At 44.1% G+C, this 144,179-nt stretch overlaps 2 protein-coding genes across 4 annotated transcripts; one reads left to right on the top strand and one right to left on the bottom strand.

The window, feature by feature from the left end:
• The first annotated feature begins 83,858 nt into the window (after positions 1-83,858).
• Positions 83,859-99,600, top strand: GSG1 (germ cell associated 1). Of its 3 annotated transcripts, none has more exons than XM_049625091.1 (6): positions 83,859-84,082; positions 93,665-93,986; positions 95,402-95,572; positions 96,261-96,440; positions 97,109-97,220; positions 99,185-99,600. In XM_049625091.1, the coding sequence occupies exons 1-6, from the start codon at positions 84,035-84,037 to the stop codon at positions 99,525-99,527; spliced, it is 1,176 nt and encodes a 391-aa protein (XP_049481048.1). In that variant the 5' UTR covers positions 83,859-84,034; the 3' UTR covers positions 99,528-99,600. The 3 variants fall into 3 exon arrangements, with proteins under 3 accessions (XP_049481048.1, XP_049481050.1, XP_049481049.1); XM_049625093.1 differs by having other exon boundaries at positions 83,860-84,082; positions 95,402-95,449; positions 96,288-96,440; XM_049625092.1 differs by having other exon boundaries at positions 83,860-84,082; positions 96,288-96,440.
• Positions 99,601-100,413: 813 nt separating this feature from the next.
• FAM234B (family with sequence similarity 234 member B) lies at positions 100,414-135,977 on the bottom strand. The gene is made up of 13 exons (XM_049625090.1): positions 135,890-135,977; positions 124,744-125,142; positions 121,242-121,340; positions 117,459-117,647; positions 116,298-116,428; positions 112,538-112,685; positions 112,036-112,177; positions 110,889-111,032; positions 110,644-110,725; positions 107,535-107,690; positions 105,056-105,173; positions 103,274-103,494; positions 100,414-102,692 (listed from the first exon to the last, which is right to left on the bottom strand). The coding sequence occupies exons 1-13, from the start codon at positions 135,924-135,926 to the stop codon at positions 102,687-102,689; spliced, it is 1,872 nt and encodes a 623-aa protein (XP_049481047.1). The 5' UTR covers positions 135,927-135,977; the 3' UTR covers positions 100,414-102,686.
• Between the last annotated feature and the right edge of the window lie 8,202 nt (positions 135,978-144,179).

The following is a 144,179-nucleotide window of genomic DNA, read 5'->3' as shown; positions in this document are numbered from 1 at the left end:
AATTTTAATCCAAATTATTCTTTTACAGTTATGCATTTATTCAACCGACATATCTGCACGTTGCCACGCATGAGGCACTGTTCAGAGCTCTGGGTCACAGATGTGACCAAGATCCCTACCCTCTTGGGACTTCTATTCCATAGGAGAATAGAGGACAGACTGTGGCTATTCACCAAAATGTTGATAAAATTACATGGTAAAATTAACAGGTGAATTTCCGTTTCTTGTGGGTCACATTTCCAAATCTTCTGCAATGAACCTACATTACTTTGTTTTTTAGGAAAAATATTTCAAAGTGGAAAGGAGAAAATATTTGCTGAAGTGGATGCTGGGGAAAACACACACACACACACACACGCAGGCACGCATGCATGCACACACTGATTTAATACTGCATCTTCGCAACCCTTGAAAACTGAATTCTGTCCCCGTAAGGATGAGACAGCATAGGTTTTTCATTACAAACTGATGATGTGACAGAAGACTGCATCAGCTTCTCCTATCTTTCCTCACCTCCCCCTCCCCCATCACTCATTTGATAATAAAAGTGCCTGTTTGAGAAAAGCCACTCCCAGGAATAGGTTAAGAGGCCCAGTGATCTCTGAACAGCCTAAGCCTTGGAGAGGGGAGGATGGTGAGACCCAGGAATCCTCCATGAGCTGTGAGGACAGAATGGACAGCACATTCTCTCTGAGCCTTCACCTCCCGCCCCCTTCAGCTTGCCTTCACCTCCAATGCCTTCTACAAGTTTCATACTCCCTCCCGAGGAGAGCTGGGCTCCGGGGATAGAATCCTGGGATGCTGAGGAGTCTGTGGTCTGGTTGCATTTTTTATAGAGAAATCTGGAGCCAGGAAACATTGTAGGAGAGGTGCTCTTGGGTTAACAAAGGAGCAGTGGAGGAGTCATTTGGTCCTTCTGGATTCCCACAATGGGTTTGAAAGGGAGAGGCAGTGCACTGAGACAGGGGTCCTGGAGACAGGACTCCTGGAAACAGGAGCTCTAGTTTTTCTCTCCCACTGCCTGGCCTGGGGGTAAGTGAGCCACCCTCCTACCTTTCAACTTTAAAGTGAGACCACGTCCTAGCCTTCCAAATGTGCTTAATAAATCTCACCTTCCTGTGTACTTTTGCAAATGTTTAGGGTTTGGAAAGAAAATCTTAAATGCTTTGAGCTCTTAACACACACACACACACGCACACACACACACACACGTGGCATCATATAAAGTGAAGTTGTATAAATATTTTTAAAAGATCAATGCCGGTCCAGGATTTCTAAAGTCTCCTAATTAACCCTTGAAATGTCACTGAACTTATTTTATAAAGCAAAGTTGTCAAGTCTGGGAAGGAAATCAGATCTGTTCTGGCTGAAGTTCCAGCTTACCGTGCCTCTGGATGTGATTAAAATGTTAAGTCTGATTCTGATTCTTTCCACGGCCATGAGCTTAAGGCTATGGATAGGGAAGAGTTCAGGGGTCTAAAACCACATGGGGCCGGAGAGCACAGCTCTCTCTGCCATCTGCACGGGTCTTTTCAAACACTTAGGGGTAATCTGCCTGTCTGCTCCGTGCTCCCATGCCCTTCATCTGGAGGGTAGATTAGACACTTTCGTTTTCCATGGGGGTAAAGAACCAGGCAAAATTTCATTTGACCTCAGTAAAGTCATTTATTCTTGGCAAGGAATGTCCCCTCTTGCCCAGTGCCACAGCGTCACCCTCAACTACAAGAATATTTTTCCCTCCTTCTGAAGCAATGAGAATCAACTTCTGGCACAATGCCATTTAGGGCAGCTTTTCAAGTTGGAGCCGGCGTAAACACTTTTAATGAACGTATGAATCAAGAGCTTTTAATGATGAGATACAAGGAGAAACCTCTGAAGGTAGATTTGGCCCCTTATGGCTCCCAGAAAAGAAAACTAATAATAGCTTTAACTTGTTTTTGCTCAAACTCAGTTAGCCAAAAAGAATCTCAAACATGTTCCCCATTATATGTGCAGGGGATGTCAATGCTAATATTAGCAAACACTGCTTGAAAGGTAAATAAATTAAAAGTTACGTAGGTAGTATCCTCCAAAATCAAATGGGTGTTTTGTCCCTTGCCACTCACATTTGCAATTTGAGCATTTACCAGAAATTTCATATTCTTCCCTCTTTCCTTCCTGCCACTCTCCTGTCCTTTTTTCTCCCTCAGACTGTTTTCTTCCACCTGTATTGTTTCCTTTCTCAGGTCTGTCTCACTGAGATGTCATTTTAGTATAATTCCCCCAAATAGAGAGTCTCTAAAATCCTGTTAGTCTCCCCTGCTTTCTTGTCTCAGCGAGCTCGTCCTGAAACTGGTTTTGAAAGATAAAATTCATGAAACTCCAAGAGCGTTCCAAGAATGCGGGCCCTTGGTCAGGCACTTCCAGCCAAGTGGAAAGTCTTGCCGACCCAGCGGTGTGATGTTGCCGTAGAAGAGGATGGGCTGTTGAAGACATCTGAACTCGGCAGGGGAAAGGAGCCAATGCAGCCACCTTGGACAGTTACCAGATTGATGCTAATTACTGCCTTTAAGTTCTTCAGGCAGCTGGGATGTGTATGGATGTTCAAAATGGCTAAACGAACAGAACTCCCGAGCCATGTCCACATCACTGCAGCTCCAAAGCCAGAGAAGAATAACCAGCAAACAATAAGTGGTGATCAAAACAAAAAGTGAGAAGGTCTTTCTCCAGCTAATGTCAACAGCAACACTAGAAGACGGATATTAACCGCATATCGCCTTCTTCACTTTGCCCTTCATGTTACTGAATGCATTATTACTAGTGCTTAATGGACCATTTCAGGTAAAGCACTGAATATTTATAAGGAATTAAAGAGTGACTGTCCCTCCTTTTGTATAGAGTGGGCATCAGGTCCAGTAAGTAGATTCTGGCTATGTTGCAGTTATCCAATTAAAACCTAGTACATTTAGGGCACCTGGGTGGCTCAGTCAGTTGAGCATCTGACTCTTGATTTCAGCTCAGGTCACGGTCTCACGGTTCGTGGGTTCGAGCCCCACACCAGGCTCTGAGCAGAGCCTCCTTGGGATTCTCTCTCTCTCTCCCTCTCTCTCTGCCCATCCCCCATTCGTGTACCCTCTCCCTCTTTCTCTCTCAAAAATAAATAAATTTTTTTTAAAAAACTAGTACATTTAATTAGTAAAGTGTCCAATCCCCAAATAAAAGAATCTCCTGTTCTCCCTCAAGATTTTCCCCTCAAACTCAGATGCTGATCAGAGCACCTGTATGGCTAAACTTCCACAGATGTGAGAAAGCAGTTAACACATATCTTTACATTTGCCCAAGGAAAATTGCCAGGGAAGAGGGCACAAAGCTGGACAGCACAGCTGAGGGGTCCACTTGGCTCTGTGTGGTCAGGAGAGCACACAGACATAGTGACACTCTAGAAATAATCTTGAGACTAAGCACTTTCAAGGATATGAACTGTTTCTTGGTGGAAACAAACAAACAAACACTAAGTAAGGGACTCCATTATTCAGCCTCATTGGAAAATGGAGTACTCTTTCCAGTTAAATTTTAGGATAATTGATTGAATATTTTTAAGTCCTACAGGACTAATCCGAAGTCTTTCCAGAAGTCTTAAGACTAATCCAGAAGTCTTAAGACTCATTCACGTGTGCACACACAAGGTGGCATTTGCCATTCCAAACACGTGGATGCCAGGCGCTCTCTACTCTTGGTGGGTGGTATGTAGGAAGGTCTTTCAAGGCTCTGGAACATGGCAGAGCCGGTGGCCACAGAATTCACAATTGCTCTTCCCTAGCAGGGCTGGATAAATGCTGACCAATACACAGAGCTCATTTTCCAGACCCTGTACTGGTTTTTCCCCCTTGGTTAACGTGCTACGCCTTCAGCCAAATTACAGTGCTATCCAATGCAATTAATTCAGTTTCATCTTTCCAGTTATATTTTTGCTTTAGTTATACTTGCCTGTGGCTACACCCAAGCATCTCAAATAGAGTTGGGGACCCCTAATCTCTGCCACACATTTGTTCAGCGTGGTCACATCCACAGAGCCTCAAATCAACCATTCTGTTCTTCCTAATTTTTACTCTTAAACAGAGACATTTTCTTGATGCTGTGGGAACCTCTTAATCCACCCGTGTACTAACAACGTCTATTTGAAGATCCAAGGCATCATGCCCTCCGTAACACCGTTCCTTTTAGATTGTGTGCTGAGCAGACCTTGTAGATTTTTGAGGGGAAAGCTACTATAAGGGAACCAGATGTGGGGGAACTCATTGCCACCCTCCTGCAAACCTCTGAAACTGCACACAGATATCTGTGACAAAAAGGAGGATGTCCTTTACTGTTTGGTTTCAGATTATAAAAAATGATACATGATCTTTGAATAAAATTCCAACAGTGCATGAAAATGTAAGTAAGAAAGTTAAAATCATCCAAAACCTCACCTCTGAGATAATTATTGTAAACGTTTTTTCACATATATATTGACATATGCATACATATATACAATTTTACCCCGGATGACTTACATGCTACATTGACATCTGCTATTGTCACACAACAGAGAGTCACAAATGTCCCTCTAGCTCGGCCCCAGGGCTTACCATGTCAGTAATGTAGATCTATTCCACCATTTGTAATGGCTACAAAGAATTCCATCATGTGTATCCACGTAATGGATACTTATGTTGCTTTGATTTTTTGTCACCGTAAACAAACCTGTGGTAAAACCCTTTGTATATAACATATCTATACACATAATGACATATTTGCCATATTTTTAAATACTGTGTCCCTCATTCATTGGACTGACACAAAGTACAGATGTCATCACCCAATTGTGTGCAGGCTTAGAAAACTCACTTAAGCACTCTGGATCCTATTCCTCATGATGTTCAGGGTCCCTTCTAGTATTAACATTTTTTGGTCACTTTCCCCATTCTAAAAACTCAGGCAAAGCATGTATAGATGGATACCAACCAGCTGTCTCTGGCCTCTTCCTTCTCTTTTTATCTCATGAACAATAATCGACAATTCATATTGTTGTCCTTCTAATCTATCATCTGACCACATGAAGCCAAATAAGCCTGCCCAACCCTAAAGATATAGGGCTGGGTAGTTGCCAGCAATTTGAGATTTAAAAGATTCTTTAGTTCTAGCTAAATCTCCCTGGACTGCCCCGTCAGCGTTCTCAACTCGCACACACGCATTTCCCAAAATTCCAGGCTCATGGCATCATTTCACCCTTAGTTTATGCCTTAATCCCATGGCTCAGGATGTGACCCTAGTCAGCTCCGCAGGCTGGAGTCACACAGAACTCAGAGGGGCAGCAGGAGTTGTGCCAGTGATCCGTCCCTAATGAGCGCCTGGTCTCGGGGGATGCCCTCAGCAACCTACAGGTGCAGGGAAACAAACAAGTCTGTGGTGGTAGAGCTTTTGCCAAAGAAGTTTGAGCCTTAGCTCAGAAGCAATAAAAGACAAGGTCCGTGCTAGCTGGTGGAAAGCGACAGCTGCTGGATTCCTCGGCCCTGGTGCTGGCTGACTGATGGATGGGGGAGGAGCTGGCTCACTGGGCATTGTCTGTTGGACGTCTTCAGCCTGTTGAGGGAGAGCTTTTGGCATGATTCTGAGGATTAGGGTCCATCAGACTGTGGACTCCAGAAGGAAGGCCTGCTAAAAATCACAACACTAAAAACTTACATTTGCATAGCACCTTATGGACATACATTCCTTGTATTTTAACCTCTTCTTCCTTTCTTTCTTTCTCTTCTCTCTCTCCCTCCCCCCCTTCCTTTCCTTCCTTCTTTCCTTCCTCTTCTTTCTTTCTTTCTTTCTTTCTTTCCTTCTTTCTTTTACACTATTGGAAGGATAAAATTGAGGTTCAGAGAGTCCTAATTGTTTGGCCAAGGCCACAGAAATATTAAGGAACAGCACCTAGTTTTCTTAGGCTTTGGGGTTTGTTGTTTTGGTTTTTTTTTTTTTTTTTAACTCTTTGTTAAGTTTTCTCTTTCCTCTACTTTGCTTACCTCTCTCTGGCTCATGGGAGCTAGAAGAAGTCTGCTGAAGATCCAGAATGGTCCAAAAACGTGGAGGACTTCCAGATATGTGAGGCGGTTTTGAACCCCTCCAGTCAGGTGCTATCCAAATTGGAGCTTCCTAGACCTTCGTGGAGGAGCTTATGACTTAAAGAGATCCCTGCATCCATGTTCTCTGAGTGAAGAACTCACTCAACCCAAATGAGCCCTGCAATGGCCTCTAGGTTCCTCATCCCAGGCTTATCTTGCAATCCCAGAGATCTGGTGAGAACCAATCTCCCTAGGAAAGTTTACTTGAGTATCCTGCCCCACCAAATTCAGTGAACTATCTCGAGGTTGGGTCTCAGGCACCCTTTGGTCATATCCAGAGACTTTCCCCCACAACTCTTAGTTGTGGACAAAGAATTAAATGTTATAAGGACTTTACGACAGAAGGTGTACATCCAGTAAATAGATCATTGGGAGGACTTAAGGAAACAGTTAAATTATCTTCTCAAAAGAGAGCATTAATTGTTTTCAGAGTATATAGAGGAGGGAGCTGCCATCTATGGGGTTTAAAAAGAAGTTATGGTCAGAGAAAAGGCCATGACGTTGACATTCAGAACTCGGGCAAAGTACTTAAGGTTCTATTTGGGGAAATTCCCAGGGTAAGGAACTGCTGTGCTGTGAACAATCCATTCTAGGGAGATGGAGAGGCTCATGTGAAGGAGAGCACAGCCCCACTTGAGAAAGGGCTGCAGGGAACATTCTCCTGGCTGGGAAGGGACAACCCATCTGTGAATATCCCAAAAGAGTGACACAAATCAAGAAGTGGTTAATCACTGAGGCTGCAGAAATGGAAGGCTGCATGAAGGTAGAGTCCTTCCTTATTCATGGATGCATCCCATGCAGCTACAACAGTTCCTGGTGCCTGATAACTACTTGTTGGGTGAATGAAGCAAAACCTTACCCAGGCTTGAACAAAGATTGTGGAGCACTCTCAGGAAGGAAGTAGACTGATCCACAACAGATAGTGTTTCCCCCTTAATTAACCCATCAGACAGTAACAATAAAAAATAAAGAGAACAGTACCTGAAAGAAAGCAAATCATTCACCACAATAGAAATGAGTAGGCTAAAACAAAACAAACAAACAAACAAACAATAACAACAAAAAAAAAACAAGCCCAGGTAAATTTTACAAACGTTACAACACCTACGGTGAACAGCTAATGGGAAGGAACTCGGGGGAAGACTCCCAACCATGTGCCCACTTATACTGAGCATTTTAATAGAGGACAGAGGGAGAACATGACCGCAGGAAAGGAATGTGTCATGTGAGTGAGCAAGCTGTCTGGACTTTTAACTGCCACAAAATGAAAAGCATCACGGGGGTACTAGATCACAGAAATTGCTGGGTTGAAGATAAGGCTCTGCTCAACAAATCCAAAATCAGATTTGTGATCATCTCTCTCAAACGTGCACTCCTCCCGTGTTCCTTATCAGCAGAGCCTTCCCTGACCCCCTGCTTCCTAAGACTAGGAGAAGTGCCCCTCGGTGCCCCCAAATCTCTCTGTGCTTACCCTCCAACAGACTTCCTCACTAAGTTCTGAGCTCCTTCACAGCAAGGCACTGTATCTTATTCTTTGCTGTACCTCAGCCCCTAACACAGCATCTTGCATAAATACTAAGTACTCAACAAAAAATTGTCCCAAAATTAAATGAATTAATGGTTCCATCATCTACCCACCCAACCTAGAGTTCTCCCTGTCCTACCCTCCATGTCCAAAGTCACAGTCTGAGTTAGTCCATTTAAAATGTGTTTCAGGGGGCTCCTGGGTGGCTCAGTCGGTTGAGCGTCCGACTTCAGCTCAGGCCATGATCTCGTGGTTTGTGAGTTCGAGCCCCGCGTCGGGCTCTGTGCTGACAGCTCAGAGCCTGGAGCCTGCTTTGGATTCTGTGTCTCCCTCTCTCTCTGCCCCTCCCCCGCTTGTGTTTGCTCTCTCTCTCTCTCTCTCAAAAAGAAATAAATGTAAAATGTGTTTCAGGCCTGCCCCCTCCTCTCATTGTGCGCTGCCCAGGCCTTTGCCCAGGTCTTCTTTTGTCTAGACTCTTACAAAAGCCTCCTGACATTAGTGTCCTTGTCTTTGAGCGCTCTCTGTTCTAATCCATCCTCCACAGCACAGGTGGCAAGCCAGCAGTCCACACCTATGACTTGTTCAACCCTAAAAATGTTCTAAAAATACTATGAATTCATTTTCTACATTTTAAAATCAAGGAAGTTCCAATAACATTTTGACTTTCCAAAGTTTCTTTAAAAATTAGAAGGACTCGGTTAAGCGTCTGACTCTTGATTTCGGCTCAGGCCGTGATCTCACAGTTTCGTGAGATCAAGCCCTGCGTTGGGCTCTGCACTGACAGCTCAGAGCCTGCTTGGGATTCTCTCTCTGCCCCTCCCCCAATTTGCACACTCTCCGTCTCTCTCAAAATAAATAAATAAATTTCAAAAGAAAAAATCAGAAAGACTAGAAACAAAGGCACTTGATTCCCACATGGCTGCCATGAGCTGAAAGGAGCTGGAGGCATGGAGCTTGTCACCTTCAGCAGGGACATCCCCCTTCTCCCCACGTGGCCCGCTTCCCTTGGCTTATGGGTCTGCTCCTCGACAGGCACGGATGCTTGTGACACCTCTCCCGTTCTCCCATCAGAGTTATCTGCATGAAACACAGATCTGATCAAATTGGATCACATGACTACAATCTTACTTTGCTGGCAAAATAAAATCATGGTATGCATTCCATACCCATCACACACACTGGCTCCATCCAGCTTTTTAAGCCTACACCTCCCTTTTTTATCACCCTGCACCTTGAGCGTAATGGGCATTTTCCCATCTCTGAGGCTTTGCTCAAGCTCCGTTCTCTAGCCTGAGCGACTGGCCCTGTGCTGTAGTGGTCGAGAGAACATGCTGGAATCAGACTGCTTAGGTGCAAATCCTCTCTAAGACTTCCTCATCTGTAAAATGGGGATAATACTAGTTGATACTTCATGGGGTTATGGGGAGGAGCAAATAAATAGTATGTGTAAAACTCCTAATGCAGGGCCTGGCACATAGCAAGGGCTTAACAGGTGATACTTCTGTTGATGTTGCTGTCGTCTTGCCCTTCTGTCCCTGAAGAAATGCCGTTCTACCTCCATGTCTGGTTCAAATGTCGCCTTCTTGGTGAAGCCTTCCTCATCCTTCCACCCCACCCTAAACAGAATGAGTAATCTGTCCCGTCCCCAGGCACCAGAGGATTTTGCACATACCTCTAGGAAGGCAGTGTCCACATTCTCTCGCCTTTAGCTGTACGATGCCCATCCCCTACACGCACCACTCACTCGCTAAGGGCCAATTTGGACATTTTCTAGCATCCAGTGCCTGGACCCCAGCTGCTCAGTGTTTCTGGAATGAGTTAGGTTGGACATGAGGATGGCAATAGCCAGAGGGTCAAATTTTTCCCCAGAGTTCTACACACCAAAGATTGTCACCTGATGCCATTTGTCACCTGAATGCCGTCCGTAAAGGGCAATAAAAAAGGTAAAGGATAAATTCAGAGCACTAAGAGAAAACTACAGCACTTAACTGTATGGTTTTTGCTTTTCTCACCCTCAGTTTTCTTACCCGTACGATGGAGATAATAATGCCTTTCCCACCTCACTGGAATATATAAGGATCCAATGAGGATAACGTAGGTGCAAACATTTGTAAACATTTGTAAACTACAAACGTGAATTTACGTACGATGTTAATAACATGAGAATGAAGGCATACTATGTATTTTCTGATTTGGAATGGAGGGTAACTGAGTGTTTAAAACCCTCTACTCTTCTCTGCCCCTTCCCCACTCATGCTCTGTCTCTGTCTCTCAAAGATAAATAAACGTTAAAAACAAAAAAAATGGGCGCCTGGGTGGCTCAGTCGGTTGAGCGACCGACTTCGGCTCAGGTCATGATCTCACGGTTTGTGAGTTCAAGCCCCGCCTCCGGCTCTGTGCTGACAGCTCAAAGCCTGGAGCCTGCTTCCGATTCTGTGTCTCCCTCTCTCTCTGCCCCTCCCCTGCTCATGCTCTGTCTCTCTCTGTCTCAGAAATAAATAAACATTTAAAAAATAAATAAATAAATAAATAAATAAAACCCTCTACTCAGATCAAAGCCCTTGAAGCCCTGCTCCTTCATCACTCACCTGGATCTCTGCAGCCCCTTCCTATCTGTCCAGGGGCCATGTTCTGGTCCCTTTCCACTCTCGTCAGAGTGCCTTTCCCAAACTATTATTATGAGCCTCTACTATGGGAAGCTGTTCAATGGCTCCCCACTGTTGTTAAGACGTGGACCCTCTACTTGGTGATCGGCAAGGCCTTTCACAGTCTGATTGTACCTATCTCACCAGTCCTACCTGTCACCAACCCATCTCCCCACCCCTCATACCTCACATCCCTGCCACACAGTTCTAGCACACCTCCAAGGCTTTTATATCCTGCCCTGATGAGATACCTCTTCTCTCTGGCCTGTTCTCTAAGATTCGGTGTGGGCATCAACTTCTCCAGGAAGACACTGTCTGCCCCAATGGGGATTTGGTGCCTGCCCTGGATGCTCCCACAAGCTCTGAGCACACCTGTCTTTATCATTAATCACCAGGAAACACAATATTCATTTACTTGTCTGTCTTCCTCTTTCCATTAGATGGCAAGATCCTGGAAGGTAATAATGGTCTTTGGTGTTTGAATCCTCACCAATTACTGACCACGTCTAAGCATAGTTCATCCTCTATTATTTTTTATTGAACAAAATATATTTATAAGGGAATGGAGAATGTATTGGTTATAACATTAATGTACTACAAGTAAGTTCATCTCTTTCCCCCTCCAAAAAAAAAAATAATAAATCGTCTCCTGTCTTCAGGAACTTGCTTTTACAGACATAAAGAAATCAGAATTTAAGTGATGGCGGATGTGAGGCCTTTTAGCACTGTGTTTAAGCACACAGACGTTGGTGTTAGAGGCTGAGTTTCCATTTTGGCCATATTACTTACTAACTGTGAAGGCATGTTGTGCAACCTCTCTAAAGCTCAGTTTCCTTCTCTACAAAACAAATATAATGAGAGTACGTGCTTCATAAATTTTTTACGACAATGGGACAAGATGATGCAGGTAAAACACAGTGCCTAGTGTATAATAAGTGTTCAATAAATGTTAAAAATAAAGTAAGGGTGGAGAAGTCCTGGTAACTGCCTTTTGATCAATGAATCAGCAAGGGTTTGAATGTGTCTATTGGACCCTTGGGAAGCAAAGAGAGATCTGGATCCCCAGCATGCCATAGACTCTAGATGGTACGTAGGAGGACGATGTAGGAAGCCTCGGAAATGCTTGCTCCCTGTGCGGAGAGGCAGGCCTGAGCTCAGGGGAGAGCACACCCATTTGCAAAGCGGCTTAAACACTTCAGAAACTGAATGTGGTCCTGCTCTTCATATCACCCAGGCTGTTAGCCTCTCTCACGCACCATGCACTTTCCATTTGCTCTGAAACGCTCAGGTCCCTCAGCTGCATGCTTTTCCCCCCACCCTTCCAAGTGCCTTCTGGCCTTCTTGACTCACTTAACTTTTGATTCCCTCAAGCCTCTTCCAGGCCAGTTTTAAATGCCTGAAGCTCTCATAGTGTTATAGTCAGTTGTATTAGGTTTTTATCATATGGCTTTTGAGCACCCACATGGGTAAACTATGCAGACCAATGAAAGAAAGGAAGAGATAGTGCCTGGGGAGGGCAGAAGTCCCAGAGCCAGCTCTCCCAAGGTCCCCTTCTGATTGATACTCCCAGGGAAGGACTGATAGGTGAGCTGCAACTCCGTGATGCTAGTGAACAGGCACCTTCTGGTAGGAAGGTTTCCGGGAGCTCCTGGACCCTTGGATGATGTTTGCTTTAGTCCTGCTCCTTGGTCACCCCATCCACCTTCTCTTTGCCTCTTCCCGACTCCCCTGTCCCAGCGGCAGGCCCCAGGCCCTCAACATGCTCCGGTGGCCCCAGGTCAGAGGATGTGACCCAACCACACCCCCACCTCTGGTGACAAGGGTACATCACCTAACCTCTCTATGTCCCCCATTTAGTCATCTACCGCGGGCAGAAAGCTCTAGAGTGAAATATGAGTTTGACTGCTATTAGCAGCCCTAGACCTATGACACGATTCCACAACAGCCACAGGGTGCCCATCATTTTGTGTCACAGAGTTATGCGATATCCTGATAATGGTAATAATGGGTAGGCTTGCTGAATGTTTTATATGTACCTTACAACACCCCTGGTTTGGGTGTGTTTTGTTTGTTTGTTTGTTTGTTTGTTTTTTAATGTAGCATTCCCAATTTGGAGATGAGGAAGCCGAGGTTCCGAGAATTAAGTAGCACACCTGATCACAAGGTTAGGAGGCAGCCAAGTGAGACTTGAACCCACATCCCTCTAGCTGAGGGCACAGCCCCTGCTTTTCCGCCCATGCCACCACCACTTCCTGGGGCAAACAACATTCCCACATCCATGCCACCTCCCAGCTCCAGCTGGAGTGATTGGGACCCTCGGACATCCCTGGTAAATTTCTGGATGCTGCTGTATCTTGCCCAAAGAGCACGGTTAGGCACTATGAGTATTTTTCTTTAAAGTGTGTAATATACGGGGCACAGATAAGAGAAGACACTCATTGCAGCGTGCCAAATCTCAGTATACCGACACAACTTTTTGCCCCTTTCATTCCTTCTTTAATTAGATAGTTTTGTCAACTTTCAAAGGTATAGATTGAGCCCCACCCCCCGCATGAATTTCCGCTGGCTACTCCCTGGCCTTCCCCTCTGCTATGTACTTACTCAGCTTGGACCATGCAAATTCCAGTACTCGTATCTTTCGATTGGTTACTCAAACGTCACCTTCTCAGTAGGAACTCTTCCGGTCACCTGTTCTAAAATGGCAGCCGCTCCCCAACATTTCCTACCCCACTTTGCTGTTTTTCTAAGCTATCTCCTCACTATCCGACATGCTACATATCCTTATTTCTCCACTAGAGCATAGCTACCTGAGGGCAGGCATTTATTTATGCTTTTCCTTATGGCTGCATTCCCCGAGCAGTGTCTGAAAGGTGCCCAGTACTTACTGGTTGAAAGCTTGGCATGCTTGGTTTCCGGTTATATCAGTCGAATTAGTTCTTGCTCTTTCATTAACTATAAAGTCCTCAAAGACACTACACATACCCTATAGATCTTTTGTATCCCCACACGCTTGGGGAGATGCCAGGAACTGCGAAGTTATTTTTTTTAAGTTTTATTTATTTAGATAATTTCTCCACCCAATGTGGAGCTTGAACTCATGATCCTGAAATCAAGAGTCTCATGCTCTTCCGACTGAGCCAGCCAGGTGCCCCAACATAGAAGTTATTTTAAAATCCACTTGCCAGGGGTGTTTGGGCATCTGACTTTGACTCAGGTCATGATCTCACAGTTTGTGGGTTTGAGCCCTGCATCGGGCTCTGTGCTGACAGCTCAGAGCCTGGAGCCTGCTTCGGGTTCTGTGTCTCCCTCTCTCTCTGCCCCTCCCCTGCTCACACGCTGTCTCTCTCTCTCTCTCTTTCTCTCTCTCTCTCAAAAATAAACATTAAAAGATTTAAAAAGTAAAATAAAATCCACTTGCCTGGTTGAGTAGCAAATTATGCAAAATTGAGGGCCATAAGTTCAGTATTGAGGGATGTGGATCTTTCCATCATTGTGAATTTACCTCTGTTTAGAGAAGTTTAATCTGCATGGCAGGGTTAGAGGTGGAGTCCTCAATGGTAAAAATTGATTTCTCTTTTACTCCAAGATTAACTGCTGGTGACCGTTTGTACCTTCTCAAACTAGTTTTCTCTTCCCCTAGCCCTGGAAGACAATTGGGTTCTCTCTCTATCCGTCATTCTGACAGCTCCCTACGCTAGGAACGGAATTCAGCGTGTTGCACAAATTCTTGTGCCTGCTGGGTCTGGGTGAGGATGCACACTCCCCAGCCCATAGCAGGAGTGAGTGGCTCAGAGGGCAGAGCCCAGCATTCACAAGCCTGCAGGGCTGTGTGCCGCCTGCTCTGTGCACAGGTTGTGTGTGCCCCGGGGAGATCATGGATTTCCATGGCTGTCTCACCCGCAGCAGCGTGCACGTGTGTGCACGTGCCCGTGCACGTGTGTGCACAAGCACGTGTGTGCCCAGCCAGCTCTGCCTGATTCTTTGCCCTCCCGAAATGGGCTGGCTCCTCTGGGAGCATCGCTATGTTGAAATCCTGTGGGAGGGACCAGCTTTGACCCTAAGAGAATGCAGAGGATTAGCTCCGTCTGCCACCACCCAAATCAGGCCACAAGTTGCAGTGGTTCGACAATGAAATCATCTTTTCTTCTGGTTTTGGTGGTTACTATTTTTAACTGGGTTGAATGGCCAGGAAGAACCTGAGGGGAAGGTAGCCAGAGCAGCAAAGACCAGTTTCCTGGCTTAGGAGCCCCACAGCCCAAGGATAGTTTCCTGTTTGCTGGAGGAGAGCTGTGTGTGTGTGTGTGCGCGCGCGCGCGTGTGTGTGTGTGTGTGTGTATGTGTGTTGCTGGGGGTGGGGGGAGGGCCATTATTCCCTCACAGTTTTTAAGGTTTTGCAACATTTTAAGGAAGAGAAATAAGAAATCTTTGGCTCTGCCCAGGCTTAGACTTCACAGCAATTATTTTTTCTGTTGGGGAAGGAGGGTGTTGATGAGCAGGAGAGAGCAAAAGAAAGAGAGAGCAGAATCGGGGGGGGGGGGTAAGCTTTGGTGGAACAGGATGTACTTAAAATTCTCCCTGTCTGTTATCCATCCAAAAACTGGCCTCTCCATGGGTGTAGGAGGCCACGGCAACTTCATACATATTTATAGTATTCGACAGATTTGTGGAACACAACTCTAACGATGTATTTTAAATGAAGCTAGAAGAAATGCATTTCTATTTCCCTGGGAGAGTTCTTAATTTTTTTGTTTTGTTTTTTTGGATGTAACATGGTGTGGAGAGATGGTGCTGGAGGAAGTGTCACGGATAATGACAGTGTGTGAAGCTGACGTGAGTCTGGGTGGGAGCCGGATGACCCAATCTAGATCGGGCCACCCTGGAAGACCGCCAGCCACTCGAACTAGCCTGACTGTTCCCAGATCTGGGAGCCCCCAGAAGCAGGGTGAAGCTGAAAGATCCCACCACTTCTCTGCCTACCACGCTTTCCAAAGGCTTTTTGATGACCTGATTCTCTCCACTCATGTTAGCCCCCGTGCAAACTAACTCTGTCCCCTCAAAGGTCTCCGAGGATCAGGACGTCCCAGGGGTCAAGATTTCTGGAACCAGAATGCAGACGTCATGAGCCCAAACCCAATATTCTATTTCCTCTGGTTTCCCAATTATATCGCAGGAGTTTCTGTGTCCGAATCCCAAAATACATTTGTTATTTTCCAAATTAAATACGGGCCTCACTGAACTTCACCGGCCCACATTTTTTTCTCTGCATCAACAGCTTCTTTACTGACCTGACTATCAAAAATGCCAAGATTCAACAAAAATATATTCACTATCACTCCTCCAATCCCAAAGCCCTTTTTTTCCCCCGAGTCCTGCTAATCATTCCTCTGCCTTACTTCCCGTTTTGTGATCTTTTTCTCTATCCCAAAGGTATCAACACTAGTTCATCATTTAAGCTTCTCAATGCTAGACAGACTACTGAGCTGTCTTCCTCGGGATTTCTTTGGTTTCAGTTTTTTTTTTTGTTTTTTTTTTGTTTTTGTTTTTGGGGTTTTTCTGTCTGTTTTTTGTTCTTGTCATTAATTGATAGCTCCTTAGCTCCTCAGAACAACCAGCTTTGGAGACCACTTCATATCCAATTCAGGACCTGTAGATGGCTCCTTACTTTCTCATCCCTACACCCACCTCAACCCCATCACCCCCTGCCACCGTAAAACATGGCCCTATGGCCCTAGTCGTGTTCGTTTCCTATCCAGTCCTCCATTCGCCTGGAAGAGTCCCACTCCTTTGCCGTCTCACTAAGATTCCCATAGTTTCCCCTTCTCTCCGAACCAATCTTTGTCCATCCTTCCTTCAAGCCTCAGCTTGGCTCCACTGCTGGGAGACTGACCCTCGTTCCCTTTTGATGCTCCCTTCATGTTCTTTTCTTTGCCATTTTGATCAAATACCTCTGTCATGGCCTCATGGTTTCATGTTTACTCAGTGACCCCCCCCCCCCAAGGAAAAGTACAAGATCGTGCCTGCTCTTTCTTCTGTAGCAGTTAAATGTTGCCATGTCACAGCCCCTGCTTCCTCTCCTTGGAGCCCAGTGTAGTACGTGGCACATACATTGCTGTTGGAGGATTGACAACAACTAATTGGCTTCCATTTGCAACTAATTCGACAGCAACCGGGCTTGCTCCGTCCCATTAACTACATGTGCCCATTGCAGCAAGGGGACATGTCGAGGGCTCGGAGTTCAGAGGGAGGCTCATGGGCAGAGCCCAGGGCTTGGCTACACAGGCCAGCTTGAAGAAGGCTGAGCTCCCAACGTGTTTTGCTTGTTCTGCAACTAGTGAGCTCTCTTTGTTTTTATTCTCATGTCTGTAAATTACGGGTGAGATGACTCAGCCAAGAAATCCCATGCACGGGGGTATCATGGTATTTTTGTAAATATGATCATCTCCATAGAGTCAATCCATAAGGCAGTTTATGTAGAATGATAAGGACTCCAAAATGTTTGCTCATATTTCCTGTGCAAACTTAACATATAACCTGAGGAACCAGAGGCTTTGGTCTCCCCACCACCACCAATGCCACATCCACTATTGGCGAAAATGACCAGGAGTGGGGATCCTCAGAAGGGTATGGCCTTTTTTCCCTTTATCTGCACTTAAAAAAGTATGTCAAGACACTTTCCTAAAAGTTTTTTTTGAGTGTTCAGAAATTACACCCTTTCCCCCGTAAGTCTTTCTGGATGCCATAGGAAAAGTCTTCTGTGCATCCTCTAGAAATAGCATCTCTCATGAGAAGACAGCAGACTTATACTGCGGCTTTCAGCTTTAGGCCTTCTGTTGGAGGACTTGTTTGATCCCCTCAGGACTGTCTGCAGAGCTCCAGAAGCAGGCTGAAGATGTGGAAGGTCATGACTGAAAAAATGGCTCTGCTGGGGCCCCTTATTATTGTCTGTACTCTCAGATGCTCTGTGGAAGGAGGCAGAATGAAGGGCTAAATCTACACTTGACCACACTTCTATGCTATGCTCACATAGGCTTGTCCTCTGGTGGCCAAGAGAGGTTGTTCTTGAAGGTGCCGGGGTACGCACAAGAACATGAAGTTGTGGGAAATGGCTTATATTTTCTTTCAATAGGAACACTATCTTGTTACAAGTTCCAGAATGAAAACCTGTACTTTGTCTTGTCTGATAATATCTCATTCGGATACCTCCAGCTCTGTGCTCCATCACCAGGGCCTGCCAGTTAAAGTTCTGCATTTCCACAACCAGGGTCATGAACCTGGAAGGAATCTCCTCAAGCAGGTTCAGCTACAGAATTAAATCAATCCACCAAATGAACAAGGTGGTGGCAGGCTCAGGCACCTTTGGCAAAAGTCATTCTGAGGGAAACGTCTCATTGGTAACCCCAAATCTTCCTTTCAGGGTCAAGGGGGTCATTTCCAACCTTTCAGGATACGACACTGTTTTCTCCTTCTTTTCACTTCATTATGTCACCTATGAGACATACGGGCATTATTACCATTTCTGTCAATAAAATGAATGGGAATAGATTGTTTTGGGAATTTCAGAATTTCTTGAACGCACAGAGAGCCTCCTGGCTGAACCAGACTGGACACCCGTGAAGAAGAGGCTCTGGGGTCGGGTGAACCAGATTTATCTGATTTCCAGCTGCAAGGCCTTGGATGAGGCATTCAGTCTCTCTGAGCCTCGGTTTCCTCATCTCTAAAATGGGGCTAATGCCACCTCGCTGATTGAGTCACTAGTAACAATAAATGTGATAAATAGAAGTAAATTCCTTGGCGCATAGGCATACAATAAATGGTAGATTTAATCTAACATATCACCATTGGAGGAATAGGCACCACAACATGCAGGAAAACACTCATAGATGGAGAAAAGTTTATCGCTAAGGCATTTTCTCTAGCTTAGGTCACCAAAGGATTAAATTAATGCATGCAAGAGGGTAGAGCTAAGCATAACAGACAGGTGAAAAGGAAGGTGGAGAACAAGTCAACAGAAAGGAACATTCCACAGGAAATTACACCTTTGGAATCCAAAGACAAGGGCTGGGCTTTTGAACTTTAGTCACTGCTGAGGAGCAATGAGGTAGAGAGCTCATGGTGGGTGTCCTCTCAGGCAACAAATCCACGCGGCGGGGACCTGAGCTGCGACAGCAGAAAGGCCATTTCCCTCCTCTCCGGGAAGGCCTGCTGGCACCAGGGGAGGAAGTGAACCCAAACGCCATGTCTCCTTCAGCACATGTGTGACTCGGGGCCAGGAGGCATGGGAAAAGCTTAGAAATAAACAGGGTGGAGAATCTCTATAAACCTGGTGTCTGAGCAGAATGCAATGACTGCAGGTCCCCTGTGCAGCGTTGTGGAGCAAGGCAGGCTGACTGCAACACCAGCCTCTCTGAAACCTTCTCAAAATAACAGTGAACACAACCAACTTACAAGAACGAAATAAAACACCTTTGCCACCACGAATGCTAACCAGAAATCTGTCTAATTCAGAGATGGAACACATCAAGTTTGTAGTTAAAAGCCAGAATGGAGTACATGCATTTTCTGAACCACATATTGAACTAAACCTAACTGACTCGTTGGCCAAAACCTCAAACCAATGCTAAGTGGTTTAAGTATAAAAAATTTAAACACGTGTATCCTCGTGAGCCAGGACAGAATCAATGTCATAAAACTGAATCAGGTCTTCACTGGAATAGCAAAATATGCCTAAAACCAAATTCAAACAGTAGCCTGCGGTTTCAAATCCAATTAGATTAAAGCAAAAAGAAATAAAGAACTCACAATTAGCCAATAGTGGTGATGATGAGGATGAGGATGAGGATGATAATGATGATGAAAACACTATACTTCCCGACACTTGATTCCCAGAGTAATGACATCTATCTATGTACCCAGGGCGCACTAATCCCGGGTTCGCCCTTCAATGATCTCAATACCTTCCAATTAGATAATTTGCCTCTGATTGGTGTGGCCTTTGAGAAATGTGTTGGGCTACAAATCACAGGAGATTAGGTCCCACTAAGGAAAACAGAAGACGGCTAATTAACTCTTCAATTTAGTTTTTATTAATTGTATTGTTAGCATATTGGCCAGAGATTATACCACTGTGTGTGTGTGTGTGTGTGTGTGTGTGTGTGTGCGCATGCGTGCACGTGCGCTCAGTATGTAAGCATTATTGCATATGCACATATTTTAATAATATAAATAATTAGCAACTTAAATATACTCATTTTGTTGGCATGTGTGCTTTAGATCTTGAGAACCCCTAGAGGGAAATAAAAATGCGGACGCCCCCCTCCAGCGGGACCAGCACAGAGTGAGTTATTTGTGTCGCGGAAAAATATTAGGCGGAAGCGGGAATCAAAATCATACTTTCAGGGTGGCATGGAAATTGAGGCAGAGGACAGTCTTTGCACGGAAGAAGAAAAGGGTAGGGGCAAGTGGGAAGGTGGGGAGACATACATCTGGAGCAGCCATTTGTCAGATCTTCCTGGAGAAGGTGAAGATGCCAACAGAGGGAAAAGAAGGGCGTTTTATGTCACGCAGCCAGGACTTTGACAGTGGCTCAGAGTCTCAGAGGTGTGACAGACCGTGATGACTCGGCCACAAGGCTTCAGTTTTCTGCGGTTCCAGCTTTACTCATCTGAGAAACCTGGGACCTCCTAGCCGGGGTGAAGGAACGAACCCGAGACAAAGAGTTGCTGATTCAGAAGCTGAAGCAGGAAAGGAGGTGCAGTTCCTGGCTTCTCCTCCTTCCGCATTCTGGCCTCCCTTCTCTTCTCCCCATAAGACTCAGAGCCTGTCTGGCCTGCTATACCACCTCCACTGGCGAACCTCAGATTCGCTCAGGTCTGAGGGGACTGAGCTCCTGGGGGCAACACCCCTTCGGAGTTTTCTCTCCAGCAGGACAGTTTGAGGTGTGGCCTCCAAGCGCGCCGCATATCTGAAAGGTCAGCCCACGTGGGAATGATTCCTTGAGTTAGTCTGGCCCTGTGTCGAAGAGTTTAACTTGGATTCCATGTCTCTCATTTCATCTCTCTTCCCCTTGTCCTACTTTCCCGTGTGGCTGGGAGCAGTTTTTCCATTTCATTTTGCAGACATGTGAGGCATCTCACTCCCCCGGCTCCCCCACCCCACCCTTCCACACATCTGGAAGAGCAATATTCACATCTGGAGACCATTCGCATCTGGAAGATTTTTTTTTTTTTTTTTTTTTGACATTCTTGTCTTTGAAACTCAATCCATGTAACCTCTTGTTCAAACGGGCCTCTGAACTACTGGAATCATTTGCAGAGGCTCAGGAAAAAAGTCCCGAGTTTTATCCCTACATGGTGGAATTTATGACTCAAACCAAGCCCAACATTATGTTTCTGATTGCTTTCTTTCTTTTCTTTTCTTTTTTTTTTCTGTAGTAATTACTTTTCTGAGCTTCATGTTGGAAAGGGCTGGAAGTGCCAGCCTAGGTCACACACAAGAGGAAGGTGGGAAGTGAGATGCTCAGCAAGCACATTGGTTTAAGTCTGGTGCCTAGCTAGGTGACTCGGAAGAAAATAGTCATTTCCTCATCAGTAAAATGTTTTTTTTTTGGGGGGGGGGGTGTTTTTTTTTGTTTTTTTTGTTTTTTTGTTTTTTTTTGTCTAAAACTAGGTTAATGAACATGCTTCGTTGTCACATAAGATTGTTTGAGGATAAGGTGAGATAACGCAGCCAAACGTGCCTGGTCTCACACCTGGGTAAGATAAGGATCAGCGGGGGTGGGGGGAAGGAAAGACCCCAAGGCTATTGCTCTATGATGTACCACTGAGCACAGAAAGGCTGGAGTCTCTGGAACACGAATCCCACTGTTGGCCACATGCTGTCACGTTAAATGAGTTGACACTGGAGTATTTGATCAGTGGTTCTCCGTGCGCATACAAATCACCTGTCCGTTGTGGAAAAAAATGTAGATTCTGGTTCAGCAGGCCTGGGGAGGGACCGAGGTTTGCACTTCTAACAATCCCAGGTGATGCCTACCCCGTCCCCAGACATCCTAGGTACGAGGAAAGTAGAATTCCCCACCCCAAAACTTCAACCTCTGCTAACAAGTGAATCTGCCATATTTGCAGTGCCAAACCTTAATCTCAAGCACAGTCAGTGGGAGGAGATGCATGGAGAGAAATGAAATTCACATTCCTGAAATGCACAAAGACCTGTTCAGCATAACTTTGACCCTCTCCTGCCTGAAGGCAGAAGCCACGTGGCTTTGGGCGTGAAGGGAAAACTAACTGCCCTATTTCACCCCATTCCCTGCCTTCGAGTATTTCCCCTCCTGAGTCAGGTTCATGCCAAGTCAAGAGTGCCACAGCTATGGATGGCTGCCTCTGACCTTCAGTGAGCCGCTCAACTCCCAGCCTGGCTGCTATGAAAGGGAGAAAGACCAGTGCCTTTCCGTGGGGCACTTGCAGCCAGCCTCTCTTGCCCCTGAGCTGTGTTGCCTGGCAACCAGAGGGCAGGGGGACCAGGTTGATGGGAGTCTGTAAGGAGGCTGGGAGGAAATAATGGACCAGGAGAGACAGGGCTGAAGCCATCTGAGCTGCGGTCACACAGACTCGCACACCCAGCAGGGTGGAATGTTGTTATAAGCCTCGGAGGGAGGGTCCAGTGGGTGTGAACCTAGAAAGCAGGAGGCCAGAAGTTTACAAACATTCATTTTTCCCATTTTATTATTTTAAAGATACTAATAACAAAAGGGGGGGGGGACATCCTCCTTCTTCGATGAGTTGGCGAGGCAGGAAGAAAAAACTGAAAACCTGCTTAAAAAAACCAAGGGAATCATTAAAGGGTGTGGAGAGGAGTGAAAAGAAGTTGGTAAAAATCCTGTACTGAAAACTAAAACATGCCTTGGAACGTGGCCCAAAAATAGTTTATAGTAAGGTTTAAAAGCTAAAATAAGACGCCTGCCCAGGGGGGCTCCTAGCGGCTCCCGAATGAGGAGGGGTGGGGCAGCTCCACACGGTCCCCCAGAGGGCCAGGGTGATGGACTGCGGGCCAGGGAGGCAGCGAAAGTGGAAGGAAAATTTGCTACTCCATCACCATTTCCTCCCAGGTTGAAAGCCTTCGTTCAGGCCCTGAAGAGTCTCTTTAAGACTGTTGTGCCTGCTTCTGCTCCGGCGCCCCTGCTTCCTGGCGTGCCCACATTTCAAATCCTACCATAAGGATGTCACCATAAGGATGAGCCTTCTAAAACACAGATGGAATCGCACTGCTCAAAACTTCTCATGCTTCCCCGTTGCCAACAAAGGAAATTCCAAACTTCTTAGCATGGTATTCAATGCTTTCCACAGCCCTGCCCCGGTCTACTTTTCCAGAGTCATCTCCAGCTACTCCTACCGAGCCCCAGCCGCCCTGCAGCCCAGACACCCTGAAGCACACCAGTCTCCACCAAGCCCCGAACCCTTGGGCCCTTCTGTGTCACTGCACACTGCGCTAACTCCTCATCTGGCTCATCTCCCAAACAAGCCCTATTTACCCTTTCAAAAATACAAAGCGATAGAAAGGTAAACATTTCAAAGGAATACGTGGCAATGATTTAATAATTTTTAAAGGTGCAGAAGATTTGGGGGTGCCTGGATGGCTCAGTGGGTTGAACGTCCAGCTCTTGATTTCAGTTCAGGTCATGATCTCAAGGTCCTGGGATCGAGCCCCACATGGATCAAGCATGGAGCCTGCTTGGGATTCTCTCTCTCTCTCTCTCTCTCTCTCTGCCCCTCTCCCCATCTCTCTCTGTCTAGAAAGAAAGAAAGAAAGAAAGAAAGAAAGAAAAGATAAGAAATAAATTTAAAAGGTGCAGAAGATTTAAAATGCAATGAAACAGTCTCTTGCCTTCTTCCTCCCCTCCCCAGGCCCTCTTCCTCAACCAAATCACCTGCCACTCTTAAATTTTCTTTCCTGGTGGTTCCCTTCATTTTTCTAGAATCTATTTCTTGCTTTATTTCTTATTTCAGCAATTTTACATAGGATTTTTGCCTTCTGACTCTAATAAATGAGTGTTTGGCACACATAGAACATATCTCTGTTTTTTATTTTCCCGGTGGAAACTTTTAATCACTTTAAGATCTGGGCCAAGAATAAGCAAAGTATGATAAAAGACTAAGAGCTCAGGCTAGGAAGTCCTTCTGGCTGGGTCCAGATTGCTAACTGCTTATCATCCCTGTGATCTTAGCCAATTGACTTAACCTTTTCTGTGCTTCTGATGTCTTCAAAATGGCAGAGGATACAATTAGTGTTTTCTTCACTGTGAAATCCGTACTGGTCTCTCCCTAGACCTTCAGCGAAACTTTCATCGGCATTTCTCTTCACTGCTGCTCAAGGGCAGAGGGGCTGTTTCCAGAATCCAAGTCCCCCTCTGGCTTGTTTTACTCTCTCGTCCGACAGGTGTACATTTTCCAATGACTTCCTTAGAGAGATGGTGTAACAAGACTCTCCACAACTCATCCGTCTGAAAATGCCTTTTCTTCTGCCTTCAAAATTCACAATGATTTTTGCTGGATACAGACTTCTAGTTGAAAGTTATTTTCTTTATCATTTGAAGCACTGCTTTATTATCTTCTAATATCTACTGTTGCTCTGAGAAGCCTTGGATGCCCATTTATTTGTGGGTTGTCGCTAATTTTTCTTCATTTCTCTCTCTCTGGAAACGTTTAAGATCTCTCTTTCATTATTAATGTTCTGAATTTTTATGTTGCATTAGGATGGCTACTAAGTAAACACTTCTTTCTTAACTTTTGTGTCCTTGAACTCCAGGAAATTCTCTTATAATGTTTCTTCCATAATTCCTTCCCACATAGTTTTCTTTTTAGATCTCCTCTCAGGTGGATGTTGAGTTCCCGGGTTATTCTAAATGTTATTCTAAATGGTGGTGGTGGTCATTTTATACTCTTTTTTCTTTCCTTTTTTCTCTATTTTATCCTCCCTCTTTTTAGTAGGCATTTCATAGTGTCTTCTTCTTGTTTAATTGATGTCGTATCTTCATGAATGTCTCTGCGGTTACAAATTAGTTTCTTTCAAGCTCCTTATTTACCTTGAATTATCTCTTGTGTTCTCATGGGATCTTTTCTCTATTTCACAATGTCTCCTTTTCATGTACCACAATTCCCTCAAATACCTAGTCATTGACGGGATTAGCAAGGCTGACGGTGAACTCCGTATAGACCGACAGGCATTGGTTGAGTATTGGAAGAAATGGAGTATTGGTAGAAATGGAGCCCAGAAGTGGCATTAGCTCCATCACTAAGAAAAGGGTGTTCAATATCGTTAGAGAGGAGCCAGCTGTCTCCCATGAGCTCACAGTGGAGAAGTAGGGGGTTTCTCTCAGCCCAAATTCCTCTCTTGCCTCCCATGAAATCTAGATATTTCTCTAGAGAAATCTAGAGATTTTGAAATCTAGAGTCTTGAGTCCTTCCAGGAATCTTCAAGAAAAATTGCCCTTGATGCCTGCCTGCACTGTGGATAATCTGTACTGCATCTTCCTCTGTCGACTTCATCAGCCCTCAGTCCTCCTCCCACTTCCTACAATCCGTGTATCATGCAATTGTTTATCCTCTGAAGACCTGTCCACATTGTCCTCATTGCTGGTAGTTTATACTAGTTTTTATTCCTTTGCTGTCATGTCATGAGAGCTCAGAAGGTTAAAAAATAATAATAAATGTGTGTTTCAAGAAACCAAAAATAAAAATGACAATTCTAAAAGTTTCCGGAGAGAAGGTTTAGATCTCCTGAAAAGGAACAGGAATTCCCAATATCAACAATAGATACTGGCCAAAAGAATAATCTTTCCAGTGTTGAAAGACAAGAACCTTTAACCAAGAACGTTAACACTGATTAAACTATTTTTAAAACTTGGGGCAAATTAATGCTATCTCAGGCATGTGTATAAGGTCCTTTAATATTCTCTTTGAAGAAGTACTCTAGTAAGAAGAGACAGAAATGCAGGAAAACACTATGAGACTTATGTTAATTAAGAATGAATAAACACAGGGGCACCTGGGTGGTTCACACGGTTAAGCTCCGACTCTTAGTTTTGGCTCAGGTCATGATCTTGCAGTTTCGAGAGTTCAAGCCCTGTGTCAGGCTCAGTGCTGACAGCACAGGGCCTGTTTGGGATTCTCTCTCACTCCTCTCTTTCTCTGCCCCTACCCCACTCATTCTGTCTCTGTCTCTCTCAAAATAAATAGATAAATGTAAAAAAAAAAAAGAAAAAGAAAAAAGAAAAAAGAAACATCATTTTTTTCCCTGAAGAAGAAACAATAAAATGTAAGTTAAAGATACGGAGTAGGGAAGTAGGACTGAGAAGACTCACAGAGTGTTATATGATACAGATACATAGTGCCCTCCACACCCAGGCACATTACAAGTATAAAGTATCAAAATTAGCAAAGAATGAATTAAAAACTTGCATAGATAAATAACCATTATAGAAATTAAATTATCAGTTGCCTGATGAAGCTAATACGTATAAACTTGATTCCAAAACAGGATGAGAACACAAGACAAAATTCTGTTATCTACATACATGGATAATTATATGTCTAATACATATAAGAAACTCTTACAAATCAGCGTGAAAAAGATTGGAAACTCATAAGCAAAATGAGCAAAATGTATAATACTACGCAATTTAGATAATGGATACCAAGGATGAGATGAGATATGTATTTCTAGGAAGGCCTAGAAATCAGAGAAAATTTTAATACAGTGATATACTACCTTATACACACGCAAGATAGAAAGATTAGATAGATCTGGGTAATACCAAGTGATGGAGAAGATTCAGAGAAGGAGACTTGCTCATGCGTTTCTGAAGCAACATTAAACCAGCCCAGCTATTCTGGAAAGCAAACAGGCAGGTGAGTGTGTACCTTGCGCCCAGCAATCCCCGGTGCTGGGTATGCAGGAGCTCATATATGAAGGGTATTTGTCTTATCATTAGAGAATGCCATATGTGTGTCAGGGATTGGTGGCTGGAGGAAGTGAGAAATGAGGGAGGGGGCAAAAGGGAAATGGGGACGAAGATCAGGGATGAACAGGAAAAACGAATAACAAACTAAAACCAAAGTGCGACCTTGCATTCAGTGTTCACAAACTGAAGAATGTGTTTAACTCAGCTCTCTGTATCTGAGGTTCCACAAAGCAAAGCTCACGATGCACAAGCCTCCATTTACCACCTGGTATCCTCTCCTGGGTCAGGGCACTTGTGGTAGAAAAATAAATGAGCAGGAGCTGCCAGACTGTGTCATAGCTTTGACCAAAGACCTGAGCTGTGGCACGGAGGTCACCTTCCCTGTCCCTGACCTTCCAACCATCTACCTCCCCCCCATTCATCTGGAAAAAAAGAGAAGGCCTCACCTTTGGTAAACAAACCCCTCCCTGGCCCTCATTGATCTCCAGGCTTAGTGTTTCCCACCCAAATCTCCTTTCCTTTGACAGAACCCTCGGGAGTGCATTGCTCAACCCCCAAGCGATCCTGTCCACTTCACCTGAGGTCACACTAGAGCAGTCAACATCTGTGCCCGTACTCACCAGAGTGTCACTGCAACCACCGCATGGGTCCCAGACCTGTGTGCAGAAGAACTAAGAAAGTAGATGAAGGCAAGACCTGTGTTTTCTGGGGGAAATTATTCTCACAGCTTACTCCTGCACCCTCCTAGGTAATAAATTGCACACCAGGATAAAGAAACTCCACCTCCGGCAGATAAGGATTTGAACGAACTTTCTGAAGTGGCCCAGTGATACAGACAAGACAGTACAAAGGTGAACTCTAAGAGCTGGTGAAGTTACAAGAGGCAGATCCTTTTAATGGGCGCATGGTTGGCCCCTTTTTCCTCCCGCATAGGCCCACGCCAGACTTCTCTTTTAGAACCAAATCTTCAGTTTTTTTATTTCCCCTCGATTCCTCTTCCATGGATCTTGCCTCATCTGATTCCCCAGCTCAGACACCCACACAGCATCATCTTCCCCACCTCCCTCAACTCACCTAGAGCAGGCACCCCCAATCTCAGACATCTCCAGACTTCACCAGACCTCAAAATGGCCTCACATCCTTTCCAGCTTGCTTGTCCTCAGCTACCAAATAGATGATCAGCAGCAGCCCTCATTTGATTTACCTTACAGGCAAAGCAGCACACTGAGGCCTTAAGGAGAAAAACTACAGAAATAAAAGTTATAGATAGTCCTTGCCCTTAAAGACTGTGACTTACTGTCTGTAGATCACCTGTTAAGTGAAAGCCATTATCCTCAGCACTTTGATATACTTTTCATAGCAATAACCCCAGAAGTTAAAGCCTCATTTTCTCTGTTTTCCAGATGAGTAAACTGAGCCTCTCAAAGGTTGAGCCTCTCGAGCTGGCAAATGGTGAGTCCAGGACTATTTTTTTTTTTTAATGTTTGTTTTTGAGAGAGAGGGAGAGACAGCAAGAGCAGAGGAGAGGCAGAGAGAGAGACACACACACACAGAAGCAGAAGCAGGCTCCAGGTTCTGAGCTGTCAGCACAGAGCCCGACACAGGGCTCAAACTCACAGACTGCAAGATCATGACCTGAGCCGAAGTCAGAGGCTCAACCAACTGAGCCACCCAGGTGCCCCTGCCAAGTCCAGGACTTCTGACTCCAAGCGTAGGCAGTGTTCACAACAGCATAGTTGCATTAAAGACAATCAATCTGGGGTACCTGGGTGGCTCAGTTGGTTAAGCATCTGACTTCAGCTCAGGTCATGATCTTGAGGTTCATGAGGTCGAGTCAGGCTCTGTGCCGACAGCTCAGAGCCTGGAACCTGCTTCCAATTCTGTGTCTCCCTCTCTCTCTGCCCCTCCCTTGCTCATACTCTGTTCTCTGCTCAAAAATTTAAAAAAAAAAAAAAAAAATTTTTTTTTTAAAGCAATCAATCCTACTTGGAAATTCAGCGCACTGTGCCCTGAAATTGACTCAAAACATTTTCAAAATAGCCTGTCAAGGAGAACTAATGTGTGATAAAATAAACTCTGAGCTTGAGTGTTTTGCTCTTTTCTGTGGAAAGGAAGGGTTCAACAGAGAAAGGTTGCTAACGGGGACACCTTTGAAATCAAGTTTGAAAGAACAGAGGGCTCTAGTATTGGCAAGGGAGAGAAAATGAAGTGGGAACAAGCATCTTCCCTTACAGTTACTTAGACATTCCTCCTGTACCAGAATGAATTTTCCACTCTGTCTCCCAGAGTAAGAGGAGTCGTGCTGAAACGTGGCAGGGTGAATTCAGGTTAAATAACACAAAGAAATATCTCCGGTGATGAGATGGTTAAAGACCAAACTATTTCACTAAAGGAAGTGGTGAAATGTAGATTTTTTTCCCCCTTCGATGATTTTGGCTTCCTCCTGCTGGAGACAGGGGTTGGAATACGCGAGCTCTAGAAATCTCATCTGCAAACGGCAGTCCTACAGCTCCCAGATTACTTTATTATGCTCACATAAAAAGGGTTCAGGGCAGCCTGTGTAACAACAATTACTCAACCCCAGACCCTCCCAGAGAGCTATGGCAAAGGCTTTTCTCACCTTTCCTCCCTGGTTCCCATACTCCAACAAGCATGAACCAGAAAGGGCCTGAGTCACCGGGTCACGTGACAGAAAGTGCACACGGGGCCTCTCCGCACTTGGCACGGCCTCATGAAACCGAAATCACCGGTGCCCTGCAAGCTGAGGAGCACCGGGCAGGTACAGGTTTGTGCTGGGGAAACAGACCAGCGCTGCCCTCTAGCCACTCGAGCTTTAAAGGAAACTCTTACTTGGAAATGATGGAGTCCCAGGCCCAGTGGCCTGGCCGAAAGGCCAGTTGAGTGGGCCACTTAAGGCCCGTTGTTCACATTTGGGGTCTGTGGGAGGCTGCAGGGCCGGGCCGGCCGAGGCGAGGTCTCAGCACTGCACACTGTTGTCCACAGCAAAGGACGCTCGCGACGGCTCCTTCCCGGCCCTCTGGCTGCTGCTCAGCTGTGTGTCCGTCAGTCAGGCAGGCAGTCAGTCAGTTGATGAGCTCATTGATTGGTTAGTTAGTTCGTTAGTTTTCTAAATAGCACAAGGGCACAGCCCACCTCCTAGAAAATGATGTTTCACGGGCTCATTAATGATTTCACTGCCCCTGAGGGAAATCAGAAAACTGCCTGGAACAGGAAGAACTCCTGAAGAAACGTTGCTCCTCCTGCGAGAATCATTTCCATCTTCCCAAGAATCACGGGCTCAGACAGAGACTATTCAAATTAGTCAGATCCTAGGAATCATCTAGAGCAAGCTCCTTGTTTTCCAGGAAAGGAAGCCCAAGCCCAGAGAGATGAAGCGACTCGCCCAGGGTTACACATCTGGTCAGTGCCCTTCAAGCCCTGGGAGTGGACCAGCGCACATCCAAGGTGCAGGAGGAGGAAACAGGCCATTTCCCTCTTGTGTTTCAGGTAACGGGGTTTGCCTGATATTGACAAGTACAGTTTTACACTTTTTTGCCTCCTGTCCATGTTTCAACCACCACCATGGTCACCAAACACACACATAAATTGCCCGTTCTACTGCTTCTGAGAACTCACTAAGCCTTTTAGTTCCATGAGAAGATCTTAAATTTATAGGTGCCTTTCATTCCTTCTAGCAGAAATGGGAATGGCTTCTGGCCCACAGAAGGGGGTGGCTATCCTTGGCAAGGTCGGGCTGAGTGGTGAATACAGGGTTTCTTTGCCATCCAGAGTTGTCATCCACCTTCCCCGCCCCCTTCTTCCCTCCCAATTCCCAGAACCCACCTCCTCACCACTAAAGGGGATCAGTCAGGTGTAGACACGTGGGTCGTTGTAAGAGCCAGGGTTTTCAAACCAAAAGGCCTTCATACACGTTAGCTGCATGGCATTACTCAAGACATTTAGTGACTGGAAGCTTCAAATTGAGGACAGTAATGCCATGGCGCCATAAGAATGAAATGAGGTCATATTTTGGGAAAGCCTTTTTGAAATTGTTGAGAGGAAACGTAAGAGATTTTCATTGCCGCCTCTGAGCTGCCCTGTGCCTGATCATTCATTAGAGTTCACAGCCCGAAGGAAGGGTGTCAGCAGCAGGGCTGGGCCAGGGACAGGGCTGGAGATTGGAAACGTAGTCTTCTCCGCCTGTGTACACAGGAAAGAGTCTCCTGCCACAGTCCTCAGAGGGGACTCGGTAGAGGCAGGTCATGTCTGGCCAGATGTGAGCACAATCCCAGAATGCACTGTGGCTGCTGCTGTGTGTCCGTCTCTGAAGCTTTTTTTTTTTTTTTCTTTTTTTCTTTCCTTCTTTTTTTTTTTTTTTTTTTTCTGATCTGGGTTCTCATGGAGCATTTTGAAGAGGCTGTGTCACTACCGGCCGGGCCAACTGGCAGCTTGTTCTAGGGCAACAACTCATTTTTTTTTTTCTGAGTCTGAGCTTGTGTGAGTGGAGAATATTGGGGATGTGGGCACATATTCCCTCCTGCCCCATGTTCTTCGACCACTCGGTTCACCCTCTGACTCCACTATCTTCAGCACTCTTGACAGGACATGATAGTCTCCTATCCAATGGAGAGTGATGTCCTTCTCCATCTCAAGACTTTGCTCCTTCCAGAAAGAGCATCCTCTCTTACTCAAGTTAACCACGTCACCTATTTCATCACTTCTTCCCAAACCCTCCTCTCTCCCTCACTAAGCATGGCTGACCCCATTCAGCAGCCCCTTCCATTTCTCCTCTCCACAGACCTTTACCCCCTCTGCTTAGGAGCACGTTCAGACTTCTATTAATTTGCAAAATGCTCCTTAATGCTTCTTACACTAATTACAATCTTATTTTGATTTTCTTTCCCTTGCCACACCTCTGAAATCAGTGATCTACACAAGCAGTGTCTTCTTTTCCTAAAATCAGTTATGTTGCCTTAACCTCATGCTCTATACAAGTGTTACTCCCAAAGGTCCCCAAGATATTATCACAAGATCAATGGCTAATTTTCAGCCCTCATTCTTCATTGGCAGTATGGATTCTCCACTCAGTGGGATTCACTCCTCCCACGACGTTGGCAGTAACACACCATCTCATGTCTCCATCTCTCTGCCTGTTGCCATGTCCCCTTTGTCAATTCATTTTCCTTTTACTGGCTTCTTAACATTGACGTTTGTCGGGATCTAGCTCCCAGGGCCTCTGCTATTCTGTTTATTCTCTTCTTCTTGTTATTTTCACCCAATCTCTTAGATGAGTGTTTGTTTCATTCTGAAAACGTGTCCAAAATCATAATTTTTATATATGACTTCTCTGACCTGAAAATTCCTACTGGATGTTGTCTTCCTCAGGGTCTTCATAGTGATTTGATATATATAAAATTAATTGCTTCATCTTTCCGGATTCTGTGTTTCTTTTAATAATACAACTTCTCTCTTAATTAATCACTGAAGAGTTAACCTTGAGAACCATTCTTAATTCCTCTTTCGTCCCCATATTTAGTCAACTTACCAAGTCAAGTTTATTTTTCTAAAAATTTTTGCAATCTCCTTTTCGTCTTATCCATTTTATTCCTATTGACTTCGCCTTCCCTAATTCAGAAAATTCACTCTTCATTTATTCATTTACCAAATCTGTATTGAGTGCCTATTCTGTGCCAGGCTTTGTGCAGGGAACTAGGCAAGTGACAGCAGACATAGACTGCCCCTGCTTCAGCAATGGAATTTACAAGCTGGTAAGAGAGACAGATGCTGCTCAAGAAAACATTAATGAACATATGACTGTAAGTTGAAATGAGTATTCTGAAAGAGAGGAACGCAATTAAGGAATGAAACATGAAGTATGAGTAGAAGTTGATTAGAAAAGTGGGTGTGGCATGCTGAGAGAAGGAAGAAAGTTATTCACTGATGGAATAATTTATTCAGACTATTTGATCAAAGGGAGCAGAGTAGGTAGGTTCAAGAAACTTAAAAGCGGCCAGTGAGGGTGGAGCTGAGAGGACAAGAGGAAAAATGAGACTGGAGGGGGGAAGGGAAAGGCCATGTCAGGCCTGGTCCATCAAGGTAAGTTAACTGGTTGGACTCCATCTTAAAATTGATGAGGAGCAAATGAAGAGTCTTTACTATTACTCACTTTGACTATAGCAAAGGCTTCCTGCCTGAGAGTCTGGTTTTCTTACTCTAATCTGCACTGTATGTCACCACAAGAGTTTTTATAAGATAAAACTCCAACCTATCTAGATTTCTTTCCCAAGACCAGCTTACACAACTTGTACATCACAGCCAAATGGTTTACCCTCTGAGCTCTGGGCTTTGGTGCTTTTTGACTCTGTGCCTTTGCTTACCCCCACTTCTGCTTCAATTGCCATCTGCTGCTCTGCTCTCCCGTACAGCTGCCTACCAATGAAGGGATCATTTAAATCCATTATTTTCTGGAAAATCAGAATATCCTGACCATTCTAACTAAAAATGGCTCTCCGTGCGCTCAACAACCATGATGCTTGCCACCTGCATATTGCAAGAGCCTGAGTTTTAGAGCTAGAAAGTTTTGGTTTGAATCCTGGCTTGGAGCAAATTACTTAATTCTGGGAATCTCGGATACCTAATCTATAAAGTGAATAAAATCATTGTATTTATAGGCTTATTGGTAGAATCAAATCAGAATGCATTTCTAAAGTATCTAAAAGGGTACCACACGCATAGAAAATATTGAATATTTGTTAATTACCTTGCCCCTATTCAGCTCTTACTTTCCTAAAGAAATGGTAGGCTTTTTAAAGAATAGGATTGCCTGTTATTTACTTTTGCATTTTTACACTTAGCATAGCACCTGACCTATAATATCCAGTCAAAAATGGTGAATGATTGAAGAATTGTTTAATGAAGTGGAATTCAACATCAGAAAATCACATAACTAACAAACCAGAAAATCATATTAAAGGGAGGAAAAGTCTGATGCTTTTAATAAACACAAAATAATCAGCCAAAATTTAATTTGGTCATGAAAAAAAAAATCTTAACAAAGAATAAGATTCAATGTTCTTCATCCAAAACGTGTGTTCATTGAGATCCTATAGATAATGTATTTGATGGTAAAATCTTAAAAGCAATTACATTAAAGTCAGGAATAAGACAAGGATGACTGTAACAGCGTGTCCATTCAGTACTAGAAATTCTAACTAATGATATAAGACAGGGATTAGAAATAGAAAGTGTACAGAGTCCAAAGGAATTTACAAAGCTGCTCCTACTGGAAGAGGATAGGATTATCTATAGAAAATCTATATAGAAAATTAGTATCAATAAAATTAATACAAGCGTTCTGCAATGTTATTTTAAAAATCAATATATAAAAGTCAATAGAGCATATACATGCAATGAAATACTATTCAGCCTTAAAAAGCAATAAAGGACTAGTATATGATGAAGCATAGATGTACCTTAAAACGTTACGCTAAATGAAACAAGACAGTCACAAAAGACCACCTTTTATATGATTCTATTCATATGAAAATCCAGAATAGGAAAATCTAGAGACAGAAAGTAGATTAGCAGTTGCTTGGGGCTGGAAGAGTGAGGAGAAATAGAGGGATCCGTGAATAACTTAAACATACCAGATTTTTTTTTGTAATGAAGATGATTGAAAATTATGGTGATGGTTGCACATATATATATATACATTTTAATTAGGCTCCACGCCCAATATGGGCTTGAACTCACGACCCTGGGATCAAAAGTGGATGCTCTACCAACTGAGCCAGCCAGGCACCCTGGTTGCACATATTTTTGAATATACCAAAACCCATTGAATGTACACTTTCAATGGAGGAATTGTATAATATGTGAATTATAATTCAATAAAGCTGTTTAAAAGTCACAGATGTCTAAAAATAATAAACAATTAGCAAATTTAATGGAAGAAATTTCATTCACAAAATCAACAAAATCTGTAAAGTGCCTAGAAGACTAACAAATGTTGTGTAAAATCTTTATTGAGAAAATTACAATATTAAAATGCTTGCGGCACCTAGGGCGCCTGGGTGGCTCAGTTGGTTAAGGGCCCGATTTGGGCTCAGGGCATGATCTCATGGTTCGTGAGTTCCAGCCCTACGTCAGGCTCTGTGCTGACAGCTGGGAGCCTGGATACTGGAGCTGGCTTTCAGTTCTGTGTCTCCCTCTCTCTCTGCTCCTCCTTCACTCACAGTCTCTCTCTCTCTCTCTCTCAAAAATGAATAAACATTAAATTTTTTTTTTTTTAATGCTTGGGGCACCTGGGTGGCTCAGTCTAAGCATCTGACTCTTAAGCATCTTGGCTCAGGTTATGATCTTATGGTTTGTGAGCCCAAGCCCACATCAGGCTCTGTGCTGACAGCATAGAACCTGCTTGGGATTCTCTCTCTCCTGCTCTCTCTGCCCCTCCTCCACTCATGCTTGTTCTCTTTCAAAATAAATAAACATTTAAATAAAATCTTTTTTAAAAACAAAAAATAAAATGCTTAAGAAAAGACCAGAATAAATGGAGAAATAAAACATGTCCATGAATAGAATATTTAATATTGAAAAAACATCAATTTTCCCTAAATAAATTCATAAAAGGAATACGATTCCATTCAAATGTTTATTTGATCCTAACATTTGCATGGAAGGGAAAGGGGTTAAAATTAACCAAGACGCTCCTGAAATAGACAAAGTGAGAAACAAGGCTTGCCCTACCAGATATCAAACTTCTCATAAAGTAGAATTATTCACAGTGTATGAGTAAGGAATGGGCAAATGAGCCAACAGAACCAAATAGAGAGCTCAGAAACAGTCTTTCATATAAATTAAAACTTGATGTATGACATAAGGGACCTTAAAAAAATCAATGAAAATTTTTTTGAAAGATGGAATATTTAATAAATCATCCTGATACAACTGATTACCTGCAAAATGTTATCTCCCCCATCCCACCAACCACAGAAATAAATTCCAAATGAATCAAATACAAATTTGAAAAGAAAGTTTCACAACTTTTAGAAGAAAAGTGAGAAAATACCTTCATGATCTCAGGATAGAGATTTTCTTAAATGAGCAAAACAAACACTAACTTTATGTGAAAAACTGGATTGATTTGATTAAATGGGTTTTTCTAAAATTCTGCACTATTACAAATATAAAAACAAGGTGAAAAGATAAGTCACAGACTGGGAGACTATATTTTCAATGCATGTAACAACAAAACATAAATGTTCAGAAAATATGAAATGCTTACTTAATTCAATATGAAAGAATAACCTAATAGAAAATGGTCAAAAGAGACAAGTGGGAAATAATACAGGAGAAACCCAAATGGCCAATATACTTATGAAACTATACTCAACTCACTAGAATCCAGAAAATGGAAGTTCTTTTAAAAAGCAAAGCTTGGAGTGGGGGGTGGGGGGCGCACCTGAGTGGCTCAGTCAGTTGAGCATTCGACTTCGGCTCTGGTCACGATCTCGCAGTTGAGTTCATGAGTTCGAGCCCCACATTGGGCTTGCTGCGGTCAGTGCAGAGCCTGCTTCAGATCCTCTTTTCCACTTTCTTTGCCCCTCCCCCACTTGCATTCTTCTTCAAAAATAAATAAACATTAAAAATAAATAAATAAAGCTTGGGGTGCCTAGGTGGCTCAGTTAGTTAAGTAACCAACTCTTGATATACACTCTGGTCATGATGTCATGGTGGTAAGATAGGGCTCACGCCAAGCATGGAGCCTGTTTAGGATTCTCTCTCTCCCTCTCTCTCTGTCCCTCCCCCACCTCGTGTGCACCCACCAACCCTCTCAAAATAAATAAATAAACTTTTTTTTTTTTTTTTTTTTTTTTTTAAAGTAAAGCTTGTCAAGGGTGCCTGGGCGTCTCAGTCGGTTAACTGTCTGACTTCATCTCAGGTCATTATCTCACAGTTCGTGGGTTCAAGCCCCGCATTGGGCTCTGGGCTGACAGCTCAGAGTCCAGAACCTGCTTTGGATTCTGTGTCTCCCTCTCTCTCTCTCTCTCTGCCCCTCCTCCACTCATGCTCTGTTTCTCTCTCAAAACAAACAAACAACAACAAAAACATTAAAAATTTAAAAAAAAAAACCTCTTGCAAATAAATAAAATCAAAAACATCCATGATAGATAAATGAGAAGGTAACATGAATGGAGAATTTACAGAAAATAAAATATTGTTAATAAATATTTTCAAATAATTATTGTTAATAAACATTATCAAATAAATTCAAATGAAGAGTAAATAGATATTATTTTCCTTATTAGCTTAACAAAAATATTTTTCTTGGTAATTCTTAATGTTGTCCAAGGTGTGATTCCATGTCCACTCATATGCCACTGCTAAGAGTATAAATTACCATCAATGGTCAGAAAAACTGGCAGTTTGCATTAAAATGTCCAAAATTTTTTATCTTGCAATTACCCCTCCAGGTATCTACCAGAAATAAAAACAGGAATTCAATGAAGATTTGTGTTCAGAGATGTTATGTGTTGCATTGTTTGTAATAATAGTCCAAAAAAGGAAGAAAAAAAACAACATAAATTATCCAAAATAAGGGAATGTTTTGATAACTTATCAATCATAGTTTACCCATAAGATAGACATTAAGAATAAGATAGACATAAGAATGATGTAGTCATTCATTTCTGATGATGTTTATTAAGCATTCTTTTTTTTTTTTTAATGTTTGTTAATTTTTGAGAGAGAGACAGAGACAGAGCACAAGGAGGAGAGAGGCAGAGAGAGAGGGGCAGAGACGGAGGGAGACACAGAATCTGAAGCAGGCTGCAGGCTCTGAGCTGTCAGCACAGAGCCCAATGCAGGGCTTGAACTCATGAACTGTGAGATCATGACCTGAGTCAAAGTTGGGGGCTCAACCGACTGAGCCACCCAGGTGCCCCGCTTATGAAGCATTCTTAAAGATACTAGGGAATCACTGTGATTGAGGGTGAAGTGATAGGTAGGGGCACAGACCTGCATTAGTGTTGCCCCAGCAACATAAACATACACAGGTGTCCTCGTTATCTACATGTTCATTATCCAAAGCCTTCATAGTTGCAAAACTTAATGAAACAAGGAGAGGTTATTTGCAGGGCTGTGCAAATCACTAGCAAATAAGGATCTGGAAAGTTCAATCAATTAAAAAAACAAAAAACACAAAGAGAAAATTAACAAGAGTGATGACAAGATGGACCATTCAAAAGAGAATAACTTAAAAGTATTAGGAGAGGCCATTCAGGAAATTAACAAATGCTTCAAACCTCTTTGCCCAATTGGTCCTCTTTATAACTGTGCTACAAAATACTCACGTGTAAAGTGGAAGATGTAGTATTAAGCTATCTTTCCTTTTCTTTGGAAAAATCATCCCACAATCCCTTCCCCCATCATTTTCTTTATTGACATTTTCTTCTAAGAATTAGTGTATAATTGCAAGTAGAACCTAAATTTTATTTGAAAGGTTCATAGTAAAATTATTTGTATAATTTTTATTATATTTTCAAGATAAAAATCACAATCCTTTTCACTACTTACGAAATTTTGATTCTGATTTTAATTGATTAACTCCACATGAGTCTAGGTTAATAAAGTCTTTCTAACTATTAGCTATAGAAAATAAGGAGTAGAACAGCACTGTCCAACAGAAAGATAATGTGGCCCACTGGTGTTATTTAGGTGAAATTAATGTGAATGATATATTGTACTTATAACTATCCAAAGTACAATAATTTCAACATGTGATCAATAGAAAAATTGTTCATTTTTTTTTTTTTACTATATCTTCAAAATCCAGTGTGTATCTCTCAATTTGAACTAGCCACATTTCAAGGATTATATAGCTCAGGTCTAGAAGAAAATGCACCAAAATGTATTTCCAAAATGCATATAAAATGGTTGCACGTGAATGGAGGGATGAAGATATAAGATACTACCTTCATAATTTTTTTTTTAACGTTTATTTATTTTTGAGACAGAGAGAGACAGAGCATGAACGGGGGAGGGTCACAGAGAGAGGGAGACACAGAATCTGAAACGGGCTCCAGGCTCTGAGCTGTCAGCACAGAGCCCGACGCGGGGCTCGAACCCACGGACCGTGCAATCGTGACCTGAGCTGAAGTCGGACGCTTAACCGACCGAGCCACCCAGGCGCCCCACTACCTTCATAATTTAAAACTTTTAGAACTTCGGCATTTAAGGATCCCATATCTTTAGCTTTCTGTTTTCATTTATGAAGGGTAATATTTTTCTGTATCTCTCATTTGGGGCTTAAATGTTTAATATTTTTTTCCTGTTTCTCTTTATATTTTTTGCTAGTTGCATTTCCTTTTCTGCTTTAGCTCTTCTGGTTTTCTCAGCAAATTATTTCAATTTTTGACCATCCTTTTCACTGATTGCCTGGCAAACTTCCTCTTGTGAGATCATTTTAAAGCAACCCTTGACCCTGCCAATTTAATTTCTTTCTACCCTTTCCTGCTTTCTCATGGATCAAGATCTTTTTTTCTTATGTTATTAAAACCATATTGTTTTCTTATGAAACAGGCAGTTCTCTTAGACCTCTTTGTCTTTAAAAAATAAAAATAAAAATAAACCCTCCCCAGGGGACCTTTTAAGCTCTTGGAATCCAGTTAGTTGATTTTCATTATTTTTTTCTCCTACTGATTTCCTTCCTTCCGTCCTTTAGAATCATACATTTATAATGCATTAAATGTATGGTCACTTTCAACCAGGTTGATGAATTTAAATTTTCTTTCCTTTTTCTAATGTTTTATTTTTGAGACAGAGAGACAGAGCGTGAGTGGGGTAGGGGCAGAGAGAGAGAGAGAGGGAGACACAGAATCCAACGCAGGCTCCAGGCTCCCAGCTGTCAGCGCAGAGCCCGACGCAGGGCTTGAACTCAACAAACCTTGAGATCATGACCCCAGCCGAAGTCCGACGCTTAACCGACTGAGCCACCCACGCGACCCTATAAATTTAAATTTTTAAATACTTATTCCGTGAACATAAGTATCACATTAAGAGCTGTGTTTTAGATCCAGTGATCTGATTTCTCCCTCACTTGCCATAAAGGGCTATTTGTCCTACAGGAGCCTGACAACTTGGTTTATATCACTTTCATGCTGTCTCCTTTCAAAGAAGGTATACACAGAAATTGTCGGGCTACACTGTTGCATTCTGTGCCAAAAGCTTTGGGTAAATTCTTCAAAGAAAGCCGTGGAGCTTGCTCAAGAGATTATGTATCATTTTCTTAAAGGCCAATAGCTCAATTTCACTTTTTTGATGCCCTTAAAATCCCTGAATTGGGGCTTTTGAGAGACAAAAGAATTGAGGAAAGAATTATCAATATACGTATGACCTAAATAATTTTGAAATCTTCCCTGGATAATAGGCAACTGGCACTCATTACTGTAAGAAACCACCCACTCAGAAAGTGGAAGAGTTTGTTTAAAACAATAGAATGGAACTAAAGGGGGGGGGGAGTAATAGAGGTGGGGGGAGGGGTGCCCAGGTGGCAGCTTACTGAATACTAACAGCTTACCAAAGTGATCCAGACAAACTCACAAATGCTGAAATCCAACTCCCTGAACATCTGCTCAGGAACCCCCACAGGCCACCCACAGAAAACAAGAAGATTTTTTTTTTCTCCCTCCAGGGGTGGGAGTGGAAGACTATGGATAATGGCTTCCTAATGCAGGAAGTAGAAAGATAAAACAAACACTAGGATTTGGGGTGGAATGAATTAATGATAATTTATATTTGATACGCATTGTGGGTAAAAGTGGTGAAATGTACAAGTCAAACGAGATTATTTGGGGGAGGCTCATTATTTGTTTATATTCTGCCCTTTTCTGTGTAGGGCTTGAGGAGATTGGAGGCCACTCTGAAAACGTTAACATTCTATACACGTGAACATATAGAAGGAGATAAAAAAAAAGAAGAAGAAGAAGAAAGAAGAGGGGAAGGGAGGAGGGGAGAGAGGGAGGAATTTCAGTTAAGTGTATTTCACTTGTAGAATAGGTTTCCTGGAGGGGGAAAAAAACAAGACAAAATATCGGTTACCATGTGATTAAATTAAAAAACATTTACTGAGGGGCTCCTGGGTGGCTCAGTCGGTTAAGCCTCTGACTTCGGCTCATGTCATGATCTTGAGGTTTGTGAGTTCGAGCCCCGCATAAGGCTCTCTGCTATCAGCGCAGAGCCCGCTTCGGATCCTCTGTCTCCCTCCCTCTCTGCCCCTCCCCTGCTCATTATCTCTCTCTCAAAATAAATAAACTTAAAAAAAAAAAAAAAGACATTTACTGAGTATTTTCTCTGTGCTAACTTGCTCTGGGTGCTAAGGAGCATTGCAAGATGAGCAGCACCTTTAGATCTCTGCATAAGACAGGACCATGTCCTCCCTCCCACCACCACACGCCCACAGAGGATGGCCCAGTTTTTATCCCATCACAAGGCAGGAGTGCACACCAGGAGGAGCCACCAGGATGGAGTGGCCCCCTCTGAGGCCACTCGGGAGGAGCCCCCGAAAGTAGGAATGATTCCAGAATTTATCTGGGGCTTGCAAGGCTGACCTTGATCTTGAGTTATTGTGAGATCATCAATGAGGGGTCTCTGACCTTTCCCAGGACTTGGCTCTGTCCTCTCATTAACTTCTAAATGGGCTAGATAGGAGATCCTGGGAATGATCCAAATCAGAATTGGATGTTTAGGGAGAACGTATCCATCATTATTTTTGTCTAGGTGGGTTTCTTACATCAGGTGGCTCTCTTTCCCCAAGACAAAGTAGAGGTGCTGTAGGTTAAGGGAAACCCTAGTGTCCGGGGCTGAAGAAAGGAGCCGCATCGTCAGGAGAAAGCCCAGAGAACCCGGGTATGGGCACCAGTGACTAGCTGTGCACTGTTAACCAAATTGCTCAACCTTTCATGTCTTCATTTTCTCAACTTTCAAGCAATGGTAACAATCACCTACATCACAGTGTCACAGTGATGATTAAATGAGATAAGATACCCAAACATTCTGGGAACATCTAACACAGATGTTAATTAATGTTTATAAAATCACGAGGGAGGCACCTGGACAGGTGAGAGGATAGATTTCTAAGCAGCGAGGGGAGTAAGCAGGAGAGATTAGACCTCTAAGAAAGCATCTGGAGATACAGAAAGAACCTGATTCAGAAAACCGGAAAGAAGCATCCAAGCCGATGACGGAAACTACCCAAATAATCAGATTCTGCTCTTAATTTGCGAACCTGGGATGCTATTTTTATAATCCCATCGAGCCTACGTGCTGTCTATGATAGAATGATAACCCAAGAACACCAGAAGACAGCCCGAAATCCACTGCTGTTGAAGCTTTAGAGACAAGAAGTGTTGTGTTCCGGAAGCCATAAACATGGGAGGGACAGAGCTGGCCGCTTACAGCCATCTGGCTACAGTTCTACCACACCCTCATCCCCATCCTGTCTGAAACCGCACCCCTGGGGCCCGCCTGAAGCTGAACCAGATTCCATATAAATTGGGGTGCAAAGTGCCTTTTCATAGACAATCACCCAGGGAAACTGTTTCTTCTTGGGTCCCAGTCCTGGGTTTCTTTTCCCCCTCTCTTTGTTCATTTTGCAATTTACTTTGTAAATTGTATCTCTTAGCCACATAATAAAGCTGTGAGGAGACAAATGCTGAAAAGACAACCAGGGCCGCAGAATTGAGCTATCCTGGTGGGTGTGAAGTAACATCTCATTGTGGTTTTGATTTGCATTTTCCTGATGACTAATGATGTTGAGCATCTTTTCATGTGTTTAGTGGCCATTTGTACATCTTTGGAGAAACGTCTGTTCAAGTACTCTGCCAAATTTTTAATGGGGTTATTTGTTTTTGTAATATTGAGTTGTAAGAGGACTGTATATAGTGTATATATTTTAGATCTACTTAGACTTCTAGATAAGAGGTCTTTATATACTCTAGATCTAGATATCTAGATACTAGATACATGGTTTGCAATTTTTTTCCCATTCTGTAGCTTGTCCTTTCACTCTCTTATTTTTTGAAGCACAATATATTTTAATTTTGATGAAGTTCAGTTTATTTTTTCTTTGGTGTCTCCTGCTTTTGGTGTCATAGATAAGAATCTGTTGCCAAATTCGAGATTGTGAAGACTGACCCCTGTGTTTTCTTCTGAGAGTTTTATCTTTTCACCTCTTACCCTTAAGTTCTTTGATCAATTTTGAGTTAATTTTTGTATATGGTGTGAGATAGGGGTCTAACTTCATTCTTTTGTCTATAAATACCCAGTTGTCTCAGTACCATTTACTGGAAACATCATTCTTTTCCTCACCGAAGGGTCTTGAAACACTTGTCAAAAATCAGTAAACACATGGATTTATTTCTGGATTTTCAGTTCTATCCCATTGATCTACATGTCTATCCTTATGCCGGTAGCATACTGTCCTGATTACTGTTATTTTAGAATAAGTTTTGAAATCAAGAAGTATGAGTCCTCCAACTTTGTTCTTCTCTTTTTCTTCAGGATTGTTTCTGTATTGTGGGTCCCTGTAATTCTATATGAATTTTACAGTCAGCTTGTCTAAGAAGCAAGCTGGAATTCTGATGGGAATTACATTGACTCTGTAGATAAATCTGGGGAATATTTTCATCTTAACAATATTAAGTTTTCTAATCCATGAACTTGAAATGAATTCTATTTATTTAGAGCTTATTTATTTTTTAATTTTTATAATGTTTATTTTTGAGAGAAAGAGAGAGAGAGAGAAAGAGTGTGAGCAAGGGAGGGGCAAAGACAGAGGGAGACACAGAAACCAAAGTAGCCTCCAGGTTCTGTCCCAGCTGTCAGCACAGTGCCCAATGTGAGGCTCAAACCCACAAACTGCGAGATCATGACCTGAGCCCAAGTCGGACGCTTAACCGAGTGAGCCACCCAGGCCCCCACAGAGCTTATTTAATTTATTTCAACAATATCTTGAAGTTTTCAGAGTATAAATTTTGCACTTTTGTTGAATTTATTCCTAAATATTTCATTCTTTTTGATACTATTGTAAATAGAATCGATTTCTTAATTTCATTTTCAGCATGTTCATTGCAAGTATATTCTACAAACTAGCTGAACTCATTTACTAGTTGTAATCTTTTTTTGTGAATTTCTTAGGATTATTGATATATAAAAGCATGTCTTCAAAAAATACAGATGGTTTTACTTCTTCCTTTCCAATCTGGATGACTTTATTTCTTTTTGTTTCCGGAGTGCCCTGGCTACATCCTCTAACACAATGTTGAATAGAAGTAGTGAGAGCAACATCCTTGTCTTTTTTCCTGATTTTTAGGGGAAAGTATCTAGTCTTCCAACCTTAAGTATGATGTTACCTGTAAATTTTTCATAGATACCCTTTACCAAGTTGAGAAATTTCCCTTCAGTTCCTAGTTTGCTAGTGTTTTTATTGTGAAAGAATGATGTACTTGCCAAATTCTTTTTCTAAATCTATAAAAAAAATGCTCGTATGGTTTTGGTTTTTTATTCTGGTGTATGATTATATCGATTATACTGATTGGCCCACCAAAATCTCGGGCTCACAAGAGATCCTGAGCACAAGCCAACAAACTGATCTGCTCCTGAATTCCTGACCCACAAACACTGCGAACTAATAAATGCTTATTCTTTTTTAAGCTACAAAAATTTTAGAATAATTTGTTATGCAGGAGTAGATGACTAATGCAGTATTGTTATCACTGTTCTATGAACAAAGAAAGTGAAGTTTGAAGTATTTATCTGCTTCATAACCCCGCTCTGGATTAGAATGGAAGTAGAAGTGATTTGAACCAGGTCTTCTGCCTCAACTGGATTTTCCTTCACAAATGTGTATATTTGACAATTCAGCCCAAGTTCACTGCAAATTGTTGTCTGGTAGGCAAGCCCAGCTCATATGGTTGGGCAAGTAGTTCACTGCACAGAGCCAACTGGCTGAAGGGGCAGATAAGGGTGCTATTCAGCCGATGATTTTCCTGCCAAGCTGTGCACCTGTATCTACCCAAAGGAAATGGCCCCTTTTCAAACGTGCCCAGAGGCAGAGTCTGATTGCCAAGCCATATACCCAGAGGGTTGATACCCATAGAGGTATTTTTCTTTTTTTTTTAATGTTTATTTATTTTGAGAGAGAGAGAAAGAGAGAGTGTGCACATGAGCAGGGGGATGGGCAGAGAGAGAGGCAGAGAGAGAACCCCAAGCAGGCTCCATGCTGTCAGGGCAGAACCTGATGCAGGACTTGATCCCACGAACAGTGAAATCATGACCTGAGCTGAAATCAAGAGGCAGATACTCAACCAACTGAGCCACCCAGGTGTCTTGAGGTATTCCTATTTTGTGCGGAGGCACTCTAGAAGTCAGTTAGGTTGTGCCAATAAAATTATATACAGTAAAACCTTGAATTATGAGTAATTTGTTCTGCGAGTATTCCACAAGACAGGCAAACATTTCTAATAAATTTTAAATTGATAAACAAGCGATGTCCTGCAATATGAGTCGTATGTGATGCCCAACATCACATGATCATGACTAAGCCAATGGTTCTTGAAATTCGCTTCGATATACTAGTACTTTGGATTACAAGCATGTTTCCAGAACGAATTGTGCTCACAAGCCGAAGTTTTACTGTAATGAGAAAAAGTTTCGTATTTCCCTGTTTACTAGTTCTACATGCCCATTAGGCAACATTAGTCAACAAGACTAGTCCCAGACAAATGTTTAAGTCTATGACAAGACTTGTTCTCACCACCCTCTCTTAACTCCCACTTCTAACACCTCTTCCCTAGAAACTTGCCTTTAAGAGAAGAGCTTTAAGAAAAAGACCTCTTAATATATGAGTGTCTCTTATATGCCAGTACATGGCTGGTCACCTTTTAAGCTCAATAACATTAAAAAAAATTTTTTTTAATTCTTTTATGTTTATTTATTCTTGAGAGAGAGGCAGAGTGTGAGTGGGGGAGGAACAGAGAGAGAGGGAGACACAGAATCCAAAGCAGGCTCCAGGCTCTGAGCTGTCAGCACAGAGTCTCACATGGGGCTTGAACCCACGAGCCGTGAGATCATAACCTGAGCTGAAGTCAGACACTTAACCAACTAAGCCACCCAGGCACCCCTCAATATCATTTAATGTTGATCGTTCCAAGAAGATATTATCGCCATTTTCCAGATAAGGAACCCCCTGAAGAGGTCAAATAATTTATCGAAGTCACACAAATGGTAAATAGTGACACTGAAGTTAGAAATCAGGCTCATCTGACTCCAGAAACGATGTTTCGCCCACCACACCTCGTTAACAAATCTAAAGGGGCTGTCCTGCCAGGAACATCAGCATTCTTGCAGAGGACAAACAACATTCTGAACAAATCACATTTAAGACCCTAAGATATGAGATTATTGTAGGCATTAGGACCTACCAGCCTACCTTCAACATACCACCTAAGTCACCACTCTGACCTAAAGGTAACCCTACTGACAAGTCTCCACGGTATAATCAGGCAATTCACTGAAGTCCACATCCTGGACCTCAGAGGCTGGTGTCCTCTAACTCTGAGACCAGAGAGAAGATCTGACACGGGAAGGCAGATGTTCATTCATTCCTTTAACCAATATTTATTGAGTGTTTACCATGTACCATGGATGTGGCAAAGAAAGAAGATAGAGGAGTAACCAAGGTAGATATGTTCCCTGACCTCATGGAGCTGAGAAGATAATTGGGCTCCTTAAACTGCCCCTTCCCATTTTCACACACGCACACACACACACACACACACACACACACAGCTGAGTAGGAAGGAAACGATACACTTAACTCTCGTTATAACCCCTACAGTAGTGGAAGGCTCAATTGACTAGGGCAGAGATTGGTGGTTTAAAAATAAGCAATAGCTGAGAAAGAAGAGATGATGCTTCCAAGAAATCTTCTTATCTTCTCAAGTGAAAACAACAGCATGCACACAAATGCCTCTCAGCAGCCATTCATGAGGCCAGAGGAAGAGGTTCAGACTACCCTCCCCCTGACCTAAGGGTGAAGAGATGGCGGCAGAGGGGTGGGGGGGAGGCAGGGAAGGGCCTGGAAGGAACACTGAGGAGAAATGACCTTTAGGAAATTTGGCTTTAGAGTCAGGAATGTCAACTTATTATTGCCACAATTTGACCAGAGAATCTCAGAAGGTGGCAGAGTTTGGGTTCATTTCAGAACAACATGTAGAAAGAATTAACTGGCCACCCAAAACCTTATCTGAACCTAAAATGTCTGCAAAATTGGGCAACAACATTCAAAGAAACAGCCTTTTCCTTGCTTGCAGACTTTTAGTGCCAAGACTCCTTCTGGTCCGGTTGTAACTGAGTGAATATAGAAGCCAAGAAAATTAAGTGGAATTTTTGGAACATGATCCTGGGTGTGCTGTAAGCTGAGGACAGAGGTATTTGGGTTTATGAAAGTGGGGTGTAGGCTTATTTGCTTTAGGGTCCTTCCCATCCTCCAGAACCTTGGCCAATGTCATAGAGCCAGGCTGGCTTCCAGGGTCCCTGCAAAGACCCAAGTTCAAGGTGATCAGTCCAAAAACTTCTCTTTTTACAATATATTATATGGAGAGTATTTGCTAACAACACCTGTGTAAGACGGAATAAGCCCAAAAGCTCCATATACCAGAAAAACTGGTTAGAAAAATGGAATATGACACCATGTCAAAGAAACAGATACATAAGTACTGATAAGATAGCAATGTGGGCGGTCTCGAGGGCTGCTGCACAGGGCAAAGAAAGGGCCAGTGTGCAGGGATCCAGGCCCTGCCTCTCCCGTCAGCCAGAGCAGCTCAGCTTTCCATCTTCATAAACTGGGGCTCTGGAAAAGATTTAATTGGGGGGAATAAGGTCCAAATAGACGATACAGACAGAGAGATGGATAAAATATCTAAAACAAGAAAAACCCGGTGGTGTAGAATGAATGCTGCATCGTGAGTTAGGAGACTGCTCCTTAGCCCAGACCACCACTGGGTTCCTATATGGTCTTAAGCAAGATCAGAACTTGTAAGTCTTGGGGTTGTTTCAACTGATAAATGCCCAGGGTGGGCTAAAAGTTCTCTAGGGAGCTTCAGCCCCAACATAAATTGACTCTCTGATTGCAAGGAAGCTCTAGACAAAGATTCCAGCTGCTTTTAGTGACCAGGGCTCAAATCCTCCCTTCGTCTCTTCCTCTTGAGAAGATGGACTTTTACATGGAGATAAACCTGAGGACTGTTAAGTCATCTCTAAGCTTAGCAAATCCTTGCAACTGAGCCCAGAATGCAATTTAGAGATGAAATGAGCACTCCACTGGGCTTCTCTCTCTCTCCCTCTGTTTCTCTGCCCCTCTCCCGCTCATGCTCATTCTTTCTCTCAAAATAAATACACATTTAAAAAAAAAAAAAAGTAACACAATTAGAAATTCAGCTCCTCAGTCTCACTAGGCACATTCCATGCCTTGCATCATAATAACAACCCAGCACTCACTGTAATAAAAGCACGCTGTTACTGAAAACTCACATGGGTCAGACGTGGGGCCCAACATTTCATACATATTGACTCCCCTAATCCCCACCACTTGGGACTATTATTACTCCCATTTTACAGATGAGAAAACTAAGGCTCAACCAGGTTAAGTGATCAGTCCAAGATCACATTGCTGCTCAGATAGCAAACCCAGATACCAATGCTGGGCAGTGTGGTGTCAGTGCTCCTGACTACTATGCCCATTCAAAGTGGAGACCAAAATGGTAGCCCTGTTGACTTTTGAAGACTCATCAGGGGAGGAAGGGGAAGTTATAAAAACAATGAAATGCATTGTCAGTAAAATCCAATGGGATGCCTCCAAGATACTTAAGAAAAGGCTTGTCAAACATACTGAGTTATTGAGAAGCACTGGCTCCACGGGACAGAGGAGAGAGACTGACAAGTAGTTCTCCAACAAAAGAAAAAAAAAAAAAAAAAATGAAATCAGGTCACTGACCATTGGCAGGATGAGGGAAACGTAAACTGGGAGGTCCCTACAGACAGGGTGAGAGAGGCATGCTGGCGAAGGGAAACCACCAGAAATTCATGCCAAGTGTCCAAGGGCCTGTCTCCATTGCTTAATGGGTCTGGGACTGTTTGAATGGACCTTATACACCACTGCATTCCTGGTTTAGGTCTGAAAAAGGGTCAGTCCTGGGTCAAGTGAGCTGAGAGGGTTCTGCCTCCACCCACTGAGGTAGATTTCCTCCGTATTTGTGCTGATTTCTTCAGGAAGGGGTGAAAAGGAAGGGACATGAGCTATCATTTAATACAAGCCCCCTATAACATTGATTTAAATCTCCCACATATTCCCCTTTCCTTTTGTCTTTGCCTTTACCTTCGAGCCCAGAATTTCCAGAATCTCAGTCTTTCCCTCTGCTCCCCAGTCTACACTTGAGCTTAAAAATTCCACACAGCCTGCTCCTTTTGAAAAGCATTCACGTTGCCATTCTTTCTGCCCCAAGCAACAATGAAGCATCACAGTCCTTCATAAAGGGTCTGGAAAGGCTAGTCTTGCAGGACAGAGAGAAAGGGTCAGTGGTGACAGAGACCACCCCCCCCCCCGACTAAAACCAACCAGGAGCAGATGACAGGCACAGTTCCTGCCACACACTAAGGACCCCAGTAGTATTTGTTGAAAGGAAGAGAGGGAGGGAGGCAGGGAGGGAAGGAGAGAGAGAGGGAGGGAAAGAAGACAGAAAAGATATTTTGTTTGATAGTTACAGCTGATTTAATGATTTGCAAACCTCCAGACTGTACTCAGGGGCTGCCAGCAGCCGGTGAATTTTTATTTTATAAAATGAATCAGATAATGCATTTCTGTTAGTGACCTTGATGACTGCGTCGTCTATGAATTATGTTCGTATCGCTGTGTCTCCTGTACTGAAGTATAAACTGCTAAAGGCTAATGTGCTAAAATATTTTCTATTTCTATTTGCCCCTCCTTTATCCACAGTGCCTTTGGGAGGCTTGAGCTCTACCCAGGCTCCCTTGCGCCTCATCGAGCTCTCCAATGGGAGGCACCGATGAAAAATTGGAGGGTGAGAAGAGAGGATTTATTCCCACCTGCTAGGCCGTGTTTGGGCCATGGTTGTGTTCTTCTACCAAAAGCCACGACTCTCATCCAACAGCCCTTTTCCAAAAGCCACAGCCCTCTCCAGGGCTGATAGCCACTCTTTCCCGTCACACCTTCAACTGAGAGGTGGTATGGGTTTGCCGCCATATTCATATTCATCCTGCACATCACACCATCCCTTCCTGGTTCTCTAAACCTTACCCCAGGGCTCTGTAATTGTCCTTTCATTAAACCTTCATTCGCATGTTTATTCATTACGGATCAGTCACTTAGTATGGAGCTGACACTGTGTTAGAAACACGCCATTTTGGTGCTGGAAGTGAGCCCTATTTTGCCTTCCTGCTGCTGTCCTGGAACCCCAACCCCAGCCCTACAGGGACACCCCCTACCTAATTATTTTCCCTGTATTAAAATTCCATTGAGGGTGATTAATATACCTCCGGGTTTAAGCTTAGAAATCTCTCTTACAATGTAAATATGACTTCTGGGAGGATCACATTCTTATCTTGATCATTATTGGAAGTGAATAAGCTCATTAGAGTTTTGGGGAAAGTGGGTAAATATAGCATGTTTTAAAAGTCTGTGATTTATTAGCCCTTATTTCAATGTTATCGCTTATATGACTCCCTAAACACATAGTACAGCAGATGTTGCTTCTGATGGGGACTAGGGAAGGGAAAGATCACCCATGGCAGTGCTAAGGAGGATGCCAAGAGTGGGTGACTAGAGGGGTGTGAGGATATTGAGGACAAGCAAAAAGGAGTGTGTCCAAAGATAGGGGAGGACCCTGAAAAGAAACTGAATTCTTTCACATATTTGTACAGGGCTGGGCAGGCCCCACCCATTTCCTTCCTCCTCTTCTCCACCCACCATTACTGCTCTACTTGAACTCTGCTTCCTCCTCCTCCTCCTCTTTCCCTCCTGTGTCTTTGGGCACCACTCATGTATCGCCTAAGTTACAGAGTAAATTCATGCTCATGATTGCCAAAAGCATGCCGGATACCTCTTGTGTACCATTCAAACCGCTGACGGTCTGGGGGAAAGGTAGGGGATCTGAAAAAGTGGTTCCATAAGGGCCCCAACATTTGTGGCTTTGCCTGGAATGAGTGTCATCTGGATGAAACATCCCTAATCGGCAGGACTCATCCATCCAATGGACCAAGAACATCCATCCTTCCATATTGGTGTTCTCGAAATACCTGAAGGGGTGGTGCGTTGGCAAGCAAGGAGACCTCTTCCTTCTTCAGCATTTAGATAACACCAGTGCTAATCACATCACACAGGGTTGGGGGTTAATGACTCTCTGGAAGGACTCCCGCAGCTACGTGATTCTCTGAGGCACAGGCTTCAGAGAAGAGGAGAGGTGTCAGCTCTGTGCTCACATGTACGGTGTTGGGCTCTTGCTCATGGGATTTGTGGCAGAGGCAGCTTCTTCCCACTGCAGTATCTTTTCACCTTGTCACCTGGAGAAATAACATTTCCCAGCCTCCACTAAGCTCTGGCCAATGTGTTATAAGCAGAAGCAATGTGTGGCAGCTTCCAGAAATCTCTTTATAAGACAGTTGTCATGTGCTATTTCCACCACCACCATCCCCCCCTTCTTAACTTTCCCTGCCCTCCTTCTGCTATTTAGAGTATGGATGTGATGGCTGGAGTTTGTGCAACCACCCAAGACCATGAGACGGGAGCCACATGGAGAGGATAACAGAATATTAAGACCAAATACTGAGTCCTTGACTGTGCATGATTGTACCAATCCTATACTGCTTGCCTCTAGACTTCTTATATTTGAAGGGAAAATAAATTTCTCTTCTGTTTAAAACACTGTAATTTGGGTTTCTTTGTTATACGTCACCTGACCAGATTCTAATTGATAAAACATCTCTCCAAGCTTTGGGTATAATACCAAAGCTATCTTAAATAAATTCTAGCCCAGAAAGTCCACTGTCATTTCCTGAATTTCTCCAGAGGTGTCTAAATATGGACCTCACTTTCCCTTTCTTTCTGGGTAAGTAAAAAAGACTGTATTCCATGGCCCCTAAAGATGCCCAAGTCAAGGTCAAATGACAAAGCAGAAAGTGCAATGGCATGTAGGGTCCCATCCAGGCCAAGTTCTGGTTCCTACGTTTCCAGAGAACAGCAGTACCCCAGCTTAACTATGGAATAGGTACGTGAAACCCACCTACATTTAGGGCCACGATCGAGATCAGTAATGATTCCATGTCTCTAGATGACTCGGGGACCCTTCATGAGAAGAGGCTCAGGAAACAGAAACACATCCTCAGCTAGAAAACAGCACTCCGTGAGTCAGATCCGGCACAAAACAGGTGCATTGGGCCATTTCAGGAAGTAGTTAACCGTGGAGGGAAGTGGCAAGAAAGGAGAAGGGAGGATGGAGAACAGTGAGCTGCCGGGAGTGGACACAACGTTCCCCATCACTCTTCCCTGCAGCTGTGCTGGTCACATAATGTGTCTTGATGCCTTCGTGATCTTGCCTGATGAATCTCTTTTCTCATCACACTTCACCTTCTCTGCTACCGTTACGCGTGCCCCAAACATAAATGCTAGATCATACCCTGGAGACACTATACCCTCCCATAGCTACAGGCCTCCCTCTGCTCATGCTATTCTGTGTGTTTAGAAAGCTCTTGGCCCCCTACCAGTTGGAATGACACCTCCTCAGGAAAGCCTCCTTAGATTTCCTCAGGCAAAGTTAAAACATTTTTCCTCTGTGTTTTCAGACCACTTTATACAGTCATACAAACTTCCGTTTTAGGGATAACCATGGGGCTGTTTCATATGTACATTTAATTTGCATGGATTTAACTGCACGTGCTCAGTAAACAGAAAGAGGGAAAAGGAGAAAACAAAGAGAAAGAGAAAGACATATTTTTATTCCAGACACCTTACAAAATACAGCTTCATAAAAGAAAAGCAAAATTCTTTTTTAATGGAAGCTCTTGGGGTACATGAGTGGCTCAGTCAGTTAAGCATCCAAGTTTGGCTCAGGTCATGATCTCACGGTTCATGGGTTCAAGCCCCACGTCGGGCTCCACGCTGACAGCATGAAGCCTGCTTAGGATTCTCTCTCTCCCTCCCTCTCTGCCCCTCCCCCACTTGTACTCCCACTCTCTCTCTCCCTCTCTCAAAATAAATAAATAAACTTTAAAAAAAAAAAAAGGGAAGCTCTCACTAAAATGTAAAATGCAAAGAAAAAAATGAAGGAAGTTTCTTAGAGTTTACTTACAGGATTTTTGAGGGGGTGACTTTCTAGACTGTCATTTCACTTTATATGCTGACTTTGGACTACATCTTTGAAAAAGATGTGACTCTTCTGCATAGCATCACATAGTGACTTCTCTAACTGTCCCTACATAGACTGCTCCAGGCTGTGAGCTTCTGAATGACGGCAATTTGTGTCATTCATTTTGGGGTCTTCTGGGCCTCGCACAGTGTTCTAGTAGACAGTTGGCGGCCAATAAACATTTGCAGAAAGGAAAGTTGACTGGTCCCCGCATTTCCCACTGGCTACAACTGAATTCGAATCTGGGGGAAACTGTCTCACCCCATTCACCTGTACCACACCTTCTCCAAACTGTCGTCTGGTCCCCTCTTTGAAGACACCTAAACACGAGCCATTCACTGTGCAAAGCAGCACACTTCATTCACAGTGTCGTTAGAAAATGTCTGACAAAGTCCAATCATTAAGAAACAAGGACTGTCCGGAAAGCTCATTGGGGCACCATGAGCATCAAAGGGAGCTTAGTTAACGAATTCTGCATCGCCACCACCACCAGTAAAATTGGCTGCAGGAATCAGAAGCCTTTCCTTACTGAACTGATAACACTGGCTTTCTGCTATTAGAGTTTGAGAAATTGAAGGTCCACTTCACTCTCAACAATGATCCTAAGAACTGTCTTTGATATCTCAATTATCCAGAGCCCAACTTTCAGGAAGGCTCAGAATGGCTGTGAACCTGGAAGTAACAATGGAGTAAAACAGCAAAAACAACAACAACAACAACAACAACAACAACAACAACAACACTTTTCATTGGATACATCAACTTTTGACCACCAATCACAATAGATCAGAGAGATGGGGACCTGAAGGTGACAGCTGTTGACTACTTGGCTGAGCCAGGGAGAAAATGAGCTCCAATCACAGCTGGTGCAGAGGACACGTGTAGATCTTTGGTGAGAAGAGGAAGTGTTGGTTGGTTGTTTATTTCAGTTGCTTTCTCTTCTTCTATCCTCCCTCTACTTCGCTTTATAGGGGACCAAAAATCTTTGTTTTATATTCATCCATTAATTCAAGAAAAATGTTTTGAATCTCTGCTCTGTGTCAGATACTGTGCGGTCTTACAGGGACACAAAGTAACAGGAGATTTTACAACATTGTGTGGTAAGTGCTACAATGGCATACTAATTAGCATAAGAGAAGCATATATGAGAGGCACCTAACCCCATACTGGAAGACGAAATAACAATGACAATGACAACATTGGTAATTACTAAAGCATAGTAAGCGTTCGCTGGGTGTCAGATGCTGTTCTATGTACTCGAAATATATTAACTTATTCAATCTTCATTACATCTTTAAGCGATAGGTAAGCTTATTATCATTCCCATTTTCACCTGAACTAAAGTGGCAGTGGGGGGAAAGGAAGTAGATATTAAGGCCTATGATGACGTATTCGATGACAGATGTGAACAGGTGAGGGAGAGGGAGTCGTCTAGGGGAAATCTGAGTTTCTGGTTTAAGTGATGCATGGATGGTGGTGCCACTACTGACAAGCAGTTTCACCGAGGAGTTCATGTTCCATCCAGAGCAACCCATCTTTGGGAGGAGAAGGGGAGAAGTCAGCGATTCTCTAACTTTCCCCATCCAATTCTCTGCCATGGTCAGGTGCATGAAGCCATTCTACTGATGTCTGCAATCCAGCCTTTCTGGGAGATTCCTATAGGATCCTCAAGAGTCCAGGAAGTCGAGTGGTCACATCAAAGAAGTTAGCATGGATGTCGTAACAGTGGAGGAAAGACTCACTTGAGACAGAAGACCCTGTCTAGAGCCCGTCTGACCAAAGGCCACACGACAACTCTGGAGTCTTACCACTGCCTATTCTGAGAGGGCTTTTGCTTGGTCACAAGAAATCGTGGGACTGGGCGGGGGTGGTGGGGGAGTGGATCTGCGTAGCCTTTAGCCTAGACTAATAAAATTTAGCCTACAAGTAAAATTTGTAGGATATGTATCAGATGCCAGGTAGTAGCTAGATACCTTTGAGTCCAAGGTTTAAAGAAGCCAGCCTCTGTCAACCCAGTAGGGAGGGTGACTCCTAGAAAACGATCTATGGTATCCATTGTATTGATTGTGAGACTACAAAGCAAAGACTCAACATCAAAGAACCTGAATGGAACAAGAAATATAGAGACAAGAAGGGTGGTTTGGAGGACTGTTCATGCAGAGAAAACATTGATGCTTTTCGATGGCAACTCAGAAGATAAGATCAAGAGGTAGGGGAGCAATTTATGAAATGGTACAGATGAGCTCAGGTGGAAACTAGATAGAAAGGTATAAGAATAAGAAGCAATAAGAAGCACAGCATTGAAACTTACTACTGGAGATGACGGTCTTTTGGGTCACAAAGGCAGAAAGTCCTTTTTTTTTTTTTAATTTTCCTTTTAATGTTTTTTATTTCTTTTTGAGACAGAGAGACAGAGCATGAAAGGGGGAGGGGCAGAGAGAGAGGGAGACACAGAATCGGAAGCAGGCTCCAAGCTCCGAGCCGTCAGCCCAGAGCCTGACTCGGGGCTCGAACTCACGGACCGTGAGATCGTGACCGGAGCCGAAGTCGGACGCTTAACCGACTGAGCCACCCAGGCACCCCAAAGTCCTTTTTTTTTAATGTTTTTTTTTTAATTTATATTGAGAGAGAGAAAGAAGGAGTGGAGAAGGAGGGGCAGAGAGAAAGAATCCCAGGCAGTGTTCCATGAGATCATTACTTAAGCCAAAGTCAAAAGTCAGATGCTTAACTGACTGAGCCACCCAGGGCCCCAAATGCAGAAAGTCTTTAAGAACTAGGGCCCAAAGGAGTAAGAGGTAGGAGATCTAAATAGCATAGAACTCCAGAAAAAGGATATGAACACCAAATAAGAATACAGATGACCCTGAAAACCTGGCCCTGACCATTCTGTGACTACAAGTGAGAAAAGGAGTATCTGCCTCTGGGGACACCAGTAGAGGCACTGTTGGTGGTACAAAGTAGAAGCTGGAGTGACTGGCCAAAAACGACGTTAACCAGAGAAGAAAACTACAAGTGAGAGAGAAGCAAGAGGGTAAGTAATAGCATAGAAGCAGATTGAGAAGGAGAGTGCAAAGGGAGGGTGGGCATTTATGAAACGAAGTTATAAGGTTGGCAACAATGGCAAAGTCCCCAGTGAATTTAGGAGAAAATGCAATGTAGCCAAGGGGCAGATGCCTACTCTTATAAAATCATCACCCATGGAAAGAAACTATAACCCTCCCCATGACATCTGTGTTGGTGGCCTCACTGCCTGACATGGCCCTTCAGAGGCTGTCCAGTCCAGTGGTACTCAAGAAAAGAAACCTGTACCAGAATATACTCTGAGCAGATTCCCTCATCCAGAACAGAGGTAGGCAAACTACAGCCCCTCCCCCAGCCCCAAGCCACATCCACCAACACTGGGCACTTCCCAGCTGTGTCAATTTTTGTCAAAAGAAAGAAGAGAGAGAGAGAAGAGAAAAGTCATATTGGAACACAACCACACCCATTCATACACATGTTGTCTGTGGCTGTTTCGGTACCACTAAACAGCAACATTGAGTAATTGTGACGGACTGCAAAGCCGGAAATATTTACTTTCTGGCCCTTTACAGAAAGTTTGTCAACCTCTGATCTAGAGGCCATATTCTCCTTTTTAAAAAAAAAATTTTTTTTTAATGTTTATTTTTGAGAGAGAGAGCGAAAGAGAGAGAGAGCCAGCAGGGGAGGGGCAGAGAGAGAAGGAAACACAGAATCCGAAGCGGGCTCCAGGCTCTGAGCTGTCAGCACAGGGCCCAATATGGAGCTCGAACCCACAAGCCATGGGATCATGACCTGAGCCGAAGTTGGTTGCTTAACCTACTGAGCCACCCAGGCACCCCTAGAGGTCATAGTCTAAAATGTTAACAGAACCTAACAGTGTGTTTAATGCCACCATTGATTTAAACTTTGGTGCAAGCACCCTCACTAGTGATAGGCCGGTAGTGGCCTGTGGGCTGGCTTCTGTGCACACTTTGAGTAGTTCTGTCCGTAGGGCAGTGGGGGAGGACAGCTCCTGCTATCCCAAGGTCAAAAGTGAGTCCAAAGTGCATCCAAAGGTCAGGCTCTAAGGAGACAGAGCCACCGTTCTACCTCTGTAAATGCAGTCACCCAACACTACAGAGACCTAGAACACACTGACACCCTAGCCACCATGTTTAAAAGATAGGGGTGCTCAGAAACCACCAAAAGGAGGCCCTGCCTCGAGGTTATTTTGATGAGAGAAGCGCTTATGTATATTTATGCTTGTTTATCCTCACGGTAAAACTTGCCTAACCATAAACTTCTGAGTGTATACTTCATTATGAAAGGTAAACCACCAAACTCTTTGCCAGGACAACAGTAAATATTTATTTTTATTCTCTGGAAACTTTTGTGAAGTAATTTCTCAATTTTAGCATCTAATTAATTTCCTTGGATCTGACTGTATGAGAAGTTCTAGGCAGGGTAAGGAACCATCTCCTTTGTTTCCTGATGTGTGTGTGTGTGTGTGTGTGTGTGTGTGTGTGTTTTAAATCAAGGATGGCAAGTAATTTCAGAAATACATTTATTATAATGGTAAGAGGGTAAGAAATAAGCTTCCTAAGTTCATTCATTCATTTGTTCATTCAGCATTGCCAAGCCTCATGCAGGAGCTGTTCTAGGTACTAAGGGTACAATGATGAGAAATATACACAGAAAAGATGGAGGTCGACGTAAGTTGGGTGAGGAGAGGACTCATCCATGAATTGATGCTGGCTCTGGTTCTAAATCTGATTCCAGACTAGTTGTTTCATTCATTGCCTTTGGCCTGCTGGGCCCACACAGTTCTCTGACACAGAGATGACCCTGGCTGAATGTGGCCACATTCTGACCCGATCCCTCTGCTGGGTCAGACTCATCTCATTGCCCGGACACCCCTGGTATACTTGACTCACTACCTCACCCGGGTGGCAGGCAGGCGAGTGTGGATGCCCAGAGGAGCTCTCCCTTAGCCACGCCTTCTCCAGCCTTTCCAGAAAAGCCCTCAAGGATTTCTGCAACCAGACCTTCCAGTTGGGCAGAAATTTCCTGCCTTGGCAATCAAGAGGACTTGGCAATCAAGAGGTATTTTGTTTTGTTTTATTTTAAATGCACAGTACATCCCCAGGCAGCCCCACCCTCTGTTCTCATTCCATTAAATCTATTCCTTTTGGACCTTTATTTTTCTCCATTGGAAAGCGGAACTAGGAGAAAAGTAAGGAGAGAGGCTGGAAAAGTGAGAGTCTTCTATAAACATGAAAATTGAGGGTCCCCTGCACCCCTGTTGGCCTCTTTACTTTCTCCTCCCTCAAATCTGTCCCCTCCATTCATCAAACACCCCAGCTTGTGCCCACTCTCTCACCCCAAGGAGTAGAGGCTGCCTTAATTAAGCTGAAATACATAATGTCACAGGAGCTGGCAATAATTAAAGGGTAAAGCAGACATCTGTGTCTTCAGAAAATAACACATATGCATACTGCTCTTAATTTAAAACTAATAACAATGTCACGCTAATATAATTAATGCCTCATTTATTAGGTCCAGTGGGGAATGAACTGTTCTACATAATTGATTCTCTCAGAATCCTGGAGCCTCAAATTTGGGAAATCAAATTGTTTTAATATCTTTCGTTGTTCTGGAAATCTTTCTAAATACATTGTATTATTCTCTATTTTGCTAAATAAAACGCACCCAATACATTTTGTTACCCTCGTAAGGACAGGACCGTTTCTGACATTATGTACTCAGTGCCTGGTGGAGTTCTCGGCCTCCCAATACATGTTTGTAGAACAAATAAATAACTATCACCTCCAATATTGAATTTTGATGGCAACAAAAACGAACTCTTGGGCTTTGCAGTTATAGGGAGCTCTTTGGCCTCATCTCAGATTGTTTTTTGCATTCTTATTTGTACTTTTATAATTCTCCTGTCTCCTCCTTCACCATAAAGTTGCCAGCTTCTGTTTCTAAAAGTTCCTCCCTGACCCATTAATGCACTGACTATAATCTGCCATAGATCAGAATTAAGCCTATTAGGTCATGCCTGAAATAAAAGCAAAGAAAAGAAGCAGAATGGCTCTATGAATTTTTAATGCCCATATTGGCCACCCAAAGGCCTTTTTTTGCTTCCTTCTGGATTCTCAGCTGTGCTTCAGATGACTGCTTTTGCTAAAGGAGTAGCTCTCAGATAAGACAAGCGTTACCATGAAAACTACAACAGAAACTCATAATAAATGAGTCTTACTTGGGTTAGAACCTCTCACCATAGGTCATCCAGGAAAAGATTGCCACAGATCATAGGACATCACATTTAAATTAACTGGTTCCTCCACACTTGTGAAGCAAAGCCAACTGAGATCACATTCCAGAAAAGGGCGGGGGATGATAGGCTACAATATTTCTCAAAATTCAGGAGTAAACTTCTGCCAGGATATTTCAAATGGATCTTCCATTTGCTGGTTCTCTGGACCCTCTTTGGGTCCCAGAAACTCCAAATTCATCACATAAGCAATCCAGCAGGACTGAGAGTTTCCCAGAGTTTCCTTGGAGTGGAAAGAATCTACTTTGTGCTAAACAGCTCTCTGACAACAGAGAGCAAACGGATGAAAACCCTATTTTCAAGTTTACCAAAAAATCATTTAGCCTTCAATAATATATTCTGTCACTCACAAAGAGTGCAATGAAGGCAGCAATAAACTGGTTCTAAATAGGGAGGAAATAAGGAAATGAGATTAGCTTAGCATCAGACCATTGGCCCCCACCCTTGGTGTGCCTCTCATATCATCTTGGTTCCAAAGCAAACTGGTTTAGGCATAAGTTTTCTTCCCTGTACATGGTCTGGTCTAGGGCCAGAGAGTTTTTGGTTGGTTGGAGTAAGTAAGGGAACCAGGAGGCAGAACTTGAGCCTTACCCCTGAGTCAGCAGCTGTCTCACCAGGTGACCTCAGGCATGCTGTCTGAGCCCTTTTGGATTCTAACTCTCTGATCTGTAAAAGGAATGATGACTGTACCCCTCTGTTCCCAGCATGCAGTGAGACTTGGTTAATTGGTGTTTGGAAAAGCTTGTATCTTTGGATGAAAGCATTTACAAGTTTTGAGCTCTGTTCTTAGCTGAGCCTTTGTTCAGTTGGATTTTCTTGACTGTGGCAATGGACGGTCTATAATCCCTTTGGAGAACTAATTCCTTAACCCTAAGAGTGTGTGAATAGATGGCTTTATCAACCTCTTATGTCTCCCTCTAACTCATGTGTCATCTCATCCATGATCAACATAGATTGCTTCAACTCTAAGAAAAATCCTTTGAAAAGTTTTAATTTTAAAAATATATGGTATAAGCTAGATTTTTCTAAATCAAATTGTGGATTAAATGTAGTAGTAAATGTTCCTTGCTTTAAAATTTCAATTTTGAATTTTTAGAAAAGATAAGGTTTTTCAAAGTGAATACACCACCTTCTGATATTCTCCTTTCTTTAAACAGCTGTGTTGACGTATAATGACATACGATACGATGCGACATACGATAATGACATATAATGACATACACTGTTTAAACGATATGATTTGAAAAGTTTTTGCATATATATATACATCTATGAAACCATCACTATAATCAAGACAATAAACGTACCCATTATCCTCAAAACTTTTGCCTGGATTCTTTCATTCCGTAAAATTATTTTAAGAATTATTCCATACTCTTAGGTGTATCACAGTTCATTCCCTTTCATTGCTAGGTAGTATTCCATTGTGTGGATATACCACATCTGCTTATCTTTGTTTGTTGATAGACATTTGGGTTGTTTCAATTCGGGGGTATTACAAATAAAGTTGCTATGGATATTCATGTACATGTGTCTGCATGGGTATATCTTTTCATTTCTCTTGGGTAAATACCAAGAAGTTGAATGACTAGGTCTTATGGTACAATATTATCTTCTGCGTACATTCTGAACAAACATATTGTATTTGGAGAAAAGCGTGATACACGTGAATCCCTACATATGGTTCTCTCGATGCCTAAAATTGTTTACCATGGAACCAAAAAAAAAATGTATACTTTCTTCTTTTTTCCTTATATTATGATAATAACGGAAAGAATTTGCTTTTGTGTTACACAATGCAATTTAAAAAATGCTTTTGCACACATTATTGTAATATATCCTTACAAGTCATTTCTTCTTCTCATTCTCTGATTCACTCCAGTTGATTGTCTCCTGACATAACAGTAACACCTCCAAGACTGAATGAAGTATTCTAGCTCTCCAAAGAACTACATATCCAAGGAGCTTTTTCTCCCTTGTCTCTCCAATGGCAACACTTACCCCAAGTCATACACCCTTGCCAAAGGCTGCCTTGCCCTACTTCGGAAGTGAATCAGCAAGGTGCAGACCAGACCCTCCACTGTTTCCTTCTTTCTCTCTCATTCCACATGTCTACAGATTCATCAATCACTGAGGCTGCGGTTCATATCTTATATTCTTGACTCTATTCATATTCTTGACTCCAGCCCTTTCACAGATGTCCCAGCTAAGAACATACAGAAACTGCTCTTTGGGTAATTCCCAAACAACAACATCTTACCATGTTGTTTTGGTTAGAAAACAATATTATTGGGGAAATACTGTTGAAAACCAAACTTCACATGTTCACTGTTTCATGCCAGAAACAACTTCATTCAATGGTTGTAGAAAAATTGCAGTGAGACCTTTAGAACCTTCACTCCAGAAATCCCAACCTGCCTCTCTCCGTTCCCTACTACGCTGCCTGTTGCTAAGTCTTACTGCCTTTTCTCTCTCAGATCTCCCAGCATTTTTTAAGGTGTGGAGAAAACTGTCAAAGACTATAGGAGATCATTCTAAAAAGAGTATTTAGCTTTGGGACAACTGGTTTTCTGGATGCAGAAGTTAGGTTAGATCCCTCCCCACACAAAAATGTAATTTAATATGGATTTACAAATTAAAAGTAGAACTACCCAAGCACTGGAAACATATGGAACTTTTAAAGTAATGGGGCGCCTGGGTGGCGCAGTCGGTTAAGCGTCCGACTTCAGCCAGGTCACGATCTCCCGGTCCGTGAGTTCGAGCCCCGCATCAGGCTCTGGGCTGATGGCTCAGAGCCTGGAGCCTGTTTCCGATTCTGTGTCTCCCTCTCTCTCTGTCCCTCCCCCGTTCATGCTCTGTCTCTCTCTGTCCCAAAAATAAATAAACGTTGAAAAAAAAAATAAAGTAATATTAGGTGGGAGAAGTCTTCCTAAGCAAGACATAAAACCTAGAACGCATAAAGGAAATTATTGATAAATTAAGTGGCTACGTAAATTTTCCATTTATGTAAGTGACAACCATTGTAATAAAGTTGAAAACTAAGAAGCTGATTGGGAGAAAATATATCTCTTGCAATATATCTACATAGAGAAAGAAAGATTACTACTGTTAATATATTGAAAAGCTTCCTACATTGAATTGTACCCCTAAGATATATGCACTTTGGGGGCTCCTGGGTGGTTCAGTCGGTTAAGCATATGACTTCAGCTCAGGTCAAGATCTCACGGTCTGTGAGTTTGAGCCCCTGAGTCAGGCTCTGTGCTGACAGCTCAGAGCCTGGAGTCTGCTTCAGATTCTCGGTCTTCTTCTCTCTCTGCCCTTCCCCTGCTTATACTGTCTCTGTCTGTCTCTCTCTCTCAAAAATAAATAAATATTTTTAAAAAGTATGCACTTTGCTGTATGTAAATTTTACCTCAAAAAATAAAAAAGACTGTAAACAAATATTAAATCCTATTATTGATAAGCAACTGGAATATTTAGTGTACTGATATCTACAACTTAGTTCAAAATGCACAAAAATAAGGTAAATTGAGGGGTGCCTGGGTGGCTCAGCTGGTTGAACATCTGACTTCAGCTCAGGTCATGATCTCACAGCTTGTGAGTTCGAGCCTCATGTCGGGCTCTGTGCTGACAGCTCAGAGCCTGGAGCCTGCTTCGGATTCTGTGTCTCCCTCTCCCTCTGTCCCTCCCCTGCTCACAGTCTGTCTCTCTCTCCCTCAAAAATAAATAAACATTAAAAAAATAATAAGGTAAATTGATAAATTAATAAAGGAAGAGACAGAAAGATATATGATAAAGTAAATATAGCAAAACGTTAATTATCCATCTAGCTGGTAGGTGTGTGGATGTTTAAACTACACAATTCTTTCAACTGTTCTGTGTGCTTGGAAATTTTCATACTAAAATGTTGGGGGAAACCCCCTAAAATGAATAAGAAAATACATATAACTCCTGAGAGCAGAAAACAAAGACAACAGACAATGTGAGATTGTTTAAAAAATGGATAAAAGAAAGGACTTTCAATTTCACTTGGAATAAGAAAACATGTATAATGCTCGATAACATCCAACATAAATACACACACGGGGAAAAAAATATATGCGTAAGGATATTTATTGCTTTTCTGTTTAAAACAGAAAATAAGAAAAGGAAAAAAATAGAAAAAAAGAAAAGAAAAGAAACAACCCAAACACCCCTCCCTGGGGAAATAGTTAAGTAAATGACAGCATGTCATGGTCCAGAACCCTGTCAGCAGTGACAAAGCGTGAAATAGTGCTTTTGAACTGACACGGAGGACATCCAAGGTCTGTTGTTCACTGGAAAAATGGGCATCACAGAACATTGTGTGTAAATGGCCATCTGCATAAAAAATAATAATAAAACTACGTGTGTATACAAATATACAGAAAAGGTGTCTAAAAGCATACATATTCAACCCATGATTCATCTTAGGAAAGAGTGAAATTAGAGAGAGGGATAGAAGACAGAGAAGGACATTTAAACTTCTACTCGGTAGATTTCTAGATTACTTGGACTTTTTGCAATGAGCATGCAATACTTTGGTAACTTTTTAAATTGCCTAAATTGATCCAAAATGCTAATAATGACTAAAATCTACATATCACTAAAGCGCCCTGTGCAAATCGCAAAATTCAGTCAAGAATGCACATATTTTTCCCCGCCTAACATCAAAAGCCTGAAGTCTTGCAGACAAAACATCTGGTGATCTTTTACAGGATTTTTCTCTACTTTTCATCTCAATGTGTCAGCATTCGTGTCTATGAGCCGAAACAGTCACAAGCCTATAAATCATGTGAAAGCTCTTTCTTCTCCCAATTGCATCCCCCCAGGGCTTCACCCGACTCTGGATACAGTCTGCTCCCAATAGAAGCTCCATTGACAGAAAAGTGTTCTTAAACATAATGGAACACATTCTGAGCGAAATACCAAAGACTAGATGGGTCAGAGAGGGGAAAGTTTTACAAAAACACTGCACGCCAAAGGAAAGAGAAGCAAAGATGAGAAGTGAGCAAAAGCAGAAGGAAGATGGAGGCAGGGAGCAGACAAGGCGAGGGGGGAGAGTAAGGAAAGAGTTTCGAAGTTAATGTTTGCAGTATTTTGACCCGTGAAAAAATTCAGAAGGAATTTCGCCACCTAGGCACGCACACATACATGCGTGTGGAGCTCTGTTCAGGAAACCAGAAGAGACTTTCTAGAAGCAGACAGAATGGTAAATCATTCATTCAGAGTGAGAGTTTTGGGTCTGCAGATATGCAGACATGGAAAGAGGAGCGGGAAGTGTAGAGTCAGGATACATTCTGAAAGATTGCATGCCTGCAAGGAACAGGTTCCCTGCTCACGGAGGGCCTCGGGGCATACTACAAACATCCTTGTGAGTGGGGAGGGCATTCAGCTTCTTGCCCAACTGCAGCTTCTCTGGTAGGGACTGGATGGTTTGCATCTGGAATCTGGCAAAAATACCTATGCTCAGGTGAAGATGTAATGTAACCAGGACCAAAATGCCTTTCACAAAACATGTTTCTCACTACCGCTGTTTCTTACTACCATGGCGGGGGGGTGGAATACCCCCCCACCCCATGGCATGCTTTCCAGGGAGGCAGCGGTGCCCTGTGCACATAAGTCCTCATTTCACACTTCCATGTAGTCAACACACACATATTGGGTACTTAATTCATGCCAGACACAGTGCTTTGTTCTGGAAATGCAAAAATGAGTCATATGACCCTCTCCCCAAGAATCCCACAGTCTGGTGGGTAAATATTTACCCACCAAATAGGACAGATGTTTGCAAAAGGCACAGTGACAGCACAAAGTCAATCTCGAGCAACTGCTGGGGAGGGGAAGAGTTAGACCCAGTGTCACAGAAGGTGAGCTCTGAGCTGTGCTTTAAAAATGAATCAGGGCTCAAGAAAATGAGAAGATAAGCCAAAGACCGGAAGAAAATAATATTTGTAAAAGACATCTGATAAAGGACTCTCATCCAAAACATGCAAATAATTCTTAAAACTCAACAATAAGAATACAAACAACCCGATTAAAAAATGGGCAAAAAACCTGCTCAGGCACCTCAGCAAAGATACACAGATGGCAAATAAGCATAAGAAAAGGTGCTCAACATCATATACCATTAGGTGATTGACAATTAAAACAGCAATGAGAGGGGCGCCTGGGTGGCTCAGTCGGTTGAGCGTCCGACTTCAGCTCAGGTCACGATCTCACGGTCCGTGAGTTCGAGCCCCGCGTCGGGCTCTGGGCTGACGGCTCAGAGCCTGGAGCCTGCTTCCAATTCTGTGTCTCCCTCTCTCTCTGCCCCTCCCCCCCATTCATGCTCTGCCTCTCTCTGTCTCAAAAATAAACGCTAAAAAAAATTTAAAAAAAATATTTGATAATATATAAAAAACAGCAATGAGATATCACCACACACCAGTTAGAATGACCCAAATCCAGAACACTGACAACATTAAATGCTGGTGAGAATGTGGAGCAACAGGAACTCTCACTCACTGTCGGTGGGAACGCAGAATGGTACACCTACTTTGGATGACAGTTTGACACTTCCTTATAAAACTGAACGTACTCTTAGCAAATAATCCAGCAATCACACCCTTTGGCATTTACCCACGGGAGCTGGAAATGGATGCCCACGCAGAATCCTGTATGCAGATGTTTATAGCAGCTTTATTCATAATTACCAAAACCTGGAAGCAACCAAAATGCCCTGCAGTAGGTGAGTGGTTAAACAAACTCTAGTACATTCAGACAATGGAATATTATTCAGAGCTAAAAAGAAATGAGCTATCAAGCCATGAAGAGACATGGAGGAATTTTAAATGCATATTGCTAAGTGGGGGAAAAAAAGCCTTACAGCTATACACGGTATGGTTCCAACGATGACATCCTTCCCCCCAAAAAAGGTAAAACTATGGAGGTAGTAAAAAGATCAACAGTTGCCAGGAGTTGGTGGGAAGAAAGGATGAACAGGCAGAGCCCAGAGGATTTTTAAGGGGGTAAAACTATACCATACGTTCCTATAATAGTGGATACATGTCATTACACATTTCTCAAAACTCATAGAATGTGCAACACCAAGAATGAACCCTAATCTAACGATGGACTTTGGGTGATAGTGATGTATCAATGTTGGTTCATCAATTGTAATAAATGGACCACTCTGGTGCGGATGCTGATAGTAGGAGAGGGTGTAAAGGAGAGCCAGGAAGTAGATGGGAACGCTCCGTGCTTTCCACTCCATTTTACTCTGAACTTAAAAGTGCTCTCGGGGCGCCTGGGTGGCTCAGTCGGTTAAGCGGCCGACTTCGGCTCAGGTCATGATCTCACAGTCCGTGAGTTCGAGCCCCGCGTCGGGCTCTGTGCTGACAGCTCAGAGCCTGGAGCCTGTTTCAGATTCTGTGTCTCCCTCTCTCTGACCCTCCCCCGTTCATGCTCTGTCTCTGTCTCAAAAATAAATAAACGTTAAAAAAAAAAAATTTAAAAAAAAAAGTGCCCTAAAAACTAAAGTCCATTTAAAAGAGAAAAAAAAGTAAATAGGAGGTATAGCACTAGCTACCACACATGTCAATGCAGGTTCCCCCTGTAGGTAAAAGACACAGGCGAAGTCAAGCCGTCTGGATTACAAGTGAAACACTGATGTGAAGAAATAAAAAATGTATTTTAAAAACTCATAATTGTATCTGATGAGTTTACCACGTGACCAAGGTCGAGGAAAGCCAGATGATGAATATAAGGCACTAAGCCCCGAGAATGGTATGTTATAAATTCCCAATACATGGTGGCTGTTGTTATCATCCTCCTTTGCTTCATCATTATCATCATTAGTCAAAGCATTCCAGGGAGGGGGCCACCTTGTTAAAGGCACAGAGATTAGAAAAAGAAAAAACAGACGTGGAGCTGTTGAGTTTATAGAGAGTGTCTCTGGAACACAGAAATCGAGGTAGAAGCAGTAAGGAGACAAGCCAGGTCTTGTGAAGCCATAATTTACTCCCAAAGAACATTGTATCCTGTAGATAAACAGAGATGGTCTAACGCAAGAGAGTACTTGAGATCAGATGTGCAGTTCTCAAAGACTGGGAATGGGAGCCAGCCTGGAGGCTGCTGCCATTGTCCAAGAGGGGAATTGTGCACTGCTCTGGAACAAGTAGCAGGAATGAGGGGTGGAGACGGAGATTGAACCAGTAGAAATGATAGACTTTAGCGACCACTGAGATGTTAGAGGAAGAAGAAGAGAGAGAAGTCTAGAATGGCATTTGGGTTTCTGGTTTTAGTAACGGAGGATGGTGGAGACACTAAGGGGAGGCACAGGTTGGGACAAGGCGGTGAGGTAAGGAGAAAAGAGCAAACAGTATATGAGCTCTCTGCCCATAAGTACACCCCAGATGGCCACGGGCATCATGGCACCACCGACGACCAATATAGGTGCATGAAGCACTAAATATGGCCCTGCCACTCTGCTGAGCCTTCTGCCCACACTATCTCATTTGATCCTTCCAACAGCCTTATAAAATAGACACTGCTGTTATCCTTGTCTTACAGATGAAGAAACCAAGGCTTACAAACTTGCCCAAAGGCAAGCAGTAAGTCGTGGAGCAGAGCTCTAAACCCACGTCTCTCTGACTGCAAAGCTCACGTCCTCTAAACCAAAATGTCTGATCTCGCTGAATCGCCAGCACCTCCAGCCCTTTCTCCTTGTGACCCGGGACATGCAGCTTCATCCTCTAGCACAGCCAATCCCCACGTGAATGCGTAGCTTGGTGAGAGAGCCCACTTCTCTCAGCTGGGGACTCTTGGCGGGACACAGCCTGCCCAGCTGTCCATGGTGGCCCAGTGTTCTATTTCCTAAGCACAGTTCCCTTGTTCTCATCCTTGGGCAGGACTGGGACAACCGGAAGGATTTCAGCCCTATAGGGGGGCATGTTCCACTTTGGCTAAACGACACTTCCCAGAGAAATGGTCTTTTTCTGTGTGTGCCGCTGTCCCCCTTGTGTGCACTGCCCTGGAACTAAATAAGACATCATGATGAGGTGATTTTCAATAAAAAAAAAAAAAATACACCTAGGGATAAAAACTGTACCAAGAGGAAATAAAAGATGGATGTGTATTTGGTACCTTTGTCATGAAAACCTTTGGGACTCTGAAATTTGCTCTCCTCAGCAATGTGCAGCAATGGCAATTGCAATAGTTAATTAATGACTCTGACTTTTCGCATAGCAGTTTCCAAATGCTAGTCCTCAGGCCACGTAAGTGCTTGAGGAAGTGCCACTACAAGATAGAATGAGAAAAATAAGCACACTGCAAAATGCTTGTGTGTGTGTGCAGGTCTGTGGCATACATAGGTACATCAGGATAACTTTTCTAACCGCCTTTCTTGGGAAGAACGCTCCTTTATTTTGAGATTATTATCTTCCCATTTTTAGAGCAGTTTTTACCTTCAAGCAGCAACTCCAAAATTCTGGAACAACTATTGCCGTTAGCCAGCCTTATTTCATCATTTAATCCAACGTGCGTTAAGCGTCTACTCTCTGTGCGGCTCTGGGGATGTCCCAGGGAGCAGGTGCCACCAAATGCTGCTCTTCAAGAGATTCCTGGCAGGAAAGATGGGTATTGACGATGTCATCAGAGCACGAGGAACACCAAGAAGGAGAAGCACGGGACATTGCAGAAGCATGTGACAGGCGTCCTCGCCTCGCTGCGGGGGGATCTGGGAAGGCTTCCTTGAGAAAAATGGCATTTAAGATGAGTAGGAATGAGTAGGATGAGCAGAAATAAACTGAATGAAGTAGCCCTAAGTGGCAGCAAAAAGTGAGGCAGTTTCGAGGAACAGAAGGGGCTCAAGAGCCAGGGGGCTGGCTATGTCACAGGAGCACTTTATTGTTTACATCTAGATGGTCTATGGCTAAAGAGGAAAGTTCCCCCACCACAGGGTAAGCCTGAATTAAACCCATAGTCCGCATCTCCCAAAAATGTTCCTGACTGCTTGCAGCAACGTCACCAACGAATAAATGCCTGACTGCACACTATCAAGTAGTGTTTGAGAAATAAATGTTCAATGAGTAAGATTCTGTCCCTGGCTGAGGAGGTTGGACAAACAGGTTACTTTGCTGATCACTCTGTGCTTTGTTTCGTTTTGTTTTTTGTTTTTTTGCTTTTTTTTTCCGATGCCTAAAATAAGAGGATTAGTTCTTAGTGCTCTAAGGTCTATTCCAGGGCAAACATTCCATAACGATAAATGTGTAACAGCCACCATTTATTGAGCATTTAAAAATTGAAGTCACTGTGTTAGATGTTGTATCTGTATTATCAGTAATCCTCATCACAGCCTCACGAGATAAATGTTATTACCACCATTTTATGGATGAGAGACTCTGAGACATAGACCAAAAGTTCCAAGGTCATGCTCTAGTACATAGCAGATCCAGGACTCAAACCCAGTGCTGTCTGATTCCCAAACCCATGCTCTCTCTTATCAGTTTGTGCACACTACCGTGAAGTCTTGTGATGTTCTGTGATTCAGCTCCTTGTCCCTTTGATATTCTTCAGCATGGCACTCAGAGTCTCTTCTGAGCCACTCTTCCCCCTGGCTGTAATCACACTTGCCTTGGGGCTGGTCCACGATACTCATCCCCCGGCAGCACTCTGCTTATGATGTTCATCCCTGATCCCCCCATCACCACCTCCTTCCCCCACTAGAATAAAATCAAGTAAGCAACTGTACAATGGCCTGGAAATAAAACACACTGAGTGGGGTCATACAAGCACACAGGAGCAGACGTTTTAAGAGAAGCTATTTGAAGTCCAACCGGGCTGATGGATGGAGTAATTCCTATGGAGTGAGTAACAGGATAAAGGTCTTGGTGGGCCCGTCAGCATCCAGAATCTCCTACAAGTGTGACAATTGGACCACATACACAAATATACAGGCATGATGCTGGCCAACAGTGGCCCAGGATACAGCGATGAAATTCCTGAGACTGTGGGACTGGGTGGACAACCAAGGCAGGTGCTTCAGCCCTGAGGAGCAAGGCAAGAAAGAATGGAGCCCAAGACTAGGGTTTGGCTCATGGGACAAAGAAGGAACCAAATGATTTATGAGGGATGCCTCATATGAGCCAGAACAGCAACAGAACCAACCCCCCCCCGCCCCCAAAACAGGACGAGAGCTGTTCCCAGGTGCTGGAACAAATTTGAGTCTGATGTCTTGGACAGGGAATCAGTGAGATCATTACACTTCTCTTGGCTACTTTGGTTCTAACACTAGCCCTGATGTTTACTAGCCGGGCAACCTTAAGCAAACTAGAAGACAACTCTCCATGAGTCTCTCAAGTTCACACGTCTCTATGAGAGAGGTGCTGATTACTCTTTGTTCCAGATTTAGCTCTTCAAAGACACTTGTGTAACAAACAGACTTGGAAGATAGAGTGCCCCTTGGAACAAAATACCAGGCTTATTGCCCTTTATAAAAGATTTGGGTCCCCTAAGCTCAAGCTTCCTCTTTTATAGTGAAACCCACTTCAGGTACAAGTATCATCTGGTCCACCTAGCAGATTTACTCAACAAATTACATTCCTTCCACCACCTCTTTCAGAGAGGTGGTGAAAGGATCCTAAAAAGCGCTCACCATAAATGCTAATGTGCTCCATTGTTAATAATTGTTACTAACAATACAAACCCTACGACTTCAAGTCCCAGCTCATTTCTCTGTCTCCATTTTGACCTTTTCAAATAGGTGTCAGGACAGAAGTTAGTCACATAATTTACACATATTGTCAAAAATGATTATGCTTACTTCTTAAGCATAACTTTTAGCTCCATGACTTGATTATTAGTGTTTGAGGGCAGGGATCATATTTCCCACCTCTTCTGGATCAGGTATCTACACTTAGCTTTATGATAAAGATGCCCAGTAAACACTTGTAAATGATTGAGTCTCATATGTCATCGTTCTACATACCTATTACCAGGAGAAGCTTAAGGAAGGTCAATAGGAAAGAATGTTAATTGTTTTTAATCAGTTTTACTGTCTCTGTGATACAGGCTTTATAGCCTGGAAAGAGGGCAGGCTGATAAAAACTCTTTGTGGGATGGCAAGCCCATTGAACTTATCTGAAAGGCTGATTTAGCAGTTAAGATGTTTATAGGATATTTGCATCAAGTGTATTATTGAGCACAGGCTTAAGTATTTATATATGCAAAGCAAATTGCAATAATTCACATGAGTTTTTTCCAGCAACTCATCATGTGGAACAAGCCATCTGCCCACCTACAAGAAACAGTCAGGGTCAAACCTCAGAAGCCACATCTTCACCCTGTTCCTGGGATCTCTGAGCCACAATGCATGCCATCTACTTCAAAAAGACATTAACAAAATTAAGCTCTAAGCTATTAGGGTCAGCAAGCAATAACTCCTATGAGAAAAAGAAAAACTAAAGCAATGAGAACCAAAATCAAGCTTATTCTACAAATAGTTACTATGCTATTACTATCATTATAGACAACGGGGCATCCAGGCAGTTTATTTTCTCCAAGACAGTTGTCCTACAGGGTGATAGAGGTACCTGGGTGGTGGCCTCCTAGTCTAATGGCTATATGTCTTGGACACATGGTTAGTAATGAGTTGAGAAAGCTCTCTCAATTAGTTGTGCTAAATTTACGAAAGTGTTCCTAGAGTCACCAGGACAAATCCAAACCGATGCTGTCGTTGAATATGACAGTCCACAAAGTAGTATGAGTATATCATTTCACAAACCTGCAAGTGAGGATTGGCACTCAAAAAGCGCCCAAATGTGGAAGTCTACCCGTGTTATAATCTGACACATTATCAACAGCCAAATTATGGAAAGAGCCCAAATGTCCATTGACTGATGAATGAATAGAGAAGAAGTGGTATACACACACACACACACACACACACACACATATATATACACACACACACACAATGGAATATTACTGGTATATATTTATATTACATATATATTTATATTATATATATAGTTAGTGGTATATATTAGTATATTAGTTTTATATATATGTGTGTGTGTGTGTGTGTGTATATGTATATAATGGAATATTACTCAGCCATCAAAAAGAATGAAATCTGTCCATTTGTAACAACATGGATGGAGCTAGAGTACATTATGCTAAGTGAAATAAGTCAGAAAAAACCAAATACCATATTTTTCACTCATATGTGGAATTTAAGAACCAAAACAGATGAACATAGGGAAAGAGAAGGAAAAATAAAATAAGACAAAAAACAGAGAGGGAAGCAAACCCTAAGAGACTCTTAAAGATAGAGAACAAACTGAAGGTTGCTGGAGGGGACGTGAGTGGGGGAGGGGATGGGCTAAATGGGTGACGAGCATTAAGGAGGGCATTTGTTGGGATGAGCACTGGGTGCTTTACGCAAGTGATGAATCACGGAAGTCTACTCCCGAAACCAATATTACACTCTACGTTAACTAACTTGAATTTAAATAAATTCTTGGAAGGAAAAAAAAGAATCTGACCACACTTCAGCATGTTCATCTCCTGTGAGTAGAGAAATACAAGAGGCCCTACTTTCTGGTCTGAAGTACAGATGGCCCACCACATTCTTTAACTTGGATTTTCAAACACACACACACACACACACACACACACACACACGGCTTTCAGGTAACATTACAACCTGGGAAAAGAAGTGAAATCATGTATGTGATGTTTCTGATTCATCATTAGCATTCACTGAATGTTCATTCAGTCCTCTCTTTCCTTTCTCCCTAAAAGAACCAGAAATGAGAGCTAAGAACGTGCCAAGAAGTCAGAGACAGTAAGAGACCACAGCCCGCTTCATCAAATGCTACCTCCATCCTGGCCACTCACACGTGGGGCGGAGGGTGAGAGGAAAACCCAGACCAGACACCTGCTGCCGCTGAGAATGGAAACACTTGTCTTTAAAAGCTTGTGCTGTGATGAGACCCGCCCAGATAGGTCCAGGTTAGCATCTCTAGGCAGAGTGCTCTCTTGGGCCATCAGAAACAGAGCTTTCCCATCTCTTTCTTTCACCAGAACATGAAGCATTTGCAGTGCGAGTGAACTAGACTGAGAGCCAGCCTTTGGTCCTTCCCGGTTGCGCATTTGACAACCCCTACGTCACCCACTACCGCGCAGGCAGCCAGGCGAAGCCGCCCAGGATCAGGCAAACTCCGGCACATCCTCGATTAATGAACCCCGCGGACTTCATTAAAAATCAGAAAACGTGGGTCAGGTCTCACAAACCAATATATTATTGCCATTTGTTTCCACCTAAGAGGTGAAATTCCAACCTTGGGCAAGTCAAAATACAACCTTGGGCAAGTCAAAATACTCTCTCTATAAATTAAGTACAATTATGCCTGGCGGCAGATATCAGATATGTCGAGTATAAATAGCTTTGAGATCTCAAGATGAAAGGTCCAGTTCTCTTTGCTCTTTGTGATGTTATTTGCAAGAATCCCCAGATACTGCCCTTTTCCTCTTTTGCCCTGTGCCTTCCACTCCCCTCCCCCAACCCCTTGGAAACTGAGCTCCAGGGAATGCTCCAGACCTTTTGCATCCGATTTGCCACAGGGGAAAGAAAGATGGGGGAGCTCAGGGTTAAATTCTGAGATTTAGAGATTATTTGGAATAAACTCACCCCTGCGAACCAAAATTTCAGATAACGAGCAATTTTATGAAGTGCTGTATCAGAACGACTTGTGGTAGCTGCCATACAAAAGGTAATGTTTTAATGAGTGTTTTTGCTTCTTTTATTCAAGGGCCTTGGAATCCTTTAGGATGAAAGGTCCTGGGAGCCTGAAAGGGATTAATGACAGGCTTTGCGTGTTATTATCCTCCCACAGAGGCACCTACAATCTAGAGTGCAGAAGGTGAGTTTTCAGCCTGAAGCACTCAGGTGACACGCCGTTTTTGCTGCTGCAGAAATCCTCCGCGAGAATGACCCTCAGTGCCAAGAAAATAAAAGGAGGGCAGGAGAACAGTCACCCTCATCCCAATAACAGCATGCTGAGGACAACAGTTTGAATTTTACATTTTCCAGATGAGGAAACTGAGGCAACAGGAGATTAAGTAACTTGCTCACATTTGAAGATCTTATAAGTGATGCAAAAACCGAATTTGAATCCGGGGGCACCTGGGTGGCTCAGTCGGTTAAGCGACTTCAGCTCAGAGCCTGGAGCCTGCTTCGGATTCGGTGTCTCCATCTCTCTCCGCCGCTCCCCTGCTCCCTCTCTGTCTCTCAAAAAACAAACGTGTTAAAATTTTTTTAAAAAAAACAGAATTTGAATCCAAGTAGTCTAATTCCAGAGACGAAGCTCTTGACAGGGAGACAAAGCTATTTAATCCTGTCCATTTCATAAAAGACCAGCTCAGGTGGGAATAGAGTCCCCATACTCCTTCCCTGTTCCTCCCTCTGTACCTCTGCTCTCAGTGTGGGGGAACACCCATCCTACCCACGAGAGGAAGAGAGGAAGAGAGCAGGCTTCTTCCCGAGAGAGGAAGCTCAAGGAAAGGGGGGGGGGGGTATCTGCTGAGCATTGGCTCCTCGAGTCTGCCTCAGAAGCTGCTGTGTAAAGACAGATTGAGAGATCTAACAGATGGAGGCTGAAGGAGGGCCACACTGAGCTCTGGACAGACGCTTTCCAGCCCAGACCGTGCGGAGCTCATTCAGAACAGCCAGGATGGTGAAAGAACAGGATACTACACCCAATAAGGAATTGCTGAAGGAACAGGGCATATTTAGCCCGGAGCAGAACAGACTTAGAAAACAGCAGGGCTATCCTCCCGCACCTGATCTGTTCTCCTGGAAAGAGAGATGAGACTTTGCCTGATGAACCCAAGGGAAGAATTTACGCTAACTTTAGCTAATGCTCAGAGCTGTCCAAAGACAATCGCACCGCCTAGTCTTAGCAAAGGTGTTTAGGTACGAGCCAGAGGCCCACCGGCATCCTTGTTAGTAACACATCCTTTCACTTTCAAAAGGGTCCTGACTTGGGTCTACAATACTGGTCACCGGAAAGAGGGCACACAGACCCTGAGCTCCTGGATGACCTGTGTAGGTTTCAAAACATTTCTAAGTGTGTCATTTTTAAACTCACATATACAAGATTTTTTGAGATAGTAATCCCGTTAATGATTCGTAACTACAAGGATTATACTTTTTATCTACTTTTCCATCATTTCCATTGTGGTGATGGAGCATAGTCCTTCACAGGCCTGCTCCGCTTTCCTGTCTGTGCGCTCCCACCGGCAGAGGAAACAAGCCCAGGAATGTTGTGCTGAACGGAAAAGACAGGAAAGTTCTGTTTGACTTGGAATTCTGCGCCATGTGGCGGCAGGGTGGAGGAGTGACTGAGCTCTCTGAACAGGGTGTTCTTTGGGGCCTAGAAAACTTGCTGAAAGAATCTAGGTTCCAAATAAACCGGGAGGGAAGGGCGGAAGGGACAGGCAGGGACCAGGCCAGGGGAAAACAGCGTTCGGGGACACGGTCTCACCCTTTGGTGTGGCAGCACCACTTTGTTTTGCTTCGTGCTCTTTCTTTTTTAAAGAAAATACATCACCAGGCTAGGGGCTAAAGTAGCCATTTGAATTACAGTGTATAGGGAGGGAGGGAGGGAAGAGAGGCGTCAGAAAGGAAAATCATTTAAGAAAAAGAAGTAAAGAGGTCCTCATGCGGTCTAGGTACCAGGTGCCTCCATCAGAGGACGCGAGCTAAAGTTCTCTCAAGTTCCTTTTAGGTTATGATGTGCTGATTTTTGCAAAGAGGAACTGCAGTCCCGTGCAGTGTGAGAGAGCAGAGAACATTTGGCTGGGGTCACCACTTCCCTGCTTGATTCTGGGGCTTTCCCTAAGTCACTTCACCTCTTCGAGCCTCAGGGTCCGCATGTGTCCACATGAAACCTCGAGGACACCATGTTTCCAAGGCCGCTTCTTTTTTTTTTTTTTTTAAGTTTATTTATTTTGAGAGAAAGCATGAGCGGGGTAGGGGCAGAGAGACAGGGGGAAAGAGAATCCAAAGCAGGCTTTACGCTGTCAGCGCAGAGCCTGATGTGGAGCTCGAACTCACAAACCGTGAGATCATGACCTGAGCAGAAATCAAGGGTCCGACGCTAAACTGACTGAGCCACCCAGGCGCCCCACCAAGGCCCCTTCTAAATGATGTTCAGTGATTCTATGATTAAAGTCTAAAAGAGCTTGTTATTGCCCTGGGCACGTCCTCCAGGTAAGGCAATGAGATGGGAAGAGCGGCAGGAAGGGAATCTGTCCATGAGAGTTCTTGACATGCTTGTAAAAAGGAACTGGGCTGATGAGGAATGCAAGCAGGGAAGCCCCTAGACTTTTCCTCTTACTCCATGTCTGATGATCACCAAAGAGAAGGGCAAAAACCACTTCAATTGCCCCCCTCTCCTCTGGAAATATCCTCGAAAAATGAGATAATGGTGACAACTGATAGCATCCCTTCTTCTGAGGGGCTGAGGAGGCACAGACAGGAGGCCTATATGACATCATCAACTGATTTTATCAGAGGCCAGCTCAGGCTTCAAGCTCCACGGACCAGGTGTAAAGTGAGTCACCCAACACCACGAGTTAAGGCAAATAATCGGGAAGGAGCAACCTGGCAAAATGTGGAAGGGAAGAGGGGAGGTCTCAGGGTAGGCATATTTGTAGAAGACCCTTTCAGGGTTTGTGAGGAAGCCAGAATGGCTGGGAACTAGTTGCCTTCCCACACGGAAATTCTGTTCTAGGTCCTCAACAGCATCCCCAGTGCAGCCAGTTGCCTCTTAGATGCCTACACAGGCTCTGGACAAAACAGTCGCCAGTCAGTGCAAACACACGTGTCGGAGTGAGGGGAACATATCTGAGCACGTCTCCTGCTGCTTCTGGAGAACCAGGTTTGGGTCTGTGCTGTCTGACAGCCCAGTTTGCGAGCCGGAGAACTAAGGCCACCGAGGGAACACATCCGCTAACGTGCTCTGTACAGCAATCCCTCCCGAAAGCCAGTGCAGCTTTGAATGTAGCTGTCCCCTCTGGGCAAGAAGCCACCAATAAAGCCCCATGCCCCTAGGTGAGTGACATCATAATAGTAGCTGTGTGTGCAAAAGCCTGTGTGTCAGGCTTTACTGTGTGCCTAGCTTTGATGTATGCTATCTCATCAGATGCTATAACAACCCCGTGAAGTAGATAAAACTGATCCTGTCACCCCTATTTTAAGAATAAGAAAACTGAAGCTCACAGTGACCCAATGACCTAATCAAGCTCCCACGCTAGGGAGTGTCCGAGCTTACACAGACTTTGGTCCCAATTAACGAAAGGCAATACTTCAAAAAAGAAAGAAGGAGCCTACCCACTCCTCTTTGCTTTGCTTTGGAATTTACTTGTATTTATGCCACTGTGGCTGTGAGCCCCAAAGGAAGAGAAGTGTGTGCGCTTTCCTGCACAAGAGGCTCTAAATACCTGGCCAATCAGTAGCGTCTCCCTGCTCACTCCTCCCACACACTACACACAACTCCCCAGAATCACACTGGGTGGAAAAGTTAATAACGATCCCTGCCGCACTCCGACACCAATTAGTACCTAATGTACGGAACACCCACGCAGTCCTCACCAAGCCCTGCAGGGCTTTATGGCCATAGAGAAAATGCTGTCTTTATTCTCAAGGAATTTACAGTCTTAAGAGGAAGTAGGAGAAGATGCATATCAAGTTACGCATGGCATAAAATGCTTCACAAAATGCCAGGATGACTGGGAGTACCCGAAATCTACACATAGGTGGACGATGTCTCCAGCGGGAGAGCGTCCTTGGGGTCGGGTCACACTTCTACGTCCAAGGCTAATTGCTTGACCAAGCATATTTGCCTTGCTCGCTGTCCTTAGTAAATAAAAATGCACGTGCATACTTTCAAAGGCGTGCTTAGATTTCACAGCCTTGCATTTACTACTACGATAGCTAATACGCTGCACACTTCCCTTTACCTTTTAAATGCCTTTTGTGTCAATTAGGACTATTAATAATAACAGCCTCCATTAAGTAGATGTTTACTCTGTGTCTGGCACTGTTAAATGCTTTGTATTTGCTATCTCATTTAATTTCTTCTAAGACCCTATGAAGTAGCTGTTTTTAGCTTCACTCTTCAGATACAGAAACTGAGGACTAGAGAGTTTTGAATAAACCGACTCAAACTCATGCAGCTGATAAGGAAAAAGTAGATTTGAACCAAGGTCTGTCTAAATCCAAAGCTCCTAAGCTTAGAGTCTTCCATTTTAGCTTTATGACACCTTTATGAAGTAAGTAGGAAAGGTTTTATTAACCCCATTTTAAAGATGAAGAAATGGATTTATCCAGAGTATCAACAACTTACCTAAGAGTTTTGGCACTAATCCTACAACCCATTCCACTTAACAGTCTATCCCATCGTCTTTCCACGGTATCAGCCACTACATACATGAAGAGGGAAAGCCAGAATATTATAATCAGCCTTGAGACCTATCATAAGCAAGAATGCAATCCATATGTTTTTTAAATTGTTATTTGCTACATGAGTAGCATCGCATCCAAATGTTAAAAATTCTACCCTTTACCCAGTAGAGAATGCAGGTGGTTTGGACTCTTCAAAGCCAAGCTGGAAATGACCTACATTTGAGAAAACTCATGTCCTGGGCTCTCTCAAAGCCACACGGTGCCAGAGATGGTTGGAACCTTGAGCAGACTCGTTTCAGCGCTTACCACTCGAAACTAGCAGTTACGTTGGAATCGCCAATGAGTCAGACTCCAAACTCCCCCGGAATCCCTCCCTGCAAGCCCTGTCTGCTCTCAGTTTGCCTCCATGGAGAGTCACCTTCTCTGAACTTCCGCCATGTTTGTTAGTCATCCTAGTAAGTTGGGTAAAATGTGCGTTCAGGCTGCGATACTTTCGCTTCCACAGAAACCCTCTGAGAGCTACAGTCCTGCTGTAACTTACCAGAAATTCAAGGGTCGTGATCTATACAGTCATATCCTCGGGTTGCTCATGGATAAAATAATATTAATGAGTCCACCTGACTGCATCACGGGGACTAAATGAGACAATGAACAAAAAAAATCCCATAGCAGAATATGTTGCAAGTAGTCAATAAATACCCAATATTGTATTACATCACATTATACCGTATTATGTTATTAACAATGTAATATCATTATATTATTACTACTCATGAGGAGTTTGAGTATATTGAATTTAATTAAGGAGAGTATGACTAATCAGTATAGGCAATTGGCTTTTTTCTTTAAAAAACTCTGTAGGATCCTTTCTCGGCCAAACAATGGTTTAAGAAAGGAAAAGACAAGAGCTAGAATTATTTGTATAGTCAATTTGGATCACGTTGTGCCTGTGATGTCTGAATGGATCAGGGGAAGAAGGCAAGGTTGAGAACCACCTACCTTTCATATATGGGAGGGAGAAGAGGCTTACATGAAGAGCTTGTATTTTGGGGACCTTTGCTCCTTTACTCACAGAATCCCTACGTATTCCATTTTCTGTTATAAATTAAAAGCAGTAAGGCACAGAGAAGACATGCCTTCCTGCAAGTCTGTGTATGAGCTGGGAGTGAGGATGGAGACTGAAGTGATTTCCATTTCTACCACTGTATTAGTTTCCTAAAACTGCTGTAACAAACTACCACAAATTTGGTGGCTTAAAACGCCAGAAATGTGCTGTCGCCGACTTCTAGAGGCCAAAAGTCTGAAAGTTATTCCACCAAGCCAAAAGCAAGGTGTCGGTAGGGTTGCACTCCCTCTGGGGGCTCGGGAGTGCATCCTTCTTTGCCTCTTCCAATTCCTGGCCACCGCCATATTCCTTGGCTTGTGGCCACATCACTCTGGCCTCTGCCTCCACGGCCACATTGCCTTGTCCTCTTCTGTGTGTGCCCAGTCTCCCTCTCACATAATGTTCAAAGTTCATCTAGTAACAACTTTGTCCCATCTCTGGGATTGGCCATTTCTTTGAGGAACTCTTGGTTTTACAGGCCAAGATTTGAATGCTAGTGCTCATTGCTACCGGGGAGCCTTTACTTCTAGGCCCTTTCAGTAGACAAAGCTAGAAAAAATATACATATATTTATGCATATACATACAAACATAATACATAGGTGCATATTATACATATACACACATGCACACACATATGTACAGGTATACATATTTAGGTGTCCATATATATTTATATGCATACATATGTATATATGTATGCATATGTATGCATATAAATATATATGTATATATATAAATAATACATATGTGTATATATAATACATATGTATATATGTATATATATAATATATATACAAATATAAAAATATATATATATATTTTTTTTTCACACTGATGCCTCTAATTCCAGTCCACCCAATAAGGTTCCTTCTTGCCTTCCCCCATTCCATAGTTTGATGTCACTTTCCCATATGGAAATTCTAGCTGCCAACTGCATTAACCATGTTTCCATTTGCCCAGTGCCACAATACCTCTGAAATGTTTCAAAATTGCTTGACACATCTACCACAAGATTAAGGATATTTACTAAAAGGAGTTCAAGAGGTGGCTGCCATTCTCCTCAACTGAACTTCACCCAAGACAGAAGGTAAATAGTCACGAGTTACTTGGATTTGCTCTGTTCCTTTTTCCCCTTCAGGGTGGTTGTAGTGTTTATATGAAATACAATTGCCTTCAGTTTGTTTCCCGTTTGTGTTCAGTTGTAGGTTTTTCTTTCCCTTCCCATCTTGTTTTAATTTTATTTTTGAATACGTAGAACATTAACATGCTTCCAAAAGTCAAAACGACACAAAAAACATTGTTCTCCGTGAGGTGTCACTCCCTCCTGAATCACTTCCATCCCTGCCCCCCACCAAGTAATCAACTTCATTGTTTTTTGGTTTATCTTCCTGTTTCTTTGGTAACAATAAGCAAATATTTATGTTTTATTTGCCCTTCTTTCTCCCACAAAAGACAGCATGTTCTATATCCTCTTTTGCACTTTCCAGTTTTCCAGTTAATATTTCCTAGAAATCATACTATATCAGTTCATGGAAATCTCCCTCATTTTGGTGTTTTTTTATTTTTATATAGCTGCACAGTACTTCTTGTTTGCATGTATCCATAGTTAATTCAACTAATCTATTTTGGGAGATTCAGGTAGTTTCCAATATTTCATGACTGCAAAGAGCACTGCAATGAATAACTTTGTGCATATATATTTCCATATTGTTGGAGGTGCATCTTCAGGGTAAATTCCTAGAAGTGGGATTTCTGTGGTTAAGGGATAAACACATGTGTAGTTTTGTTCAATGTTGCCAGTTCTCCTCCAAGGGGCTGGTACCATTTTGGATTTCTACTAGCAATGAATGATAGTGCCTATTTCCCCCCACAGCCTTATCAATAGAGTTATATTGTCAAGGTTTTTAATTTTGCCAGTCTGCCAGATGAGAAATGAGATTCCATTGTTTTTTTTCCAATATGCACTACTCTGACTATAAATGAAGGTGAACATCTTTTCATATATTTAGGGCCACTTATATGTCTCTTTTCTTGAATTGCCTGTTTCTTAATTTTGCCTGTTTTTTCTAAGGGAATTTTGATCTCTTTTCTCCCTTCATGTCTGAAAAATCTTTATATGTTAGGGAGAGTAGCCTTTTATCTGTCATATGTATTACTCATATTTTCTCCCAGTTTATGATCTGTTTTTTACTTTGTTTATGGTGATTTTTGCCATGGAGAAGGTTTTTGTTGTTTATTTGTTTTTTAATGTAGTCAAACTTATCAATCTTTTCTTATCTAGTATCTGGATTTTTAGCCATAGTCTGAAAACTTCTTTTTCACCCAGATTATGAAGTAATTTGCCCACACGTTCTTCTGGTACTTGTATAATTTCATTTTTTTTACATTCAGATCTCTTGTCCGTTTAGAGTTTATTCTTGTATATGGCATAAAAATGGATACAATTTACATTTTTCTAAATAGCTAGCCAACTGTGTCCCAATGTCATTTGTTAAAAAGATCATCTTTGCCCCAGTAATTATGGATATCACCTTTATCATATACTGGGTGTCTATATGGAGCTGTGTGTATTTCTGGACTTCCTCTTCTATTCCATTGATCTGTTTGCTAGTTGCGTACCAGCACCACATTGTTTTCATTATAGAGGCCTTGCAGCCTGCTTTAGTATCTGTTAGGGTTGGTCTCCCTCAGAGCTCTTTCCTTCCAGTATTTCCTAGCTAGTGTTGTGCGTCTGTTTTCCTAAATGAACTTTAATATCAACTTGTCTTGCTCTTTAAAAATGCTCACCGGTATTTGTATTAGGGTTACATTAAATTTGTAAATTAACTTAGAGAGAACTGACATCTTGATCAAGTTGAAACATGCCAAGAACAAGGCATGGTAATTCCTTTTGTTCAAGTTGTCAATAGGTCATTTCAATCTGGTGTCCTCCCTTAGGCATTTACTTAGGCATCTTAGTTAATACGAAGCTCCCCATTGTACAATCGGATCATACATGCAATACAAGTTCAGAGGAAAGGGAGAGAGGAGACTACTAGAATCACAAGAGAAGGCTCTGGGCTGAATAGAGACTGGAATCACGCGTCCTGAAGGTTGTGTAGGATTTAGGTGGGGTAGCAAAGAAGAGGAGGGAATGCCAGTGAGGGGCACGCAGGCAAAGCTCAGGGGTGGACTGAGGGTGACCTGTCTCACAGGACAGAAAGCCCCCATCCAGACTCTTAGCTGGAATAATGGGAAAGACACCACCTTGCTCTTTAAACCTCAGAGTTACGTCTCAGTGTCAATAGCTCCCAGATCCTCGTTATGTATTATTAAAATTGTATTAGTGAACATCAACTAGATTTCCAGATACTGGAATGATAATTTCTGCACATTCTTGCCTTTTCTGGGAATGGTCTAGAGCTGTGTTATCCAAAACAGTAGCTACTGGTCACGTGGTTACCGAGCCCTTAGGTGACTAATGCAACCAAGGAATTGAATCTCTCTTTTTTTTAATAAGGTTTTTTTTTAAGTTTATTTTTATTTATTTTGAGAGAGAGACAGAGAACAAGCAGGGGAGGGTCAGAGAGAGAGCCAGACAGAAAACCAAGCAGGTTCTGAATTGTCAGCGCAGAGCTTGATGCTGGGCTCGAACCCACAAACCATGAGATCATGACCTGAGCCAAAATCAAGGGTCAGACGCTTAACTGACCGAGCCACCCAGGCACCGCTGGAGCTCATTTCATTTTCATCAGTGTCAGCTATTTTTCCATTGAACCCAACTTTATTGCTCTGAGGCGGACTACATTTTATTCTGGTGATACCACCGCATAAGATACCATTGTCGCATCGCAACATGTGTGTCCATTTTACTTTTTTAAATGTGGCTCCTAGAAAATTGTAAATTACATGTATGGCTCATATTATATTTCTCTTTGACGGCACTGGTCTAGAACCTCCCGCCTCAGTGCGGTCAGCAACGTGTGGAAACCATCCCAGGCCTTCAGAATCTGCTGGTTTACAAGGATCCCCAGCAGGGAGCGTGTTCTTCTGCCCAGGAACAGCAGTCCAGGTTTGGATGACTCAGAAGATATCCAGGTCTCTGGCAGGTACCCCAGAGTGGCCCCCCCATCCTTCTGGGGGTGGCGAGAGTAGGCGGGGGGGTGGGCAGCCGAGATATCCCTACCTCCCACTGTGATGTCACAGAGAAAACCTCTTGTGTCAGCCAGCCCCACCCGCCCTGGGCCGCAGGATATCCTTTCCATCTCCGGCAGCCCATCTCACACCACCTCACCCCTCTGCTGGCAAGAGGGGACCTGATTCGTCTTCACACCAGAAACTCATTCCGTGCAACCGATTAAGGCAGAGCCGAAGAGAAACGGAAACACCCTTGCCTCAGAGCTTCAAAAGTGAATGAGCAAACCCTCCCAACTGACTCAAAATGTTTGTCTCACCCAGAAGGTAGGTACCAAGACTTTTTTTTTTTTTTTCGGTTTTATTTAAATCCAGTTCGTTGACACACAGTGAAATGGTAGTTTCAGGTATACCGTATAGAAATTCAACAGTTCAGTATAACAACACGTCATCACAACAAAATTTTTGAAATCTCATGACTCTCCCCTGCATCATACCCCTTATGGTGGATTTCTAATACAGCTTATAAAAATTCACTGCCTTGTTTCACATGCTCATGGTAAGGAGCTTGAGAACACATTATGGGATTATACAAAACCGGATCAAAATTTGTTACTCAAGCCCCATTTTTATTGATAAACCTGGTGATGTCCATACCTCGGCCTTGGGGTTTTTTTCATCTTCTTCCATTATACTTCCCTTCCTTCCTCCTTTGCCTCTTCATCTTGCTTTTCCTTGCTGCTCCCAGGACAACTTAGAGCCCTCTAGTTCTCCTTTCTTCCCTCCCATCTGTATGATTCCCGCTGCCCAAATCTGGTTCCTGGTAAAAGGCTCAGCGGTAGTGGTAACCACAGAGCTGTGTATCACTCTAACGAAGAAAGAGCAGATTTTAAGTTCTCTGCCAGAAAAAGGTGAGGCATCCCCATGGTCCTGCTGGTAGTGAGCTCTGATCTGGAATCTACTGGAATTAAGGACAGCACAACCTTAGTTGGGCTCTTTCTGGTCTCAGGGAACCTGGGAGTATCTGCAGGGATCCTTGCAGCTCCAGAAAGACCCTCACTGTCGGCAAAAGATGTCTTGGCTTGTTTAGGAGAACTCACATCTGGAAATGACTTGCCTCCCATCTGAGATAGTTGGGAACTGCCATCTTTCTGCTCAAAGGGTTACTAAAAAAGCAAATGTTCATTCTCATACCTCTTGCCTTTCTCAGGAGAGAAAAATGAAGCTTACAATTCGCCAGAGAAATAAAACCCGCACGCACACTCACGCACACAGAGCAATGTGGTGTGCTGTTAATTGGCTGGATATTAGGGATCACAAAAGAAAGGATAGAAACCCAAAGTGAATAGGTCATAAATAGGAGAACCCACAGAAATGGGCAAGAACGCGATAGAAAAAGCCAGACATGGTAAATTTTATTGATTATTGATTTAGGAGAGACAGAGGGGGTATGGAAGTTTGTATATCTGAAGTATAAAACACAATGCGTCGCATCATTCTGTGTACGTTTCCATAATCTGTCCTGCGATCCCTGTCTTGTTTAAGTGTGTGCGCCTCCCCTTTACGGAGGGGCAGCCTGGGGTTGAAACAAGAGACTTTGAATATTGACTCCACCATTTACTAGCATTGCCGCCTGGAGCAAGTCAAATGCTCCCTCTGGAAACCACCTGTCCTTCAGGCCTATTGTGAGGGTTCAAGGAGATGTTTGTGAGGAGCCTAGCAAGGTGTCCGGAACACCGTAGATTCCCTTCCCCTTCCTCCACACTTTCACGAGGCCTCTTGGTCTTCACGGCGGGACGGTGAAGAACAACTCTCTCCTAATTTACTTCTGAATCACTCAGGTAGGTTGTGTAACTTGGCCGAAATCGTTAGTCCAGCGGTGGGCGGAGTAGTAACGAGAACCCAGAACTACTGAGGCTTCTCGGTGTCCCAGTTTCCCCTCTTGGGCCCACGAAAGGAGGCAAAGACACAGTCTTGCTTTAGAACAGCGGCCAGGGGCCTGAGCCTTTAGGGGAAGGGCGGGGGCTGGGAAACGCCGGACTTTGGGCTCCCCTGCACCCCGAACCTCCTGACCCTCAGGCCTACAGGCCGGGGAGTGACGAGATGATCGGATGACCCGGGCGGCGCAGGAGCCGCCGCCGGCCAGCAGGCCAGCCCTGGGCACCACGTGGCGGCGGCCCGGCCTCCCTCCCGCCAGCTCTCGCCGGCTCCTGGTCTCGGGAGGCCCCGGGCCGCGGCTGTCAGCGGACGCAGGAGCCTGGAGAGGAAGACCGGCCCCAGTCCCCGGCCCCAGTCCCCGGCCCCACCCGCTCGCGTCCCCAGCGCTCAGCCGCTAGGGCGGGGCCTCGCCAAACAATTCAAAACACGCTCGGGGCGCGTCGCCATGGCAACGCGCGCCCGCTGCTAGGCGACCGGGGAGCCATAGTAAACCGGGGGCGGAGGTGTTACTCATGGAGGGAGGGGGGCGAAGGCGGTCGGCGGGGACTCGGCGGGGCTCGGACACCGCGACTGCAGGGGGGAGGGAGAGCAGAAAAGTAGGGACGAGGGGGGCGCGCGCGGAGTGCAAATGGGGCGGCCCAGCTCCGGGCCCTGAGCATCCCTGGGGAGACCGCTCCCCTTCGGCGCCCCTTCCCGCCCCGCGGTCCCCAAGAGCCCCCAGCCCCGGCAGGCCCCGAGGGCTCGGTCACCCGCGCGTGAGCGATTGCCCCACAGGATGTGCAGATGTGGCTGCCGCTCTGATTCACTCCAGCTGCTTAGGGCATGGAAGAAAGGCCGCTTCCTCTCCTGGAAATGACTGCATTAGCAAAAGCCCTCTAACAATTCCACCAACAACGGAAAGGGAAAGGCGACAGAGGAGAGGCCCCCAAATGCTATTCTTCAGTCCTTCCCACTGGGCATAAGTAGAAGCGTTCCCAGAACTCAACTGGGGACCCATGTTAGAAAGGAGTCGTATTTATTCTACACGCCCCTGTTCTGGGGCCATGCGGACCCTAAACACTTGCGGGTGAGGTTAACCTGAGGCTGAGAAATCCCACAGCTAAGGGTCCTATGTTAATATTTTGGACATTCGGCATGGGCATTTTGGTGACATGACCCTTCCCTTCTGGGCTGGGAGGCCTATCAAAATGTCCTGCGTGAAGACATTCCTCGTTTTATCAGTGATTCTGTGAGCTGTGGAGCTGTGAAATCTCAGATGGCTCAAGATATGTCATCCGAATGCGTTCCAATCACTAGGGAATCACAGAGCTTGGGAAAGGACATGGCATTTCCAATCCGTCACTGGCTTTTAAGCAATCTGTTTGTACCCTGCTGTGAACCAAAGATAATACTCGTTCGTGAGATCACTGCTGTTTTCTGGGCTTTGCTCATCAAAAAGCAGGAATGTTTCCACAGGTGGGAGGAAATGTATTGGCAGAGGATCTGTTCAGTGAAACTATGGGTGCATCTGTGTAGAAAGGCACAGGGTGTGTCTGTGGACCTGTGGACCTTCTACCTTCTCACTGTTCTCCTGTATGGGAATCAGGAAGATTTGCGCGTCCCTTAACAATAAAAGACTGTTTGGGACACTTTTCTTTATTCACATGTGCTCTTCACCCATAGGCTTCCTCATTGTATTCTGAGCCTGGTTTCCATTACAAACCTCATTCACTGATTCCCGGATGTTAGAAAGTGCTGGGCGCTGAGGATCAACAATGAATAAAACACAGCTGCTCCTGTATCTAGCGACTTAAAGTCAAGTGAGCATGTTATGAGCTGCCTGAGAGGCACACGGTAGAACATGCAGGAACAAAGAACAGGGGCATGTAGATCGGAGCCAGCGACAGGAGAAACATTTCGCATTCCGCTCCAGCTTTTTGTCTGCTGAGTAACAGAAAGGGATTAGTTAATGGGTCATGGGTCAGATACTCTGACTCCTGGGCAAAGGACAGAGATACTACTACTAGGGAGGGCAAATGAACCTACCCTGGGAGAAGAGGCCACTATTGATAATGGGGCGGGGGGACAGACAAGAAGGGATTTGCCACGAGGCTTTGCCTTAGGGAAGTGGTATGCTATGCAATTTTCTCTGGGTCAGCATTCTTACCCATTGTTTTAATCATGTCTAATGGACACTGTATTCACAAAACAATAAACTGGATTCCTGTTTACAGAGTTTGTGTGGGGGTCCCCAAACCATTGTTTCCCTTTGTGTGTACTTAATAAATATGGTTTCGTACAGTGCAGGGAACAGGGACTGAGGACCTTAGCAAGTATAGGTTAGTCCCAACCCTTGGTTTGGTGATGTCATAAATGCTGAGTCACCTATACATCCCCATGGGGAATCGTCCTGACATGGTAACAGTCCAACATACCAAAGTTAAATACTGTTTTGGGATGTGGAATCTTTGTGTCTGTCCTGAGTCATGAGCTTCTGAGCCCAACCTAATTATAGTCATGGTGCATTGACTAGCAATGACTTTTTCTGTTCTAAGAGAGGAAAGAGAAGAAAAAAATATTAACATGCCTAAATTATAATGAAAGGAAGTGAGTGGGATGCCAGACAGAGAAACTCATGGTTCATCAAAAAGGGGAAATTAGACATTGTGGCATAGGGTCCTCGGGGAGGGAGGGTGTCCTCCCTGGATGGATCACAGCTAGTAGCCAGCCAGCCCAGCCATGCAAAGAGCCAGGCTTCGAAGGGGTGGATTCAGGCTTTGGGGAGGCCTAAAATAATGTAACTTTGGAGGCTCTCTTTAAGAAGAATCATACAAAATGAGGAGTATGTAACGGTCTGGGAAAGGGGCTGAGTTAGCAGAAGACCCCAAAGCCAAAGTGTCCCTGGCTTCACTCAGTCTACCTCTAGGCCTCCTCACATAACCTCCAGCCTGTGCCGCTCCCATCCCCTTTCCCTTGGAGAAGGCACATTTAATGCTATGAGGGCAGAGGGGGTGCGGTTTCTGAGCAGAGGCAATAAAAACCAAAGACATCAGACTGTGCCAAACAGTGACTCAAGCGGGGTATGAGAAGTGTCTGCAAGTATTTGAAGGGTGTAAGCACAGAGCAGGGAAAAGAATTGTTCACTGTTCTGGGGTGGAAAAGAGAATGAGGATACGACTCAATAAAGAAAAATGTGCACAAAACTCATCAGGAAACATTGGCGAACTCTATTTTCTGACACCGTGGAGTTGTATGTCCCATGGGAAGTATTTGAGGATCTATTGAGTCACTGGAACTGGAACTGGCCACACACACACACACAAAAAAAGTGTGCTACAGGAAATAATCCTGCGAGATGTCCTCGAGGGAGCGGCTGGATACTCCCAGAGTTCGTTCCGAGCCCTGAATTCCAAAAGGCTGACACATGGCATTGTATAGATTAGTGAGTGGGGAGGAGGCCAAAGGAAGAAAAAAGAGCCATCCCCCCCGCAGGGAGGGACAACCACCTGCACCCCCCTGACTGGAGTTCAGGACGGAAGAGGAAAAATATGAGGAGACAGTGCCACCCAGCGTCAGGACAAAAGCTGTAGCCAGTTGAAACGTGAAAAGTGACCACAAAATTCCTCCTCCCTTCTCCCAGAGAGAGAGCTCTGCCACAATGAATTAAGGGTCCTTTGGGTGAAACGGAGAATCAACGCCTGGGCATAAGCACATGCGTGTCAAATGTGCTGTTACATCAGTCCTAGAAGAGTAGGAAGCAAGATCCAGAGACACCCATCTGGCTACAATCTGGATTAATTCTGTCAGAGGGGAGCAGGCCTTTGAGTCCCCAGACTAACTGTACAAATACACAACGGGAAAACCATGGCTTGGTTGGTGGCAAATCTGGAAGAGGTGGGGGAGGGCCGGGGTAGAACACGAAGGGTTTCATTAAACCTAAGCCCAAAAAGGAATCAAACAGGTATTACTTCATGGTACATTCATTCCCTGGCTGTATATTTTCCAGTCTGTTCGGCCTTTTCCTCGTTGTAAGGCTGAAGTGGCAACTTCCAAGCTCTTTACCTGCGGAACCAGAAACCAGAAGTCCATCCCTGGGTATATACGAAGAGTTTTCTACAATTGCACATTCCTGGACCTCACTCAGCCTTACTGTGGAATCTCAGGATGGGGCCCAGGAACCTGAGTATCTTTCAGTTTTCTGATGCTCAGAGGTTGTTCTGATGCTCAGGCAGAATTGAGAACCTCTGCTCTCCAATTAAAGAGTGGCCTTTTGAGGACAGGACGATCAAGCCAACTAACATGAACCACAGAAAGCATTACGAGAGGGGTGCAGTATGGAAGGACAGAGAGGAGGGGCTTGTTCTTTGAGAGAAAAGAAACATTTTCCAAGAATGAGTGGCCTTAACACTACTCTTGATAAGAGGCAGATCGGGGCGCCTGGGTGGCTCCGTCGGTTAAGCGTCCAACTTCAGCTCAGGTCACGATCTCGCGGTCCGTGAGTTCGAGCCCCGCGTCAGGCTCTGGGCTGATGGCTCAGAGCCTGGAGCCTGCTTCCGATTCTGTGTCTCCCTCTCTCTCTGCCCCTCCCCCATTCATGCTCTGTCTCTCTCTGTCCCAAAAATAAATAAACGTTAAACAAAAAATTTTTTTAATAAAAAAATTAAAAATAAAAAAAATAAAAAATAAAAAGAGGCAGATCGCCAGATAAAAAGGGACTGAGGACATTCCAGGTAGAAAAAAGAGCGCCTGCAAAGGCACCCAGGACAAAAAAAATGTGTGGCATCGGGGATTTGGAGAATCAAAAGCAGCTGCAGAACGAGCTCCATCCTTGCTATCCCAATTAATTGGTACAATTTTTGAGGACGGAAAGAATTCCTGGTTCTCAGGTGGCTGGCCGCAAGAAGCTATGCAATCCACCCCTTACTGATTTGTCAAGTTACTTTTTTAAAGTCTTAGAAACACTTTTTAAAAAAATAAACATTCTTCTTCCTATGCCCTGTAATATTTTCTGTGACTGCCATAAAATCAAGCCCAGTCCCACCAGCTACCGAGGGAACGGCAGTCAGATGGAAACTGAATCTTCACTTACTTTTTAAAGACCCGTCCCTCTGAGAATGCAGGTCCTTGCTTCTTTGTGCTTAATCCTGGATCCCTATTGGCAATCTCTCCCATGTAATCTTCCAGAACAGCTGGGCCATGATTGCATTGTCAATTATTAAATGCCCACGTTCCCTGCAAGGCAGCGGTTTAATCAAGAGACACTCCAAAAAAATAGGAGGTAGAGGAGGAGGGAGGGGCCGGGAAGTGGGAGGGTGGGAAGGCAGTTTCATTCTGTCAACATTAAACCAAAGGGACTTGGGGCACAGATGGCATCCGTGGTCCTTCAGACAAGCAGCAAGTCGCTGACCATGGCCAAGGTAACCCAGTTTCCCGCTCTTATTGCTCAGAACGTACATTCCATGGTTATTTTGCACCTGATTTAGAGGTGTGTCTGTCTCATCAATGTGTTGTCTATGTTAATTCTGAGTTTTTCTGTTAACCTCCGTCGATGGAAGAATTAGTGACGTTTTGGCACCTATGCACTTCCAATTGGTCTGAGCCAGAGTGTCAAGGGAAGCCACTCTCTGCCCCTTTTCTCAAGAGTAGAGAGTCACCTTGGCGCGGGACTTGTCAGCATATGCAAAGATAAAATTTTCTTATGGCTGCTACCCCTTCATGATGACCTTAAAGAGACCATTGCAAAATTAGACTTGGCCTTCCAATGCAAGAGGTACCTGAATCCTGGAGAGAAAAGGCCATGTTTAGAGGAGAAATAAAATACAGGATGAAGGGCGCAGTACTGTAAGTGTTGAAGATGATTCTCGAAAAGGCTCTTGAATGAATTCCCATTCAATAATCAAAATAATTCTTGAATGAGTCTCCTTGCGTCCGTCCTTGGTAGGACACTCCTTCTAGAAGCAGCCTCTTTGAGCTTTACTCCAAGCTGTAGTTCACCCTTTGTCTCTCAACTCACTGCTTCCTTAAATTGGTTATCACCTTGGTGCTGCAAAGTGGTCATACCATGGTGTGGGGTTCATTATCCTTATCTGGCAACAGTCTGCAGAATAACTTACAAATACGTGTAACTGGAAATGGATTGAGGGTAAAGAAAAAAATCTGATGTGATAGTAGTCAAATCTCCAAGCCATAAAGTTGCTGAAAATATAGAATTGCCTAAATCATTAGCTCAGTCTGTATACAGAATGATTAATGAAGATGTTTCATCTGGAAGTCCATTGCCTGTTCAAGCAATGGATATGAAAATAATTAGAAAGAGTATACCAATAGATTTCAGAACTAAAAACAAGATGAAAGCATTCTTTTGGGGGGACAGGGGCAATATGTGACTTCCATACCTGGTAATATAAGATCTTTCTTCATTCCTGATGCTGTGGTTTTCAGTCTTTACCAAGGTCACCCAGAGTCTTGCACAGACTGACAATTCTTGGGGGATTTAATTTGTTGAGTGCTTTTTTAAAAAAATCATATTAGCAGATTGCTTTCCAGAAGTCGTTTTATCATGTATTTTATGTATTGATTTTTATATGCATATGAACCTTATATATTTCTTATTGCCATAAATAATCTGTCCTTTATCTGTAGTATGCACTGTTTTAGTCCCTGGAAATTCTGAAGAACAAACTGTTATATTTCTAAGATAAAGTTCTCTGTTAAATGTAGAAAATGTTAAGCTGGAGATGATGAGGCAGATTTATGAGCCTGTCCCATTTAGCTATGGTTTTATTTACGTTTCTTAAGCTAAGAAGATTTAGGTCTGATTAATTCTGATATGAGAGATCCCCCGGAAAGCTCAAGATGGTTTACTTAAGAAGCGTCTGTCAGCAACTAAATATGGGCTTCTTTTCTGTTCCGTATGTATTAATGTAACAGTATAAACAGCTCCATAACACAAAAGTGCAAGACCGGTCAGATTTCTTTATTTTCTAAAGTTCAGTCTGGCTCCGAGCCACCACTCATCAGGGTTGAAATATCTACTATTAGTCATTTTTCAGCTGGCTCTCCTCTTAGGCTAAAAATGAGGAGGAGGTTAGGGGCTCCGGCCAGAGCCACACGGGCCACAGATCTTTCTGCGGCCACACACTGTCCCCGCTGTGAGGCAGGCACCACTGCTGCCTCAAGCAGTGGAGATGCCCCTCCAGTTCCTCCCCAGTGGCCAAGGGCATCCTCCCTGTGGCTCCATGACCATGACACTTGGTGTTCAGTCTCCACGGGCACCACCCGGATACCTCCCATTTGAGATTCTGTCATCTCTGTGGCAGTGTGTGAAAGCCGGACCCAGATCACCATCTCTCAGAACCTATAGCCCCATCTCCTCTCCCGGGGTCTCAACAACCCCGCGTCCCAGTTGGTCCGCTGCCTTCTTTAATCCTGAAGGCCCTAATCCTTGCTCCCCGCCCCCTGACTGGGGTGAGCCACTTTAATGTTTATCAAGACAATATATCCCCCTTTCCTCTCCTCTCAGAGGAATCTGTCAGGCAGAGAAGAGGGCAGCAAAAACTTCTGCTGTTACAATAACAAATACCTCAGCCCATCAGGACTACTACGTTCCAGTGAAGACAAGATCAAAACAATTCTCAGCAAGAGCATTAGAGTGACCACAATTCTTTTACTCAGCTTGAGATAGACTAGCTCAGTGGCTTAATCGCATTCTGACTGAGGTTATTATCTGATCCTTATTCAGATCATCCTCAGTAAACATGTTCGTGTAATAAGGTCCAGCTTAAACAAACAGCATCGCCACGGTGTCTACTCCGGGCCACTGCTAAAGCTGAGCCTCCACACGGCTCCTTGGAGAGAGCCCCCGGGGCGGGCTGTGCCTGGCACAGGGGAGGGGCGTGGCTTGAGCCCAGGGAGCCTCAGGATCGGGCACCCTGTCCAGATCTCCGAGGGGGCTCTGCAATCAGCTTCTCCGCTCCTGTTGGTCTGTTACAGGTGGAACTCTCGCAGGGCTTCTATGGCCAACGGGCATTCCTATCTGCCATCCTCAACATGCTATCACTCAGCCTCTCCACAGTATCCCTGCTCAGCAACTACTGGTTTGTGGGCACACAGAAGGTGCCCAAGCCCGTGTGCGGAAAAGGTCTGGCAGCCAAATGCTTTGACGTGCCGGTGCCCTTGGATGGGAGCAGCACCAACAACACATCATCCCAGGAGGTGGTGCAATACAGCTGGGAGGCTGGGGATGACCGCTTCTCCTTCCATACCTTCTGGAGTGGCATGTGGCTATCCTGTGAGGAAAGCGTGGAAGAACCAGGTGGGCTCCTCACCCAGGGGACCTTACGCAGCCAAAGAACCAGAGGGCAGTGGCACTCGCCATCCCCGGCTGGGCCCCACCCCCGGACTCGGCATCTCCCACTTCTGTGTTGTGTCCCTTCTCCTCGGACTCCCTTTTTCTTTCTTTGAAGTTTTATTTATTTTTGAGAGACAGAGAGAGAGCGAGCCCACGTGAGCTAGGGAGGGGAGGGGCAGAGAGAGAAGGGAGAAAGAGGGGCGGAGAGAGAGAATTCCAAGCAGGCTCCCCGCCGCCAGCACAGAGCCCCAAACCCACGAACTGTGAGATCATGACCTGAGCAGAGACCAAGAGTCTGACACGTAACCAGCTGAGCCACCCAGGAGCCCCAGGACTCCCTTTTAATAGGGTCAAAGGCCATCTGGATTTTCCCCTCCTGACTGTCTCGTAGACCCTCTGGTTTAAAATAGCATTACCCTTAAAGGGTTTCATTTAGACTTGTAACATCATGAGAATTCCCACTCTAGTGAGTTAGGATTGCCGTTTGGAGACCCAAGGGAGGAGAGATGATTCTTCTAGAAAAAGCCCTGGCTCTGCCTAGCTGTGACCTTATATGAGCAGCTTCCTCTCTACAGACCTTGATTTTCTCACAGGTGAGATGAAAGGATCAGAGTAGGTTACCTGTACAGCCCCTTCCTCCCCGCCCCCAAAAGGGTTTTTTCCTTCTAAGTATTCACATTATAAGTTACCAGGTCAGGGAACTGAAGCCCAAAAAGAGTAACTAGACCCTGTAAGGGTGCCCTCGACCCTCCCAGGTCTCCTGCCACTCAGCGCATACTGGCAGAGCGGTGCCCTGTCATTGTGCATTCCTTCACTTGTGGGTCTCGGTCAGGAGCAGTTGGCCTAAGGACACCCCCCTCCCCCCTGCGCAAAGCATTCAGAGGTCACCTGCTAGTGAAGTTTCTCTAAAGCCCAGAATTGTGTACAATTAACCACATGCTATTTCTCCCAATTTGGGCTAAGGGAAAAAGGAGATGGAAGAGAAATATAAATGCGTGTATATTTAGATTTAGTATGAACGTCCCGCTTAGCACTGCTCCAACCCCAGTCCCGGAAACAATCGAGAGCCATTCAGACCAGTGGTACAGCGGCAGCAAAAGGTTGACACTAGGATTGTGAACCCTTCCTGGCACGAGAAATGGGGACGTTTCCCCACGGAAGCCCTCTCAGCGATGTTCTTGTCTTCACTGTCTGGAATCGGGGCGGGGCGGGGCGCGGGGGGGGGGGGGGGAATTAATCCTGAGGAATTCTAGCCTATGCCATTGCCTGCCTACTGTATGCGGGCAGGCACTGGTCTGAACTGGTGGAGCTGCACCAGGTGGGAGACTGGGGGCAAAGTTTTCATCCCTCCCTGACGTCAGGCCTCGTCTGTGTTTCAGGGGAGAGGTGCCGAAGTTTCATTGAACTCACGCCACCAACCGAGAGAGGTGAGAAAGGACTACTGGAGTTTGCCACGTTGCAAGGCCCATGTCACCCCACTCTCCGATTTGGAGGGAAGCGGTTGATGGAGAAGGCTTTCCTCCCCCACCCTCCCCCGGGGCTTGTGGCAAGTATGTGGGTTTGATAACAAATTTAGTTGCCGTTGACTCGGGCCTCTCTGGCCCAACTGTGCTCTGCATTGTACTGTCATCTCCTTTTCTCTTCTTCTGAGCCCCACAGGCTGACACGCATTGCTTCCAGAGTTGACGCTCATTCATATTCAGGAATGCAGAACAGGAACAGCAGGAACAAATAAAGTTCACAAATAGAAAACCGCTTCCAACCAACCTCTCTAACTTCCTCTTATTGCCTAGTAACCATGTTGAAAAGCTTAGAGGGTTTTTCCCTCCCATATACACATATAAATATATTTTTTTCTATATATATATTTTTAGTGGAATGGAATGAAAAAGGGGAGGGAGGGAGAAAGAAACAAAATTGATCGTTCCAAATTCAATAAGGAGAAAAGAGAGACAAAAATGACCCATAGCAGTCATGCCCCTGGAAGATTTTATGACCATTAGATGGTTTCTTCTGGAATCTCCCTAATGGTGTTTCCAGCCAATCAAGTTTACTTGATTATATATCAGGTAGTGAGCAGAGAGAGCCGAGGGGCTGACAGCAAAGGACCCAAATTGGAGGAAGCTCCCAAGCAGGTTCCGGCTCTGTCTCATTCTCCCCTTCTCTGACTCCGCAAGGCTTTTCCCTTCTGATAGTCATCATTTGTACCACGTTCAGTTATTTAACTGCCTGGGTGAGGGCTCTTCTTCTTCTGGTTTCTGACAGAGATCCTATGGTTATCAATGGGAGCCCAGTTCTCCTCCATTGGACTTGAATTCGTCAGCTTCCTCCTGCTACTGATGGACCTGCTGTTCACTGGGAACCCGGGCTGCGGGCTCAAGCTGAGCGCCTTTGCGGCAATCTCCTCCGTCCTGTCAGGTGCGTGCCTCCCGGGCTGGAGGGGGTGGGTGTCCTGGCCACCTTTGAGGCACCCCCGGAGGGTGTGTGTGTCTGCAGGGAGGGCAGGAACGGGGTGCCCACAGGCGGTATAAAGAATGGGCGTTGCAGGCATGTTTAAGTTGAAATGAAATTTTGTATTAGAGCATTATGTACTCTGCAAAATGATTTATCTCTAGGTTCTTTTTACTTGCGAGCTTTCCCAGTATGTGAAATATGGTTTGGTTTGCTTTTCAGTTGTACATATACACACACAGCTTTTCAAGACTCTTTTGGATCAAGTAAGAGAAAGAGATGCTGATATCTATCTTACATCTTATATCTGCAGATATAAGACAGATCAGGAATAAAGCTCACGTACAGGGCCTGGGTAGGAAGAAGTAAAAGCCCCAAATGCAGCATTGACGCAGAAACTTTTCCCATAACCCTACACCTAAAGCCTGGGGCAGCCTATTGGAAAGCTATGCATTCAAGGAGAGGCCCCCATTGCAGATGAGTCTCCCTGGGAATGTGGTGGCCGCTAGGTAATGGAGCTTCTCAACCTAGGCTGCACCTGATGCAAAACAAGGCGGTTGCTCCAAACTCCTATTCCCTGTAGACGGCAATGCCAGTGTCTCTCTAAAGGCGCTGCCTTCCTGTTCCCTCTGTAGGCCTTCTGGGGATGGTGGCCCATATGATGTATTCACAAGTCTTCCAGGCAACGGTCAACGTGGGTCCAGAAGACTGGAGGCCACATGCTTGGAATTATGGCTGGGCCTTCTAGTAAGTGCTTACCGTCTCCTGAGCCTTTTACCCCCTCCTCGGCCAACCTGCATTAGATGTTCTGCCCTTAAGCAGGTGCTTGCTCCGTGTCATCCTATCTTCTCTTCATCCTTCATCCCTCATCAGGGGTCTGTGGACCAGCGGGCTGGCCCATGAGGTCACATCTATTCTTTCCCCACCTCCTGGGGAGCTACGGAAGGGATTCTGTTTTTCCGATGATACGGTGGTAGCAGTTGCTTCTTCACCTAATACACATGTTGCTTTGGGAAACGAGACTGGTTTTATGTGACTTACGGAAGCGATGCTCCATGTTTTATGTATTTTGTGGCTCAAGGTATTGGAGGACAGAGCAACGAAGAAATAGCCTTGAGATTTGGTTGGAATCCCATGGCCTGTGAATGGCTGACTCTTCTCCTGTAATGAAGAGTAACTTCCTCCTCCTTCCATTCTTATCCCACCAAACTGTGTGAGAAATAAAACCTCCCCTGCTGGTCATTCCCTAACCCTTAAAGAATGAAGGGGCCAGTTGTTTTCGATTTCTCTTGAGGAGAAGCAGCCACCGTGACAAAATAAACACCAAGTAAACATCCCCTTTAAGAGTTCCTCGCCTTCTCCCTTGAGGAACATGCTGTCTCGGCTGCCCAGGTGCCAGCTTGGAGTTGCCCTACTGTCTGGGATTAAGTGTGAAGTACTTTCATCGTGCTGAAAAGACAGGGTGCTGGGCTCAAGGAGGCGATATGGAAGCCCATCCATGTCTGTTAGGAGATCCTATCCCCTTTTCTCATGATAGGAAACAGGCCATTTGATTCAGGCGTCTTTGGCCTAATCCACCAGCCACCAGAACTTATTTTCCAGACACATGGTTTTGCACCTTGTGTCTATCTTTAAGCCATTCTTGGCATCAACATCTGCGGGGCTCAGACTACAAAACTCCCATCAGAAGCATTGCCAACCTGAGCCCACTGAGTCTGTCAGAGGCAGCAGATAGGAACACACTGTGCCAGTGTGTGGCCTGGCTTTAACCATCACTTGACCTCCTGAAATTCCTCGCTAACCTCACACAACTTCCTGTTTCCTGGGCTTCCCAGAATCATGGGGAGATTTAGGGGTTGACTTTCCAAGTTTTTAGGAATGTGTTTGATACAGTTCCCTGGTGGGTTTTTTTTTTTTTTCTTCCTTGTCAAATCCATCCAGCTTCTCTTAAATCTCCGGCTTCTCTTCCATCCATTATAAACTCCCTTAAGCCAAGAACCACACTGTTTTCATAATAGGCAAATTCCACTATTACAACCTATAATACCTCCAGATTTGTAGTGAGTATTTCCTGAACGACTCTGAGAGGCTCAATTTGTGAACCCTAAGAATGCTAACCTCAAAACGAAGAAGGCAGAGGAATGATCACTCTCAGCATCTGATCTGAACAAAGGAAAATCTTTGGCAGGGTGTGGGGGGTGCTGAGGGGGTGCGTTGGGCTGCATCCACTGTACACGGCTGAGCTACAGGTTTGTGGAATCTCGGGAGATTACAAGGGTATCTGCAGCTTGGGAAGCAGTAGTCCAGAAAACTGTGTGTGTGTGTGTGTGTGTGTGTGTGTGTGCGTGCCATGTGTGTTTACATATGTATATAAAACAGGCACACTGGGAATAAAGGAGCTCAGCACTGACAACGGATCAATCCAGTGAAAACGAATCTGTTAAACTCCTAGTCTGACTCTTAACACTACTGACTACAAGAGTCATTCCCTTGGACTACAAAACGTTCAGAACGTATCCTACTAAGACAGACCAAATTAAGGCCTCGTGCCCATGGTTCTTGACCTACAACGTAGTGGAGGGAGCACACGCAGGTCCCTAAACCCTGAGGGGCATCGGCCTAGTTTGCTGGTAGGAAGGAATCATGGTATTTTCCCTGAAACCTGTAAGGAGGTCAGGTTCTTACTGCCCAATTTTTTTGTTCATCCCTAGCACGGCCTGGGTTTCCTTCACCTGCTGCATGGCATCGGCTGTCACCACCTTCAACACATACACCAAGCTGGTGCTGGAGTTCAAGTGTAAGCACAGTAAGAGCTTCAAAGGAAACCCGACTTGCCTGCCACATCACCACCAATGTTTCCTCCAGCAGCCATGTGCAGCCCACACAGGGGGTCCTTTGACCAGCTACCACCAGTATCCCAATCAGCCCATCCGCTCTGTCTCTGAAGGAGTTGACTTCTACTCAGAGCTCCGCAACAAGGGATTACAACAAGGACCCAGCCAGGCTCTTAAGGAAGAGGCGGCGGGGTCAGTCGTAGAGGAAGAACAGTGTTAGGAGTAGTGGGGGGTTTAGAGGGCAGGCTGAACCCAACCTTACATGTTCGTTATCAACATGTACATAAGCCAAAGTCTGTGTCTTAAGCATGGTTTTGATGGGTAAGAACAAGAGTATCTTAAAGTACAAGACCAAAGGGGTGTGTGCCCAGGTGCCATCGCTCCCTTTTCCTTTCCCACTCCGTCTCCTGTCTCATTTCACTGTCCCCCTATCTCCCATGTTCAGAATCACCTCCTCTCCTTTACTGATTGCTTGTTATGTGCCAGGTTCTGGGCTAAGCAGCACAGTCCCTGTCCTTTAGGAGTTTATCAGTTTGGTCATCTATCTGGGATTTGGAGGAATGGAGGTGGGCAACTCAACAAGTGATTGTGACTCACCTTTCCACGATGCACTTGAATTTTCCTGGAAGCCTCAGAATGGAAAACGAAGGCCCTTCCGGGAGCTTGGACATGTAGGACAGATGTCCTCCACACTGCCTGCTGCAGTGTCCTGCATCCACGTAGGAGGGTACCCAATAAAAGTTTAATTAGGTATTAACCCAGAGGCCACCAGGAGACTAGTATCCTAGTATCCGGAAAAGATGCTTCTCTTTTCCGTAAGGGAAAAGAAACCATTCTAATGGCTAAGAAGAATGAGGATAACACACAAGCATGTTTCTACACATAATTTTTATTTGTTCTGCAACAATTCACATTTTTAATAGTGCTTCCTGACCATATACCAGCTGGCTCTTCTGTAGTATGGGCAATAAAAGTAGCAATTCACATTCAAGGGGGTTGGTATCAGCATCCCACACTGCCAAGGAGGAGTAGAGACCATCTACGGGATGGGGGGATGCCGTCTAGGATCGAAGAGGCTGTAAGGATAGCAAGGAGGAAAGCTTGGGCGAAGGAAGCCCCTTGCATTTGCGGAAGTCACTACTATCCCTAAGTGGCAGTCATGCTGGCCTTGCCGGCTCCCCATGTTGTGAGTGGGGGGAAGGGAGGAGCTCTTCCTATCTTAGATGTCAGGTTGGGTGGGTGCCTGTAAGGAGAAGGAAGTGTGGGGACCTATCTGACAGACCAGCACCCAAGCTGGTCAGATGAAGCTTCCTCAGTCCTCAGCCACCATTTCTACCCTCTGCATGGCTGCAGGAGGGACGACAGCTTGTACTGTGTCTAGCAAAAAGGGAAAATTATAGTCAAAACAGCCTATGTTAAGTTTGTCTGTACACACATCACGAAGAATGTAGGGATGTATGCTTTCCTAGCTTCCTCTTACATAGTTCTGGGACTCACCCAGCATAAACACAATCTTCTACCAAAAAGGATCCCCCCAGAGGAGGTCCTCCGTAAAGGACCTTGCATTTTATTCCTCTATCTAAAGTGGCTGGCTTCCCAGAGAGCCTCAGCATGGTAGAGAACGAAGTTTAGGCATAGATGGCTCAGCCCAGGCCACAGGACCACAACCCAAGCTTTAGGTATTCAGTTGACTATAGATTAGTCCTTAGAATTATCTACTAGGCCAAACAAGATCCTAGGCTCTTCCACCCAAGTAGATTCAAACCCTAGAAGTGAATCTAGAATCATCCCCATCCTCTTGGGTTTTCATCTAATTGTTTCCCCAAGTTTACAACAAGCTGGACCCACACGTGCTTCCCAAAGTATTGAAACCAGATTTGATTTCAGAGACTATGGCAAGGGGGTTTCCAAGAAACATCGCAGGCCAATCTGCTAGTGCTACCAAACTCGTGTTATGTCATAATGCCAACCAGTGGGCAAGTAATATACATCCCTTTAAATCTGGGATCCCTAAATTTCTGTAATCTCTAAATTTTCTGGACTCCCTTTATTAACACAAGCTAAAAACACAAAGGCTCAAGCAAAGACAGAACCTGAGTTGCACTCGGGCATGACCTATCAAAATTATTCAAGAAGAAAAGCAGTTCTTCACCGGCTAACGCGGGATTTTCTGCTATACAAACAATGACCTAGAAGTTTAGAAGAAAACTTAATAGAAGTAACATATGTATTGAAGAAGGAAGAAATAAGCACTGGAAGTAATTCCAAAGAACTTAATTATAAAAGTTATAATATTTACATGGGAATTTTCCCAAAATACAGTGCTTCCAAGGCTCTACAAGGAAGGAGATGTGCAGGCAAAATGGTTGCATACCGGACTCAAGCAAGAGTAAAAATCCAGAAACAGCTTTGCTGTCATGCAAGCAAAGCAAAAATATCTCGGCAAGTGAGAGGCGCTAAGGAGGATGCTCCGTAGGAGATGCTAAGAAAGCAGAGTAGAGATGAGGCAGGGATAAGGCTACCCACCTCAATCGTTCCTGACTTCACACACATAAGGCCCACACACGCACAAGCACTCCTGACGTTACTGCCGTGAAAAGGTCATGATGGGCAGGGCAGAACAATCAAGACCACATGATACCATTGTTAGAGGTCGGTCCCCAACTATACTTCTCTGGCTCCCCTTCTGACAGGAATATGGTGGTGGTTATGGTAACTAAGAATATAGAGATGGAAAGTGTGAGGAGGGAGGCTCTGTATGATAAGAAAGTGCTGGATGGCTACCTCAGCCCCTCACTGCCAGTCTTCTCCCTGCTGTTAAAGTAGGGAAGAAGCCAAGGTACAGGTGGTGAGAGAATACAGAGGGAAATGACAAGTGGCCCTGAATATTGGAGGCAGGGCACCTGACGTCTCAAGATGACCAAATAACCCAGATGTATTTCAGAAGGACAAGAAACCGGGTCCCTGAAGCTTAAAACAGACCTAGAAAATATTTCATCACAATACTAATACATACACACGCGTGGCATGATGCAAAACAAAATGTTCTGGGGAAGAACTTCACTGGAATTTCCCAGTAAGAGTTTATAAATTAGACATACAAAAAACAACATGGAAGATTCACATTTGCATACTATCCACAGAGTGCCCAGAGGGGGTTAATGCAGGGACTGAAAACGTAGGTCAGATACCCCAGCCAAATGGATGGTGCTGTCATCAAAGAACTCTGATGCGCCTTCCAAAGTGCTTTGCAACAATTGAGCAGACGTGGTCAAATGAGGTTGAAGTCTTCCTTCTCTCCAAAGCACTGACTCTGCGCTGATGGGGGGGAGAGAGTACCACCCTGCTCACTTCTTCTGAGACTGAAGATTCCATCAGACTATATCTAGGGGCAAGAGCGCAAGTATCAGAGACTTTATTTTTTTCATGGTAGAGAACTGGAGGAAACCTAAAGGTCAGGCTATTCCTCTACTTTTCTGTCCTTTTGTCTAGCCCCAGTAGTTCATAAGTCTTTCCGGAAAGGTCCAGAGACTTTACCTTTTTCCATGACAAACTCATCAACACTGAACTAGACCACAGTATTTGAGGGGTGGGGGGTTAGCATTTTGAGCAAGATAATCCTCCGGAGTAACCACCACAATCACTGCATGACGTTAGCACCACTAGGCCCAACCCAGAAAATTAAAGTAGAAGCCACCCACCTCCGTCACTGAGACGGTGAAAACCATGAGCCCACATTTCCAAATGTCCCCTAAAGGAGATGGTACCATTCCCAGCTAAAAACAACTGAGTATTTCTGAATGGTCATGAAGCACCCTAAGAAAAGAGTGCTGCTCTAAAACAACTGGTTCTTGGCACCCAAGAAGACTCCCACTCTCCCTACCTTCTAGAGAACAAAGTCGGAGTTGGTAGTATTCGCCCCAAACCCTCAGTGGTAACCAACTATTTCTTTCAGAAGCGATTCACCTGGTAGGGAAGATCAACAAACTTTATCCTAGAGAGGAATCTTCGCAGCTCCCCGCGGCCAATTTTGGGGGTGGTATCCTCGAGTTGGACCACCTGGCCTTCCATCAGCGCCCACCGTAGACTGAGCTTGCTGACCACCAGGGGTGCTGGGTGGCTTTCGGAGCTGGGGCCTGTTGTCCTGGTAACATAAAAGGCATCTTTCCAGAGGTCGTTAATTCCAACTGAGGAAGGACAAAAACAAGAGCAATTAACACAAAGACCAAAAACTTCTGCTAACAGGAGAGTGGCTCGGTTCAGCAGCTAGATTCATTCATTCATTTACTCTTCCATTAATTCATACACAAAGTTTATTGAGCACCTAACAAATGCAGGGCACTGAGCTAGGCAGTGGGTGCACAGTGGGAATGACTGGTGGCCGGCAAACCAGCACATTCCTCTCGGTCTCTGAACCTTTCCTTCTCTGAAGCTGTTTCCAAGAAAACCCCAAATCAGGAAATGAGGATATGCCAACTCTGGTGACAATTTGGTAAAAAAGTGAGCATGACAAACTAGAACTTCTGAGAAATCCTGGACTGTCAGTGCATGGTCACAGAAGCTATGTGCCTCCCCAGTGTTTATTTGGCCTCATCCTTAAAACAGGGATCATAAAAATGGTCTGGATTCTTAATCACCATCATTTAGCCCTCACTGAATAATATTTGATGCTAATATTGAGAAACGGCTCATTTAGATCCAATCACAGGATTCTCCCCCACCCCGGCCCCCCACCACACACACAGCCAGCAGGCCAGTATGCCTGCAAGTTCCAGATCAGGTGTTCTTCCCGATGTATCTCAACAAACTGAGAGCCACAATCATTGGCTTTAACTTCAAGGCAAATGAGTTTGTGCACAGTGAGCCAGTCTGTGAATGGCAAGAGAACACAGAAGTAAAGGAAAAGGGGCCAGTCTGGTCTTCCTCTCCACAATACCCACAGCAAGGACTACAGACTCGCTTAGGCCAGAGAGAGGCAAAGGATCTCGGTGGAGGACACCATCAGACACTTCCAGACCAGGAGGTGGCAGTGGCTGAGTTTCCAGAGCTTTGACCACCTGAATTACAGGACTCCAATACAGGATCCAGATTTTGCTGTATGGTATTATTTACATACATATATAAAGCTGAGGAATACTTCTAAAATGTTAATAGCAATTATGAGTGGTCAGATTCTGGCAAATTTTTTTTTTTCTTTTTCCTTTGATTTTTCTCTTGGCAGCCACTTCTACGCAATGGGCATGTTTACTTGTACTAGTCAAAAGAAAGCCTCCCACTGATCCTAAACCAATATCCTGGAGACAACATGCTATCTCCATCATATCCCTCACAGTTAATTCTAAATCCTAAGCTCTTGGAGGGTCGTGAAACCAGTCTTATTTGTATTCCTCGCACCTGGCACGATGCCTGACATACAGGTGATGCTCAGTGAATGTCTGCTGAAGGAGTGGCTGTGGGAATCACATCCCCCCAAGAACCTCTGGGACATGGGGCTGCACTGGCCCTTGGCTTTCAGGCCTATTGAGAGAATTGGGTCCTCAGCCTGTGAGCCAAGTGCTCCTCCCAGAGGGAGCACTCCAGCCATGGCCCTGGGCACCAGGACGCCAGGGAAAATGCATGGGAGTGCTCAGCTGTCATTTGAAAGTACACATCCCTCCGCTGGTAGGACGGTGGTACCCTCACACACACACAGCCGGCACATCTCCTCCCCTCGCTGTGCACACAGTCCCCACTGTCACTGGGACTCACCCTCTGAAGCCGTCACTGTGCCCGTGGCATTGGCCAGATCGAGAAGAAGAGAGGGAAATGCTGGGTGCAGGAGGTAGAGGTGGTGAAGGCTGGGTGGCCCAGTTCCCGGGGTGGCGTCCTGACAATGAGAAGCAAAAAGGAAGAACGCAGGTAACTCTACGTTCCCACATGTGAGGTCCTCAGACGAAAAGGGCAGAGGGGACAGTGATTACTCACTCCTCTCTGATGCTATGACCTGACCCCAAATACAAGCATGTGTTTGAGAAAAACTCCCACATAAAAACTCCACATATTTCAAAGGGCTCAAAACAGACTAACCACTAATTTCTTCAAACCACTAGAGCTGGAAAATGCCCTCTCCCTTATGAGAAAAAAAAGAACGGAAATGTGCATGCCCCAGGAGAGAAGTTTGATGGGGCGGCTCCCAGTCTTCTGCCCGTGGAGTATTACAACACTGGGTCATCTCTTGCAGTAGGTGGGGCTTTGTGGAGACAAAATGTATGTTTGAAAAGACATCTGTCTCCTCTCACTGGATATTAAAGCCAATTACAAGTGTCAAGCTAAAATCCACAAAACTCTTCTCAGTTCCTGAGATAAACACAGCATTGGCCACACAGAAGCAAATCATTAAAAAAAAAATTCCAAGGCCCAAGTGTCAGTCGTCTTTGCAGAAGACATGCACATTGGCCCTTCCTTTACCGGTGTGACTTTTGCGCAGAGATGACATTCCACTCTTGCACGTGTGCAGCCATTCGGTTGTTAATGCACAAAAATACCACGGATGGGTTAGTAAATGACTGCTCTACCAAGCTCCTCGAGGACCTCCCCTCCCCTGGGAGCATCCTGGGGCTCTGCTAGTGGAGGAAGTGGAACCCCATATTCTTAGCATAAGAAGTCCACTGAGTGAGGAGAAACACAGGCGGGAAGCTTGCAGCCACGCTCCCACCACCACACAGAAGAGGGCGTTTTCCACACACATGCTCAGGAGCCCAGGCTTGAGAGGACAGACCTCTGGCTCTGTCCACGTGACAAGCAAGGAGTCAAACTCCCTCCTCACTGCCTAGGGAATGGAGCTCAAATTCCTAGCCTGAAAACCAAGGTCTTACGGCATTTAATCCAAATCTGCCGTTTCCAGCCTCTTCCTACAATTATTTACCTGCCCACCCATGCTTCAGCAACCTCTACTGCCCTTGCCCTCTCTAACCTCTGCCAACCTATTTCCTCCTTAGACTGTCTAACAATCCCTGCAGCCCATTTCCATGCATTAATACAATTCTCAGCCTTAGGTCCCACACCTAAATGCCACCCCTTCCACAAAAAGCTCTCTAACTGCCCCAGACAAAATTAATATCCTCTCCTTTTGTGCTTCCACCTAAACCTCTTATTTGTGCTTCCTTTGCGGCATTTGTGACACGCCTTTGTTTTGTGGTTATTTATAGACACTTACATTTGAGAGTCACTTGCTCCAATCCCCTCATTTTATTAAATGAGGAAACCGGGAAGTTTAAAATGTTAGGCAAACTATCCGTGGGCACACGTTGGGGCAGAACAGAATTAGGACTAAAACCTAGATTTTGAGTAAATCTGATCCTCAAACTGGGGGAACATATTAGCATCTTCACTGACAGATAAAGAGCATGAGGCTCAGAAAAGTGGGGTGGCTCATCCAAGAGTGCACGGTTGATGAACTCAGGACTCTTCATCCTTTGGGGTCCCCCCCCTCATCTGGGGACCATCTGCCTTCTCCTCTAGAGGACCAGCACTCTTTCCAGGCTATCCTTAGGTCCCTACAGAGAACACGGCATCTGGCACAGAGTGAGTGCTGGTCAAGACGTGTTTAATTGAACTCATTCAGGGTGGGTCTTACCAAAAACTCCCAGGCACCTAATACAGGTGGCACCCTGCCTCATCAGCCCCACTGAAATGCTGTGTATAGCACTTAACACATTCCAAAACCTGCCTTCTGGGCATAGGACCCTCTCTCCCACACTTCCCCCGGGGAAACTCTCAACCTCAGCCTCAGCCTCGTCATCCTCTCCAACTGCTTGCCATCCCAGCCCCACACCGTTTCTGCAGGCTCCATTTACTCGCCTCAAAGCCCAGCCTCACCCTCCATGAGACCTCCTCTGCCCATTCCACACCAGTCACAGTTAGTTCTCTTCGACTGTGGCACAGATGGATCATCTGGAAATCTGGACCTTGTGGCTTTAGAAGACCTATCCTTTATCTAGCCTCCCACTGTCAGCAGCCAGCATCCAGGGGCTGTCGGCTTGCACAATGCTCGGCCGAGAGGAAGGCCGGGGCAAGCAGCGCTCAGGAGGAAGCAGGGTCTTGCCCTGCCTGCTCCAGTGCTGCTGTGATCCACCCCTGCCCCCCGGAAGCAGGGCGGCTCCATGGACCCCCGCAGGCCCAATCAGCCCAGCAGAGCAGCTATCACCTCACCAAGTGACAAAGGCCCCCACCCCCCAGGCCCACTTACAGAACTGGGAGATACCGCTGACATCCCCTCGGCCCAGAAGAGGAAGACAGACTTCTGATCTGAAGTAACCGCCGAGGTGGTTGGCGTTTCCTTCATGTGGCAGGGAGCGTTGTAGGTCCAGGTAACAGAGCCCGAGTCCCCATCCACCACCATCATCTGCAGAAGAGGAGCCTGTGAGTACAGCCCGTCTCCAGAAAGGCAGCAGGCCAAGAAAACACACAGAGCAAAGAAAACCCGCAGAGATCCAAATAACACATGTATCAACAGGTTGAGCTTATTACATGTGAACAAACTGGGTGTTCGGAGAGCATTATATAAGGCCTAGGGACCAAGCCCCACTTTTCAGCAGCTGTTGTCTCCATTTTGTAGAGTTTAAAGGATTGTAGAATTCTCCAGTGGGAAGGAGATGTTAATCATCTGATCCACCTCTCATTCTCAGGGTGAGAGGGTGGAGGCCCGGGACAGGAAGGGACTCAGATTATTCAGGGTCTGTGACAGTGCTCCGACAGCGGCCCTTGGAGGGGAGCACCTCCTCCCGCTCCTTCCCTCCCGCCACTGCAGCCACCACTTTAGGGAACAATGACTAAGTGGACGCAAGTCCTACGGGCTGTGCTAAAAGCTTTCTGGGTTTGATGATGTCACGACACATGTAGCTCAGCCCCAGGGTGGTCTCAAATTCAAAAGAGCACATCTAAACAGATGAACACATAAACTAAGAGATTCACTTAGTTTACTTAGATTTACTCCTCAGCTGCGTCTCTCGAAGGACAATTAAGGGGCCTGAACTCATCATCCCTGACACACTGCTATCTCCTTTCACCCCAAATACCTCATACCTCACAGTTTTAGAGCCTCTTCTCGGCCAAAATCCACAAGAAACTCCCCATCCACCTCTAGCCCCTGTCTTTATGGCCCTTCTCCTCAAGGGTCTTTGTTGCATAAACGGAAGGACTATAGCTCTGGCAACAATCACTTCCCTGTTCTTCCAGCCTCTGGGTCCTGCCCTTCTTTGTCCGTGCTCGGACTCTGCCTCATGGAAGGTCCTGGAACCACACAGAGGGACAAACTCCCCTGAGCCAGCAGTTCAAGATTCCCTCCGGCAGTCTGAGGAGAAAAGTCTTGAGACACCACACTAAAAAATTTTATCCAGTCACACATATTATTTAGCTGTCATAATAACCCTATGAAGATAGGTGATACTCCCACTTTATAAAGCGATGTAGAATCTGCAGTTGGGTGAGATTATGTAATTCACCCAAGGTCACTAGCAAGTAGTGGAGCCAGGATTAAATTCCAGGTCCAAACCCTCAGCATCTCAGCTCTTAAGCAAGCAACATATCCCCTTCTCCCTTAATCCCGCTGGAATGCCCATGAAAATTCCAATCTCTACCTGACATCTTCCTTCCTGGACAGCACTGCTGGAACTGCTCCCTGAAGTGATGCTTCCATCATCGGCTCTGTCCTCCACTCATGACCAAATAACCCTACTGTCTCCAATACGTCACCTAAATTCTGCAGCCTTGCTTTTCAGGGCTCCCCATCATCAGCTGAGCTCACTCTGATCTCTCTGGAGGAAATGCCCCTTGGGTTACCCTTATATACCGACCCAGCAAACCACTTCTCTGCTTTCATGATTTGAACATCTCACCTGCAACCAACATGAAGCACCTCTTGACTCCCTGCACTCTATCTGCTCCCCATGTCCCCATGGCATTGTGCAGACCTCCTTTACCTACCCACCATGATGTGGTAGGGCTGTGTGCATACAGGCACCCCAAAGACTATGAACTACACAAAACCAGGACCTTGTCTTCATTACTGCTGTGCCTCCACAGACATCATCTGTGCATCTGGCATGGAACTTGGCAGATATTAGAGGAGATGATTAAGTGTTGTGTTTGCTCACAGGGAACAGGGCATAATATATAAATATATATGTTACAGTAAAGATAAACTGAAAAGATTGGTCAGTTATAAAAAAGAAATTTTAAAAACTCTAATTCTCCCTGTAATAAGAATGAAAACTGTCTATCCAATCATTATAACCTCATAATATGCAACCTCACATAAAATCAGGAAGACCTATGGAGCATGCCATACCATTCTGTCTCTGGGCCACTGGTGTCAGTGTTTCTAACCTAACAAGCCTTCCCAACCACCCTTCCTCATATAAATGTGGTTCAGATTTCCAGGTTCTGCTCATCATCTTTCCCTCCTTTGTTAAGTCTTTCATAACAACCCAACCACCCCAGATATCCTGCCTTCTCTGAAATCTTGGGAAGATATGTACTGAAGTACTAAGTTCATTTATGCCTGCCTTTCCCCACCAAGAGACTTCAGAAGGTTCCTATTGCCTAACTGTGAGTTAAGAATCCAGAAAGGGAGGTGGGGAGGGCAGCGGGGAGGCGGGCAGCACCTGGATGGCTCAGTCAGTTAAGCATCCGACTTCAGCTCAGGTCATTATCTCGTGGTTTGTGAGTTCGAGCCTCACTTCAGGCTCTGTGCTGACAGCTCAGAGCCTGGAGCCTGCTTCAGATTCTGTATCTCCCTCTCTCTCTGCCCCTTGCCTGCTCACGCTGTCTCTGTCTCTCAAAAACAAATAAACACTAAAAAAAAAATTTTTTTTTTAATTTTTTTTTTTAACGTTTATTTATTTTTGAGACAGAGAGAGACAGAGCATGAACGGGGGAGGGTCAGAGAGAGGGAGACACAGAATCCGAAACAGGCTCCAGGCTCTGAGCCGTCAGCACAGAGCCCGACGCGGGGCTCGAACTCACGGACCGCGAGATCATGACCTGAGCCGAAGTCGGCCGCTTAACCGACTGAGCCACCCAGGCGCCTCCAAAAAAATTTTTTTAAAAAGGAAAAAAAAGAATCCAGAAGTGGGAACTCATGTACAGGAAGGAAGTTAGCTAGACAGGCTTCCAATGCTATAGATTGTAGCACCGAATTGTGAGTTTTCATTTTATCCATCAGCCAGAGTTTGAGTTCTCTGAAGGAAGGGACCAAATTTTAGGTTCTTTTTATTTCTCACAGGGCCTAGCATATGGCTGGACACAACATATATACCTTATATATGTTTCAATTGATTTGAGTCCCAAAGTTTTACCTTTTTCATCCCAACACCATCCTGTATCTGTAGAAGGAAGTCTAACGTCTGATCATCAGTGAAATACCCAGGAGTAGGCTGGCTGCAAATGAGAACACAGTGATCAGTGGTGAATAAGAAGAAGAGGAAAACAAGGAATTCTCTTCTCCTGCATTGCCCCACATATCAAGCGATTGTTCTGAGGAATTTTGACACATGGGAAAGCGGATCAGAACGGCAAACACACAGAGGAACACGCTGCAAACCTGTGCAGGCCTTGCAGGCTCAATGTCCAGGAAGGTGTCAGATTCTGCCCCCGCAGCAGGACAAGGCCTTGTCTGGCTGTAATCAGGAGGTTGCTGCAGTTGGAATCAGGTGCCTTCACCATCTGGAGTAGCTCGACACCATCACTGAATTAAACAAGAGCCCAACAGTTAGCCTCCAGCTGGGATGAGATTCCCAACCCACCAGCTTGGGCTTTTGGTCTTGGTACTCTTGTATTCATCTCCCACCATTATCTCATCAGGTGGGCACTCTGTCATTCCAGGGAATCTCAGTTTAGAAACCAAACATCCCTAGAGAATTCATGCAAGTTCAAAAGGAACTCCCAGGAGAAGCGCTGCAGAGCCATATCTCTGATGTTAGACGCCCTGGGAAAGATAACAGAGCCAAGGATAATGGCAAGGAAGGCGGATGGAAACCTGGACAGGAGGCCTGAAACTGTCACTAAGCTTGGACAGCAACTCACTTGACACTGCATCAAATTATTTCTCTGTCTGGACAACTGGGACGATTCTATTTAACAACTGCCAAACTGACTGAAACAATGTGATACTGCCAGAGAAAATGCTAGAAAATGATTTGAAACTTCTGACAGAAAAGAATGAAGACAATTACCATCCAGGCCTGGGGTTAAATGGGTAAAATCCACTCCATGTGGAAAATGGCATGCTTTGGATTAAGAAATAAACAAAAATAAAAAATAAGATTTCATGGATGCTAGCCTTGCTTCTGCCAAAATGAGTTTTTAACTAAGAGAAAAACACAGAAGAAGAGTAGGGCAGATGCTTCAGCACAGTTTTACAAGCAGGTCTTTTAAATAAATCTGTCTCCCTACCTGAAGGGTTCTCAGTCTCACCTATCCCACTCTCAGAACCCTAAACAAATATCCTTCTTTGCAACCTATGTGCAGAGTGGTCACAAATCATGATCACCAACACACAGCTATCAACACATTATGTTACCAAGAAAAGAAAGTTTCTAACTCACCAGACCAGAATATGGTATATTAAGGGCAGCACTGTTTCCCCCCAAACTTCTGCCCACTTATTCACCAGCCCAACCAAACTTGGGAGACTCCATAACACATGAGATCTCAGATCTCACTGTGACAAAGTCAGACATCTGCCCTACCTGTAAATGTCAATGAGCTCAGACAGGTTGATAGATCTTCGCTTCTCCCATTCTGGCTCTTCTATCTGCAGAGAAGGTGGTAAGCTGTCTCGATTTTGGGCCTGAACAAAAATGTCCCGCAGGGCGACAGCTTGGATATTTCCTAGCACCACAGGAAGAACCAACACTGAGAAGTTGAATTTACTAGAACTCTCCCAGGGTGAGGATCTGAGCAAGAGACACAGAGCCGAATCAGATGGGTCTAATATAGCCCACCCAGTACATATCCAACATGGAGTGACTGGAGAAGTGATTAAGTGGATGCTGCACAGTCTTTGGAGAAGGCAGCTGAGAAAAGCAGAGTTAATAACCCACAATGGGTGGGGGAGAGTGAGAGGCCCCTGGGACAGGAGGTGGCAATAGGGCTGGTGACAGCAATTCCCGAGCTTTCATTGTCTCAAAAGGGAGGCCTAACACACACACACAGATGGGGAACAGCAGCGAAACTACACTTAATTCTTACCAAAGCCAAAAAGGATATAGACAGCCCCGTTTGTGGTGACGTAAACCTGAGGACCAATCAGATTCCCCACGCCCACAATGTTGTACTTCACAGGTCGGCCCACCGGACTCCCTGTCCGGCCAGACACCAGCAGAAAGCACAGATCTGGCTGAAGAAGCAAAAAAAACAGGAGTCAATAGATGTCATATCGTCTCCTAATCAAGTAGCTTCTACAGAAGTCACTGTGCTCTGATTAGCTAAGGGTTCAGAAACACTTCCCAAAGTTGCACAGCACAAAGCCAAACCTGCTTCCCTTTTTTTCCCTGGAAGCAAGAAAATGAAGCCAATGTCCCATTCCTTGTTAGATATGTGCAAAAAGCATCTTCATGGTAGCTCAGGCAATTTCTCTGAAGCATGGTTGTTGCTGATTAAGAGTCTTCTGAGGCACAGAGTTCTAGCCGAGAGCTAAGTATAGGACAGCTGACTCCTGGGTCTCTATTCTCATACCCAGAAATCCCCAGTAATATTTGGTCCCAACTAAAATCAACACGGGCAGTCTCTCCCATCATAACATTACATGTCTAGCCTGGCCACTATCAACCCTCAAGCAGAGATCAGCAAACCTATCCTGTGAAGAGTCAAAAGGTGGATATTTTAGGTTTTGCAACTCAGATGATTTCTGTAGCAACTAGTCAACCACCATAGTGTGAGAGCAGCCATCGATAATAATAAATGAAGAGGCATGACTGTGCTCCAATAAAACTTTAGAAAAACAAGCAGTGGGCCAAATCTGGCCTGCAGGTCAGTTTGTCAACCCTGCCCTAAAGGGTTTTCTTTAGGAATAGAGTCACTGGTCACTACAATATGAGGATTGTAGTGATATCCTGACTTAAGTAAAGCTTTTGACGAAGTTTAACATCATGAATTCTTCTGGACAAGATAAAAATATATGGTTTTCAGTGCACCTAGAGTAAGAGTCAATGCCAATCCAGAGGGAGACTTTTGGTGGGATGTCACAGCACTCTGCCATTATCCCATTGCTACTAATCATTCTCATCAAAGACTTGAATGAATAGCTTATCTCAAGCTTATCATAGAACTGAAAGTGATAGCTAATATGCTATATGACAAACTCAAAATTCAAAGCAGTCTTAGGCTTGGAAGATGGGTCAAAATCTGAAAGAAGAAATGGGGCCACTAATGAGTTGATTAAGTAAAAGGTGTGGGTGCTTTAATGGATTATAAACAAAAACTAAATCTTAGAAAGGCTATCGCAATCTTCAGCTGCATTAATAGAAATATAAAGCCTATATCTAAAAAAGTAATAATTTCCCTATGCTGGTAAAACTGGCTATATCACAAATAGAATATTGTTTTCAGATATGGGTACCACATTTTAAAAGAGATATGGATAAAATGGAGTGCAAAGGAAAAGAAAGCAAGAAAGAGAGGGGTCTAGACTTCATTTTGTACAGAGTACAGTATAAGAAATTGGAGGTAGCCTTAGAGTAGCAGGTGTAGTGGGACGAGGCTAAGGGCTAATAGGCCTACATGAAAGCATGTAGAAAGAGGATTAGATTCTTTCAGAGTAGCTCTGTGGGGCTGAAGCTGGAACAGTGAGTGGAAGCTATGAAAAAACAGAATTCTCACCAATGTGACAGAATTTTCTTGACCTGACCAAAAATGAAATGAACTGCCTTATAAATCAGTGATATTCCCATTAGCCTGAGTACTCATGGAGAGTATGGATGCCAATGTGTCTAGAATACCGTATCAGACTATAGCACAATGGAAGAGGGTTCACCACATGGCTTTTAAGGTCCCTTCCCACCTAGAAGATCCAAACTGTTCTAGACCAGATCAGTTCCTCTCACCCCAAACCAGGTCCCACTGTCCCAAGCCCACCTCACTCTAAACCCAGATCTAAGAACAGAGTCACTCTAAGTCATAGACCTCGTATGTTCTATTCCTCAAGAAGAGAGAGCCTTCTATACTGTAGCTTAGAGTAAACCAGCTTAAGTTTCCCAGGTTCTTTGTTGCTGGCATCATGGTCAAGAGAGGGCAGTAGAAAGATGAGGCTACTGCTGTAAACCCATTGCTTCACTAAGATTTTTTTAATCTATCAACCATCTATCAACTTTTCAGGCAGAATGTGTAAATAAGTAAATTCTGTGACACAAGTTGGGCGATACACATTTTTGCTGTTTGGTTAAGACAAAAAAAAAAAAAAAAAAAAAGCACAGAGTTGGAGCAGACAAGAAGCTAATTCCTCTAATAGAGGCCACCTCACTATGGAGGGTCCTTAGAAGCCAGAACCTCTAGCCTGTCAACCACCTCTGGCTAATAAGCCAAATGGGGTATTAAGGCCGAGATTTTTAAACTTATCCAGGATACAGAAACTTTTTCAATTTCTTGCTATGCCTCTGCTAACCATACTTCCATTGAAAAGAAACTCCCCATACTTTCCACTTTGGCACCTTCAGATAATCACTCCCTGATGGGCACAGTCTTCAAAAATTTCCCTACACCCTGGTCTCTTTATTCACAATGACTGTAATAAAAAAGGTTATGTAAACAATAGTTGAGTTTTGGGTTCAATCTACTTTGAGACCAACTGGCTAGCTAAAGAAAAACTAACAGAAAATACCCTTAAAACAAACTAGCCTTCAGAAATTTACCTAACTTCTTTGTTTTCATCTTACAAAGTATCACCAGGTGTCCTAGAGCAGTGCTCCTCAACACTTGTGATTGGTGAAGCACTTTCAGTTAGTCTCTGGTGCTCCTGGCAGAAAACCATAAAACACTGATAGATTTCACGCTATTCTAAATAATTTTACTTGCAGATTTTATAACTATACTCCACGCATATGCATTACAAAAATCACAGCAGCAAACACAAGGTCTACTAAAAATTAACATATGCTACCAAATAAAGCAAAATCATCTACATCCACAGTTTTCCACAAATGTTATCTGCCAATTGTTCCTGGCAAACTCACATAGGAAGTCTAAGAAAAAGACTTAGAGGAACTCTGACACAAGCTTGAAGAAAAGCTTTAGGAGTAAAAACTTGAGATAAATCTGTTCATTAACATATTCTTTCCTGTGAATCAGGAGGGAAAACTACTATTATTTTAACTGTGCACAGAATAACTAGTTCCAGTACCCCACAGCTCCAATAAAGCAGAATTGAGAAGCGTAATTTAAGGACCAACGTACTGGACTCAAAGTCTGTATTATCATAGCCTGCGTTACAGCTATCCTTTCTTAGGTCATTGTTGTTATTACTTATTCAATTTACAACATGCTCTATGTACATGAACTATCAGCCTATCTTATTGTTTTATATAAAATAAAAATTAAGTATACATAACTAACAACACAAACGCATGGTCCAATAGGCACTACGTTAGGCACTTAAATACATTAGTTCCAACTTTCACAACAATCCTGTGAGTAGACAGAACCTTCCCATGTCCAGGGCCCACCTGGATCCCATGGCTTGCCCACGGCCACACAGCTACAGCAGAGCACGAATTGAAACACAGACCTATTTGGCTCCAGAGCTCTACCATGTCACAGTCAATGGGAACATAATGAGGCTGCCGGGGAAAACGAGTTCATAATCGTAATTTATTCATTAAGTCTCACAAAGACTATTTGCTTAAACCCAAGCCCTCGTAAAAAGCTTTCGAGCAGCATTTATAATAACAACAGTAGGAGCTGACTAAAGTTGGAACATTTCCTATGAGAAACACAGACCATTTAATACAGGGCATACCTGCAATTCCCCAATGGCCAGGACTACAAGATCTCGAACACCATCTTCATCCAAGTCTGGCAGCACCACCCCTGGGGCAGCCAGGGTACCGTTGGATAAGTAGTTTGGGTTTAAAGTCCAAATGGCTTTCCCTAGGGGAGGGCAAAGAGGCTGATCACAATTTACAGCTTTCGGACTCTGGAAAAGGCAGACGCCATGCTCCCAGATCAGAAAAGAGAAACCCAATGGGCAAACGACAGACAGCAGCTCTTCCTTACTTTTTTAGTTTTTATCTTACAGGGGACAAACGGAGCAGGGAGTGTAAGCTGAAATCCTCAAGTGTCTGACTCATAAACCTGTGTGATAACTTCATGCCTAGATTTTTTAGATAAAATAGAAGTGCTGAAATCTCTTCAAGAAAGAGGAGCCCACTTGTCTGGGGCAGAGAAACTGATCTGTAAGAGATTATTACAACTATTAAGGAAACATCCAGGGGCAGCCAGCCAGACCAAGTCTCCCTCCCGCTACCACATGTTCACATGAGCAGGGAAATTGTAGGAGGTTTTCAAAATGACTTCACTTCTGCAGTTAACTCACATTTAAATTTTTTTCACTCAAAGTTACCCCACTACCAAACTCCAACCTCTAAAACTGGGAAGGTTGCTATGCATTCATTCAGCTTCGCTCGAGTACACTTATGGTGGTGTCGGGGGCCTTCATTATATTTGATTCTCTTTCACTCCTTGTGTCATGGATGTCTGAGTATAATAAGAAGTCAAAAGGCCAAATCAACATGCATCAACAAACCTTAGTTTCTTCCCTGACCTTTGCTGAGGTGGTTAATGGCCAAGTTTACACAGGGACCCTGTATATATCAGATACAAGAGACAGAGCTTGGCTGTCTTTTGTACACAGCAGGAAAACTAGAAACGAAAAGCCTCAGGGTAGTTTCTGTTTGGGCAATTCAGTTTAGCCCCAACCTAACACCAAACAGGTTTAACCGTGGATCTATTACTCAATCTATTCAAACCCTTTCTCTATCTACCTTAATACTCACCTTCCCAAGTAGTAAAATCAGATTTTCCATCATGCGACAGTGGTAAGGCCCCTTCCACACGAGACTGTTCTGACCAGAGACTGTGACTCACTGGAACAGAGGCTTTTGTGGAAAATGATCTTTACCTGAAGTCGCATTGAACGCACTGAACATCTTATGCGTCCCTGTCACGAGGCAGATGGTCTCAGCCACGCTTCCCGGTATCAGATCCAAACATGTAATATCTCGGGCCTCCTCGGGGAGGGGACTCAACCAGAGTGTGCTGCCATTCATCCCCGAAAGGCACACAAGGATAGCAGCTGGCCTTGAGACACCTAAAAGCACTCGAGAGATACAAGAAAAGAAAGGAGACAGAGAAGATAAACAGTACAGGTGAGAAGGAGGCCAGAAAACCAAAAGTAAATGGTGCCGAAGCAGCACCTCACACCTGCGTATTCTGCTCCTTCCCATATTTCTGGCTCCAAGTCTCAACAACAGAGTTCCTCTCATATCTGCCCAACACACTTCTCACGTAAGACAAGAGGTGTGGACCTCATCCGGGCCACCTTGCGTGCATGTTGCACCTCCCCCAACACGCTTGTTTACATGTCCGTCACCTCAGCCCCCACTAAATAGCAACACTCGTAAGGATAAAGACTGTCACATTAATTTCTATATCCTCAGTGCCTCACAAAGCACCTAGCACACACAGCAACCAATCGTTTGCTGAATAAAAGGAGCAAAATCTAGAACATGGGAAAGTCACTGCGGAGAACAAAAGCAATCAAGAGGGTAAGGCATGCTCAGAAAAGTCAGACTGAGCTAGAACATGCACAGAGCAGGGGCAAAGAAATACCTGAGTTCTGAGACGCCGGGGTGGCTCAGTCAGCAAAGCCTCCAACTCTTGATTTCAGATCAGGTCATGATCTCACGGTTCATGAGATTGAGCCCTACATCGGGCTCTGTGCTGACAGTGTGGAGACTCCTTGGGATTCTCTCTCTTCCCCTCTCTCCGCCCCTCCCCTGCTCTCTCTTTCTCTCTCAAAATAAATAAATAAACTTGGAAAAAAAAAAAAAAAAGAAATACCTGAGTTCTATTCATCGCTAGCAAGTGCTCCCTGAGAGCAGAAAAAATAAAACATTTTAAAAATAAAATCCTGAAGATTACATGTAGCAATGATCAGTAGGCCTTCCTGGTCTAGACTCCCATGGAATCAGCTGATATAGCCCCAGTCAGGAAAGAATACTTGGGAAAACTTAATGTCTATGTTCAAGGACAGCTGGTAAGGGATCAGAGTAGCTCATCTCTTTAGTAAATAATCCTTTACGTCACTTAATTAACAATTAGAATAACAACTTTCTCTCTTGCCAGTTTTACATTCACTTTCAGGATAGGGATGCTGACTCATCTCAACACTTTCCACTTCCAGCAACAACCAATATGGACAAAGCAATTAAGTTTTAGAGCTTCACTGTACCTATTCCTCAGCACTGCTAATTAAATATACAACCAAAAAACAAGAGACAAGCTGTGGCTCACTGTTTCAGACCCTGTTGCCAGAAGCATTGATACACATGACAAATTACAGTAACATATGTTAGCTTCCGGACTTCCCAGGGTTGCTGTGATTAATATACTGTGCTGTCCTTCCTCCTTAAGGACCCTCTGAGACTCCAGATCAATTCTCTGAATCATCTTTTTCCAGGTGGTAATGGGCTATCCGTTCTCCACCAGACTGTGGCTCCTTGAGGCAGAGACCACATTCATCTTGTTTAGCTTCAACATGACTGGCACAGCTCTATGTAAGGTGCACAGCAGGTATTCAATTCATAGTTGTTGAATAAATGGATGCACAAATGAATAAATAAATAAGTAAATAAATAACATAATCCTTCTTGTGCTCAGTGGCACAGATCTTTGAACCCACTGGCTGGGGTTATGGGCACAGCAGTTTGACATGAGGGTCAAGGATGTGAACTCCAGAGACTCTCAGCTATACAGTTTGATCCCAGCTCTACCATTTACCAGCTATGGGACTTTGCCAAGTTCCTCAAACTCCCTATGTCTGTTTCCCCATATGCAAATGGCGAACAGAGGGATATCAGTCTACCCCATAGGATTATGTTGAGAGATAAATTTGTTCATAACATGTTATACACTTATACCAGTGCATAGTATACAAGAAGTACCATATGTTAGCTCCAGTGTTTTCATCATCTGTAACAAAATCAGGCTAGTCTGCATTGTGCCCAAACCCATGGCCTTGCCATTAGGAGTCCTGATATATAGCAATCTGTGTAAAACAATAACTAAAAAAAAGTCTCCAGGGGCGCCTGGGTGGCTTAGTCGGTTAAGCGTCCGACTTCAGCTCAGGTCACGATCTCGCGGTCCGTGAGTTCAAGCCCTGCGTCGGGCTCTGGGCTGATGGCTTGGAGCCTGGAGCCTGCTTCCGATTCTGTGTCTCCCTCTCTCTCTGCCCGTCCCCTGTTCATGCTCTGTCTCTCTCTGTCCCAAAAATAAATAAACGTTAAAAAAAAAAAATTTTTTTTTTAATTAAAAAAAGTCTCCAAATCTAAAAGGGGATAGGGAAAATTTTTACTTCAAAGGCTAATAGTCATAGACAAAAAAAATGTAATTAAAGTTCAATCATATAAAAGTCAATTAAAGTCAAAAGTCAACCCTCTAGGCTGAAGTTTCTCTCTGCAAACAGATCTATTCCTAAATTGCTTCTACAGATTACACAAGACCCAGAAAGTTTTTTTCTAATAATGTCAGAGAAGAGGGCAGCTTAGCATTCCCTAAAACATACCTAGATGTTTATTCCAGGGCCTGGATGATTAAAAAGTAGCTACTAGGGCATCCTCAGCCTCAAACCAGAGTTCCTGTATCAGTTTACAGACTACAGTTTGAATCCACTTTAATGGATGCTGTAAGACAAACCAGAAGCCCCCATGTACCTACACTGAAAATGCAATTTTTTTTTTTTTTTCCTGTAGTTGACATATATCACACACTCAATCAGGTTAAGTTGTGGTAAGGTTTAATAAAGAGACTGTTTACAAAGTTGTGGTCTGGGTACAGACAAACCACAAGGGATAGTGCAACCCCTTAGAACTGTTACCACTCCCAGGCACAAAGAGACAGGAGAGGAAGTGATTCCTGAAATCCCAAAAAAGAAAGTCCTATGAGAAGACCACCTTAAGAGAGGATGTGACCTATGATCAAGGATGTAGCCAGCCTGAGTTCACCCTGGCAGGGAGGGAGCCAAGGGAATAAATACCCTCCCCCCACTCTCTTCCTCTCCTCCAACTTCTTGCCTGTGCTTCCTATTGGCCAAACCCAATCAGAAGTTGGTAAGCAAGGTAGCCTGTTGACATAATGCCTACTGGTTGGCCTTCCAGTGCAGAGAGCAGGGTGGGAGACCAGAGAGAACGAGAGAGGACTAAACACGAGTAAAAAGAAAGCACCTGGCCAAGATATATGTGTGTAAAAATATGTTAGAACATGAACAGAAGCTTTCTGCTGGGGATGGGAAGGTCAGATTGGATTAGCATTTACTATAATCTAAGAAGCAATGGAAAATTGGCCGGGAGAAAACTCAAGAACCCTGAGAACTAATGCTGTTCATTGGTGTGTAGACAAGTCACTTCCTCTCTGGATCTCAGCTTCTGTATTATGGGACTGGGTGACCCACTAAAAGTTCTTCCAGCTACAACTCTCCATGATTCCTTGAAATGAGCTTTGCTTACACACAGGAGCTTTCCAATAAGGTTAGTCACATATGATAGACCCATGATGACTTTCTATTGACTCCAGATCCTTTTCTATAGTGCCCTTCCAGAGACAACCCTCATGTTTTCTCTTAGTTCACAGCCCCTCCAATCAATGAACTTCTCCTGTAGCAGCCTCTATAAGACATGTCTCTTACCGACCGCACTCCCATTCCTTGAAGTTACGAAGGAGAGAAGTACATCGCGCAGGCCATCTCCATTCACATCAGCCAATTCCAATGGAGACAGGTCCCCACCTGATGAACACATAAAAACAAAAAAGTCCTGAGTTAAGTCACCACAAACCAGTTCTCCCAGGTTACAAAGGGAACAGACACAGAGCACTGCCAGCACCTCCCTAAAAAATAGGCAGACTTCTGGTTCCTAGATAAGACAGAGTACACACAGTACTGCCTATTCTTCTAAGTGCAGCTCAAGTCCCCAGGCATTACTGAGAAAACAAATGTAAGAAGACTCTGGAAGGCACAGAGAAGGTAGCATGGCTAGAGATTGCAAAACCCAAGGAATGACAAGGTGATGACTCCCCTGGGCTTTCTTTTGGCCTGAAATGTCTCAGACGAGGTGCTGCAGAAGCTGGCAACCAGAAATGCCAGCAGGTACAGACAAAAAAGGTCCAAGAAAAGCTGGCTCCCCTAGCCAAAGGACCAGGAAAGGAGCAGCATAGCAAGACAGGCAAGTTTTAGATGACAAGTGTTCTACACCAACCAAACACCATACAGATAGAACTGTGCCCCCACCCCACCCCCACAGCAAAGGCCAAGTGAGAGCCTAGAGTTCCACTTTGCCCAGCTGTAATAAGGCACCCTTCCCCCACCCCAACCAAGGTCACATCGGAGAAGGCCAGGTGGGGAGCCAGGACTTTCATCCCTGCCTAGTGCCCTCCACACACACAAGGGAAGCCTATAGTTTTACCCCTACCTGGCATGAATGAGGCAGCTCGCGCCGCCCCTGCCTGGGTGGTGTCAGCAGAGGCCTAGCAGGGAGTCTGGGCTTCCCACTGAGCGGTGACAAATAGATAGTGCCACCCTACCCCTCAACAGTGTGGAGTCAGAGGACACCTGCCAAAGTTGGAGAGAACTCATGCACAGCTGGTGGAAGTGTAAACTGGTACAACCACTATGGAAAATAATTTAACGTAAATTGAACACACACACACCTTATGACCCAGCAGTATCACTCACAGGTTAATGCTCTAGAGAAATGCTCACACACTGCATCAGCAAACATGTACAAGAATCTTCTTAACAGCATTATTTATTTTTTAAAAAATAGAAGTCACCTAAATGTTCATCAACAGTAAAATGAATCAATAAATCATGGGATAATCATACCATGGGAAATCAGTGATGAAAATGAGTAAGGTCCAGTTACAGTATATCAATATTGATGAACCTCAAAAAGCATTTTATAAACATGCTAAACAAAAAGAAAAAACAAGTCACAGAAGCCTGCTTAATTACATTTATACAAAATTCAAAACGGGAAAAATTACTTCACCATGTGGTAAAACTTTAAAGAAAAGTAAAGAAATAATGACACAAAACTCAGGGCAGTAGAACTCCGGCAGGGAGAGGTGGCTTTGGTGAGGAGGGACACATGGCGATTTCAACGGTCTTTATAATGTCTTATTTCTCAAACTCGATGGTGGATACATCAATGATTTGTTCCTAGCCTTTACACCATATACAAATATTATAAGAGCTCACTTAGAACCATCAAAAAAGGAAAGAAGAGGTGTGCCTGGGTGGCTCAGTCAGTTGAGCATCCAACTCTTGATTTCAGCTCAGGTCATGATCACAGGGTCATGGGATTGAGCCCTGTGTTGGGCTCCGGGCTCTGAGCTGAGTGTGAAGCCTGCTTAAGATTCTCTCACTCTCTTTCTCTCTCACTCTCTCTCTTTCTCTCTCTCTCCCCCTCTGCCCTTCGCCCCTACTTGAGCTCTCTCTCTATATAAAATAAAAAAAAATTTTTTTTAATAAATTGAAATCTTTGAAAAAAGGAAGACAGGGAGAGATATCCTGTGTGGTGGGAATACAGCATACGTCACATCTACCCAGTCTTGCCTTAAGAGAAAGTAAAGGTGAGAACACAGAACTCATCAGAAGCTAAATCAACTAAAATTAGTGAAGTGTCAGAGGTAAAATACTTCTAAACGAAGATGATGTAGGGGTTTGGGAGTATTGTAGGGGAGGGAAAATTTCTCCTCTACCTTCTTAGGGTTCCTAGCTGGGACTGAGTAATAAAACATAATGAGATAATCGGTTAAGAAGACAGACTGACGTGACAAAAGGACTCAACGTTTACTGAATGAAATTTCACATGTACGTGGGAGCCCCCACAGAAAAATAAAGACCTGGAGAAGTGCTTACGTACTAGGTTGAACAAAGAGTGGTAGCCATGGGAAGGGAGCTAACACGTCTAAAGAGACTAAAGGAAGAGAAGAGTTATTTTAACAAGGTCTCTGTTTGCACAGACTTCCCTCAGCCTCAACCCCCTGTCTCTGTTGATTAGAAGGCTTCTTTCCTCCTGGTACTGGGAGGGCATCTTTCACATAGGAGTTTCATCTCCTGCTTCAGGGAAGAATTAAAGGTCAAGGTCAGAGTGCCCTTCTTGCATCTGCTGCTATTCACGTGCCTTCAACTCAAAATAAACAATATTTTGTTTGCTGTGACATATTTTGGGGTGGTGTTCTGAACCCCCGCACCCCAAGGCAGTTCATAAAAGACAGGACTGTTTGGCACTCACAGCTCAGATGGAATCGCATTCTGGACCCAGAGCAAGCTGTTTTAAAGAAACCTGCCGGGGCGCCTGGGTGGCGCAGTCGGTTAAGCGTCCGACTTCAGCCAGGTCACGATCTCGCGGTCCGTGAGTTCGAGCCCCGCGTCAGGCTCTGGGCTGATGGCTTGGAGCCTGGAGCCTGTTTCCAATTCTGTGTCTCCCTCTCTCTCTGCCCCTCCCCCGTTCATGCTCTGTCTCTCTCTGTCCCAAAAATAAATAAAAAACGTTGAAAAAAAAAAATTAAAAAAAAAAAATTAAAAAAAAAAAAAAAGAAAAGAAACCTGCCCCAGAATGAGACAAAATAGCTAGAATTACTTGGGTGGCACCAACCTAACCATTAGGAGCAAGAAAGAAAACTTACCGCAAGAAAACAAGTCGATTTACTTGAAAGAAATTATTTCAAAATTCAAATTGGGTGAGGCTCCTATAATCGACAAATGCCTGAGGGTCCTACAAAGCCCTGGCCTCTGGTCTGGCCAGGCCTTGAGCCTTACTTTTCTCTGTAAATAGCCCGTCTCACAGCTTTGCTCTCCCCTGACAGTGTTGGCTGCACTGCAAGGACCCAGCAAACCAATGCTCTGTCCTATCTGCATCTAATTAAGACCAACGCCAATAGAAACACAACAGAGCAGCGACCTTCCCAAGCTTCTGGAGCTGTATCAATCTTTTTGTTTTATTTCCAATTTTAACCTCCTAACCACCTCCACACACAGGGAGAGGAATGCTATATGACACACATTTATTTGTAAAGACCTGGAGGGAATTTTCAACGTCATCAGCATACAGTTTTACAGAAGTTTTACAAAATTACATGTAAACTTGAAGTTTTCCACAATTGGGGCTGGAAATCCTGCAACTCACCTCTCTGGGGGCCCAGGTGGCGGCTCCAAGTGCTGTGCAGATCTCTGGGGGGACAGGGGATCAGGAAAGCACACACGAGCACCAGGATCATGGAGATGACCAAAGTTAGCAGGAAGACAGATGTGCGTACGTAAGACACGATGGAAGAGGTTGCCTTCTGCTCCAGGCCCCCAAGAGGTTCTGAGGGGTACCCCTCTGTGGCGACTTCTGAAAGATGCGGCTTTGCAGCCCCCACAGCCTCAGCATCTGAGTCAGGTTCTGGCACTTCTCCCAGAGGGCTCTTCCCGTTTTTGACCCCTCCATTCTTCTGCTGCAAGTTGAGCACAAGGTCATCCTCGCTCTCGTCACTGTCGGCCTGTGTGAGGGGGTCATACTCCCCTAGATCTGGACTTTTCTTCCCTGAAACACAGAAAGACGGGATGTCAGGAAGAACTAGGAAGGAAAAACCCTCAACAATTACATGGCAACTGTGAACAGCTAAAAGAACACACAGAAAACAAAATAACTTAAGTTTACAAACTTAAATCTTGATGGCTATCTATAAAACAGATGCCCAGCAAAATGGGGAAAGAATGGGGGGGAAGAAAATCAGTGTTCTAGAATTATTGCTTTTATGACTTTAAAAAATTGGAAAAGAAACAAAGTGGCAAATTTCAAATACCTTTTTAGTTGTTTTTTTTTTTCAATATATGGAATTTATTGTCAAATTGGTTTCCATACAACACCCAGTGCTCATCCCAAAAGGTGCCCTCCTCAATACCCATCACCCACCCTCCCCTCCCTCCCACCCCCCATCAACCCTCAGTTTGTTCTCAGTTTTTAAGAGTCTCTTATGCTTTGGTACCTTTTTAGTTTTTAAAAAAAAAACTCTTAATTTGTGTGAATCTCACTAAAGAAAGACATGGCTCTTATATCAACCTTCCATATGCCTTATGTGCAGATTTCCTTTGATTTTCTTAGATCTGTGATGTTCCAATCCTTCCTGGAACTTGCCTAAACTTCAGAAGAATCGTTCTCTGGGCACTGCTTCTCACAGTCGGATATTCGTGGCTTCCTAATGGTCTCCACAGAAACAGCTTGCAAAGTAGAACACTGTCACCTGAAAACTCACTTCTGAGAAACTTCCTATGATTCTAAAGCCCTGTCAGTACATGTTTCAGTAAACACTGTTTACCTTTAAAAATGCTATTCCGACCAAGTATTTTAGGAGGGGTGGGATCAAGCAGGAATGCAGCGGTAAAGGATTTTTCTCAAAGCTGGCTTACACAACAAGCGCCCTATTTTTACTTAGACTCTACATTTATTTGGGGTGGCTGACAGGTGAAAATTATAGGAGAGCTGGAGCTCCCTATGTTGTTGGGAGCAACACTTGCTCCCAAGCCACTCCTTGACCCTCACCGCCAATGACTAACTGCTTTTATGCCTTTAGTTCATGCTATCACCATGCAAAAACCAAGAAAAAATTTCCAGTGTTAGAAATTACATGGTAAGTTGTACTAACATAAACTCCATTGTTAAAGCTTTTATTAAGAAGAAATGTAAAGGGGCACCTAGGCTCAGTCAGTCGAGCGTCTGACTCTTGATTTCAGCTCAGGTCATGATCCCAGCATCGTGGGATCAAGCCCCACATCAGGCCCCTGTCAGACTCCATGCTGAGCATGGAGCCTGCTTAAGATTTTCTCTCTCTTTCCTTCTGCCCCTCTCCCAACTCTCCCCTCCATCAATCAATCAATCAATCAATCAATCGTGTTTAAAAAAGAAATATAAAAAAGAAAATACGACCCAGTTAATTAAAAAGGAAAAAAGAAAAATTCTTGATGTTGATCTCTGCCTTTTGTCACTGTGATCTTGGTGATGTCACTCCATATATTATGTCTCATTTACTCAAGACATAATATGAAGCAATAAAACACTATATAGAAACCAATATGGGAAGTCAAATCTTTAGTGTAAAGCTTAGTGCTTGGTACACAGAAAATCAATAAATATTTTATTAAAAAAATAAACATTGATGGGTATTGAGGAGGGCACCTTTTGGGATGAGCACTGGGTGTTGTATGGAAACCAATTTGACAATAAACTTCATATATTGAAAAAAAAAATAAACATTACACAGATATACTTTATAACATTAAGTATTTTACAAAAAAAAGCACAGAAGATACTGAGCAAACTGGCATTCTATTAACTAGACACTCCTATGTATTTTCACTTTCAAAGCTATTCATTTTATCAACAAATATTGGATTTGTCTTGTAAAGGCACAAATTGTAAGAAAATAGACCAATTATTAGGAATTTAATTCAAAATAGTATTTCCAAATTATGCTATAAAGTCAGTACAGGTTTTAAGCTAATCTTCTACAATTTATATATCTACTCCGTGAACCAAATTATTTTATTAATTAGGGTACCCCATTTTCTAACTGTCCCATATAATTTTAGTTATAATAATCTGCAAACAGAACCATAGGCTGTTATAATAATATTAACTCTAAAACTTAAAACAAAAAAATTTTTTAACTAAAAGGATATACCTGATGGGATTAAAAATGTGATATATACATCCCATGGATTACTATCCCACCTTAAAAAGTAAAGAAACTCTAACATGCTATATAATACAGACGAACCTTGAAGGCATTATGCTAAGTGAAATAAACAGAGACACTGTATGATTCTTATATGAGATATTTATCTAGATTAATCAAATTCATAGAAACAAATTAGAATGTAGTTTCCAGGGCCTGGGAGTATGGGTAAATGGGGATTTGTTATTATTTAATGGGTACAGGTTTCCCTCACTATCCAAAAGTAGAGTATTCCTGTCAAAATCCTCCTAAGCTGTAATAGCATAAAACAAAGAAGCAATTATCATTAATTTATATGGAAAATTTTTTTGAGCTTTCCCAGACCCAAGCAATAACCTCTCCTAGGCTTTTCTGATACCTCAGGGCACATCTTGCTAATGGATGCACAAAATAAGTTGGGATAAAGCACAGATGCCCCCAGACACAGTTCAAAGCCCTGGCGGCTTGGGGCTGAGATGCTGAGGGTGGTTCCCAGGCAAGGAGTTTGGCAGGACCCCTCCCAAGGCTGGGGTGAGCGCTGCCTCTCTAATGACTTGCTGCAAAACAAGCACCGAATGCTCTTTTCAATTTTTGCCTTTTTTCACAAAAGCGAAAATCCTCTTTGGATTTCTTTAGGTTAGTGAAAATAGGCACTGACACAGGTCTTTCATAAAAGCAAAGGGACATAATGCAAACTATCAAAGAGCGGGGGATGCCTTACAGAGTTTCAGCTTTGCTAGACAAAGTTCTAGACACTGGTTGCACAACAATGTGAATATGCTTAACAATACTACATTTAAAATTGGTTACATTTTAAACGTGCATTTAAAAATGGTTGAGAGGGTGACTTTTATGTGTATTTTACCATGATTTCAATTTTTTTTTTTTAACGTTTATTTATTTTGGAGACAGAGAGAGACAGAGCATGAACGGGGGAGGGGCAGAGAGAGAGGGAGACACAGAATCAGAAGCAGGCTCCAGGCTCTGAGCCATCAGCCCAGAGCCCGACGCGGGGCTTGAACTCACGGACCGTGAGATCGTGACCTGAGCTGAAGTCGGACGCTTAACCGACTGAGCCACCCAGGTGCCCCTAAATTTTTTTAATTAAAAAAAATGACTATATCTAACAAAGAGGAAATCAAACACCCACCATGCAGTCACTCAGCATACACCTGAACATAAGCAGTGTGAGGGAAACTCACTGCCCTCCAATCCAGAAAGCAGTTCCATACACTGATTCGAGAATCTGTTTCTGGCCATTTGCCGATTATCTGCCCTAGTTCTAACTTCTGGGACCCCTCTTCCACATGCAAGTCCTTCAAAACGTGAAGACACCAGTCATAAGAAAAGTATGGCATGGTGTTTAAGAGTTCAAGTCTTTACAGGCAGACAGACAGACAAGACAGACAGTCAAATCTTGGCTCCATCTCTTTTTAATCATGTGACCTCAATTAATTTCTCAGCTTTAGTAAGCCTTATTCTCCCCATTTCTGAAATGGGGCAATTATTTTTCCCACCTCATGCAACTATTTTTGAGGATTAAATAAGATAACATATGCATGGTCCTTAGGGTCTGGCTTATAGTTGCAGTCAACAGATGTCAGCTTCTATTATTACTGTTGGCATTATTTCTCCCAACTGCCCAATCTTGTCTTCCCCGAGTTAAATGTCTCCACCTCCTTCAACTCGTCACTTGAAGAAGCACCGTTTCACGTGTCCTCAACATCCTGGTCGCTCTGCTCTGGACACAATGTGATATGTCAGCGCTTCTTAAAGTATGGTTCTTGGAACTGGATACAATCCCCAGGGTGCAGTCTGACCAGGCCAGGGGAGGGAAGAACCATGTCCTCCCTAATCTAGAGAATACGCTACAATTTGATTACTGTAACCTAATATCTTGCCAGCTTTCTTGGCAGTCACATCACACAACGGATTCAACTCAAACTCCCAAGTATTGTCTACATACACTCAGGCCATCTTATATAATGGTACAATTGGATTTTTAGCATCAAGTGAAAAATTTAGCATTGATACTTACTAAATTCAACCTTGCTTGTCAGTTGCCACCTTGCAACAAATATACCAGTCTAAAACAGTCAAAGTAAAACCATTACTAAAATATTGGCTAACAAAACAGTTTAAAAGAAATGCATTTTATGATATCACACACTATCACAGACAGGAAGAGAACTTGGCTGCTTATGCTACAGAAACTAGTAAAATCTTTACTAAACCTATAAAAATAATTTGCAAGCATCCTTTGAAAATCAGCTGCTCTTGAAATGGTCTCTGTAAAATACTATATACTTCCAGTTGATGATAGCAAAGGAAAGCATTTCTGTCAGTAGTCGTCCTAAAAACTGGGGGGTGGAGGGAGGGGTGTAATAAAATGGGAGAAAAGAAAACAACCACATTCCCAAACTACAATTTATGAAAAATTGTTGCCAAATGCAGCAAAACTTGTATCCTATTGAGGAAGCACAGTAAGAGTAGATACATGCATCTCAGGTCCCCACCAGTGAGCAGAGTTCACAGAGTTAATAATGACAACAATAAAGGTGATGGCAATGATGATAACTGAAAAGTAGGAGTGCCTACTATCCTGGGCACTGGTTCAAGCATGTTAATTCATTCCATCCTCATGACAACCCTGGAAGGTAGGTATCGTTGTTGTTGTTGTTGTTGTTGTTGTTGTTGTTGTTATTCCCATTTTACCAACAAGAAATGAAAATATAGAGAGATAAGTTGCATAAGATCACAGAACTAGGGAGAAAGAGAGCCAGGATTCAAACTCAGGCAATCTGACTACAGAATTCACAATCCTAACCAATCAATTGTATTACCTCCCTTGTTCCATGGATATATAGCCAAACTGGTTATTTCTTGCTTAGAAAGACCAAGTCCGGGGTCCCAAAGGCATCAATGGGCCCCATTCAACACCACAGACTCAAAAGCAAGGTAAGAGTAAATGAGAAAGGCTTCTATGTTTACAGGAAGCAGGCTGTCAGCCTGGCAGGTAAGAAAAGTAGCTGTACACAGTCAGACCTGAAGAGGGGGATTTTTTTTTTTTTTTTTAAACAGGCTGGGGCCCAAGTAGATTAAATTCTAGCTTCTAACTGCCCTGGCTCACTCCCCCAGCCTCTGCCTGCATGTCAGCCAAGAGCTAGCTATAAAACAAATGACCATTAAATATGATTTATAATCAGAAAGAAGCCATCATTAGTACTTATTCTATGAGATACTTCAAAGTTCTGCAAATATTCAAGAAAGAAGTTACAAAAAAACATAGCCAACAAAATCTACTGAGGAACCAATGCTGGACAAATTATGCCACAAAATGGAAGAAATAATGAACAGATACTTCCCCAGGGAATCCAAGAAATTAAAGAAAACAGTTTCTCTGAAATAAGAGTACACACACACACACACACACACACACACACACATAATATTTCTAAGAATAAAGGACAACTGAATAGAGAAGATGAGAAGTAAACAAGCAGGGCTCAGAAAAACAATGGAAAAAATAATAAAACAAGTTTAGAAAAGATACCCTTACTGGAATGAGCAAACAGGCAGACATGGCTGAAAAGAGTCCGAGATATAAAGGGCAGACTGGTGGAAAATCAAGCAAAATGAAATGGAAACAAGAATGGCTGGTAGTTCCAAGCACTTAGTGTGCCCTCTTCCACACCCTTTTACTGCCTTATCTCTGCAAATCTTCATAACAACTTTTGGAGACAGAAACATTATTATCTCCGTTTTCAAGATGAAGAAACTGAGGTTTGGAAGTTTAAGTAACTGGGCCCACAGTTAAACAGCAAGTAAGCAATAATGCAAGCATTCAAATCCAGGCAGTCTGGTTTTGAGGTCTCCCATGGAAAAGATCAAGGCTTTCAAGAAGACTAAAAAGGCATAGATACAGACAGCAAAAGTGACCCAATATATGCATAACTGAAGAAGACAACGGAAAAGAAAATGGAACAAAAAACAACAATTAAAAGACATGCCAAACAAGCTCCTGTAATACAGCAAGACCCAAAATGGTAAAGGGTACACTGAGTCCCAAGAAAAACTGATACAGAATAATCAATACTGAAATATATTGCAAAAAAGGGGCTAAACTTCAAGGACAAAAAAAGAATCATATACGAGCAGCCAAGCCAACGGAAAGAGAATCCAGTCACTAAAGATGGGAACAAAAACCAGGCTAACTTAGTAGTGCAATTGCTGGGTTGTAGGGTTTTGAAGGGGCACATGCACCCCAATGCTTACAGCAGCACTATTAACAATAGCCAAAGTATGGAAAGAGCCCAAATGTCCATCTACGGATGAATGAATAAAGAAGATGTGGTGTACACACACACACACACACACACACACACACACACACAATGGAGTATTACTCAGCAATCAAAAAGAGTGAAATCTCGCCATTTGCAACTACGTGGATGGAACTAGAGGATATTATGCTAACTGAAATTAGAGAAGGACAAATATCGTATGACTTCACACATACGTGGAATTTAAGATATAAAACAGATAAGCATAAGGGAAGGGAAGCAAAAACAATATAAAAACAGGAAAGGGGACAAAACATAAGAGACTCCTAAACAGAGGGTAACTGGAGGGGTTGTGGGAGGGGGGATGGGCTAAATGGGTAAGGGGCATTAAGAAATCTACTCCTGAAATCACTGTTGCGCTATATGCTAACTAACTTGGATGTAAATTTTAAAAATAAAATAAAATAATCAGGCTAACTTCTCATCAGTAACCTATATTATCAAAAGATAGTGTATTTTTCCAGACATTACACAAAGCCCAGCTTAATTATTCCAGACTATAAACTTGATCAGAGAACTCCTATGTAAATATGTTTGCTATCTTTCACAGAAAGACAAGGGATTGTGAAGTATAAAGTACACCAACTTGCCTGAAGTTATAATCATGATCAAATCCACACTTCAGAAGGCAGGGCACTTTAGCACTCTTTTCTCTACTGATTACAGCCACCACCCATATTTTTAATCAATGAAAGGTTTTCAAAGAATAAAGGAGAGGATACTGATTTCATAATGTATCAACATAAATGAGCTTTCCACAGCTATCGCTTTTCACCTTAGGAAGACTGAGGATGCCAGTTAAACAGCATTCCCAAAATGGTACAGAGGAAAACAGGAAGGAAGTGCAACTGTATCTTCCCCAGGTATGTTCAGGAAAATATGGTGTAAAACACACCATTCTGTGATATGTGATCATAGATTAGATTATCCAGGGCCCATAACGATTCTAAATTACACGTAATAAAACAAATCATTACAGTAACATTGTGCTCTGATATACCTTTCAGGGTTTGACCTTCAAACTTTAAAATGGACTAAAAAAAATATTTACTTAAGATAAGTTGTTCCACAGCCTGCTTTATGAATGTCACATTGTCCTTCTGTTACTAATTTACCCTATCATATGCATGTGAGCCAAACATCTTTCCATCTTGGGCTTAGTGGAAGGGTAAGAGACTGAAATAGATTCCAAGCAACTGTCCTTTCTTCACCAACTTGATGACATCTGTCATTAGCTCACTGTTACATTAGGCCTTCCTTCAGGGAGCACATTCCGAAATGAGCCTGGTGCTAACAAAGATGATAATAAGAACTAACACTTACTGAATAATAACAAACCTCTTCAGTACATCCATTTCTTCTACTAAGACAAATAATCCCGGGGCGCCTGGGTGGCTCAGTCAGTTAAGCATCCAACTTCGGCTCAGGTCATGATCTCACAGTTCATGGGCTCATGCCCCGTATCCGGCTCTGTGCTGACAGCACGGAACCTGGAGCCTGCTTCAGATTCTGTGTCTCCCTCTCTCTCGCCCCTCTCCGGCTCGCACTCTCTCTCTCTCAAAAATAAATAAACTTTGGAAAAAAAATTTTTTTAATTTTTTTTTAACATTTATGTATTTTTGAGACACAGAGAGACAGAGCATGAACGGGGGAGGGTCAGAGAGAGGGGGAGACACAGAATCCGAAACAGGCTCCAGGCTCTGAGCTGTCAGCACAGACCCTGACGCAGGGCTCGAACTCACAGACCGCGAGATAATGACCTGAGCCAAAGTCGGACGCTTAACCGACTGAGCCACCCAGGCGCCCCCCAAAAAATTTTAAGCCAAATAACCCCATGAGGTAAATATGTAGCAGACTGTGCAGTACCTAAAGAATTTTCCATAATAATAGTATTACGACACATGAACAAACTAAAGCTTAAAAAGATTAAATAACCAATCTGGTAAACACTGGACTTGAACCCAAAGCTGTGTCATGCTCTTAGTTACCATTCTAGTCTGCTTCCTTACACATAGAAATAGTGAGGATGTCACTGTGGTGATCATTTTGCAATATATACAAATATCGAATCATTACGTTGTATATCTAAAACTAATAGGATGTGTCAATTAGACTTCAGTTTAAAAAAAAGAGACGATGTTAACTAAGGTAACATAACACAGTAGCCCAAACTGGATAACAGCCTCACAGTCCCAATCACAGGAAATCCAAAAAAAAGTTATTAAGAAGGCAACTTCTACCTAATATAAAAAACTAAAAATTGTATTTGGGGCAGTGGGGAGAAACGACAAAAGGGAGACAAGCAAAAAGTACTAACAAAAACAAACAAAAGAAACCACAACCCACATCATCGAAGAGAACACATGGCCATTGCACCCGGGCCTTAAAAAGTATGGAACATACCTGTCTCTTCAGGTCCAAGGCGCTGTTCAAACACAGGCCCAAGGACCAGACTATACTTTCCCTACCCTGTCAGCTGAGTTACTGCAACTGAATACTCCAGGGAGTGATAGTGTCACAGCCTTACGACGTGAGAATGCAAAAGAGCTCAAGAGTTTCAAAAGCGTTTTTCTTGCATTCCCATCCTTAGAGAAGAATAATTATCTATGCCGGAAAAAAAGAAAAGGAACTTAAAAGAAATAAATCTAAATATGTCTGACATCTCATTATCCTTGGAGAGGATATCATCCTACACTAAGGATATACAAACTCTCTTTAAAGTTAATTAATCCTGGGGCGCCTGGGTGGCTCAGTCGGTTGAGTGTCTAACTTTTGATTTCGGCTCAGGTCATGATCCCAGGATCGTGGGATGGAGCCCCACGTCCAGCTCAGTGTGGAGTCTGCTTAAGATTCCCTCTCTCTCTGCCCCTCTCCCCCGCTTGTACTCTCTCTGCATTCTCTTAAAAAAAAAAAAAAAAAAAAAAAACTAATCCTGCAGGTAAAGGCACACATCCATCCCCCACTTCATTCCAATGCTACATACACATTCCAAGACAGATATTATCAATGTTCCTTCCAATGTTCTAATGAGCCCATGTCGGGGGAAAAATGTCTCAGGTCACGAAGTCTGGGGACAGAAATGCAAATTCATACCCATCCCAGTGTCATCCATGGCACAATGTGGCAGCAGGCTGGAAGCTCCTTTAGAATAAAGTCCCTGTGATACACCCTGTGATGCCATATGCTGGATTATCCACCAGACACCAAACTAGCCCTTTCTTCTGATGCCAGTGAAAGCAACTGTTTTTCCTACTAACCCTGCTTTTCCCACTATCACCGTATCAGCAAATGCATGTTTGCAGCTTAATGTTCAAAATTTATTTGGGCAGGACAAATATACTTTTATTTAAAAAAGCAAACTTGTAGCGGCACAGTCCCATTCTGGAGGTCTAAGAGAAAATTTTTAAAAACTTGAAGCTGCTGCCCAAAGTACTGAATTAGCTCTAGAAGTTGTCGACACTACCAGTGTGCCTCCTTAAAGAACATTCCACAATTTATCTGTAACTTTCAGGGGCCAAATCCTTTCCCTCCTCAATACTTAGCCTTGAGAGCCAGAGGCTGATCAATAGGAATCAAACCCCAGGATCTAGAATCAAGAGACCCCAGAGGTTCTAGTCCAGGCGTTTCCAATACCGTTTTTGCGACCTTGGGACAAGTCAATTAGCCAAATAACTCTCATTTTCCTCTTCTGTAAACCAGAAGGGGTAAACACCTGTCCCGCTTACCTTATGGCTGCGTCAGTGGTGTCATTAAGCAGAGAGGCTGCTCCAGAGGGTGGCCCGCTGTCCTGCAGCTCCTGTCCCCCCTCACCCGCAGGGCCAGCCCAAGACAGAAAGAACTGGGGACCCTGCGGTATGTGGTCCACGGCGCTCAGGAAAGGATGCTCCCCTCACCAGCCCTCCCTTTGGGATGGCGGCGACGCGCGCTCTGACTGCCGCCCTCGAAGCAACGCCCGCCTGCTCCAGGCCACCAGCCCCGCGCGCCTCCAGCGCTCCCTCCCTTGAGTCTCCCAAGCTCGCCCCGCGCCCGCGACCCCCGACCAGCCTGGCGCCCCTCTCGCCCCCTGGTGGTGACAGACCCCCAGCCCGTGGGGGCTGCACTGGCTCGCCCCCGCGCGCCTGCATCTACGCTGGGGCTGGGGCCAGGCCCCGACCGGCTTCGCCTCCAGCGCCTCGCCTCCCAGTCTCCCCAGGGCCCGCGGGAGCAGGGTGGTCGCGAGGCTGCGACTCCTTACCCGGGAGCTTGAGCGCCCTGGACAGCACAGTCGCCATGGCGGAGGCCCCGGTGCGCGTGCGCGCGCCCGCGTCCTGCCGGGAAGTGTAGTTCGCAGCGGGCCGTGCGCGGGACTGGGACCGGGGAAGGTGGGAGCCGCGAGGCAGAGCAGAGCCGGGGGAGGCGCGGGGTTGCGGCACCGGAGTCCACGTGCACGCTTCTGCCCGCTCTCCTCCCGCCCACTCGGAGCCAGACCCCTTTCCCGGCAAGTCACTTCACTGCTCTGAGTCTCACTTTCCTGCTCAGTGAAATGGGGAAATAAGAACTACCCCGGAGGCTTCCAGTGAGAATGGAATGAGATAGCAGGTATTAAAGCAGGAACTGGTTGTGAAATGAGCCTGGGCTTTGGAGTTAGACGGGATTTGAATCCTACCTGCATACCTTGCCAGCTGGGCCATCTTGGTCAAGTCACTTGGCATGACTAAGCTTTAGCTTCGTTTTTTAAATGGAGACCCTACCTAATTCACAGGCTTATTGTGAGAATTAGATAATCTGTTTAAGACACAGGGCACACACACAGTAAGCGCTCAGTAAATGTGTTTCTTTATGTTTCTTAGGTAAAGGGTGAGGTTTCTTAGGCCTCTAACCCTCGTCTGGTGTTTCCAGTTCTTCCCAGGTATCTACTGGACACTCTACCCTGCAGCTTCTAGCTTGAAGGGTGTAGGAAGCAGGAACTGACCTGCTTCTTCCCCACAGGCACCAAGAGATCAGCATTTTAGCGCAGGATTGCTGAAGATGTTATTTATCTTAGACTTGGGACGGGTCTTAGAGGTCACCTAGTCCACCCTCCTTGTTTCTCTGAAGAGAAAACTAAGATCTAGAAAGATGATGTGACTTCTTAGTGTCAAACAAAAGCTCTAAGATACCTCTCTCTTGGACTCTGCCCCATTCCCATGAGAAACCGTCAGTGGGTATCCTGTGGGTGTAATTCACATCCCATCACCCTTTTCCATTCAAAAATATGTCATGGACTCTGACAGGACACAGTCTGGGGACAGGCCACTGAGTTTGAATCCCGACTCCACCATTTCCTAGCTGCCAGATCTAGGGCTTCTTGCTTAATCTCTCTCTGCCTCAATTTCCTCATCTGCAAAATGAAATAGTTCTAATCCCACAGAGTTGTCCTGAGAATTAAATGGATACATGCAAAGCACTTAGAAGAGTGCCTGGCACCTAGTACCTGTCATATAAGTGTCAGTGCTTCTTTTTATTAATAAGTGATTAATTTTTGACAATTTAATAATTTAATAACATAAATTTAATAATAACTTAACGGATTGGTAATTTATCCATTTATTCTTTCAGAGTTCTACAATACCCCAAATGTTTACTCTTTGCCATATCTCTGGAGGTATGATTAAAAATCATATTTTACATCTATGTAGGTCATCCTGGACCAACAGCACTACAGATCACAGTAAGCCAGTAGTGGCTTGCCTGATACCAGATTAGCTAATTAGAACACATTCTTGAGATATGGAGACTGAGGAAAATAACTTTAAAGTGAGCAGGATGCAGGGTGCCTGGGTGGCTCAGTCGGTTGAGCGTCCGACTTCGGCTCAGGTCATGATCTCATGGTCCACGAGTTTGAGCCCCGCGTCGGGCTCTGTGCTGACAGCTCAGAGCCTGGAGCCTGTTTCAGATTCTGTGTCTCCCTCTCTCTCTCTGCCCCTCCCCTGTTCACGCTCTGTCTCTCTCTGTCTCAAAAATAAATAAACGTAAAAAAATATATAAATAAATAAAGTGAGCAGGATGCAGGATATGTCAGTGTTAGCTGCAGAAGAACAGGAACTTGAGTTTCTAGGAGAAAGCAGGTGGGCTGGAACAGCCAGGGTACACAGAAAGGAAAGAGATAATCTATCCACTTTTCATAGTAAAAGGGTATATGCTTCTTATGTGATGGAAGTAAAAGTGTACAGCTTAAAGTTTGATTAAAATTCTGCTTCAAAGGGCATAGTCACCAAAAGCACCAACGTGTGTACATAATTACCTGTGAGCACATAAACGCGTGTGAGTGTACACATATCCCAGAGCTGTGTCCTCTCCGGCCCCTCAGCTTTCCATGCCTAATCTTTGTGGCATTTACAATCTCCCTATAATCACCCCAGCTTTGCCCAAATGATTTTCAGGGGGAAGCAGATCGCTGAAGACTCCTTCTCAGCTCCCTGAGCAGTCCCCCCTCTTTGTTTTCCTTGGCCCTTCCAGAAATCTCTTCCATCCTCCATTTTTTTTTTCATCTTAACACAGGACCTCCAGCTTAGAACATTGTTTCTCAATCTCAATGTGCTTTGCTTCCAAATGAAGGAAAAAAACCTCAGAGCAACCACTAAATGAATCAAGATCCTGGCCTTTTACAAAGAGGAAACCTGCAAGTTCCTCTCTCGTTACCTGCAGGAATGTGCCTTCGGTGCCCAAACACCCATTGAGGTCACTGTGGAAAACGCAAACATCCTGGGTTTCCTGACTGCCCAACTTGGCTTGCCTCCTGGAGAAGTGAAATAAGGGGTGGCCGGGGAGGGATGCCTGCGGACAGCCTAACCTGCCTGAGTGTTGTGCCTGCTACGTGGAGAAGAAATTCTATTTCTGGAACTCATTAACTGAAGCCAGAAGGGCCCCTTCTCTTCTTTCTACATGATCTGCATTGGGAGAGATCCTTCCCAACCTTCCAAGGTTCCAATACTTGGTAAAGGGGACCCATACTTGCTGCTTCTTATTACCATCATGCTTTCCCAAGTTTTGCTCAAAATCTCGAAGCGTCCTACATGGGTTCATGATCCTATCTGGTCATCTAATCCTTAACATTCCCTGGATGCTGTCACCACTTCTGCTGGCTGTGACCCTCGCATTAGCATTCACCGCTTCCCCTGGGAACCCGTACTGCTGTGTCCACCAGCAGCTACAACCCCTCTCTCTTGGTACTACTGAGACCTCCAGGCCTCCTGGCCATTTCTACTTCCTTTTAAAACTGCTCCTTCTTCCTCTGTCTCCCATCAGTTAACGCCACTTCATATTTTAATGCTGTTAACTTGGCAAAGCTGTTTGATGCAGTGGCGACTAGGGAAGACTGGCTCTCTTCTTTTTTTATGTTACTCTTTATTAGAAAAATACTAACGCTATGCTGCCCATTCTTCAAGGTCAGATGCAGTATTTTCATTAAACAGAGATTTCCATTTTTACTTAGCAAGTCAATCAGGGCAAGGTTATTGCTGTTAACAAACAACCTCACAATTTGTATGATTTTAGAGGATAAGAGTTCATTCGGGCTCATGTCACCATCAAGGTGAGAATGGGGATAGGCAGCAATGGGGTTCTATTCCTCCCATTTATTCAGGGCTTCCATCTGGGGCTTCATTCTTCATCCTTAGGGCCTTGGATTCCTCCACTGGATTATCTGCATCCCCAATCATGCAGGAAGTTTCATGTGCCAGGCCTGGAGGTGGTATATGTGACTTCTGCCCACATTTATTTGGCCAGAAATCAGACAGAGAGTATGTATGCCAGGAAGGTATGAGCCCAAGAAGGAAAGGAAACAGTTCAGTGAGCGTCTTTTCAGTCTGTGCTATAGTAAACACCCTACCTCTTTATAGCATATAGACCTGAGTTCTTGGTAGTGGGGAGGGGGTTCAGCACTGCTCTACTTAGAATTACCCTTCTCCTCTAGAGGCTAAAGCTTTGCTCCTGAGCTGAGCTTGTTGTCCCGAGTTAAGACTTCCCAATGTGTGCCAGATAAGGAAGTCTTTCCCAGGAGGTTCCTCAATCCCTCCACAGACCGATGTCCAGGAGGCATTTCTACATCTGTCAGCAGGACAGAGACAAGTCTGAACCCATTGGTAGACCCATCTCAGGCCCATCTCTACCCTCTGCTTCACTGGTGCCAAAGACATAGATCAGGAAGCAAAAGAGAAGCAAATCGCAATGACAGCAGGGGAACTGAGAAGAGCAAAAGAGGTGCACAGCAAAGATTACTTTGGGGTTAAATGCCAATGTCAAGAATCCTAGGAAATCAGCCTTGCATCTGGATCAGGAAGTTCTAAAAGGGCCCGCGCAAGTGGCATATTCGCTTCTCGTCACAGACGACTTGATTCTATGACCAGAAGTGCTATGGCTTATTGCAGGTTTATGTTCTCAGAGCGTGCTTTAGTAAAACACAAGGGCTCATCCAGCTTAGATTCATACACATAGAACTTTCTAGAGTCTAGACTATAAAATGTTTCCTGGGCCCTGAGATTTAAACAAATGCTTCTTCTTCTCTGGCTGGAACATATGTTTAAGAATGACAATATAATTAAGGACAGACCTGCCCAGGGCAACTTGGCTCTCCTTCATCTGGGCCTTCATCATAGCTTGTTCCTATGTCTACCAAAGCACTTGTGGTAGTAATGGGCATGCCGATAGTTACCATGTACTGAGTACTGATCTCCTACAGGAGAAGACATTGTTTCAGACCCTTGCCAACCTTGATCCAAAACTCAGCCCTTCACCAGCTTTCAAAAATAAAAAAAAAAAGGGGCGCCTGGGTGGCGCAGTCGGTTGAGCGTCCGACTTCAGCCAGGTCACGATCTCGCGGTCCGTGAGTTCGAGCCCCGCGTCAGGCTCTGGGCTGATGGCTCGGAGCCTGGAGCCTGTTTCCGATTCTGTGTCTCCCTCTCTCTCTGCCCCTCCCCCGTTCATGCTCTGTCTCTCTCTGTCCCAAAAATAAATAAAAAATGTTGAAAAAAAAAATTTTTTTTTAAAAAATAAATAAATAAATAAATAAAAATTCAGTGGACCAAGTATATTGTGAATTGTGTAGTTTTCCTGAAGATTTAAGGGGGCCAGAGGGTGGAGTCACAGGGTACACATAGCATTTCACCAAAAAATATTCTCCCGGGCCCTTGTTTCTGGATCCATTACTGTGTCTTCCTCCACCAGGACCCCCTTGTGTCTGTCCCACGTTTAAGCTAAGCTCTTTCTTCTCCTCCCTTTCATGCCTCCTGCTGCCCTTAGCCTTGACATAGGCTGGAATCTTACCTCCATCCTACAGTTGGCATGATCTTTGCCTGGAAGGCATCACGTCACACAGTGGAATTCTGACACGATGTGTGCCATGCTGTCCCCCCTTAATTCTCACAAGGGTCCCGTTCCTTAGGTCTTACCCCAATCTTACGATGAGGATGTATAAGCTAGATGGATAAAGCCACTGGCCCAAAGTCTTACAGCTCCTTCACACTGGAAGGAGGATTTGAATGCAGGTTTATGGTTTTTATTTTTTTAATTGTTTTAATGTTTATTTACTTTTTGAGAGAGAGAGAGAGAGAGACAGAGCATGAAGAAGGGAGGGGCAGAGACAGAGAGAGAGAGAGAGAGGGAGGCACAGAGTCTGAAGCAGGCTCCAAGCTCTGAGCTGTCAGCATGAAGCCCGATGTGGGGCTTGAACTCACAAACTGGGAGATCATGACCTGAGCTGAGGTCGGACGCTCAACTGACTGAGCCACCCAGGTGCCCCCAGGTTTGTGTTTTTTAACCACAAGCAAGGACATCAAATACATGACACGTGGACTACAGTTTGTCTTCCTTCATCCCTGGCACACATCAGTCACCACCACATTCTTTCACGGTGAGCCTACACACAGCTTCCAAATCCTTAACTCAGCTATCTGGGGAGTCACAACCTATCAATTTCTAAAAACTGGCCTAAAAACTGAAAACTATTTATAACCCTTGCCTCACTTATGGCATGGTAACCACACTACACACCCCTTTAAAGATGGTACCTGATTCTCGACAGGTGTTCAGTGTTGAATGTAGCTGATAACCGGCCAACAATTGCTCTAATTGGTCAGGAGTCCTAGATGATTAGTCAGACAGGTTCTGATTGGTCAGGACCTATGTGGTACTGGTTTGTTAACATCTAGACTATACCCCTGGTTGAGTCTTTTCAGTTCTGCACTTCTAGCTCACTGGTTAAGTCCTAAGTAATGCTCTAAAAGTCAGTAAACTAGGTTTTTTGTGTAACTAACTCCTTTTTTCTGCCCTTCTTAGAGTATCACAGACAACTGCGTATTGTAATCATTTGAATATATGTCTACCACATTAAAACTCCCATACAAAATGTTGACTTCTTAAGAAATAGAAGTGAGATTCTTGTATCTTTTTTTAGCCCTATACAATGCAGAGGACATTGCTTTCAGATGTTTATTGGATAAATGTGAATTCATGAATAAATGACTCATGTGTGAATAGGATGAAATCAATTTAGCAACAAGGTCTTTAAAACTGAGATCCTTTTTATAATGAAGGAAACCTTTTTCCCCCCTAAGTTCACATTCCTCGATTCATGTAACCCAAATGTTCTTTCACCACTGCTCATGCTGCCAGGGCCATGGTCCAAGCAGCCAGCCTGCCTGACTTCAGGAAACCCAGTCCCTTTGCAGATCTGCCCCTTAGTAGTGCTTACACACACCACATATGCCTCGTGCTGTTACTTCTCCCCCATCACTCTGGTTAGGTGGAGTCAGCTTATCTGATAATTACCTCCGGTATTCTCATCTCTGCATTTCCATAAGGCATCATACTACAGAACAAGAAGCATTGACACTTATATCAAGTGCCTTGCTCCTGGAGTCCACAGGCTATGTCCTTCTCAAGGGGCCACTCCTGGCCAATTCTTTCAGCAGAGCTGAATGTAAAATACATTCACAGGGCACCTGAGTGGCTCAGTTGGTTAAGCCTCCAACTCTTGATCTCAGCTCAGGTCATGATCTCATGGTTTATGAGACTGAGCCCCAAATCGGGCTCTGCAGCTGACAGCATGGAGCCTGCTTGGGATTCTCTCTCTCTCTCCCTCTCTCTCTGCTCTCTCTCTCTCCCCCATCTCAAAATAAATAAACTTTTAAATATAAATAAATAAAATAAAATAGCGAACAGAAGCAGCAAGGCCTTGCAATCTACGGGGAGAGATGGACATCAAGCAAGTAATAAAACATGTATCATTACAAATGGTGATAAGCACCATGAAAGAAAAGAACCTAGTGCCATGAGAGAGAATTACAGGGAGAACATCGAATAGGTAGGGACTGGGGGCGGGGGGGGGGGGGGGGGGGGCATGGGCACAGGAAATGGCTCCCTGGAAAACTGAGACCTGAAGAACAGGTAAAGGTTGGCTGAGGAAAGGCTGAAGAACAGTGCATGTGAAGTCACGAGTCAGACAGGAGCTTGGTTGTATGGAGGAAACCAGTGTGCCTGGAGGACAGTTGCAAAGAGCTGGTGGTGAGAGCAAGAGGTGATGGGAGTCAGACCAATCATGCAGACGCCTTAAAAACTGTGACATGAAGGACTTCAATCAAAAAGCGATCTGATCTAGTTGGCTGCTATGTGAAGAATAAATTGGAGGAAAATAAGAATGGACACAGAGGGAGCAGTTATAAGAAAGATATCATGGTGCATGAGGTTTCTCATGCTTTGTCTTTCAGACAATATATGCACGGATTCTGATTTTTCACCTGCTTTCCTGTTCTGGAAAGAAAGAAAATATGGGGATTATCTATTCTCCTCGTATCATGCAAACTATTAAACCTCACAGAACTCAAGCGTTTTCTCCTGGGAGCCTGACTGTAGATGGCACAGTTAACCACACCCAGCCTGACATCAGCAGCCAGCCTCTCTGTAGACACAGGCAGCTTGCATCCATAGGAGTCCTGGACCAAATCACACACAGACATAGGCTCCCTGGCTCTCTCACACCCTGAGTGATGCCACTGGGCTGTGTGGAACCATTGCCTTAGGTGACAGCCCAACATGCAATGTATGGAAATAAAACTCTTTCCCTCTATATTGATCTGCCATGAGGGGAATATAAACGGCTGCCATATGAAATATACCATATAAAACTATGTTTTCTCTAACACACAATTATGTTAAATACTATCCAGGGGCGTCTGGGTGGCTCAGTCAGTTGAGTGTCCGACTCTTGATTTTGGCTCAGGTCATGATCCCAGGGTTGTAGGATCAAGCCCTGCATTGGGCTCCAAGCTGAGCGTAAAGCCTACTTAAGATTCTCTCTCTTGGCCCCTCCCCCACTTGCAAGCACATGCCCACTCTCTCTAAAAGAAAAAAAAAAAAAGATAGAGGCACCTGGGTGGCTCAGTCCGTTAAGCATCCGACTTCAGCTCAGGTCATGATCTCATGGTTCATGGGTTCAAGCCCTGCATCAGGCTCTGTGCTGACAGCTCAGAGCCTGGAGCCTGCTTCGGATTCTCTGTCTCCCTCTCTTT

This window comes from Panthera uncia, chromosome B4, assembly GCF_023721935.1.
Source record: "Panthera uncia isolate 11264 chromosome B4, Puncia_PCG_1.0, whole genome shotgun sequence".
Classification (NCBI taxonomy): Eukaryota; Metazoa; Chordata; class Mammalia; order Carnivora; family Felidae; genus Panthera; species Panthera uncia.
Note: the sequence above shows the minus strand (reverse complement) of the source record. Positions and strands in the feature narration are given on the sequence as shown.

Bases quoted from the DNA above. Each gene is read 5' to 3' on its own strand.
- GSG1 (XM_049625091.1), top strand. From the start codon at position 84,035: ATGAGCAAACCCTCCCAACTGACTCAAAATGTTTGTCTCACCCAGAAG. The intron at 95,573-96,260 runs GTATGTGGGTTT...TGCCTGGGTGAG, and splicing joins TCCCCCGGGGCTTGTGGCAA to GGCTCTTCTTCTTCTGGTTT. The intron at 97,221-99,184 runs GTAAGTGCTTAC...GTTCATCCCTAG, and splicing joins AATTATGGCTGGGCCTTCTA to CACGGCCTGGGTTTCCTTCA.
- FAM234B (XM_049625090.1), bottom strand. From the start codon at position 135,926: ATGGCGACTGTGCTGTCCAGGGCGCTCAAGCTCCCGG. The intron at 125,143-135,889 runs GTAAGGAGTCGC...TCTGTGTTTCAG, and splicing joins CAGGGCGCTCAAGCTCCCGG to GGAAGAAAAGTCCAGATCTA. The intron at 110,726-110,888 runs GTTTGCAGCGTG...TCTCATTTGCAG, and splicing joins AGCCTGCAAGGCCTGCACAG to CCAGCCTACTCCTGGGTATT.